The sequence below is a fragment of the Mustelus asterias genome, unplaced genomic scaffold (genome assembly GCF_964213995.1).
Source record: "Mustelus asterias unplaced genomic scaffold, sMusAst1.hap1.1 HAP1_SCAFFOLD_1111, whole genome shotgun sequence".
In the NCBI taxonomy this organism is placed as follows: Eukaryota; Metazoa; Chordata; class Chondrichthyes; order Carcharhiniformes; family Triakidae; genus Mustelus; species Mustelus asterias.
In genome coordinates, this window is record NW_027591056.1 from 1 (window position 1) to 123,923 (window position 123,923).

A 123,923-nucleotide genomic window follows, 5' to 3' on the forward strand; every position below is an offset into this window, starting at 1 on the left:
AGGCCCTTCGGCCCAACTTGTCCATGCCGGGCCACACTTGGAATACTGTGTGCAATTCTGGTCACCCTATTATAGAAAGGATATTATTAAACTAGAAAGAGAGCAGAAAAGATTGACTAGGATGCTACCGGGACTTGATGGATTGAGTTATAAGGAGAGGCTGGATAGACTGGGACTTTTTTCTCTGGGGCGAAGGAGGCTGAGAGGTGATCTTATTAGAGGTCTATAAAATAATGAGGAGCATAGATCAGCTAGTTAGTCAATATCTTTTCCCAAAGGTAGGGGAGTCTAAAACTAGAGGACATAGGTTTAAGGTGAGAGGGGAGAGATACAAAAGTGCCCAGAGGGGCAATTATTTCACACAGAGGGTGGTGAGTGTCTGGAGCAAGCTGCCAGAGGTAGTAGTAGAGGCAGGTACAATTTTATCTTTTAAAAAGCATTTAGACAGTTACATAGGTACGATGGGTATAGAGGGATATGGGCCAAATGCAGGCAATTGGGATTAGCTTTGGGTTTTTTTTAAAAAAAGGGCAGCATGGACAAATTGGGCCGAAGGGCCTGTTTCCATGCTGTAAACCTCTATGACTCTAGTCCCAATTGCTTGCATTTGGCCCATATCCCTCGATACCCATCTTACCCATGTAACTATCTAAATGCTTATTAAAAGATAAAATTATACTCGCCTCTACTACTACCTCTGGCAGCTTGTTCCAGACACTCACCACCCTCTGTGAAAAAATTGCCCCTCTGGACACTTTTGTATCTCTCCCCTCTCACCTTAAACCAGTGGTTCCCAAACTTTTTTCACTGGGCCGCACTTTCGGAATAAAAATTTGCTCGCCCCACACCGAATTTGTTATTGATAAGAAATACATTTTAAAAAAAACAACTCCGAGCAGTGCTTGATTCATAACATAGAACACAACTACTTTATAATATGATCATGGGACATCCAGAAAGTATAAAACAATGCTTGTTCAAACCATGTTTAACTGTTTCTTTGATTGTCCTTGAATCTTCCCACCACTCTTGCCATCCTCTCTCGCCACACCCTTTGGGAACCACTGCCTTAAACCTATGCCCTATAGTTTTAGACCCCCCTACCTTTGGGAAAAGATATTGACTATCGAGCTGATCTGTGCCCCTCATTATTTTATAGACCTCTATAAGATCACCCCTAAGTCACCTACGCTCCAGAGAAAAAAGTCCCAGTCTATCCAGCCTCTCCTTATAACTCGTCATTTGTTGGAAAAACCCATCTGGTTCACTAATGTCCCTTTAGGGAAGGAAATCTGTCGCCCTTACCCAGTCTGGCCTACATGTGACTCCGGAGCCACAGCAATGTGGTTGACTCTCAACTGCCCTCCAAAGGGCAGCTGGGGACGGGCAATAAACGCTGGCAGCCAGTGACGCCCGGGTCCCACAAAGTAATGAAAAAAAAAGCACAACCTTGTGTGATTTATTTTGTTGTGATGTGTTGGTACAAAGGCCCCAAATAAGCCCCAGTGTCAGGGTTGAAAAGGGCTCCCTCCAATCCTTTATTATTGTCACAAGTAGGCTTACATTAATACTGGAATGGAGTTACTGTGAAAATCCCCAAGTCGCCACACTCCGGTGCCTGTTCGGGTACACTGAGGGAGAATTTAGCACGGCCAATGAACCCTAACCAGCATGTCTTTCGGTCTGTGGGAGGAAACCGGAGCACCCAGAGGAAACCCACACAGACACGGGGAGAATGTGCAAACTCCACACAGACAGTGGCCCAAGCCGGGAATCGAACCCGGGTCCCGGGTGCTGTGAGGTAGCAGTGCTAACCACTGTGCCACCGTGCCGCCCCCAAAAATAAGCCAAATTTCAAAAGTCAATCCCCTCATGGTCTGTATCATCCTGGGGAATTGCCCTGGACTAACGCCATAACCTGGTGTTCTGTCTGTGGGAGGGTGCCTGGAACTGAACTCCATGAGGTGTGGCCAGCGTTCTGTGTGAGCGCTGTCGTAATTCCGTGCCCCGGATGGCGCACTCCAAATCCATGAACTTGACCCTGACAACTGCGGATACACACCTCACCATGGTTCAGTTACTGCTCCTGCTAAACATTAGGCTGTATGATTGACTGAAGAATTAAATCCTTTTACAGGAGTCAGTGCCTTCAAGCTGAGTCGTGCTATCGAGGCTGTCGGCGGAAACTTACGGTAATCATTTCTCTTCCCAAAACTGCACTTTGATACATTTTGAAATGACCAATTGGGTTCTGCTCCTGGTGCAGTTGCTGAATGCACCACGTGTTGTGTTGTTAAACTATAAACACGAGTGGGGTGGCTCTGGGGAGGGTGGTTAAAACTGATCTCTGTGCTGCCCATTATTCAGCCTTTACGAGGCCTCTTAAACTCCCAAGATGGTGTCAGTGACATGTGTACACTTGCAATGGGAAGAATGCAGGACACCATATTTGTAAAGGTATTAGTATCTAGGGGCAGCGAGGTGGCACAGTGGTTAGCCCTGCCACCTCACAGTGCCAGGGACCCGGGTTCAATTCCCAGCTTGGGTCACTATCTGTGCGGAGTCTGCACGTTCTCCCCGTGACTGTGTGGGTTTCCTCCGGGTGCTCTGGTTTCCTCCCACAGTCCAAAAGATGTACTAGTTAGGGTGCATTGGCCGTGCTAAATTCTCCCTCAGGTAAAGAAGTTAAAATATTGAGAGATATGGGAGCTAGTCTGTCTCCAATAGTAAGAGATGAAAATATTTGCACTCCTGAAATATTGCCCGAGAGAGTGGTAATCTGTGGAATAAATGGAGAGAGGAGTATGTCCCCTGTGTAAGATAAGGCTAGAAAGTCCAATCAAGACTGGGTAAGTGATAGTGGGAGTGATGGAAAACTTGGCTATTCCAGGAATACAGTTTATTCTTGGAAATGATATCGCTGGTTCACAGGAGGGACTGATGCTCACTGTAGTGGAAAAGCCAAAAGAAAACCAGGGAACTGAGGAGTTAAAAGAAAAATACCCTGGAATTTTTCCAGATCGTGTGGTGACAAGATCCCACAGCCATTAGTTAAAACAGGAGTGGGAGAACAAAAGAGAAAGATGAAGGAATTGAGGTCCAGCTAGCTGACACTCTGATGAGATGGTAAAGGAAAGACCTAAGCAGGTAGAGGATCAGGCAGAGGTGTCTAGCTCTAAAAGATTAATGGAGTTATAACAAAGAAATGAGGTGATAAAGGATTTATATCATAAAGCCGACTCGGAAAAGGAATCAGAGTGTATTCCAGAATGCTATTACCTTAATAGTAAAATCTTAAGGTGAAAATAGAGACCTTGGCAAGTTAGTGCAGATGAGAAATAGGCAGAAGTTCACCAGATTGTGTTGCTGGTAGAATACAGACAGGAAGTATTGTGGGTAGCACAAGAGTTACCTGTCGGAGGTCATCTAGAGGTGAAGAAGACTCAGGCTAAGATACAGAAGCATTTCTATTGGTCTGGACTACATAAAGATGTGATTGAATCTTGCTGTACCTGTCATATGTATCAGATGGTAGGAAAACCACAGGCAGTGATAAAACCAGCCCCTTTGATGCCACTTCTCGCATTTGAAGAACCTTTTACACGGGTTATCATTGATTGTGTAGGTCCCCTCTCTAAAACCAGAAGTGGGAACCAGTATTTTTTTTAACCGTAATGAATGTGTCTACCAGGTTTCCAGACGCAATTCCATTATGGAATATCAAGGCAAAAAAGGTTGTGGGGGATTTGCTTGCTTTCTTTACCCGTTATGGATTTCCCAGGGAGATTCAGTCAAACGAAGGGTCCAATTTTACTGCTAAATTATTTAAGAGAGGCAAGGACTGATTAGGGACAGTCAGCATGACTTTGTGAGTGGAAAATCATGTCTCACAAATTTGATTGAGTGTTTTTGAAGGGGTAACCAAGAAGGTCGATGAGGGCAGTGCAGTTGATGTTGTCTACATGTACTTTAGCAAGGACTTTGACAAGGTATCGCACGGTAGGTTGTTGCATAAGGTTAAATCTCACGGGATCCAGGGTGAGGTAGCTAAATGGATACAAAATTGGCTTGATGACAGAAGCCAGAGGGTGGTTGTTGAGGGTTGTTTTTCAAACTGGAGACCTGTGACCAGCGGTGTGCCTCAGGGATCAGTGTTGGGTCCACTGTTATTTGTTATTAATATAAATGATTTGGATGAGAATATAGGAGGCATGGTCAGTAAGTTTGCAGATGACACCAAGATTGGTGGCATAGTGGACAGTGCAGAAGGTAATCTTGGATTGCAACGGAATCTTGATCAATTGGGCCTGTGGGCTGACGAATGGCAGATGGAGTTTAATTGAGATAAATGCGAGGTAATGCATTTTGGTAGATCAAACCAGGGCAGGACTTATTCAGTTAATGGTACGGCGTTGGGGAGAGTTACAGAACAAAGAGATCCAAGGGTACATGTTCATAGCTCCTTGAAAGTGGAGTCACAAGTGGACTGAATGGTGAAGAAGGCATTCAGCATGCTTGGTTTCATTGGTCAGAACATTGAATACAGGAGTTGGGATGTTTGTTGAAGTTGTACAAGGCATTGCTAAGGCCACACTTGGAATACTGTGTACAGTTCTGGTCACCCTATTATAGAAAGGATGTTATTAAACTAGAAAGAGTACAGAAGAGATTTACTAGGATGCTACCGGGACTTGATGGTTTGAGTTATAAGGAGAGGCTGGATAGACTGGGACTTTTTTCTCTGGAGTATAGAAGGCTGAGCGGTGATCTTACAGAGGTCCATAAAATAATGAAGGGCATAGATCAGCTAGATAGTCAACATCTTTTCCCAAAGATAGGGGAATCTAAAACTAGAGGGAATAGGTTTAAGGTGAGAGGGGAGAGATACTTAAGGATCCAGAAGGACAATTTTTTCACACAGAGGGCGGTGAGTGTCTGGAACAATCTGCCAGAGGCAGTATTAGAGGCGGGTACAATTTTGTCTTTTAAAAAGCATTTAGACAGTTACATGGGTAAGATGGGTATAGACGGATATGGGCCAAACGTGGGCAATTGGGATTAGCTTAGGGGTTTAAAATAGCATTAATTCAAAAACTCTGCTTCCACCACCATTTCAAGAAGAGACTTCCAAAGACACTGAACCCCCAGAGAGAAAATGTTTCACCTTTTCTCCATTTTAAACGGGTGACCACTTACTTTTTAACAGTGAGTCTCTAGTTCTACGTTCTCCCACAAGAGGAAACATCCTCTCCACATCCACCCTGTCAACACCCCCTCAGGATCTTATCTGTTTCAATCAAGTCGCCTCTTATTCTTCGAAACTCCAGCGGATACAAGGTTCACCTCTCCAAACCTTGCTCAAAACACTACCCACCCATTCCTGGTATGAGTCCAGTAAACATTCTCCGAACTGTTTCCAATGCATTTACACCCTTCCTGAAATAAATAAACAAGAGGAAACATTCTCCCACTATCAAAAACTTTTCATAATTTTAAAGATCCTATTAGTGATGGTATGGATCATCGCTTATCCCGCCACCAGCGTCACAGATTGTTGGTTCGTTTATCTCATTGCCATTTATGGGAGCTTGCTGTGCACATGACACGTTCCTCCCTGTTTCAGAACAGTGAGCATGCCTTCCCTGGCTGTGAGGTTGGTAGGGACGGCCTGAGGTCCTCAGTAATCAGGAGTTATGTTGAGCCGAGAGTGAGACTGCGGGCGGCAATGCAACTGAATACCAGGAGATGGCAGAGGCGGACAAGGCTAGTTTGAGGATGAAATTGCAAGGCCAGGAGCTGGGGGGAGATACAATCCTGACAGTAAAATGCTTCAGCGGAACTGAAGAAAGAAAGAGGACCTTTTAAGCATTAACATATTTGCTCATTTAAACAACTCTCCATTTCTGACATAATCTCTCTCTAACCCACTTTGAATCATAGAATCCCTACAGTGCAGAAGGCGGCCATTCAACCCATCGAGTCTGCACTGACAACAATCCCACCCAGGCCCTATCCCCGTAACCCCATGTATTTACCCTAGCTAATCCCCCTGACACTAAGGGGCAATTTAGCATGCTTAATCCACCTTACTTGCGCATCTTTGGAGTGTGGGAGGAAACCGGAGCATCCGGAGGAAACCCATGCCGACATGGGGAGAATGAGCAAACTCCACACAGACAGTGACCCAAGGCCAGAATTGAACCCAGGTCTCTGGAACTATGAGGCAGCAGTGCTAACCACTGTGCCACCGTGCCACCCACGGTATGGTGAGGTTGGGAGTGTGTTAATCTTATTTGAATGGCAGCTTCAGTGCAGCTTGTCTTTCATTCTCAATAAACACATGTACCATTTCCTGGAATCCTTTGCAGTGTAATTAAGAATGTGCATTTTGTTGCGTTAAATCCTGTTTCCATTTGTTCATTCTGCCCCAGATAGTTTTGAGTGCAGTTGCTAACTGTGGTGATTAACACTCAGTAAGCTTGCAATTATTGGTGCTGGGGAAATGGGAAACTTTCCCCGTTTCAAATACCCAGAGTTTTGACTGGGGGGAATGGAGGGGCAATCTCACTCACTCGATTTGGGGGTGCTTCAGGGGGCTCACACTCTTAACTCCATTTCGGTCGGCTGTGGTTTCAGTCCCACTCCAGAGGCTTGGGTGCAAAAGGCGAGATTGGAGCTGCTGCATCTTGGACGAGACAGTAAAGGGAGGCCATGTATCTGCCCTCTCAGGTGGCATTCTCTTTGGAAGAGTCATCCGGGGGACTTCTAGCCAAGCCCTGAACCAACATCGCTAAAACCTGGTCATCTGCTGGCTGTTTTGTGGGATCTTGCCATGCCCAAATGAGTGACTGTCTTCCCTACATTATAATAGTGGCGACACTTCAAAAGTACGTTGCTGATGGTGGGTGTCCTGATGTTATGAAAGGTGTTGTGTAAAGAGACACCTTACAGTGTTATCCCAAACCTGTCTTGGGTCAGGGAGAAGCGAGGTGAGGATGTTCTAAAGATATTGATGACCCATTCTTCCCCACTGAGATATTCAATCGGGCGGCACGGCAGCACAGTGGTTAGCACTGCTGCCTCACAGTGCCAGGGACCCGAGTTCGATTCTCGGCTTGGGTGACTGTCTGTGTGGAGTCTGCATGTTCTCCCCGTGTCTGCGTGGGTTTCCTCCGGGTGCTCTGGTTTTCTCCCACATCTGAAAGACGTGCTGCTTCGGTGCATTGGCCGTGCTAAATTCTCCCTCAGTGTACCCGAACGGGTGCCGGAGCGTGGCGACTAGGGGATTTTCACAGTAACTTCATTGCAGTGTTAATGTAAGCACGCTTGTGACACTAATAAATAAACATTAAACAGATTTTAGGACAACAGACCGATGCTCTTTCTCTCCTCTCAGAGGTGCTGACCTGTGCTCCGGTCACAAGTGTTGGCAACAATTGGTTCCTTGCTGAAAGTGTGGTTTTTATGAGTGAGGTCAGACAGCGGGCCCTATTTTACCATTTTGATTCTCAGTGCTGGACGGGGGGGACTTGAAACTGGGAGTGTTTCAGATCCGACTTTTAGACCCATTCTCAGGCGCCTCCATACACACTCTGCCTGCAAAAATATCAGCGATTCCGAATTGCGCTGAAGAAGTCTGTGGGTGGGGCTTAATGCGCCTGAAACCCTGCAACTCCGATCAGTGCTTCCAACTGCGCATGCGCAGTAAAAAAAACCTGATAGAATGCCCCTCCCCACCACATCCCTCCTGGGCCGGATAATGCCTCCCCTGGCGGTCCTAATCGTGGCCATTTTCGGGCCTTGGTGAAGGAGGAACCGGCACAAAGGCAGGCGTGGTTTGCGCTACTCGCCTCACGCCTGACTTTACCAAGTTTTTGCACCCGAAAACGGGCGCAACACGGTGGTAGAATCGGGCCCAGCATGTATTGACAGGCAATTTGACTGTGAGAGGTATCGCAGTCTGGCCCTGTGCATACCCAACACACACTCTCCCTGTTAGAGACTGCTGGCTGATTTTATTTACTGCTCCCTGAGCCAGAGGTTCCTGAGGGTAGATGTGTGTAACTGAGCGAATCAGAATCGTCACGACACAGAAAGGGACCATTGAGTTAGTGCCAGCTCTCTGTTGAACAATCCAGTCAGTCCCACTCCCCCGCTCTATCCCCGTCTCCCCACAAGTTTATCTTCCCCCAAGTGCCCATCCAATTTCCTTTCGAAATCTTTCATCATATCTGATTTCACCCCCTTCCTCATTTTCCCCCCTGCACACCTTGCCCGAAACCTCATCTCTGTCTCCTTCAGTCCTTGTACCCTCAGCTAACGGCAATAGCTTTTCTTTGTCCACTTGATCTAAACCTTGTACACCCTTGGCAAATCTCCTCTCCATCTCCTTCACTCCAAGGAGAACAACCCCAACTTCTCCAACCGAACCCTGTAGCTAAAATCCCCCCCCATCCCTGGCACCATTCTGATAAATCTCCCTCTTCACTGTCACAAGGACCCTCACACCCTTCCTAAAGCGACCAGAACTCAGTGCAGTCTTCTAATTGGTGCTTAACCCAAGCTTTATACAGGTTCAGCATAACTTCCCTACTTTTGTCCTCAGTGCCTCTAATAATGAAGCCCAAGATGCTTTGCTAACCGCTCTCAATATGTCCAGCCACCTTGAAAGATGCACATGAACCCACAAGTGTCTCTGTCCCTGCTCACTCTCCGGATTTCTGCCATTAAGGAATATCCCAAAAAATCTCTTCTTTCCAATACAACTTCTATTTGTTCCTTTCACCTTCCTCCCTGGTTCTGTACGTGCTTAAAAACAGTTCATCATCAACAACTTCTTGTTCTATGATATAGAATTACATCAAATATACGAGGTGCTGTGGCACAGTGGGTTAGTGTCCCTGCCTCTGATCCAGAAGCTCCAGGTTCGAGTCCCACCCCAGGACTTGATGTCCAAGGAAGGTGAGTTCATAATGCGGCCAAACAGGTTGAAAATCAGCCTGCAAAATCCTTCCAAACAGACGCCAATGTCAGGTGGTGAGAGTGGGAGAGATTCCTGGTCAGACATGTGATGGAAAGAATGTTGGAGCCTCAACCGTCACTGACCATAGCTCCAGACGACAACACGCATGGAAAAGTTCAGGTTACCAAGGCAACTCGGACTCTCTGAGTGAACTGTAACATGAAGTCTACAGCCATTCAGCCAAACGAGGTTGTGCTAGTTTGTAAGTTCCACACAAGTTACTGCCCACTCTGCTTCCTCTCCGCTTCTCAACGTACCCTTTCTCTCTCAGGTGGTTTATCCAGCTTCCCTGTTTTAAATGAATTTAAGGAAGGCTCCTGATCTGGAACATTGGGCCGGAAATTCATCGTGCAGGCGAGAATTGGGAGTTGAGTATTTTCCCTCCATCCCTGTAGTGCCCCTCCGCGGGATATCCATCTGCCTGAGACAGAAATGGAGGTAGTGGATGCTAAGGTGGCATTCACAGAGACATTAGCCCAGTTCTGAAGACCATTGTAAAGCAGCCCCCCCCCTCACCCCTCTCACCACCCTGCACCACCTTGAGTGCCCTCACCCACACACTCAGTGTTCATTTTACATACATACAGTCATAGAGACATAGAGTTTTACAGCACAGAAAGAGGCCCTTTGGCTCATTGTTTCCACGCTGGCCATCAAACACTTATCTATTCTAATCCTATTTTCCAGCACTTGATTTGTAGCCTTGCATTCTATGGTGTTTCGTGTGCTCATCTAAGTGCTTCTTCTGAGGGTTCCTGCCTTTACCACCCTTTCAGGCAGTCAGCTCTAAATTCCCACCAGCCTCTGGGTGAAAAAGCTTTTCCTCACATCTCTTTTAAACAACCTGCCCCTTAACTTAAATCTATGCCCTGGTTATTGATGATGTGGAGATGCCGGCGTTGGACTGGGGTAAACACAGTAAGGAGTCTAACAACACCAGGTTAAAGTCCAACAAGTTTATTTGGTAGCAAACGCCACTAGCTTTCGGAGCGCTGCTCCTTCGTCAGGTGAGTGGGAGATCTCCTCACAAACAGGGCATATAAAGACTCAAACTCAATTTACAGAATAATGGTTGGGATGTGAGTCTTCACAGGTAATCTTAAAGGTACAGACATTGTGAGTGGAGAGAGCGTTAAGCACAGGTTAAAGAGATGTGTATTGTCTCCAGACAGGACAGTTAGTGAGATTTTGCAAGTCATGGGGGTTACAGGTAGTGTGACATGAACCCAGGATCCCGGTTGAGGTCGTCCTCATGTGTTTGGAACGTGGCTATCACTCTCTGCTCAGCGACTCTGCGTTGTCGTGAAGGCCATCTTGGAGAGCGCTTACCTGAAGATCAGAGGCTGAATGCCCGTGACCGCTGAAGTGTTCCCCAACAGGAAGAGAACACTCTTGCCTGGTGAAGTGGACCTCTTCACCGCACAGGACCTTCAACTGATGCTATACACTAGATACATCGATGACATTTTCTTCCTTTAGATTCATGGTGAACAATCACTGAAACAACTATATGATGACATCAACAAGTTCCATCCCACCATCAGGCTCACCATGGACTACTCTCCAGAATCGGTTGCATTCTTGGACATACGCATCTCCATCAAGGACGGTCACCTCAGCACCTCACTGTACCGCAAGCCCACAGATAACCTCACGATGCTCCACTTCTCCAGCTTCCACCCTAAACACGTTAACGAAGCCATCCCCTATGGACAAGCCCTCCGTATACACAGGATCTGCTCAGATGAGGAGGATCGCAACAGACTCCTCCAGACGCTGAAAGATGCCCTCATAAGAACAGGATATGGCGCTCGACTCATCGATCGATAGTTCCAACGCGCCACCGCGACAAATCGCACCAACCTCCTCAGAAGACAAACACGGGACACGGCAGACAAAGTACCCTTCATCGTCCAGTACTTCCCCGGAGCGGAGAAGCTATGACATCTTCTCCAGAGCCTTCAACATGTCATTGATGAAGACAAACATCTCACCAAGGCCATCCCCACACCCCTACTTCTTGCCTTCAAACAACCGCACAACCACAAACAGACCATTGTCCGCAGCAAACTACCCAGCCTTCAGGAGAACTGTGACCACGACACCACACAACCCTGCCACAGCAACCTCTGCAAGACGTGCCGGATCATCGACATGGATGCCATCATCTCACGTGAGAGCACCATCCACCAGGTACACGGTACATACACTTGCAACTCGACCAACGTTGTCTACCTCCATACACTGCAGGAAAGGATGCCCCGAGACATGGTACATTGGGGAGACCATGCAGACGCTACGCCAACAGATGAATGAACACCGCTCGACAATCACCAGGCAAGAGTGTTCTCTTCCTGTTGGGGAACACTTCAGCAGTCACGGGCATTCGGCCTCTGATCTTCGAGTAAGCGTTCTCCAAGGCAGCCTTCACGACATGCGACAGCGCAGAGTCTCTGAGCAGAGACTGATAGCCAAGTTCCGCACACATGAGGACGGCCTCAACCAGGATCTTGGGTTCATGTCACACTATCTGTAATCCACGACTTGCCTGGGCTTGCAAAATCTCACTAACTGTCCTGTCTGGAGACAATACACATCTCTTTAACCTGTGCTTAACCCTCCCTCCACTCACATTGTCTGTATCTTTGAGACTTGATTACCTGTAAAGACTCGCATTCCAACCATTGTTTTGTAAATTGAGTTTGTGTCTTTATATGCCCTGTTTGTGAACTGAAATCCCACTCACCTGATGCAGGAGCAGCGCTCCGAAAGTTAGTGGCTTTTGCGACCAAATAAACCTGTTGGACTTTAACCTGGTGTTGTGAGACTTCTTACTGCACTCTTAAAGCGCCATATTCTCCTCTTAAAGGGACAGCTCCCTCCAGGGGAACACATTTCAATAACTGCTGCTTTAATACTAACTTATATTTCTTCTCCCATTGCTCTTCTCTGTTGTATATCATTCCAAACATTTAAAATCCAGATGTGTAATTTAAAAGAGACTTATATTGGGCACATTTCCCAACACCAAGTCTCACTTTCCACCTAGGAGGAGGCCATTCGGTCCCTCGAGTCTGTTCCATCATTCAGCTAATTCATGACTGATCTGGGTCACCTCCCTTGAATCTGTTAATACCCTTTGCCTGGAGAAAATTAATCAACCGCAGTGAGGCCAGCACTAGATGAGGCTGGGAGCCATACGTCTCCCTTTGGAACGCTCCACCCCACTGTGGACTGTGGATGCTCACTCGATGAGCATAGTCCAGGCAGAAATCAATAGAACTTTGGGTGCCAAAGGAGATGGGGATAATGCAGGGAGGTGGAGTTGAGGTAGATGATTAGTCATGATCTTATTGAATGGCAGGACAGGCTTGAGGGGCCGAATGGTCTACACTAGCTCCGATTGAGAGAGCTGTATGCCCTTGAAGAAGTGAAACCAATCAAGGCACTGTTTTGTTTTTAAATCTGTTTCAGTCCAAAGTGACTGAATTATTCTGCCACCTTGTCTCTGTCACTTCTCTGGGCTAATCCCATGATCCAGGAATGTCTCCTTTGGTTAATGTTGTCCCTTGTTTTTCTACCTGACAGGGGAGTTGGCACTTCCTCCCCAGCCGATATGGCGGATTGGCAGTCACACTTTCGGAATGAAGATGAGGAGGATCCAGAGGAAGCAGAGGAAAACGAAGGTAGGTCAAATGTGAACCCTAGGTTTACAATGGCACGGTGGCACAGTGGTTAGCACTGCTGCCTCACAGCGCCAGGGACCCGGGTTCAATTCCTGGCTTTGGTCACTGTCTGTGTAGAGTTTGCACATTCCCCCCGTGTCTGTGTGGGTTTCCTCTGGGTCCTCTGGTTTCCTCCCACAGTCCAAAGATGTGCGGGTTAGATGTATTGTCCATGCTCAATTGCACCTCAGTGTCAGGGGGGCTAGCTAGGGTAAATGCATGGGGATAGGGCCTGGTGGGATTGTGGTCAGAGCAGACTTGATAGAACATAGAACAGTACAGCACAGAACAGGCCCTTCGGCCCACGATGTTGTGCCGAGCTTTATCTGAAACCAAGATCAAGCTATCCCACTCCCTATCATCCTGGTGTGCTCCATGTGCCTATCCAATAACTGTTTAAATGTTCCTAAAGTGTCTGACTCCACTATCACTGCAGGCAGTCCATTCCACACCCCAACCACTCTCTGCGTAAAGAACCTACCTCGGACATCCTTCCTATATCTCCCACCATGAACCCTATAGTTATGCCCCCTTGTAATAGCTCCATCCACCCGAGGAAATAGTCTTTGAACGTTCACTCTATCTATCCCCTTCATCATTTTATAAACCTCTATTAAGTCTCCCCTCAACCTCTTCCGCTCCAGAGAGAACAACCCGAGCTCCCTCAACCTTTCCTCATAAGACCTACCCCCCAAACCAGGCAGCATCCTGGTAAATCTCCTTTGCACTCTTTCCAGCGCTTCCACATCCTTCTTATAGTGAGGTGACCAGAACTGCACACAATATTCCAAATGTGGTCTCACCAAGGTCCTGTACAGTTGCAGCATAACCCCACGGCTCTTAAACTCCAACCCCCTGTTAATAAACGCAAACACACTATAGGCCTTCTTCACAGCTCTATCCACTTGAGAGGCAACCTTTAGAGATCTGTGGATATGGACCCCAAGATCTCTCTGTTCCTCCACAGTCTTCAGAACCCTACTTTTGACCTGATGGGCCAAATGGCCTCCTTCTGCACTGTAGGATTCTACGATTCTAACATGCTGTACACCTCTAGATAATAAGAACATTCGATGCTGATGAGACAGGTTTTTGATAGGAGAGGGAAACAGGCAGGGCAGTGGAGTTAAGGCCACAATCAAATCAGCCTTGATCTCATTGAATGGTGGAGCATTCCTGTTCCTATTTATTATGTTTAAGTACAACACACTGCGCACGTTTTGATAATTCTAATCCTGACCCTGGGCGGCACGGTAGCACAGTGGTTAGCACTGCGGCTTCACAGCTCCAGGGACCTGGGTTCGATTCCCGCTCGGGTCACTGTCTGTGTGGAGTTTGCACATTCTCCTCGTGTCTGCGTGGGTTTCCTCCGGGTGCTCCGGTTTCCTCCCACAGTCCAAAGATGTGCGGGTTAGGTTGATTGGCTGTGCTAAAATTGCCCCTTAGTGTCCTGAGATGAGGAGGTTAGAGGGATTAGCGGGGAAAATATGGAGGGATATGGGGGTAGGGCCTGGGTGGGATTGTGGTCGGTGCAGACTCGATGGGCCGAATGGCCTCTTTCTGCACTGTAGGGTTCTATGATCTATGATCTTCTATGATCTATGACCTGAAACCATAGCCTCGCCAGTGCTTCACCCAGATGTTATATAGGGTGGCACAGTGGTTAGCACTACTGCCTCACAGCGCCAGGGATCCGTGTTTGACTCTCGGCTTGGGTGACTGTGCGGAGTCTGCACATTCTCCCCGTGTCTGTGTGGGTTTCCTCCAGGTGCTCCAGTTTCCTCCGGAAAGATGTGCTGGTTAGGTGCATTGGTCCTCTGGTTCTTGATCCTTCCACCAATGGGAACAGTTTCTCCCTCTTGACTCTGTCCAGATCCCTCGTGATTTTGAACTTTTCCAAGGAAAACAGTTCCAACTTCTCCAATCTATCCACGTAACTGAAGTCTTTCATCCCTGGAACCACCTGGACCTTTTCTGAAGCCGTCATATCTTTCCTAAATTGCAATCTCCAGAATTGGACGCAATACTCCAGTTGATGCTGGACCAGTGTTTTGTAAAAATTCATTTTCACTCCCTTGCTGTTGTACTCTGTGCTGTTATTTATAAAGACCAAGATCCCATGTGCCTTTTTATCCACTTTCTCAACTTGTCCTGCCACCTTCAGTGATTTATGCACATATACACCCAGGTCTCTCTGCTCCAGCACCCACTTTAGAATTGTTTGTTTTATTTTATATTGTGTCCTATGCATTCTTCCTCCCAAAATGAATCAGAAAGAGGCTATTCGGCCCATCGAGTCTGCACCGGCCACAATCCCACCCAGGCCCTACCCCCATATCCCTACATATTTACCCACTAATCCCTCTAACCTACGCATCTCAGGACACTAAGGGCAATTTTTAGCATGGCCAATCAACCTAACCCGCACATCTTTGGACTGTGGGAGGAAACCGGAGCACCCGGAGGAAACCCACGCAGGCACGAGGAGAATGTGCAAACTCCACACAAACAGTGACCCAAGCCGGGAATCGAACCCAGGTCCCTGGAGCTGTGAAGCAGCAGTGCTAACCACTGTGCTAGCGTGCCGAATCATTTTGCGTTTCTCAGCATTACATTTAATCTGATACTTGTCCATTCCATCAGCCCCGTCTTTGTCCTCTTCAAGTTTAACACTATCTCCCTGACAGTTCACAGTACTTCCAAGTCTTTCTTAATTCAATTTTTGCAAACACATTTCCAGCTTCATGACAGGTGGCACAGTGAAGGTATTCCTCCCATGTGACTCAGCCACAACTTCAGAAAGATCTGAATCCTTTCTCTCTCCACAGACACTGCCAGACCTGCTGAATTTTTCCAGCATTTTCCATTTTTATTTCAGATTTCCAGCATCCCCAGTTATTTGATTTTATTAGATGAGTAAAACGCTATCATTAAGAAACCCACCAACGCCTCTATTTTCTGAGGAGACTAAGGAAATACAACTGGAAGAATGCTTTCGATGATGCATCTGTAGGTGTTGGTGAGAGTCGTATGTCCCCAGATAGAAAGCATCCTTTCTGGTTGTATCACAGCTTGGTATGGCTCCTGCTCTGCCCAAAACCGCAAGGAACTACAAAAGGTTGTGAAGGTAGCTCAATCCATCACACAAACCAGCCTCCCATCCATTGACTCTGTCTACACTTCCCGCTGCCTTGGCAAAGCAGCCAGCATAATTAAGGACCCCACGCACCCCGGACATTCTCTCTTCCACCTTCTCCCATCGGGAAAAAGATGCAAAAGTCTGAGATCATAGTACCAACCGACTCAAAAACAGTTTCTTAGAATCATAGAATCCTACAGTGCAGGAGGAGGCACAAGAACTCTGTTGACTTCAAGCATGTTTATGTCCTCCATGACTTGGACACACCAGGCAAGTTTATCCCCCAGATCTGGAGCAAGTCTGTTTAAACTCGGTGTGGGGTATGTCCCTCCCTTGGGACTCTGCTCTGTGCACGTTGTGGTGTAGGTACGCAGCTGGGAGCAGTAAAGTGACAATAACCAGGCAATCTGATTCAGTGATGTTGATTGAGAAGTAACTATTGGCCGGAATACTGGGAATACACTTCAGAAGTATTGACTGTAAAGCGTTTTGGGACATCTGGGATTGGGAAAGGCGCTATATCAATGCATTTGGTGCCTTTCGGTTGCACTTTTCACATTTACCCACCGTCTTCTCATTGGATCACTGATATGAAGAGCAGGCAACAGGCATGATGGACTGAATGGCCTCCTCATCATAGAATCCTACAGTGCAGAAAGAGGCCATTCGAGTCAACACTGACAACAATCCCAGGCCCTATCCCCGCAACCCCATGTCTTTACCCTGCTAATCCCCTGACACTAAGGGTTAATTTAGCATGGCCATTCCACCTAACTGTACGTCTTTCAGACTGTGGGAGGAAACCAGAGCACCCAGAAGAAACCCACGGGGAGAATGTGCAGACTCCACGCAGACAATGACCTGATGTCGGAATTGAACCCGGGCCCCTGGCGCAGTGAGACGGCAGTGCTAACCACTGTGCCACCCGTGCCACCATGTATGTAAAATTCTATATTTCCTTGATCCCATTTCCTTTGTCCCTCTGTCCAGTTGAGTTAACATCCTTTCTGCCTCAACCACAAAACTTGAAAATAAATTTCACATGTTTACAACCCACAATTCTCCAGGACTTGTCTGGACCACAGGAACGGAATGAATATTCTGCTAATAAGAATAGTCTATTTGAAACTCCAGATTTAATGCCCATTCTTGGACCTAATTGCTAATTACCGCAATCTCAGCCCGTCCAGAGCCACTAAGCGGACAGCTCAAGTCCAGATGAGATTCTGTTTCCATGGAGCAGAACATGTGTCTCCTCGAGCCCACTTCCACTGGAGGTGTGGGGAACTCTGGCTGGAATAAAGAACAAAGAACAATACAGCACAGGAACAGGCCCTTCGGCCCTCCAAGCCCGCGCCGCTCCCTGGTCCAAACTAGACCATTCTTTTGTATCCCTCCATTCCCACTCCGTTCATATGGCTGTCTAGATAAGTCTTAAACGTTCCCAGTGTGTCCGCCTCCACCACCTTGCCTGGCAGCGCATTCCAGGCCCCCACCACCCTCTGTGTAAAATATGTCCGTCTGATATCTGTGGCATGAGGCACCATTTTGCAGGACAGCTCAGACTGAGGTTCAAAACGCACAAGTCCTTGGATGCATTGTTTTGAGGTCCTGGTGGAATAGAAATATTGTGGTTACAAATTGTGGTGAACCATCGTTGGTTCCCACTGGATAGTGCTGAGCCGGGGCTGGCCAGGACTACAAGGATGTACATATGTTCCTGTTGGATTGTGCTATTGTTGCTGTTGGGTTAGGGTGGGGTTGTTACACCTTTGTATTGTAGTGTTGTGGCACATCCCAGTCGGGCTCCGCCTCCTGGGAGAGGTATAAGAGTCCCTGCTCTGGCCGGGACCCCTTCAGTCTGGGATAGTGTATATAAGTTCTGGTAGCTTCATTAACAGTAAATAAAAGCTTTTCATTTACTGAGCTTCAAGCCTCGTGTCTGAATAGCGCATCAATTTTATTTACTGTCGTTAAACTCTCGTCGAAAAAAAAAGAGAGAGAGTATGGAGCAAATTCTCAAGCCGGAACGCCTTACGCTAGATCCACGTGCGGTGGGCGCTTCTAACACCTTCGACCACTGGCTGAAGTGTTTCGAAGACTACTTGGCAGCCTCCGCAGCGGTCACCACAGATGATGACAGACTCCGGGTCCTCCATGCGAGGGTAAGCGACACTGTCTACCTCGCGATTCGTGCGGCCACTAATTACCCTAAGGCCCTCGAGCTTCTAAAGAAGCGCTATACCAAACAACCTAACGAGATACACGCTCGTTACCTCCTAGCCACTCGACGACGGCAGTCTGGCGAAATGATGGAGGACTATGCCAATGAGCTCCTACAGCTAGCCAGGGGCTGTGACTGCAAAGCTGTGTCGGCTGAGCTGAGCATGTACGACCTCGCCCGAGATGCGTTTGTGGCCGGGGTCGGATCGTCGTACATTCGACTTAAACTGTTGGAGAAGGGTAACCTTAATCTTACCCAGGCCATCGAGTTAGCAGAGATGCTCGAGTCGGCTTCAAAGAGCTTAGTTTTATATCCGGAGGACCACGTGGAGACAACGTGGCAGGAGCAGTCGCAAATCCCTCCTCGTCCCTCGGGTTCGAAATGCTGTGTAATGGCGTGCTCCCATTCGGGCCAGAGGACGGCTGCAGCCCCGTGCGGCCCGCGGTGCTACTTCTGTGGAGGAGCGAAGCATACCCGGCAAAAGTGTCCCGCTAAAGCTGTATTGTGCACCGCATGCGGTAAAAAAGGGCATTATGCAAAAGTGTGCCGATCTAAACCCAGGAACGGCAGTGCGGCCTGCGATTCTTCAGAGCTTGGGTCATCATCGTCGAAGTTGTCGCGGGGTTCGTCCACGTGCGAGACCAGGACGACGCCATTACGGTCGACGGAGTCGGAGGAGTATGACCACCAGGGGTCGCTGAGTTTGGCGCCCTCACCCACGTGCGATTCATGGGGGCAGCCATGTTGGTCGACACTGACCACGAACGACCAGCAGGGGTCCTCCGCATCGATTTCAGCTGCCTGCAGTGGCGTTCATGAACCAACGGTGGCGTCGATCATCCTGGACCAGGCCAAGCCTCAGAGACTCGACCGTTCTATGATGAATATCCAGGTAAATAATCATGTGATTTATTGTCTGTTTGACAGCGGGAGCACTGAGAGCTTTATCCACCCAGACACTGTGAAGCGGTGTGGACTCCAGATTCAACCTGCCAAACAGACAATCTCTATGGCATCGAGGTCCCGGTCTGTTGCCGTGCTAGGGAGTTGCGTGGTAACCTTGAAAGTACAAGGCACAGTTTACGAGCGCTTCAAGCTCCTTGTGTTGCCGTATCTTTGCGCGCCAATACTTCTCGGACTAAACTTCATGGTCCACTTGAGGAGTGTAATCCTACAGTATGGTGGGCCACTCCCTTCACTGGCAGTGGGAAAACAGCAGCAGCCTCCAAATTGCCCAACGCGCCCCGCCTGTAGCCTCTCGACGCTGAAGATCACCACACCCTCCTTGTTTCAGAATCTTGTGCCAGGCTGCAAGCCCATCGCGACTAAAAGTAGGCGTTACAGCACTGAGGATCGGATCTTCATTAGATCTGAGGTTCAGCGGCTCCTCAAAGAAAGGATCATACAACCCAGTGTTTGTCCGTGGAGAGCACAGGTCGTGGTGGTCAAGAGCGGGAACAAACCCCGGATGGTCATTGACTACAGTCAGACCATTAACCGATATACGCAGCTGGATGCGTATCCCCTCCCGTGCATATCTGATATGGTCAATCAGATTGTGCAGTACTGGGTGTTCTCCACCATAGATCTCAAGTCTGCCTACCACCAACTCCCCATTCGCCCAGAGGACCGACAATACACGGCTTTTGAGGCGGATGGTAGCTTGTATCATTTTCTCAGGGTTCCCTTTGGTGTCACCAATGGGGTTTCGGTCTTCCAGCGTGCTATGGACCGAATGGTGGACCAGAACGGGCTGCGGGCTACCTTCCCGTACCTGGATAATGTCACCATCTGCGGCCATGACCAGCAGGACCACGACACAAACCTCCTGAACTTCTTACGCACTGCATCTCACCTGAACTTGACCTACAACGGGGAGAAGTGTGTGTTTCGTACGCGCCGTTTAGCCATCCTAGGATACGTGGTGGAAAACGGGGTCATTGGCCCTGATCCAGACCGTATGCGCCCCCTTGCTGAACTTCCCTTACCTACTGGTGCAAAAGCACTGAGAAGATGCTTAGGCTTCTTCTCTTATTATGCACATTGGGTTCCCAACTACGCGGACAAAGCCCGTCCGCTCATTAAGTCCACGACTTTTCCCCTAACGCCAGAGGCCCGATTGGCCTTCGATAAATTGAAAGCCGACATCGCGAAAGCTACGATGCACGCGGTAGACGAGTCCATCCCCTTTCAGGTGGAAAGCGATGCATCTGATTTCGCCCTGGCCGCCACACTTAACCAAGCGGGCAGGCCTGTCGCATTTTTTTCCCGCACCCTCCAAGGCCCCGGAATTCGGCATTCAGCGGTGGAAAAGGAGGCCCAGGCCATTGTGGAGGCCGGCGGCATTGGCGCCATTACTTGGCGGGAAAACGGTTCACCCTGATCACGGACCAGCGGTCCGTGGGGTTCATGTTTAACAACACGCAGAGGGGCAAGATCAAGAATGACAAGATCTTGCGGTGGAGAATTGAACTCTCCACCTATAACTACGATATCATGTTTCGTCCAGGGAAACTCAATGAGCCCTCGGATGCCCTCTCGCGTGGAACATGCGCTAGTATTCAGGAGGACCGTTTGCACGCCCTCCATAATGACCTGTGCCATCCTGGGGTCACTCGGCTCTACCACTTTGTAAAAGCCCGCAACCTGCCTTACTCGCTGGAGGACGTCAGGTCGGTAACAAGGAGCTGTCGGATTTGCGCAGAATGCAAACCGCACTTTTACCGACCTGACCGGGCACATTTGGTCAAGGCCACTCGTCCCTTCGAGAGACTGAGTGTTGATTTTAAGGGCCCCCTTCCCTCAACAGATCGGAACGTGTACTTTCTCAATATCATTGATGAGTACTCTCGGTTCCCTTTTGTTGTTCCCTGCTCGGATACATCCGCTGCCACGGTGATCAAGGCATTCCGTGATCTTTTTACCCTGTTCGGGTACCCCAGCTACATCCATAGCGACAGGGGCTCGTCGTTCATGAGCGATGACTTGAGGCAATTCCTGCTCTCATACGGGATTGCCTCTGGTCGGACCACGAGTTACAACCCTAGGGGTAATGGACAGGTGGAACGCGAGAATGCTACAGTCTGGAAGGCTGTCTTACTGGCGTTGAAGTCAAAAGGTCTTCCAGTCTCCCGTTGGCAAGAGGTGCTCCCTGATGCGCTCCATTCTATTCGCTCCCTCCTGTGCACGGCAACCAATGCTACTCCCCACGAGAGGATGTTCTCATTCCCTCGGAAGTCTTCCTCGGGGACCTCATTACCGTCTTGGTTGACGTACTCAGGACCCGTCCTCCTGCGGCGACATGTAAGGGCCCGCAAGTCCGACCCGTTGGTCGAACAGGTCCATCTCCTCCATGCCAACCCTCAGTATGCCTATGTGGCATACCCTGACGGGCGAGAGGACACGGTCTCGATCCGAGACCTGGCGCCAGCAGGGGACGTAGCAACCCCTGTCGCTCCCATACCCCCAGTAACAAACCCATTATCTCTTATTTCTTCCCCGGACATGGCGCGCGCAGCATCGGGACCATTGCCTAACCATTTTACTCCCATGTACAGCTTGCCTGAGCCCAGAAGATGGTCGCCACCGCAGGGCGTGTCAGGATCCCCTGGACTACCGTCACCGCGGGGTCAACCGGCCTGTGAGTCCGTGGAAGAACAGCTGGACGCCGTTTTGGGGAGAACGCCACTGCGAGTGCCTACTCCGGTGTCACCGCCGGTATTGAGGAGGTCACAACGACGGTGCGGTCCCCCTGACCGTCTGAACTTATAGACTGCTGACATTTTATTCTGGGTTTTTCGTACCCCGCCGGCCTTTGTTTTCAAAGGAGTGGTGAATGTGGTGAACCATCGTTGGTTCCCACTGGATAGTGCTGAGCCAGGGGCTGGCCAGGACTACAAGGATGTACATATGTTACTGTTGGACTGTGGTATTGTTGCTGTTGGGTTAGGGTGGGGTTGTTACACCTTTGTATTGTAGTGTTGTGGCACATCCCAGTTGGGCTCCGCCTCCTGGGAGAGGTATAAGAGTCCCTGCTCTGGCCGGGACCCCTTCAGTCTGGGATAGTGTATATAAGTTCTGGTAGTTTCATTAACAGTAAATAAAAGCCTTTCATTTACTGAGCTTCAAGCCTCGTGTCTGAATAGCGCATCACAAATGCAGGTCAGATGCTGGGGACTCTGCGGGGAGTAACTCACCTTCTGACTCCCCCAATATCTGTCCACCATCTACAGGGTACAAGTCAGGAGTGTAATGGAATACTCCCCACTTGCCCGGATGAGTGCGGCTCCAACAACACGCAAGAAACACGACACCATCCAGGACAAAGCGGTCCACTTGATTGGCATCACATCTACCACCTTCAACACTCTCAGTCTCCTCCACCGAGTGGCAGCCGTGTGTACCATCTGTAAGATGCTCTGCAGCAACTCACCTAAGGCTCCTTCAACAGGATAAAGTAGACGTGGAGCGGATGCTTCTGCTGGTGGGCCATTCTAGGACGAGAGGTCGTAGTCTTAGGATAAGGGGTAGCAAATTTAAAACAGAGTTGAGGAGAAACTACTTCTCCCAAAGGCTTGTGAAACTCTGGAATTCGCTCCCCCAAAGTGCAGCGGATGCTGGAACAGTGAGTAAAATTAAGGAGGAGTTAGACTGATTTTTTAATTGGGAATGGGTTGAAAGGTTATGGGGAGAAGGCAGGAAAATGGGGATGAGGAGCATATCAGCCATGATTGAATGGCGGAGCAGACCCGATGGGCCAAATGGCCTAATTCTGCTCCTATATCTTATCAACTTATGAACAGCACCTTCCAAACCCATGACTTCTACCATCTAGAAGGAAAAAGGCAGCACATATCTTGGAACTCCGCCACCTGCAAGTTCCCCTTCAAGCCACTCACCATCCTGACTTGGAAATATATCGGCTGTTCCTTCACTGTCACTGGGTCAAAATTCTGGAAGTCCCTCCCTAACAGCACTGTGGGTGTACCTACACCACAGAGACTGCAGCGGTTCAAGATGGCGGCTCACCACCTACTTTCTCGAGGGCAATAAGAGATGGTCTAGCCAGCAACACCCACATCCTATAAAAGAAAAATTAAAAAGCCAAGAGGAGGAGGAGAGTTCTAGCCCCAGGATCCTTAAGTTTGAAAGTGTAAGAGCAGGTTTCTGAGGCCTCTCTCCCTAATAGGTCATCATCCTGTATCTATGTAAAAAGAACATGGGCCATTTCCTGTTTTTTATTCATTTGTGGGACGCGGGCATCACTGGCTGGGCCAGCATTTATTGCCCATCCCTAGTTGCCCTTGGAGGGCAGTTGAGAGTCAACCACATTGCTGTGGATCTGGAGTCACATGTAGGCCAGACCAGGTAAGGAAGGCAGATTTCCTTCCCTAAAGGACATTAGTGAACCAGATGGGTTTTTCTGACAATCGACCATGGTTCATGGTCATCAGTGGATTCTGAATTCCAGATTTTTAAAAAATTGAATTCAAATTCCACCGTCTGCCGTGGCGGGATTCAAACCCGGGTCCCCGGAACATGAGCTGAGTTTCTGGGTTAATAGTCTAGCGATAATACCACTGGACCATCGCCTCCCCTGGTGTGTTTAATAGATTGATGTTCTAATCTGACTCTCTCTGTCTGGGCTCAGGTGCGAAGCGAGTACTGGAGTTGGACCAGTATGAGGGGGAGAAGGGGAACAAGTCCTTCAAGAAGATCATAGGCCACAGTACCGAGGACTTGTTGAGCGATGCTCTCTGGGTCTGCTCCAATCTCTTCAGTGACGTCACGCTGAAACTGAGCCACAAGCGCATCATGCTGTTCACCAACAATGACAACCCACATGCTAAAGACAGCTCCAAAGCACGACTGACCAGAACAAAGGCCAATGACCTGCGAGAGACAGGTCGGCAAACCACTGTTACCATCAAGCATTTGTCAGCGACTGGTTCAAAGATGTTGAATCACAAAGTCCTCACTTAAGATTGCAGTTGCATTGCCGTGAAGTGCAACTTTATGTGAAACAACTTTAAACAAATCAGGTTTTCCCATTAAAACCAATGTGAAAGCTGTCTTTAGAGTCTGTAGGACATTTCTCAACATGATAACCTGTGAGTGAAAATATTTAATGTTGCTGAATTACTATAGCAGTCGATGAAATAACTTTTGAAATGAAATCAATTTAAAGATATAAATATACTTCGATCCGGTTTTCTGCCCATCATGCTTGCCGAATCTCCCACGTGCCACACATTCCACTCGCTGACCCTCCCTGTCGTTGCCCCTCCAGCTCCCCGCCTCTTCCACTCCCTCACCTTTCCTCTTGCTACCAGCCCTCTGGCTTATGGCTGCCGCCCCCCCCAGACCGATCCTTGACCCTCTGGGTCACTGCAGACCCTCTTCCTCAGCTTGTCACCTGAGAGCAGAGATTTCAGAGGGTTATCGGACTGGGGTGCAGGTCGCAGAGACGGGGAGGGCTGAGGCAATGGATGGATTTGACAAGATTGAAAATAGTGCTTTGCACAAAATTGGAGCGTAAGTAGGCCATTCGGCCCCTCCCACCTGCTGTGCCGTTCAATGAGATCATGCTTTGTACGTTTGTGTTTCAAATTCCACATTCCCATCTACCCACAATAATCTTTGATTCCCTCGCCTAACAAGAATCTCTCTACCTCTGCCTTAAAGATATTCAGTGACCCCCCCATTGCCTTCTGAGACAGAGGCCGGAATTTTACCGGCACGCCTGCCCTGATTCCAGGGGTGGGTGAGGCTCGGAGAACGGCATTCTCCGTTAGTCTCGGGCGGGATCGTACGAACCTCGAGTGGACATGCCAGTAAATTCCGGCCAGAGAGTTCCAAAGTCATGCAACCCTCTGAAAGAAAACAATTCTCTCCATCTCTGTCCTAAAAGGGCGACCACTAATTTTAAAACAGAGCCCGCTCGGTCTGGACTCTCCCACAAGAAGAAACATCCTTTCCATGCCCACCTTGTCCAGACCGTTCAGGATCTTAGTTACTTCAATCAAGTCACCCCTTACCCTTCTAAACTCCAGTGGAAACAAGCCCAGTCTGCCCAACCTTTCCCCATAAGATAACCCGCTCGTTCCAGCTATCGATCCAGCAAACCCCCTCTGAAACGTCTCCAACTCATTTACACACTTCCTTAAAATCCCATGGAATCCCTACAGTGCAGAAGGAGGCCATCGAGTCTGCACCAACCACAATCCCACACAGGCCCTATTCCTGTAACCCCACATATTTACCCTGCTAATGCGCCTGACATTAGGGACAATTTAGCATAGCCAATTAACATAACCTGCACGTCTTTGTAGTGTGGGAGGAAACCGGAGCACCCGAAGGAAACCCACGCAGACACGGGGAGAATGTGCAAACTCCACAGACAGTGACCCAAAGCTGGAATTGAACCCGGGGGTTCGTGGCGCTGTGAGGTAGCAGTGCTAACCGCTGTGCCACCATACCTTCAATAAGACAAAAACTGCACACAGTATTTGAGATGCGGTCTCACCAATGCCCTGTGTAACTGAAGCATACCATCCTTACTTTTATGTTCAATTCCTTTTGTAATAAGGAATAACATTCTATTAGCCTTCTCATTTACATGCTGTACCTGCATACTAACTTTTCGTGATTCAAGCACAGGAACACCTCGATCCCTCTGCACCTCGGCATTCTGCAATTATTCTCCATTTAAGTAATGCTGATTTTTAAATTCTTCCTGCTAAAGTGAACAACTTCACATTTTCCCACATTATACTCCATCTGCCAGATTTTTGCCCACTCAACCTATCTGTATTCATCTGCAAACTCACGTCCCCTTCACAACATACTTTCCTATCTATCATTGTACTGTCTGCAAATGTATCTCCCATGCCTTTGCTTCCCTCATCTAAGCCATTGATGTAAAAGGTTGAGGCCCCAGCACAGACCTCGACAGGACTCTGCTCATCACCTCCTGCCCTGCCAGTCAGACAAAGACCCATTTATACATACTCTCTGTTTTCTGCCAGCCAGCCAGTCTTCGATCTAGGCTCAAATGTTACCCCCTACATCGTGAGCTTTTATTTTTCACAATAATCTTTGATGCTTATCAAATGCTTATGAGAGGCATGGACGGAGTGGATAGTCAGATGCTCTTTTCTAGGGTAGGAAAGTCAGGTACTAGGAGACATAGGTTTAAGGTGCGTGGGGGAAAAGTTTAGAGGAGATGTGCCGAGGAAATTTTTTTACACAGAAGGTGATGAATGTCTGGAACGCGCTGCCCGGGGAGGTGGTGGGAGCGGGTACGATTGCGGCATTTAAGGGGCAACTAGACGAATACATGAATAGGATGGGAATGGAAGGATATGGGCTCCGTAAGTGCATACGGTTTTAGTTTAGACAGGCATCATGATCGGCGCAAGCTTGGAGGGCCGAAGAGCCTGTTCCTGTGCTGTACTTTTCTTTGTTCTTCTTGCTTTGCTTTCTGGAAATTGAAGTACAGCACATCTACAGGTTCCCCTTTATCCACAGTATATGGTACTCCTTCAAAGAATGCCATTAAGTTGGTTAAACATAATTTCCCTTTCACAAAATCATGCTGACTTTTCCCAATTACCTTGGGATTTTATAAGTGTCCAGCTATAGCCTCCTTCATAGAATCATAGAAACCCTACAGCACAAAAGGAAGCCATTCGGCCCATCGAGTCTGCACCGACCACAATCCCACCCAGGCCCTACCCCCACATCCCTTCATATTTACCCACTAATCCCTCTAACCTACGCATCTCAGGACACTAAGGGGAATTTTAGCATGGCCAATCAACCTAACCCGCGCATCTTTGGACTTAACAATCAATTCTAACAATTTTCCCACGGCAGATGTCAAGCTAACTGGCCTATAATTTCCTGTTTTTGGCCTCCCTCCCTTCTTGAATAGAGGGGTTATATTTGCCACTTTCCAATTTGATGGAAACTTTCCAGAATCTAGAGAATTTTGCAAAATTAACACCAATGTATCTACCACCTCATTTGTTCAAGACCCTAGGATGAAGTCTATCAGGACCCGGAGACTTGCCAGCCTTAGCTCCATCAGTTTGCTCAAACCACTTCTCTAATGATTGTAATTTCACCAAGTTCCTCTCCCCTTTCCACCTCCAGATTTACAGATATTTCTGGAATGTTTATGTATTCTCTCCAGTGAAGAAAAAATCCAAATATGTGTTCATTTTGTTGGCCATCTTCCTATTATCTACTATTGTCTACCCATTGGGCGACGTGGTGGCACAGTGGTTAGCACTGCTGCCTCACAGCACCAGAGACCCGGTTTGATTCTCGGCTTGGGTGACAGCCTGTGTGGAGTTTGCACGTTCTCCTCGTGTCTGCGTGGGTTTCCTCCGGGTGCTCCGGTTTCCTCCCACAGTCCAAAGATGTGCAGGTTAGATGGATTGGCCATGCTAAATTGCCCCTTAGTGTCCAAAAATGTGTAGAATCATAGAATCCCTATAGTGCAGGAGGAGACCATTCGGCCCATTGAGTCTTCACTGACAATCCCACCCAGGCCCTATCCCCATAACCTTATGTATTTACCCAGCTAATTCCCCTGATACTGTAGGTTAGGTGGATTAGCCATGGTCAATGCATGGGGTTACAGGGATAAATCGATTGGGTGGACCTGAGTAAGATGTTTTTTCGGAGAGCTGGTGCAGACTCAATGGGCTGAATGGTCTCCTTCTGCACTGTAGGGATTCTATGGTTCATTCTCACTCTCTAGAGGACTCACTTAACTTGCTATTTTCCTGTTTAAACACCTGTAGAAACACATGCTATAAGTTTTCACAATTCTAGCCATCTTCCTCTCATAGTCTAATTTCTTTCTCCTGATTAACCTTTGGTCATTCTCTGCTGTTCTTCACATTCTAACCAATCATCTGGCCTGCAGTTATATGCTTCTTTTTCCTTAAGTTTGACAGTTTCCTTAACTTCTTTAGTTAACCACGGAAGTGGGTCCTCCCCCTCCAAATCTTTTTAATAGTAGAAATTTTCTGATTCAGAATATTCTGAAACAGCCCCTGAAATGTCTGCCACTGCTTGTCTATTGATCTGTCCCCTAGCCTAATCTCCCAGTTCACTTAGCTAGCACAACTTTCATGCCCACATAGTTGCCTTTATTTCAGTTTAAAAAACTAGCCTTAGACCCACTCTTCTCCCTTTCAAACTAGTCAGTTGTGTTGAAGCAGGGTTAGACAGTGTAGTGGCCAGACCAGTGTTGTACTGTGCATTGGAGCTTCATCGAACAATCCCTTCACTGCTTCCACTGTCCTGATTGTCACCTGAAGCGTGGTTCTGTAGGGATGGCCAGAAGGCTGTTTCCCAACATGGGTTGGTGTCCTGCCAGCCAGCATCCAAAACTAAAGGAAGGGTAAGACCTGCAGTCCACGCCAGCCTGCCCTGTGACGTGATGGTACGAAGACCGGAACTGAACACTTCTTCCTCTCTTTCCTCATTCTATCCCCCCCACCGCCCCCCAGTCACCGACATAGTCTGCTAATCAAGGCAAATAAACAGGCCCAAAGTCAAACCCGTCAGGCAACCAAAACCAGTCTAGGAGATCACAGATCAAATCTGATTTTCTGTACTTCACAATCTTTACCCTCGTCAAGAACTGGGTCCAGCTCCAACTTAAAGAATCTGAGAAACGTTGCAGGGAAAATTGCCGATCATTTTTTGTCAAAAGACTGGGCGGAATTTTCCCGTCCCGCCCACCACGGGAATCGTAGCGAGCGGGACATGGACCCTTGGGGGTGAGCGTGGCTGGAAAATCCCGCCCATCATCTCGCGAGCAATAATAACAGAAGCTTTGCCTTTTGCTGCTATGCTGTGAATGGCGTGTCTTTGTCTCTGCCCTTGTCTGTGTACAGGGATCATCCTTGACCTGATGCATCTGAAGAAGCCTGGTGGGTTTGACATGTCTCTCTTTTACTGCGACCTTGTCAGTGTATCGGAGGATGGGGATGCAGCTGTGCAAGGCGAGGGGTCAGCCAGGTTGGGCGATCTGCTTCGGAAAGTGTGGGCCAAGGACTACAAGAAGAGGACCGTCACCAGGTCAGCAGTCACTCAGAGTAGCACCGCGTCTCCTGGGTCCTCGGAGAGTTTCTAATGTATTCCCTGCGGACCTTGGCAGACAGAACGTCCGTGTTCATGCACACAATCTGCTCAAATGTACGGACGATCTTCATAGATTAGGCACTCAGGGCATGTTTCCACTCGCTGGGAAGAGCGAAACCAGAAGCCGTCAACACCAGGTAGTGACCAGGCCAGGAATGCAGGAGAAATTTCTTTACCCAGAGAGTGATGGGAATGTGGAACTTGGCTACCACAGGGTTGTAATGAATGGTGTAGCTGCGTTTAGGGAGAAGCTGGATGAGCATGAGAGAGAAAATCATTGGCCGGTTACGCTGATAACGCTAAAGGGAGAGGGGAGGGAGAAAGTTCATGGGAAGCGGAAATACTGGCATGCAGCTGTTGGGCTGAATGGCCTGTTTCTCTGCTGCGTCTCTTATTTTGAAACATCATAAGGTGCATCATGTTACTTTGACAGGAATCGGCCATACAAAGAATATAGTACAGCACAGGAACAGGCCCTTCAGCCCTCCAAGTCTGCGTCTGGACACAGGACGCCTTTCTAAACTAAAGACCTTTCGTCTCTACATAGCAAATTCCTCCATTCCCAGCCTTTTCATGTATCTATCCAGATGCCTCTTAAATGTTGCTATTGTATCTGCTTCTACCACCTCCTCTGGCAGCGCGTCCCAGGCACTTACCACCCTCTGTGTAAAAAAACTTGCCTCTCACATCTCCTTTAAACTTTCCCCCTTTTTGCCTTAAACCTCTGTCCCCTAGTAATTGGCATTTCTACCCTGGGAAAAAGACTCTGACTATCCATTCTATCCACGCCTCTCATAATCTTGTAGACTTCTATCAGGTCGCCCCTCAGCCTCTGACGTTCAAATGAAAACAAATCAAGTTTGTCCAATCTCTTGTCATAGCTAATACCCTCCAAACCAGGTAACATCCTGGTAAACTTTTAATGTGGCGACCAGAACTGTATGCAATATTCCAAACATGCCCTAACTAAAGCTCTATACAGCTGCAACTTGACCTGCCAAATTTTGCACCCTATGGCCCAACCGATGAAGGCAAGCATGCCATACGCCATCTTGACCACCTTATCCACTTGTGTTGCCACTTTCAGGGAACTGTGGACCTGTACGCCCAGATCCCTCTGCATGTTAATGCTTCTAAGGGTCCTGCCATTTACTGTGTATTTCCCTACTGCATTGGACCTTTCAAAATGCATCATCTTTGATTTGATTTGATTTATTATTGTCACATGTATTGGTATACAGTGAAAAGTATTGTTTCTTGCGCACTATACCGACAACGCATACCATTCATAGAGAAGGAAAGGAGAGAGCGTAGAATGTTACAGTCATAGCTAGGATGGAGAGAAATATCAACTTAATGCAAGGTAGGTCCATTCAAAAGTCTGATGGCAGCAGGGAAGAAGCTGTTCTTGAGTCAGTTGGTACGTGACCGTATCTTTTGGTGGAAGAGAGAATGTCCGGGCTGTGTGCGGTCCTTAATTATGCTGACTGCTTTGCTGAGGCAGCGGGAAGTATAGACAGAGTCAATGGATGGGAGGCTGGTTTACGTGATGGATTGGGCTACATTCACAACCTTTTGTAGTTTATTGCGGTCTTGGGCAGAGCAGGATCCATACCAAGCTGTGATACAACCAGAAAGAATGCTTTATATGGTGTATCTGTAGAAGTTGGTGGGAGTCATAGTGGACATGCCAAATTTCCTTAGTCTTCTGAGAAAACAGAGGCGCATTTGTCTGGATTAAATTCCATCTGCCATTTCTCCGCCCAAGTCTAACCAGACTATCTATATCCTGCTGCATCCTCTGACAATCCTCCTCACAAACATTGGTAAACATAGCAACTATTTTCCACACACACTTGAACAGTGAGATAATGACCAGATCTGTTTTTTGGAGGTTAATTTGACAGGACAGAGCTTCCCTGCTCTCCAAAGTAAAGTTTATTTATTAGTCACAAGTAAGGCTTACATTAACACTGCAATGAAGTTACTGTGAAATACCCCGAGTTGCCACAGTCCGGCGCCTGTTCGGGTCAATGCACCCTAACCAGCACATCTTTCAGAATGTGGGAGGAAACTGGAGCACCCGGAGGAAACCCACGCAGACACGGGGAGAATGTGTAAACGCCACACAGTGACCCGAGCCGGGAATCGAACCCGGGTCCCTGGCGCTGTGAAGCAGCAGTGCTAACCACTGTGCCACCGTGCCATCCTCCATGTGGTGCTGTGGGATATTTTACATCCAACTGACCAAATCGTCAGGACCTTGGCTTAAACCCCACCGCCCCCCATCCCTTAACTGCTGCCTTCTTCAACCGCTTAATGTGCATCAGAATGTCTTTGAGTTTCAGCCCCTGTTAAACTCTCTGTTCCGGTGCCGCTTGTATTTGATGTCCTGTTTTTTTTGTGTTTTGTTTTGGCCAGGCTGAACCTGAAGCTGGGAGAAGGCGTGGAACTTTCAGTCGGAGTTTACAATCTCGTGCGGAGTGCCAGGAAACCCAGTGCCGTCCGCCTGTACCGGGAAAGCAACGAGCCCGTCAAAACCAAAACCCGCTGGTTTAACGGGGAGATGGGCAGTCCGCTCCTGCCCAGCGACACCAAGAAGGCCCAGGTAAAGGACGGTGAACCACAGTCCAAAGATGTGCGGGTTAGGTGGATTGGCCATGCTAAATTGCCCCTTTAGTATCAGGGGGACTAGCTAGAGTAAATGCATAGGTTTATGGGGATAGGGCCTGGGTGGGATTGTGGTCGGTGCAGACTTGATGGGCTGAACGGCCTCCTTCTGCACTGTAGGGATTCTCTGATTCTATCATTAGTCAAAACCTCTGAATTACTCATCCAGTAACAGAACTCCCCTGTTATTGTATCCCTTGTGCGTACTGTACAGAGAGAAACAAGAGTTAATGTTTTAGGTCGATGACTTTTCTTTACAACTAGCCCGCGTTAGACATGCCACAGGGTTCAAACAGGTACAGAAGGAAGGTATGCACGGAGGGCTGGAAAGAGTGAAAGGGGAGGCAGCAGAGATTAAATAACAGAAGAGACAATGGTGCAAGGCAAAGATAGAATGGTAATGAGATGAGTAAATAAAGAGAAAAAGAACTTGTATTAATTAAAATAGCGCCTTCCACAACTTCAAGATGGCCCAAAGCACTTCACAGCCAATGAAGTACTTCTGAACTTTCCTGCAGACAAAAGGAATATGCCCAAGCCTTGCACCTGTTTTGAATTATCTGGCAGCTTGAGGAGCCTATAGCTCCCCATTGCTTTCTCCATGGCAAGACCTCGGCCAATCAGAGTCGACTTGTCAACCAATCAACACCCTTTTCTCCTGTGGTATAAATTGTCACAATTGTTTGAAATTTGACCTTCTGGGGTTTGTCCTGATGAGTGCAAGACAAAATACTTCGACAACCTGTCTCCTTGTTCAGCATTGGTTTCGAAGTTTAGCCACTGCTGTAATGTGGGAATCTTTCTACTTACATTTGACTCTCTCCATCCCTTTCTTCCACAAACTGATTCCCTCCCTGTAACTTGCTTTTTTATTTTAAAATAAGGATCAGTACGAGGTATCATTTTTATTTTCTGCTCTGTCTTTAACTTGTTACCTGTTTAAAGTTAAAAGTTTATTTATTAGTGTCACAAGTAAGGCTTACATTAACACTGCAGTGAAGTTACTGTGAAAATCCCCTAGTCGCCACACTCCGGCGCCTGTTCGGGTAACACTGAGGGAGAATTTAGCACGGCCAATGCACCCTAACCAGCACGTCATTCGGACTGTGGAAGGAAACCGGAGCACCCGGAGGAAACCCACGCAGACACGGGGGAGAACGTGCAGAGACTCCACACAGACAGTGACCCAAGCCGGGAATCGAACTCGCGTCCCTGGCGCTGTGAAGCAGCAGTGCTAACCACTGTGTCACCGTGCCGCCCCGTTTCTGGGATACGCATCACCCTTCTTCCAATGTCCTGAATATTTTGTACCATCGTAATCCAGACATCCAGTGGGAAGAGTCTTCCATCCCTTTGCTCTTTTTATACCGAGATTAACTTTCCATTTTTCAGTCAGACCTTCACTGGATTAGCTCTTTGAAGAAGAGGCATACGGACCCGAAATGTTAACTCTGCTTCTCTCTCCGTGCACCTGCTGAGCTTTTCCAGCATTCTCTGTTTTTATTTCAGATTTCCAGCGTCCATAGTATTTTGCTTTCACTTCATTGAGTTTATCTGCTTGATGTGGTTACATGACCATCTATATTGATGGAATATTCCACAAAATATGTCCAGCCTAATGAACAGAGCGTGCTTGAGCCTCTGTGTTATTTAACAAAATAACACAGAGGCTGTGTTACTCATGACGGTGATTGCTCATATCACACAGTGTGACCTAATCCAGAAGAGGACCGTTAGGGCGGCACGGCGGTTAGCACTGGTGCCTCACAGCGCCAGGGACCCGGGTTTGATTCCCGGCTTGGGTCACTGTCTGTGTGGAGTCTGCACGTTCTCCCTGTGTCTGCGTGGGTTTCCTCCGGGTGCTCCGGTTTCCTCCCACACTCCAAAGATGTGCAGGTTAGTTGATTGGCCATGATAAATTGCTCCTTAGTGTCAGGGGCACTATCAGGATAGATACATGGGGCTACAGGGATAGGGGCTGGGTGGGATTGTGGTCGGTACAAACTCAATGGGCTGAATGGCCTCCTTCTGCACTGCAGGGATTCTATGATTGCCCATCCCTAATTGCCCTTGAGAAGGTGGTGGTGAGCTTCCTTCTTGAAACGCTACAGTGCATGTGGTGTAGGTACACCCACTGTGCTGTTAGGGAGGGAGTTCAGGATTTTGACCCAGAGACAGTGAAGGAACAGCCAATATATTTCCAAGTCAGGATAGTGAGTGGCTTGGAGGGGAACTTGTAGGTGATGGTCTTCCCAGGTATCTGCTGCCCTGGCCCTTCTAGTTGGAAGTAGTTGTGGGTTTGGAAGGAGCTATTGAAGGAACCTTGGTCAGTTCCTGCAGTGCATCTTATCGATGGTACACACGGCTGCCAATGTGTCCGTGGTGGAGGAAGTGAATGCTTGTAGAAGGAGTGCCAGTCAAGCGGCTGTTTTGTCCTGGATGGTGTCAAGCTTCATGAGTGTTGCTGGAGCTGCAAGTGGAGAGTACTCCATCACTCCTGACTTGTGCCTTGTAGATGGTGGACAGGCTTTGGGAGGGTCAGCGGGCGAGTACCTCGAAAGATGTTGACCTTTCATATAATTTAAGCCTGTTCTTGTTCTTTTTGGTTCCCAGGTTTATGGACAGAGGCAGATTGTTCTGGAGAAAGAGGAAACCGAGGAATTGAAGAGATTTGATGGCCCAGGCTTGGTTCTCATTGGTTTCAAGCCATTGTCACTCTTAAAGAAGCACCACCACATCAGACCCCCACAGTTCATTTACCCAGATGAGACGCTGATAACAGGTAACCCTCAGCCGCTGTTACTGCTGCCCTTTGGCCAAGTGGGCATGGCTCTACCCAGGGTATTTATAGAGCACAGGGTCCAAACTTCATCCCCCTTCTCCTCAGTTAGCTGATGGTTCACAAGACAGATTCATGCAGATAATGATGGGAAACCCTGCAGTGGCAGCGAGAAGTGTTAAAACGTTAGGAGCTAATGTTCCAGCATGAAGGAATCCTACTGGAGAGAGAGTGACATTTTATATATTTACAATGCAGCCGTAATAGAGAGCAGATGCAAATATGTTATCGGATAGAATACCCCTCCTCTCGAATCCCTCTACCCTAGAATACCCTGAATAGAATCCCTCTATCCTAAAATACCCAGAATAGAATACCTCTATCCTAGAATACCCTGTGTAGAATCCCTCTATCCTAAAATACCCCGTATAGAATACCTCTACCCTAAAATACCCTGTCTAGAATATCTCTATCCTAGAATACCCCATATAGAATACCTCTACCCTAGAATACCTCGTATAGAATCCTTCTATCCTAAAATACCCTGAATAGAATACCTCTATCCTAGAATACCATGAATAGGATACCACTATCCTAAAATACCCTGAATAGAATCCCTCTACCTTAGAATACCCCGTATAGAATACCTCTACCCTAGAATACCCCGTATAGAATCCCTCTATCCTAGAATACCCCATATGAAATACCTCTATCCTAAAATACCCCGTATAGAATACCTCTACCCTAGAATACCCTTTATGGAATACCTCTACCCTAGAATACCCCGTATGGAATACCTCTACCCTTGAATACCCCGTATAGAATACCTCTCTCCTAGAATACCCCGTATAGAATCCCTCTATCCTAGAATACCCAATATAGAATACCTCTACCCTAGAATATTCCGTATAGAATACTTCTATCCTAAAATACCCTGAATAGAATACCTCTATCCTAGAATACCATGTATAGAATACCTCTATCCTAAAATACCCTGAATAGAATCCCTCTACCCTAGAATATCCCTTATAGAATACCTCTACCCGAGAATACCCCGTATAGAATACCTCTACCCTAGAATACCCCATATGGAATACCTCTACCCTAGAATACACCATATAAAATACCTCTATCCTAAAATACCCCGTATAGAATACTTCTACTCTAGATTACCCTGTATAGAATATCTCTACGCAGAGTACCCGGTATAGAATGCCTCGACCCTAGAATACCTTGTATAGAATACCACTACCGCAACATACCCTGTATAGAATATAACTATCCTAGAATACCATGTATAGAATACCTCTATCCTAGAATACCATGTATAGAATACCTCTACCCTAGAATACCCTGTATAGAATACCACTACCCTAGAATACCCTGTATAGAATATCACTACCCTAGAATACCCTGTATAGAATACCACTACCCCAACATACCCTGTATAGAATATAACTATCCTCGAATACCATGTATAGAATACCTCTATCCTAGAATACCATGTACAGAATACCTCTACCCTAGAATACCCTGTATAGAATACCACTACCCCAACATACCCTGTATAGAATATAACTATCCTAGAATACCATGTATAGAATACCTCTATCCTAGAATACCATGTATAGAATACCTCTACCCTAGAATACCCTGAATAGAATACCACTACCCCAACATACCCTGTATAGAATATAACTATCCTAGAATACCATGTATAGAATACCTCTATCCTAGAATACCATGTATAGAATACCTCTACCCTAGAATACCCTGAAGAGTATACCCCTATCCTTGGGAGCTGTATCACTGATTGTTTGATGCTACCTGAGCATTATTATATCTTAAGAGATGAGAAGATGAATTTGAGCTCATTGTACCTGGTCCACTTTCTCTCATTACAGCATGCGGTTACATACTGAATGGCGTGAATGTGTTCTCTCCACTGCTCTGGATCATAGATCACGCCAAAGATTTCTCACACTTTGAATCGAGGAGTCAGATGCTGAATCGTGGGCAGCATGGTAGCACAGTGGTTAGCACTGCTGCTTCACAGCTCCATGGACCTGGGTTCGATTCCCGGCTTGGGTCACTGTCTGTGTGGAGTTTGCACATTCTCCTCGTGTCTGCGTGGGTTTCCTCCGGGTGCTCCGGTTTCCTCCCACAGTCCAAAGATGTGCGGGTTAGGTTGATTGGCCATGCTAAAATTTCCCTTAGTGTCCTGAGATGCGTAGGTTGGAGGGATTAGCGCGTAAATATGTAGGGATATGGGGGTAGGGCCTGGGTGGGATTGTGGTCGGTGCAGACTCGATGGGCCGAATGGCCTCTTTCTGGACTGTAGGGTTTCTATTCTATTCTCTGAATCCTATTACCCTGGTTAGAAACATAGAAAATCGGAGCAGGAGGAGGCCATTCAGCCCTTCGAGTCTGCTCCATCATTCATTATGATCATGGCTGATCATCCAACTCAATATTCTGTTCCCATCTTCCCCCCCATATCCTTTGATCCTCTTCGCCCCAACCAAGTGCTATATCTAACTGCTTCTTGAAAACATTCAATATTTTGGCCTCGATTACTTTCTGTGGTAGCAAATTCCACATATTCACCACCCTCTGGGTGAAGACATTTTTCCTCATCTCTGTCCTAAATGATTTAGCCTGTATTCTTAAATTGTGATCCCTGGTTCTGTACGCCGCCCCAACCCCCCGCCATTGGGGAACATCCTTCCTGCATCTACATTGTCTCGTCTTGTTAGAATTTCAAGTTTATTTATTTGTGTCACAATTACATTAACACTGCAATGAAGTTACTGTGAATATCCCTGAGTTGCCACACTCTGGCGCCTGTTTAGATACACCGAGGGAGAATTTAGCATGGCCAATGCACGTCTTTTGGATTATGGGAGGAAACCGGAGCACCCGGAGGAAACCCACGCAGACACGGGTTTCTATGAGATTCCCCCCCCACCCTCATTCTTCTGAACTCTGGTGAATATAATCCTAACCGACTCAATCTCACCTTGGGAGTCAGTCCCGCCATCCAAGGAATCAGCCTGGTAAACCTCCACTCTACAGCAAGAACGTCCTTCCTCAGATAAGGAGACAAAAGCTGCACGCAATATTCCAGGTGTGGTCCCACCAAGGCCCCATATATATGCAACCAGACACCCCTGCCCCGTACTCTAATCCTCTCGCTATGAAGGCCAACATTCCATTTGCCTTTTTCACCGCCTGCTGCACCTGAATGCTTCACTTCAGCGACTGGTGCATGAGGACACCCAGGTCTCATTTCACATTCCTTTCTCCTAATTTATGGCCTTTCAGAGAGTAATCTGCCTTCCGTTTTTGCTACCAAAGTGGATAACCTCACATTTCTCCAAATTATACTGCATCTGCTGTTCATTTGCCCACTCACTCAACTTGTCCACATCACACTGAAGCATCTCTCCATCTTCCTCACAGCTCACCCAGCTTTGTGTCATCTGCAGATTTGGAGATATTACATTTAGTTCCTTCGTCTAAATCATTAATTTATATGTAGTGAATAGCTGGGGCCCCAGCACTGATCCCAGCGGTACCCCACTAATCACTCCCTGCCATTTGGAAAAAGACCTGTTTATTTCCTACTCTTTGTTTCCTGCCTGCCAACCAGTTTTCTATCCATCTCAATACACTACCCAATCCCATGCACTTTAATTTTACACACTGATCTCTTATGTGGGACCTTATTTGAAAGTTCAAATCAACCACATCCACTGGCTGCCCCTCATCAACTCTACTAGTTACATCCTTGAAGAATTCCAGTAGATTTGTCAAGCATGATTCCCCTCGTGTAAATCCATCTGACTCTGTCCTGTCCAGCCGCTGTTTACCAAGTGCTCTGCTATTAAATCCTCCCCCACTACCGACGTCAGGCTGACTGGTCTATAATTCCCTGTTCTCTCTCTGCCTCCCTTTTTAAATAGTGGGGTTACATTAGCTACCCTCCAATCCATAGGAACTGTCCCAAAGGCTATAGAACCTTGGAAGATGAATACCAATATACCCACTATTTCTCAGACCATTTCCTTAAGTACTCCGGGGTGTAGATTATCGGGCCCTGGGGATTTATCAGCCTTCAATCTCAATTTCCCCAACACCATTTCTCTACTAATATTAATTTCCTTCAGTTCCTCCCTCTCCCTAGACCCTGTGTTCCCCAACTTTTCTGGTACGTTATTTGTGTCCTCCTTTGTGAAGACAGAACCAGAGTATGTATTTAGTTGGTCAGCCATTTCTTTGTTCCCCATTATATATTGCCCTGTTTCTGACTGTAAAGGACCTAGTTTGTCGTTAACAATCTTTTTCACCTCACACACCAAATAGAAGTTGGATGGCACGGTAGCACAGTGGTTAACACTGCTGCTTCATAGCTCCAGGGGCCTGGATTCGATTCCCGGCTTGGGTCACTGTCTGTGTGGAGTCTGCACATTCTCCTCGTGTCTGCGTGGGTTTCCTCCGGGTGCTCCGGTTTCCTCCCACAGTCCAAAGATGTGCCGGTTAGGTTGATTGGCCATGCTAAAAATTGCCCCTTAGTGTCGTGAGATGTGTCGGTTAGAGGGATAAGTGGGTATATATGTAGGGATATGGGGGTAGGGCCTGGGTGGGATTGTGGTCGGTGCAGACTCGATGGGCCGAATGGCCTCTTTCTGTACTGTAGGATTCTATGTTTCTAAACTTTTACGGTCAATGTTTATGTTTCCCGCGAGCTTACTCTCGTACTCCATTTTCCCCTTATTAATTAGTCCCTTTGCTGAATTATAAACTGTCCCAATCCTCAGGTCTACAGTTTTTCTGGATCATTTGTATGCCTCTCCCTTGGACCTTTAACTATCTCTAATTTCCCTTGTAAGCCTTGGTTTGGCCACCTTTCCAGTTTTATTTTTGTGCCAGACTGGATTAAATAATCATTCTTTGAATGTTTGCCGTTGCCGATCCACCATCGTCCCCTTAAATAACATTTCCCAATCTATCAAAGCCAACTTGTGCCTCATATTCATCGTAGTTTCCTTTATTAAGATTCAGGACCCTAGTCTCAAAATCAACTCCCTCACTGTCCACCTTGATGAAGAATTCTATCGTGTTATAGGGGATGAAGTAACAATTTGACTTTATCGTCGCCACTTGCTAAGCAGCTCAGAGAGGTCACCCCCCCTGGTCCTTTCCAGCAGCCTTTGGGCCAGCCCTGGTGCCAGGTGCTTATTGTTCTGAGCTGTGTTTATGTTTCACATTCCCAACAGGAAGCACCACTTTATTCAGCGCACTGCTCACCAAGTGCCTGGAGAAGGACGTGTATGCTGTTTGCCGCTACACTCCCCGGAGGAACACCCCACCCCGATTTGTGGCGTTGGTCCCACAGGAGGAGGCGCTGGATGATCAGAAAGTGCAGACCATCCCTCCAGGTCAGTGACACTGTCTCTCTCGGATCGCTCACTGACTGGGTGAGTACACTTGATTTGTCTCTCCTTTCTGACTGAGTTATGGTCACACCAGTACCACTGAATCTCTGGCACCTTTTCTGCCTGGCCACAGATGATAATTATTCACACACTATTTGTCTATGGAGGGCATCGTAGCTGTTGCCTATCCTACCCCCACTCACACACACACACCCGCACACACACACCACATACCACACATATACACACCACACGTATACACACCACACGTATACACACCACACGTACGTACATCACACGTACACACATCACATGTACACACATCATGTACACACATCTCATGTACACACACCACACGTACACACACCACACGTACACACCACACGTACACACATCACATGTACACACATCACATGTACACACACCACACGTACAGACAACACACGTACACACATCACATGTACACACATCACATGTTCACACACCACACGTACACACACCACACGTACACACATAGCACACATTTACACACATCTCAGATACACACACGCACCACATGTACACAGACACACCACACGTACACGCACACACCACACGTATACACACGCACCACACGTACACGCGCACACCACACGTACGCGCGCACACCACATGTACGCGCGCGCACCATACATACGTGCGCACACCACACGTACAAGCACGCACCACACGTACAAGCGCGCACCACATACGCGCACACCACACGTACGCGTGCACCACACGTATACACACACCACACGTACACGCACACACCACACGTACACGCACACACCACACGTACGCGTGCACCACACGTACACACACACACCACACGTACACGCACACAGCACATGTACACGCGCACCACACATACACGCACACACCACACGTACACACGCACCACACGTATACGCACACACCACACGTATGCGCGCACCATACGTATGCACGCACCACACGTACATGCACGCACCACACGTACATGCACGCACCACACGTACACGCACGACCACACGTACGCGCACGCACCACACATACACGAGCACCACACATACGCGCGCACCACACGTGTGTGCGCACACCACACGTACGCGCACACACCACACGTACAAGCGTGCACCACACGTACAAGCGCGCACCACACGTACAAGCGCACACCACACGTACAAGCGCGCACCACACGTGCGCACACCACACGTACGCGCGCACCACACGTGTGCGCACACCACACGTGCGGGCGCACACCACACGTGCAAGCGCACCACACGTACACGCGCGCACCACACGTACGCGCACACCGCACGTACACACACATATATACACACAGTGGAGCCTGGCTGATTGTGTGCAGCTCCAATGCAGAGAGGAACTGAAACCAGATATTTGATTTGATTTATTATTGTCACGTTTATTAGTATACAGTAAAAAGTATTGTTTCTTGCGTGCTATACAGACAAAACATACCGTTCATAGAGAAGGAAAGGAGAGAGTGCAGAATGTAGTGTTACAATCACAGCGAGGGTGTAGAGAAAGATCAACGTAAGAGAAAGATAGCACCACAGCCTGGGCTTGGACTCAGATGAACTAACTTCAGATTTCTATAGTTCAGAGTTACAGCGGATACATGTTACAGTGGGTGGATGAAAATTGAAGATTACATCATAACTGCTGAGAGGAAATTGATCCAATCTATAAAGGGGAAAAGATTGCAGGGCTGGGGGAAAGAGAAGGCTCTTGAGACGCATTGGATAAGCTCTTTCAAAGAGCCAGTATAGCCATGATGGGCTGAATGGCTTCTATGCAGTGTCATTCAATGAATCATTTACCATCGCTGTAGTCCTGCATTACATTGGCAGTGCAGTGATTTTAGACGTGGGTCTTCACTTGTGGTTTCCTCCCTGGGAACAGTAACCTGACGATAGGCAGAGTTTTTTAAGCGATGTTGATTGAGGGATGAATACTGGCCGAGACACCAAGGAAAACTCCCCTGCTGCTCTTCAAAACAGGGTCGTTAACATCCACCTCCGAGGGATGTGGGGACCGCAGTTTTCTGTCACGTCTGAAAAGCATTGAAGTACGCAAAGAATCCAAACACCCCACAGAGCTGCAATCCCCACTCACACACGCACCCAGGGACCTGGGTCAATTCCCAGCTTGGGTCACTCTCTGTGCGGAGTTTGCACGTTCTCCCCGTGTCTGCGTGGGTTTCCTCCGGGTGCTCCGGTTTCCTCCCACAGTCTGAAAGACGTGCGGGTTAGGATGGATTGGCCGTGCTAAATTCTCCCTCAGTGTACCCGAACAGGAGTGTGGTGACTAGGGGATTTTCACAGTAACTTCATTGCAGTGTTAATGTAAACCTACTTGTGACACTAATAAAATAAACTTTGAAACTTTAAACTTTAAAACTTTACTAGTCGTAGCTTTGACCTGATTTCTGCAAAAACGCGAATGTTCATCCCAGGTCATCCCATCAAACGCAACTCCTGAGTCGGGCAGAGTGGACGTGTGAAATGCTCACCGATTCCTGGTACAAACAAAACAAAAAGTATTGTTTTCCCATCAGGATTCCACCTGATTTTTTTGCATTATGCCGACGATGTCAGGAAGATCAGCTTTACGGAGAAGCGAGTGGCCAGCGAGGATCAGATCGAGAAGATGAAATCAGTGGTGCAGAAGCTCCGGTTTAAATACAGGTCAGTCGGAGGTTCCAGCGATACTTTCTGCGCCTTTAGGGGATCACTGTCTGTGCGGAGAGTCTGCACGTTCTCCCCGTGTCTGCATGGGTTTCCTCCGGGTTCCTCCCACAGTCTGAAAGGTGTGCAGGATTGGCCGTGCTAAATTGCCCCTCAGTGACCCAGATGTGTAGATTAGAGGGACTAGCGGGGTAAATACATTGGGTTACGGGGATAGGACCTGGGGTGGGATTGTTGTCGGTGCAGACTCGATGGGCTGAATGGCCTCCTCCTGCACTGTAGGATTTCTATGATTTCCCCTGTGCAGATGAACAGGAAATTTCTGCAAATTCTCCTTAAAATAAAATGGTGACCATTTCTATCCCTCTGGATTAGGCCTGAGAGCTTTGAGAATCCGGTTATTCAGCGGCATTTCCGTAATCTGGAGGCACTGGCCCTCGATTTGAAGGAACCGGAAGAAGTTGAAGATTTGACACGTGAGTATCCTGCTGTACAGCTCGTACCCACTGCCCAGCAGCAAAAGGAATTAATTTGATTTGATTTGATTTATTATTGTCACATGTATTAACATACAGTGAAAAGTATTGTTTCTTGCGCACTATACAGACAAAGCATACCGTTCATAGAGAAGGAAAGGAGAGAGTGCAGAATGTAGTGTTACAGTCATAGCTAGGGTGGAGAGAAAGATCAACTTAATGCGAGGTCGGTCCATTCAAAAGTCTGACAGCAGCAGGGAAGAAGCTGTTCTTGAGTCGGTTGGTACGTGACCTCAGACCTTTTCCCGACAGAAGAAGGTGGAAGAGAGAATGTCCGAGGTGCGTGGGGTCCTTGATGATGATAAGGAATGATAGTGATTATGAAAAGATAGTGATTGTAAAGACGAAAAAAGCCCAGCTTTCACACGTAGTCTGTAACAGAGCAGTATATCGGGAATATTTCCCATTGGATTCAGGGCCCCGGGGCGGGTATGAATATTGGGTAATTGTTGAATCCAGTTGTAATGCTCCCTGGGGGGCAGAGAGGGGTTGCTGGGGGCATGAAGAGGGGAGAAATATGGCAAAGTGGGGGGGGTTAGGGTGGGGGAGCTGGGGGATGCGGAGAGGAGAGTCAGTGTATCAGCAAATGCATATTGTGGCAATTACAGTAATTGCCTTATTGAAGACAGGCGATGGTTATTGACTCAACCTCTGAAAGAGTATAAATGGACACAGCAGGAACAGATACTGTGGGGGAATCAGAGGAGCTTGTATCTGTACTGAGCTGTATGTAGAATAAACTTGCTGAAGGAAAAAGACCAGCTGCTGTATTATTCCTCCACTGTTAATAAGAGGGAGCTCGGGGTGGGGCGGGGGGGGGGGCGGTGCAGAGCTCAGGGGAGGTGGGGGCAGAGCTGGGGGGAGGAGCAGACAGGGGGGAGAGAGGGGGAGCTGGGGGGAGAGGGGGAGCTGGCAGGGAAAGGGGGAGCTGGCGGGGAGGGGGAGCTGGGGGTGTTGAGCTCCAGCTGACGAAGGGGCAGCGCTCCGAAAGCGAGTGGCATTTGCTACCAAATCAACTTGTTGGACTTTAACCTGGTGTTGTTAAACTTCTTACCGTGTTGGAGAAGGGCAGCTGAGGGGAGTGGGGGCGAGAGAGAGGGGGTGCTGGGGAAGAGAGAGGGGATGCTGGGGGCGAGAGAGAGGGGGTGCTGGGGAAGAGAGAGGGGGTGCTAGGGAAGAGAGAGGGGGTGCTGGGGAAGAGAGAGGGGGTGCTAGGGAAGAGAGAGGGGGTGCTGGGGAAGAGAGAGAGGGGGTGCTGGGGAGGAGAGAGGGGGTGCTGGGGAAGAGAGAGGGGGTGCTGGGGAAGAGAGAGGGGGTGCTGGGGAAGAGAGGGTTAGCTTGGGGGGGAGAGGAGAGGGGGAGCTGGGGGGGGTAGAGGGGGAGCTTGGCGGGGGGGAGAGGGGGAGCTGGGGCGGGGAGAGCTGGGGGGGGAGAGGGGGAGCTGGGGGGGGGAAGAGGGGGAGCTGGGGGGGGGAAGAGGGGGAGCTGGGGGGGGAAGAGGGGGAGCTGGGGGGGGGAGAGAGGGGGAGCTGGGGGTGGGGGGAGGGGGGGGGAGAGGGGGTGACCTAGGGTTGGAGAGGGGGAGCTGGGGGGAGGGAGAATTGGGGTGGAGAGGTGGGGGTGGAGATGGGGAGTGGGGGTGGGGAGAGGGTGGAAGTATACTGTGAAAGGTCTGACACTGGGAAGTTCCGAAGAACAAAGGGACCTTGGCGTGTTTGTCCATAGATCTCTGAAGGTGGAAAGGCAGGTTAATAGGGTGGTGAAAAAGGCATATGGCACACTCGCCTTCATCAATCGGGGTATAGATTACAAAGCAGAGAGGTCATGATGGAGTTGTATAGAACTTTGGTGAGGCCACAGCTGGAGCACTGTGTGCAGTTCTGGTCGCCACCTTATAGGAAGGACGTGATTGCACTGGAGGGGGTGGAGAGGAGATTCACCAGGATGCTGCCTGGGACGGAACATTTAAGTTATGAAGAAAGGTTGGATAAGCTTGCGTTGTTTTCTCTGGAGCGGAGAAGACTGAGGGGTGCCCTGATTGAGGTGTTCAAGATTATGAGGGACATGGACAGGGTGGATAGGGAGCAGCTGTTCCCCTTAGTTGAAGGGTCAGTTACGAGGGGACACAAGTTAAAAGTGAGGGGTGGGAGGTTTAAGAGGGATTTGAGGAAAAAGGTTTTTACCCAGAGGGTGGTGAGGGTCTGGAATGCGCTGCCTGGGGGGGTGGTGGAGGCGGGACGCCTCACATCCTTTAAAAAGTACCTGGATGAGCACTTGGCACGTCATAACATTCAAGGCTATGGGCCAAGTGCTGGCAAGTGGGATTAGGTGGGCAGGTCAGGGCCTTTCATGCATCAGTGCAGATTTGGTGGGCCGATGGGCCTCTTCTGCATTGTAGGATTCTGTGAATCTGTGCTGAGGGGCAGAGAGGGGGAGCTGGGGGGCAGAGAGGGGGAGCTGGGGGGCAGAGAGGGGGAGCTGGGGGAGAGAGAGGGAACCGGGGGGAGATGGGGAGCCGATGGGGTGCTGTGGGGGAGGAGGAAAGGTAGAGAGGTGGAGAAGGTGGGCTGGAGAGGGAAAGCCGCGGGAGGGGAAATGGGGGAGAGGGGGGGATGCTGGGGGTAGGGGGGGGAGAGGAAGCTGGAGAGGTGCAAATAAATGACTTTGATAGAGGAGCGTAATAGGGGAAATCGTCTTTTCCCCACACAGTGCCAAAGAATGATGTTATGGACAGGGGAATCGGACAGCTGGCAGAGGAGTTCCTGGAGCTGGTTTATCCCCCGGGCTATAACCCAGGTGCAAAGAGCCAACAGAAGAGGAAGCTCAGTGAGTACTGCGGCAAGGGGAGCAAATTAAACGTTGTGTCAGTAAATGCTTCGCGTGAGATACAAGTGAGCCACATGGACACGGAAATCTCTGCTCAATTCTCTCAGAACTGAACCAGCTGGTCGCCAAAAGAAACAAAGAATTGCATTTTTTTAGCGCCTTTCCTCAGGACATTGTAAAACACTACAGTCAGCGAACTGTAGTGGCCGCTGCAATTTATTACAACCCTGTTAGGAACATTTATAGAGAATTAACTGACCATAATTACCTGACAGAACTACGCCACTAGATTTCAACTTTTTCAAATAAAAACAAACTTTATTGTATTTTAGAGTTAAACAAAGCACTATTAACTCAACACCGCAGTTTATCATTCCTCATGCCTGTGAACTCAGTTCAACTTTGTGCTCCCTGCCCAAGAATTCCCCTCTCCGTGGCAAGAATATTGAAGGTGCATTCACTTCTGTAGAAACCAGCCCGTGAGGTATGCCACAGCCCTCCAGAATTCACTTTATCGTTCCTCCCTGTTAGTTATTTCCTGAGGAAAGATTTTATGGGGATCCTGCCCATTGCTTTTTGGCAAAGCAACCTTCCAACCTTTATTTAACATCACACGACTGTGGAGGTTCAGCTCCTTGTTCTGGTGGCTGGCAGTTACCCAACTTGCTCCTCAGAGTTTCCAAACAATTCTGTTGACTGCTTTCGGCCTCAGGGTTCTGGGGTGGACCACTGTAGATAATCCAGGGAACAAATAGCGGTTTTATTATACAGGGCAGATGCAAGAATATCAAATTTCAAAGAGCAGCAATTAAAGATTATCAGTCGGGCTCGCAATGCGGCCCATTTACGCCTGCTAGAAATTACATGTATTCATATGGAGGGACCTGTCCTCTACAGGCAAAAGGAACATGTCCAGGCACTGCCTTTTTTAATTAAATGGAAGCATGGGAAGGGGGGGTCAATAGTTCCCTGGCGCACCCACCATGGCAATACCTCAACCAATCAAAATCGATATGCTGACCAATCAGCACCCTTTTTTTCGTGGAGTATAAATTTTTACTCCCTTTGAAATTTGGCATTCTTGTGCCTGTCCTGATGAGTGCAAGATGAAAAGCTTCGACAGCACGCCTCTGTTTTTGCAGCGGTATTCAAATCCAGAGGGAAAATGTGGGTTCAAATGCCCACCATGACTGTCTGAGAATTCTAAGCTAGTGTTTGTTTTTTAAAAGCTTGATCAATAAAAAGTAGCTCCCGGTAAAAGTGACCCCAAAGCCTGTCAAATTGTCAGAAAAATCCAACGACCGAGCTCATGTCTATTATGGAAGGGGGTGGCACGGCGGCACAGTGGTTAGCACCGCTGCCTCACAGCGCCAGGGACCCGGGTTCGATTCCCGACTTGGGTCACTCTCTGTGCAGAGTCTGCACGTTCTCCCCGTGTCTGCGTGGGTTTCCTCCGGGTACTCCGGTTTCCTCCTACAGTCCCGAAAGACGTGCTGGTTAGGGTGCATTGGCCGTGCTAAATTCTCCCTCAGTGTTACCCGAACAGGCGCTGGAGTGTGGCAACTAGGGGATTTTCACAGTAACTTCATTGCAGTGTTCATGTCAGCCTACTTGTGACGAATAAATAAACTTTAAACTTGCTGTCTTTACCAGCCTGTCCTACTGGTGATTCCAGTCCCAATGAGGCTGACAGCTGAACGTTCTCTGAATTAACTTGGCAAGTCCCACACAAAACTGCCCTATTCATGGCAACTAAATGCCAGCGATGCCCGCTCCTCCAGAATGATTATTGTTTTACTGTCCCTTATAAACAATGAACAGGTGTAAAGTAAATTTAAAAGTAAAGTTTATTTATTAGTGTCGCAAGTAAGACTTACATTGACACCGCAATGAAGTTACTGTGAAATTCCCCTAGTTGCCACACTCCGGCGCCTGTTCGTGTACGCTGGGGGAGAATTTAGCACGGCCAATGCATCTAACCAGCATGTCTTTCTGACTGTGGGAGGAAACCGGAGAAACCCCGGAGGAAACCCACGCAGACACGGGGAGAACGTGCAGACTCCACACAGACAGTGACCCGAGCCATAATTAACTGAAGTGGAATTGCACGGTGCTGTTTCTTATTAGCCGAATATTCAAGAGTGGGGCCATTGTTTGTCTTCGGTACTTCGGAGATTTGTCACGGTGACTGTCTGAAGAATGAACTGCTGTTCTCTGTGATCAGGCGACGCAGCCGGGGGAGCCGAGAAGAAGCCAAACGTGGAGGTGTCGCTGGGGAAGGAGGAGGTCAGGCAGTACCTGCGGAGCGGGACGCTGGGCAAGCTGACCGTGCCGGTGCTCAAGGAGGTCTGTAAACAGTACGGGCTGAGGGGCAGCAAGAAGCAGGAGCTGATCGACGCCATCACCGGTCACTTCGCTGAGAACTGACCGCGGTGGAATTCAGGCCATGGCCTGGGGGGGAGCGGGGGGAGGGCGGGGGGGTGGGGTGCGGGTCGTGTACGAGCAGCGGAGACTGTCGGGTTTAGCTGGGGAAAAGACCCAACTGGCCTTCCCAAATGAATCAAAACATCACAGGAACCTTCAAACTGTGACCCCACCGCCCCCAACCCGCCCACCCCCCCTTCAGGGCAGAAAGAGGCCATTCCGCCCATCGAGTCTGCACCGACAACAATCCCACCCAGGTCCTATCCCCATAACCCCACATATTTACCCTGCTAGTCCCCCTGACACTAAGGGGCAATTTAGCACGGCCAATCCACCTACTCCATGCATCTTTGGAGTGTGGGAGGAAACCGGAGCACCCAGAGGAAACCCACGCAGACACGGGGAGAATGTGCAAACTCCACACAGACAGTGACCCAAGCCGGGAATCGAACTCGGGTCCCTGGCACTGTGAGGCAGCAGTGCTAACCACTGTGCCATCCTGGCATTTATCTAGCATATCTGAGGGAGGGGGTGATTCTCTCCAGGCTCAGCCAGTATTAATTTATTGCACTCTCACTGTGGGACTGGAGTCTGCTGACAGAACCCTGCTCCAGGGTTGGTGCACATTAGGCTGGCACTGCAGGGCGATACCAGGCGGATGCTGCATTGTCAATGGTGCCATTCCCCCAATGGAACATCAATTCTGACCATTGTCTGGTTTCAGGGCAGCATCGAGATCTATGATTCAAACACAGTCACCCAGTGGCACACTGGTTGGCACTGCTGCCCCACAGCGCCAGGGACCCGGGTTCGATTCCCGACTTGGGTCACTCTCTGTGCAGAGTCTGCACGTTCTCCCCGTGTCTGCGTGGGTTGCCTCCGGGTACTCCGGTTTCCTCCTACAGTCCCGAAAGACGTGCTGGTTAGGGTGCATTGGCCGTGCTAAATTCTCCCTCAGTGTTACCCGAACAGGCGCTGGAGTGTGGCGACTAGGGGATTTTCACAGTAACTTCATTGCAGTGTTAATGTCAGCCTACTTGTGACTAATAAATAAACTTTAAACTTGCTGTCTTTACCAGCCTGTCCTCCTGGTGATTCCAGTCCCAATGAGGCTGACAGCTGAGCGTTCTCTGAATTAACTTGGCAAGTCCCACACAAAACTGCCCTATTCATGGCAACTAAAGAAGGGCAATAAATGCCAGCGATGCCCGCTCCTCCAGAATGATCATTGTTTTACTGTCCCTTATAGAACATAGAACAGTACAGCACAGAACAGGCCCTTCGGCCCATGATGTTGTGCCGAGCTTTATCTGAAACCAAGATCAAGCTATCCCACTCCCTATCATCCTGGTGTGCTCCATGTGCCTATCCAATAACCGCTTAAATGTTCCTAAAGTGTCCGACTCTACTATCACTGCAGGCAGTCCATTCCACACCCCAACCACTCTCTGAGTAAAGAACCTACCTCGGACATCCTTCCTATATCTCCCACCATGAACCCTATAGTTATGCCCCCTTATAATAGCTCCATCCACCCGAGGAAATAGTCTTTGAACGTTCACTCTATCTATCCCCTTCATCATGTTATAAACCTCTATTAAGTCTCCCCTCAGCCTCCTCCGCTCCAGAGAGAACAGCCCTAGCTCCCTCAACCTTTCCTCATAAGACCTACCCTCCAAACCAGGCAGCATCCTGGTAAATCTCCTCTGCACTCTTTCCAGCGCTTCCACATCCTTCTTATAGTGAGGTGACCAGAACTGCACACAATATTCCAAATGTAATTCCAAATTATAAACAATGAACAGGTGTAAAGTAAATTTAAAAGTAAAGTTTATTTATTAGTGTCGCAAGTAAGACTTACATTAACACTGCAATGAAGTTACTGTGAAAATCCCCTAGTTGCCACACTCCGGCGCCTGTTCGGGTAACACTGAGGGGGAATTTAGCACGGCCAATGCATCCTAACCAGCACATCTTTCGGACTGTGGGTGGAAACCGGAGCACCCGGAGGAAACCCACGCAGACACGGGGAGAACATGCAGACTCCACACAGACAGTGACCCGAGCCATAATTAACTGAAGTGGAATTGCACGGTGCTGTTTCTTATTAGCCGAATATTCAAGAGTGGGGCCATTGTTTGTCTTCGGTACTTCGGAGATTTGTCACGGTGACTGTCTGAAGAATGAACTGCTGTTCTCTGTGATCAGGCGACGCAGCCGGGGGAGCCGAGAAGAGGCCAAACGTGGAGGTGTCGCTGGGGAAGGAGGAGGTCAGGCAGTACCTGCGGAGCGGGACGCTGGGCAAGCTGACCGTGCCGGTGCTCAAGGAGGTCTGTAAACAGTACGGGCTGAGGGGCAGCAAGAAGCAGGAGCTGATCGACGCCATCACCGGTCACTTCGCTGAGAACTGACCGCGGTGGAATTCAGGCCATGGCCTGGGGGGGAGCGGGGGGGGTGGGGGGGGGGGGGGGTGGGGGGGGGGGGGTGGGGGGGGCTGCGGGTCGTGTACGAGCAGCGGAGACTGCCGGGTTTAGCTGGGGAAAAGACCCAACTGGCCTTCCCAACTGAATCAAAACATCACAGGAACCTTCAAACTGTGACTCCACCGCCCCCAACCACCCCCCCTCCCACCCCGCCCCCAACATCCCCCCCCCCCAACCCCCACCCCCACCGCAGCGAGCAGCCAGTATCCAAATCAGCTCTGATCCAAATATAACAGAACCAGGACTTGCTCTGACTCCATGATTCCGACCATCTGCGTAATGAGGAGAGCCCAGACTCTCCTTCCGAGGCCTCCAGGATATACAGGCCACCTCGCTGACAAGGAACTCAGAAATCTGCCCCCGGGATATTTTTGTACCTGTTGAATTTGTCACAAGTTTATTTTATACTTTGTGTTTTACAGGCCACCTGTAACCTACTCACCTCCAACAAAACCCAGTCCTGGGAAAGTCACTGCCACGTCTGAATATTATTTTCCTCCCTGTTATTTTTACCGGGGGGTTGGTGAGGAAGCCCCGGACTTGGTTATGGCAGAAAGGTACCTGTTAACAACCAGCTGGCACCGCCCAAGGGTAGTATACTGACCCTTGGCTGCGCTCTTTACACTTGTAGTTCTAGTGAGTGGAGAGAGAAATAGGCAGCACGGAGCTGCAAAGGTTAACCTAAACATGCAAGATCCATGTGCGGGCTGGGTGGATTGGCCATACTAAATAGCGCCTTAGTGTCAGGGGGATTAGCAGGGTAAATATGTGGGGTAACGGGGATAGGGCTTGGGTGGGATTGTAGTCAGTGCAGACTCGATGGGCCGAATGGCCTCTTTCTGCCCTGAAGGGATTCTATGATTTTTTTTAACAACGGTACAAAGTAATAACGAGGTTTTGGGACCTCGCTTTGATGGGAACAGTTACCGTATCAGATCAATAATCTCTCGCTGGAAACAGAGGCAGGCCATTCAGCCCCTCGAGCCTGTTCTGGGTGAAGGCAGTTAGGGTTGCTCTGAGGTGAAAAGTTCAAATCAAATACAAACCATCTCTTCTCGCATTTCCCTCGCACGCTAACCAACCTCCAATCCTGATTTTGGCTGTCTGTATTTTTATATAAGTGACAAGATTAAAGAGTTTACTGGGGATGATTTTTTGGGGGTACTTCCTGCCTGTTTTGTTGCCGCTCCTGTGTGTTTTTCTTCTCGAAACTCTATGGCTGGAATTTTCCCGTTCCGCCCGGCACGGGAATCGGAGCGGGCGAGGGGCGGAACGCGAAAAGGTGCGTTGACCTCGGGTGGGATTTTACGGTTTCAGGACGAGTGAGTCTGTAAAATCCCGCCCTTTCTTATTTACTTCCTCTCTCGGACCTCAGAGTCCTGAGATTCCACATCACCATCTCCAGACCACCACCATTGCTCACTCAGTGTTTAATTGAACCATACTCTAAACATTTTTTTGTAGCTTCCCCAGAGCTCCATCATAGTTGCCTTGAGTCCCACAGCATCACTCTCAGAGCCCCATCGCAGCTGCTTCACAGCATCACTGCAACTCCCTCGCAGCACCCCTGCAGCTCCCTCGCAGCACCCCTGCAGCTCCCTCACGGCACCGCCTGCAGCTTCCTCGCAGCACCGCCTGCAGCTCCCTCGCAGCACCGCCTGCAGCCTTCTCGCAGCACCGACTGCAGCTCCCTCGCAGCACCACTGCAGCTTCCTCACAGCAACACTGCAGCTCCCTCACAGCACCACTGCAGCTCCCTCACAGCACCACTGCAGCTCCCTCAGCACCACTGCAGCTCCCTCGCAGCACCTCTGCAGCTCCATGTCAGCACCACTGCAGCTCCCTCTCAGCACCACTGCAGCTCCCTCTCAGCACCACTGCAGCTCCCTCATGGCACTGCCTGCAGCTGATTCACAGCACCACTGCAGCTCCCTCGCAGCACATCTGCAGCTCCCTCACGGCACCACCTGCAGCTCCCTCGCAGCACCCCTGCAGCTCCCTCACGGCACCACCTGCAGCTCCCTCGCAGCACCTCTGCAGCTCCCTCACGGCACCACCTGCAGCTCCCTCGCAGCACCTCTGCAGCTTCCTCCTTCTAGTTCCATAGTAATGATGTTCACCTCCTATATTGAGGAAAGACATGCAGCCGCTGGTGATTATACCCGAGCAACGAGTCTGGCTCCCAGGAGGAAATCTTCCATTGATATGTTTCTAAGATAACTGTTTAAAGAAGCGGTTGTGTACGGGTCAGGACTTCATAATATCAAGAAGTTAAAATAATTCACTGTTTTGTTGAAGTAAAATATTTGAGAATCTGTTTCTGTTTTTCTGATACGGCTATTGTTGGGAAATTGGGATTACCCAGCGGCAGCTGGATTCAGTGTCATGACAGTGAGGGGCAAACTCCGCCCAGTGTGATTCTGAAGCTCCATTATCACGAGAATCATAGAATCCCTACAGTGCAGAAGGCCATTCGGCCCATCGAGTCTGCACCGACAACAATCCCACCCAGGTCCTATCCCCGTAACCCCACATATTTACCCTGCTAGTCCCCCTGACACTAAGGGCAATTTAGCACGGCCAATCCACCTACCCCATACATCTTTGGAGTGTGGGAGGAAACCGGAGCACCCGGAGGAAGCCCACGCAGACACGGGGAGAATGTGCAAACTCCACACAGACAGTGACCCAAGCCGGGAATCGAACTCGGGTCCCTGGCGCTGTGAGGCAGCAGTGCCAACCACCATGCCATCGTGGCATTTATCTGGCATATCTGAGGGAGGGGGTGATTCTCTCCAGGCTCAGCCAGTATTAATTTATCGCACTCTCACTTTGGGACTGGAGTCTGCTGACAGAACCCTGCTCCAGGGTTTGGGCACATTAGGCTGGCACTGCAGGGCGATACCAAGGGGTATGCTGCATTGTCAATGGTGCCATTCCCCCAGTGGAACATCAATTCTGACCATTGTCTGGTTTCAGGGCAGCATCGAGATCTATGATTCAAACACAGTCACCCAGTGGCACACTGGTTGGCACTGCTGCCCCACAGCGCCAGGGACCCGGGTTCAATTCCCAGCCAGGGTTACTGTGTGGAGTTTGCACATTCTCACCATGTCTGCATGGGTTTCCTCCCACAGTCCAAAGGTCTGCGTGTTAGGTGGATTGGCCATGCTAAATTGTCCCTTAGTTCAGGGGGATTGGCTAGGGTAAATACATGGGGTTATGGGGATAGGGCCTGGATGGGATTGTGGTTGACTCAATGGGCCAAATGGCCTCCTTCTGCATTGTAGGGTTTCTATGATTCATACCCACTGCTGTAAGGAACTTTGAGTGCGACAAAGATGTTAACAGCAAGGAAAAATTGTAGAAAAATGGAGATTTATTAAGCATCAAGGATGTTAAATAAGATGGGCAGTAATTGACACAGGTTTATGTGCCCCTGTTTTAGCTTTGGACAACAGCACACACAAAAACCTGGACTGCTTTTCATGGAGTCGTAGAATCCCTACAGTGCTGAGGGAGGCCATTCCGCCCCCGCCCCCGAGCTTGGACCACAGTGTTTAAACTTATACAGACGTGCTCTCTGACAACGCATAATTAATTGTCAGGCGTGATATTCTCAGTGTCCTACCCAACAGTCCGCCCTCTGCCAACTCCAAAATAAAACTGATTGGTCACTGATACATCTGTGCACAAAATAACGACCATATTCATTTTTATTTATTGATGGGATGTGGGTGTCGCTGGCTAGACTAGCATTTATTGCCCATCCCTAGTTGCCCTTGAGAAGGTGGTGGTGAGCTGCCTTCTTGAATCGCTGCAGTCCCTGTAATGTAGGTACACCTAAAGTGCTGTGAGGGAGGGAGTTTCAGGGTTTGACCCAATGACAGTTAAGGAATGGTGATAGAGTGCAAGTTTGGATGGTGTGTGGTTTGAAGGGGAACTTGCAGGTGGTGATGTTCCCGGGTATCTGCTGTTATCCTAGCTGATTTTGATTTAATTTATTATTGTCACATTATTAGTATACAGTGAAAAGTATTGTTTTTTGCACGCTATACAGACAAAGCATACTGTTCATAGAGAAGGAAAGGAGAAAGTGCAGAATGTAGTGTTACAGTCATAGCTAGGGTGTAGAGAAAGATCAACTTAATGCAAGGTAGGTCCATTCAAAAGTCTGATGGCAGCAGGGAAGAAGCTGTTCTTGAGTCGGTTGGAACGTGACCTCAGACTTTTGTATCTTTTTCCCGAAGGAGAAAGGTGGAAGAGAGAATGTCTGGGGCGTGTGGAGTCCTTAATTATGCTGGCTGCTTTTCCAAGGCAGCGGGAAATGTAGACGGAGTCAATGGATGGGAGGCTGGTTTGCATGATGGACTGGGCTACATTCACAACCCTTTGTAGTTACTTGCGGTCTTGGACAGAGCAGGAGCCATACCAAGCTGTGATACAACCAGAAAGAATGCTTTCTATGGTGCATCTGTAAAGGTTGGTGAGAGTCGTAGCTGACATGCCAAATTTCCTTAGTTTTCTGAGAAAGTAGAGGCGTTGGTGGGGCTTTCTTAACTATAGTGTCGGCATGGGGGGACCAGGACAGGTTGTTGGTGATCTGGACACCTAAAAAATCCGCATTGATGTAGACAGGGGCATGTTCTCCTTTATGCTTCCTGAAGTCGATGACAACCTCCTTCGTTTTGTTGACTTTGAGGGAGAGATTATTGTTGCCGCACCAGTTCACCAGATTCTCTATCTCATTCCTGTACTCTGTCTCGTCATTGTTTGAGATCCGACCCACTATGGTGGTTTCATCAGCAAATTTGAAAATCGAGTTGGAGAGGAATTTGGCCGCACAGTCATAGGTGCATAAGGAGTATAGTAGGGGGCTGAGAACACAGTCTAGTGGGGCACCGGTGTTGAGGATGATCGTGGAGGAGGTGTTATTGCCTATCCTTACTGATTGTGGGCTGTAGGAAGTTCAGGATCCAGTCACAGAGGGAGAAGCTGAGGCCCAGACCACGGAGTTTGGAGATGAGTTTTGTGGGAATAATGGTGTTGGAGGCTGAGCTTTAGTCGATAAATAGGAGTCTGACACAGGTGTCCTTGTTATCTAGGTGTTTCAGGGTTGAGTGCAGGGCCAGGGAGATGGCGTCTGCTGTGGACCTGTTGCAGCGATAGGCAAACTGTAGTGGATCCAGTCAATGGAGTGTCAGTCAAGCGGCTTGCTTTGAGTCCTGAATGGTGACAGGCTTTGAGGAATCGGGAGCTGAGTTCATCGCCACAGCGACTGACCTGCTTTTGTAGATGCAGAACGTGGCTGGTCCAGTTAGGTTTCTAGTCATTAGTGACCCCCTCGTGATAATAATGGAGCATTCAGCAATGGTAATATTTGAATGTCAAGGGAAGCAGCTGAGATTCTCTCTCATTGGGAATGGTCACTGGTGCTGGTGATGCAAGTGTTACTGTTAGATTTGCCTCCATGTCCCTTTTCCAGTCTTGTCCATTACTTGGTGCCCCTCAGTGACACCATCTGAAGACATGATGCCAGGCTCCACAATATGCTGATGACATCCAAGTCTACCTCATCACCCCCTCTCGTAACCCCTCCATGGTGTTATCGGACTGAACAACAAAGAACAGTACAGCAAAGGAACAGGCCCTTCAGCCCTCCAAGCCTTCGCCAATCACTTTTACCGATCTAACCAACCGCTTATATCCCTCTATTCCCCGTTTGTTAATGTGTCTATCAAGATAAGTTCAATAAAAAAAGTCTGGAATTAAGAATCTACTGATGACCATGAAACTAGAGTCATAGAGGTTTACAGCATGGAAACAGGCCCTTCGGCCCAACTTGTCCATGCCGGGCCACACTTGGAATACTGTGTGCAATTCTGGTCACCCTATTATAGAAAGGATATTATTAAACTAGAAAGAGTGCAGAAAAGATTGACTAGGATGCTACCGGGACTTGATGGATTGAGTTATAAGGAGAGGCTGGATAGACTGGAAATTTTTTCTCTGGGGCGAAGGAGGCTGAGAGTGATCTTATTAGAGGTCTATAAAATAATGAGGGGCACAGATCAGCTAGTTAGTCAATATCTTTTCCCAAAGGTAGGGGAGTCTAAAACTAGAGGACATAGGTTTAAGGTGAGAGGGGAGAGATACAAAAGTGCCCAGAGGGGCAATTTTTTCACACAGAGGGTGGTGAGTGTCTGGAACGAGCTGCCAGAGGTAGTAGTAGTGGCAGGTACAATTTTATCTTTTAAAAAGCATTTGGACAGTTACATAAATTTTACGTTAGGAACAAAAGAGTTGTCAGGGAGAAAATCGGACCTCTCAGGGACAAAGGAGGGGAATTATGCTTAGAACCCAAGGGAATAGGGGAGATCCTAAATGAATACTTTGCATCGGTATTCACGAAGGAGAGGGGCGTGTTAACCGGGAGTGTCTCGGAGGGAGGTGTTGACCCGTTAGAGAAAATCTCCATTACGAGAGAGGAAGTGTTAGGTTTTTTAGGGAACATTAAAACTGACAAAGCCCCAGGGCCTGATGGCATCTATCCTCGACTGCTCAGGGAGACGAGACAGGAAATTGCTGGGCCTCTGACGGAAATCTTTGTCGCTTCTTTGGACACGGGTGAGGTCCCTGAGGATTGGAGGATAGCGAATGTGGTCCCGTTGTTTAAGAAGGGTAGCAGGGATAACCCAGGAAATTATAGGCCGGTGAGCTTGACGTCCGTGGTAGGGAAGTTGTTGGAGAGGATTCTTAGAGACAGGATGTATGTGCATTTAGAACGGAACAATCTCATTAGTGACAGACAGCATGGTTTTGTAAGAGGGAGGTCGTGCCTTACAAATTTGGTGGAGTTTTTTGAGGAAGTGACAAAAACGGTTGATGAAGGAAGGGCCGTGGATGTCGTCTATATGGATTTCAGTAAGGCATTTGACAAAGTCCCACATGGCAGGTTGGTTAAGAAGGTTAAGGCTCATGGGATACAAGGAGAAGTGGCTCGATGGGTGGAGAACTGGCTTGGCCATAGGAGACAGAGGGTAGTGGTCGAAGGGTCTTTTTCCGGCTGGAGGTCTGTGACCAGTGGTGTTCCGCAGGGCTCTGTACTGGGACCTCTGCTATTTGTGATATATATAAATGATTTGGAAGAAGGTGTAACTGGTGTAATCAGTAAGTTTGCGGATGACACAAAGATGGCTGGAATTGCGGATAGCGAAGAGCATTGTCGGGCAATACAGCAGGATATAGATAGGCTGGAAAATTGGGCGGAGAGGTGGCAGATGGAATTTAATCCGGATAAATGCGAAGTGATGCATTTTGGAAGAAATAATGTAGGGAGGAGTTATGCAATAAATGGCAGAGTCATCAGGAGTATAGAAACACAGAGGGACCTAGGTGTGCAAGTCCACAAATCCTTGAAGGTGGCAACACAGGTGGAGAAGGTGGTGAAGAAGGCATATGGTATGCTTGCCTTTATAGGACGGGGTATAGAGTATAAAAGCTGGAGTCTGATGATGCAGCTGTATAGAACGCTGGTTAGGCCGCATTTGGAGTACTGCGTCCAGTTCTGGTCGCCGCACTACCAGAAGGACGTGGAGGCATTGGAGAGAGTGCAGAGAAGGTTTACCAGGATGTTGCCTGGTATGGAGGGTCTTAGCTATGAGGAGAGATTGGGTAGACTGGGGTTGTTCTCCTTGGAAAGACGGAGAATGAGGGGAGATCTAATAGAGGTATACAAGATTATGAAGGGTATAGATAGGGTGAACAGTGGGAAGCTTTTTCCCAGGTCGGAGGTGACGATCACGAGGGGTCACGGGCTCAAGCTGAGAGGGGCGAAGTATAACTCAGACATCAGAGGGACGTTTTTTACACAGAGGGTGGTGGGGGCCTGGAATGCGCTGCCAAGTAGGGTGGTGGAGGCAGGCACGCTGACACCGTTTAAGACTTACCTGGATAGTCACATGAGCAGCCTGGGAATGGAGGGATACAAACGATTGGTCTAGTTGGACCAAGGAGCGGCACAGGCTTGGAGGGCCGAAGGCCTGTTTCCTGTGCTGTACTGTTCTTTGTTCTTTGTTCTTTGAAGGGGGGGAGGTTTAACACAGATATCAGAAGGACATATTTCACACAGAGGGTCGTGGGGGCCTGGAATGTGTTGCCGGGCAAGGTGGTGGAGGCGGACACACTGGGAACGTTTAAGACTTATCTAGACAGCTATATGACCGGAGTGGGAATGGAGGGATACAAAAGAGTGGTCTAGTTTGGACCAGGGAGCGGCGCGGGCTAATTGTTCCTTGTTTCTCGTTTCAAGGCTTCATTCTCTGATCATCTTGCTGGTGCCAGTACAGAGCGAGACTGCGGATAGTTGGGAACCTGTCTCGGGGGCAGGGAATTCATATGGTGTTCATGGAAGTGGAAATGACTAGGGTTGGGAAGCATTTTCCGATCAGGGCCATTGTGATCTCCTGGACTCGTTTCGATCGCCTCAGGGGGTCGGAGAGGAATTTCCCAGATTTTTTTTTTCCCCATATTGGCCCTGGGGTTTTTCACTCTGGGTTTTCGCCTCTCCCTGGGGATCACATGGTCTGGAATAGGGGGGTGGGGGTGAGTTAATAGGTTGTAATGAACAAAGCATCGTAGCTGTGAGGGACAGCTCGGTGGATAGGATATTGGTATGTAGATAGGCTGGAAAATTGGGCGGGGATCCTGGATTCAGGATTCAATCCTGGACCGGGGAGCGGCGCGGGCTTGGAGGGCCGAAGGGCCTGTTCCTGTGCTGTATTGTTCTTTGTTCTTTATAGGTACGATGGGTATAGAGGGATATGGGCCAAATGCAGGCAATTGGGATTAGCTTTGGGTTTTTTTTAAAAAAAGGGCAGCATGGACAAATTGGGCCGAAGGGCCTGTTTCCATGCTGTAAACCTCTATGACTCTAGTCCCAATTGCTTGCATTTGGCCCATATCCCTCGATACCCATCTTACCCATGTAACTGTCTAAATGCTTATTAAAAGACAAAATTGTACCCACATCTACTACTATCTCTGGCAGCTTGTTCCAGACACTCACCACCCTCTGTGAAAAAATTGCCCCTCTGGACACTTTTGTATCTCTCCCCTCTCACCTTAAACCAGTGGTTCCCAAACGTTTTTCACTGGGCCGCATTTTCGGAATAAAAATTTGCTCGCGCCACACAGAATTTGTTATTGATAAGAAATACATCCAAAAACAAAAAAAAAACAACTCCGAGCAGTGCTTGATTCATAACATAGAACACAACTACTTTATAATATGATCATGGGACATCCAGAAAGTATAAAACAATGCTTGTTTAAACCATGTTTAACTGTTTCTTTGATTGTCCTTGAATCTTCCCACCACTCTTGCCATCCTCTCTCGCCACACCCTTTGGGAACCACTGCTTAAACCTATGCCCTATAGTTTTAGACCCCCCTACCTTTGGGAAAAGATATTGACTATCTAGCTGATCTGTGCCCCTCATTATTTTATAGACCTCTATAAGATCACACCTAAGTCACCTACGCTCCAGAGGAGAAAGTCCCAGTCGATCCAGCCTCTCCTTGTAACTCGCCAATTGTTGGAAAAACCCATCTGGTTCACTAATGTCCCTTTAGGGAAGGAAATCTGTCGCCCTTACCCGGTCTGGCCTACATGTGACTCCAGAGCCGCAGCTGGGGACGGGCAATAAATGCTGGCAGCCAGTGACACCCGGGTCCCACAAATTAATGAAAAAAAAAGCACAACCTTGTGTGATTTATTTTGTTGTGATGTGTTGGTACAAAGGCCCCAAATAAGCCCCAGTGTCAGGGTTGAAAAGGGCTCCCTCCAATCCTTTATTATTGTCACAAGTAGGCTTACATTAATACTGCAATGGAGTTACTGTGAAAATCCCCTAGTCGCCACACTCCGGTGCCTGTTCGGGTACACTGAGGGAGAATTTAGCACGGCCAATGCACCCTAACCAGCATGTCTTTCGGTCTGTGGGAGGAAACCGGAGCACCCAGACGAAACACACACAGACACGGGGAGAATGTGCAAACTCCACACAGACAGTGGCCCAAGCCGGGAATCGAACCCGGGTCCCGGGTGCTGTGAGGTAGCAGTGCTAACCACTGTGCCACTGTGCCGCCCCCAAAAATAAGCCAAATTTCAAAAGTCAATCCCCTCATGGTCTGTATCATCCTGGGGAATTGCCCTGGACTAACGCCATAACCTGGTGTTCTGTCTGTGGGAGGGTGCCTGGAACTGAACTCCATGAGGTGTGGCCAGCGTTCTGTGTGAGCGCTGTCGTAATTTCGTGCCCCGGATGGCGCACTCCAAATCCATGAACTTGACCCTGACAACTGCGGATACACACCTCACCATGGTTCAGTTACTGCTCCTGCTAAACATTAGGCTGTATGATTGACTGAAGAATTAAATCCTTTTACAGGAGTCAGTGCCTTCAAGCTGAGTCGTGCTATCGAGGCTGTCGGCGGAAACTTACGGTAATCATTTCTCTTCCCAAAACTGCACTTTGATACATTGTGAAATGACCAATTGGGTTCTGCTCCTGGTGCAGTTGCTGAATGCACCACGTGTTGTGTTGTTAAACTATAAACACGAGTGGGGTGGCTCTGGGGAGGGTGGTTAAAACTGATCTCTGTGCTGCCCATTATTCAGCCTTTACGAGGCCTCTTAAACTCCCAAGATGGTGTCAGTGACATGTGTACACTTGCAATGGAAAGAATGCAGGACACCATTTTTGTAAAGGTATTAGTATCTAGGGGCAGCGAGGTGGCACAGTGGTTAGCCCTGCCACCTCACAGTGCCAGGGACCCGGGTTCAATTCCCAGCTTGGGTCACTATCTGTGTGGAGTCTGCACGTTCTCCCCGTGACTGTGTGGGTTTCCTCCGGGTGCTCTGGTTTCCTCTCACAGTCCAAAAGATGTACTAGTTAGGGTGCATTGGCCGTGCTAAATTCTCCCTCAGGTAAAGAAGTTAAAATATTGAGAGATATGGGAGCTAGTCTGTCTCCAATAGTAAGAGATGAAAATATTTGCACTCCTGAAATATTGCCCGAGAGAGTGGTAATCTGTGGAATAAATGGAGAGAGGAGTATGTCCCCTGTGTAAGATAAGGCTAGAAAGTCCAATCAAGACTGGGTAAGTGATAGTGGGAGTGATGGAAAACTTGGCTATTCCAGGAATACAGTTTATCCTTGGAAATGATATCGCTGGTTCACAGGAGGGACTGATGCTCATTGTAGTGGAAAAGCCAAAAGAAAACCAGGGAACTGAGGAGTTAAAAGAAAAATACCCTGGAATTTTTCCAGATCGTGTGGTGACAAGATCCCACAGCCATTAGTTAAAACTGGAGTGGGAGAACAAAAGAGGAAGATGAAGGAATTGAGGTCCAGCTAGCTGACACTCTGATGAGATGGTAAAGGAAAGACCTAAGCAGGTAGAGGATCAGGCAGAGGTGTCTAGCTCTAAAAGATTAATGGAGTTATAACAAAAAAATGAGGTGATAAAAATGAGGCTCATAAAGCCGACTCGGAAAAGGAATCAGAGTGTATTCTAGAATGCTATTACCTTAATAGTAAAATCTTAAGGTGAAAATAGAGACCTTGGCAAGTTAGTGCAGATGAGAAATAGGCAGAAGTTCACCAGATTGTGTTGCTGGTAGAATACAGACAGGAAGTATTGCGGGTAGCACAAGAGTTATCCGTAGGAGGTCATCTAGGGGTGAGGAAGACTCAGGCTAAGATACAGAAGCATTTCTATTGGTCTGGACTACATAAAGATGTGATTGAATCTTGCCGTACCTGTCATACGTATCAGATGGTAGGAAAACCACAGGCAGTGATAAAACCAGCACCTTTGATGCCACTTCTCGCATTTGAAGAACCTTTTACACGGGTTATCATTGATTGTTTAGGTCCCCTCTCTAAAACCAGAAGTGGGAACCAGTATTTTTTTAACCGTAATGAATGTGTCTACCAGGTTTCCAGACGCAATTCCATTATGGAATGTCAAGGCAAAAAAGGTTGTGGGGGATTTGCTTGCTTTCTTTACCCGTTATGGATTTCCCAGGGAGATTCAGTCAAACGAAGGGTCCAATTTTACTGCTAAATTATTTAAGAGAGGCAAGGACTGATTAGGGACAGTCAGCATGGCTTTGTGAGTGGAAAATCATGTCTCACAGATTTGATTGAGTGTTTTTGAAGGGGTAACCAGGAAGGTCGATGAGGGCAGTGCAGTTGATGTAGTCTACATGGACTTTAGCAAGGCCTTTGACAAGGTATCGCACGGTAGGTTGTTGCATAAGGTTAAATCTCACGGGATCCAGGGTGAGGTAGCTAAATGGATACAAAATTGGCTTGATGACAGAAGCGAGAGGGTGGTTGTCGAGGGTTGTTTTTCAAACTGGAGACCTGTGACCAGCGGTGTGCCTCAGGGATCGGTGTTGGGTCCACTGTTATTTGTCATTAATAAACGTGGGCAATTGGGATTAGCTTAGGGGTTTAAAATAGCATTAATTCAAAAACTCTGCTTCCACCACCATTTCAAGAGAGACTTCCAAAGACACTGAACCCCCAGAGAGAAAATGTTTCACCTTTTCTCCATTTTAAACGGGTGACCACTTACTTTTTAACAGTGAGTCTCTAGTTCTACGTTCTCCCACAAGAGGAAACATCCTCTCCACATCCACCCTGTCAACACCCCCTCAGGATCTTATCTGTTTCAATCAAGTCGCCTCTTATTCTTCGAAACTCCAGCGGATACAAGGTTCACCTCTCCAAACCTTGCTCAAAACACCACCCACCCATTCCTGGTATTAGTCCAGTAAACATTCTCCGAACTGTTTCCAATGCATTTACATCCTTCCTTAAATAAATAAACAAGAGGAAACATTCTCCCACTATCAAAAACTTTTCATAATTTTAAAGATCCTATTAGTGATGGTATGGATCATCGCTTATCCCGCCACCAGCGTCACAGATTGTTGGTTCGTTTATCTCATTGCCATTTATGGGAGCTTGCTGTGCACATGACACGTTCCTCCCTGTTTCAGAACAGTGACCATGCCTTCCCTGGCTGTGAGGTTGGTAGGGACGGCCTGAGGTCCTCAGTAATCAGGAGTTATGTTGAGCCGAGAGTGAGACTGCGGGCGGCAATGCAACTGAATACCAGGAGATGGCAGAGGCGGACAAGGCTAGTTTGAGGATGGAATTGCAAGGCCAGGAGCTGGGGGGAGATACAATCCTGACAGTAAAATGCTTCAGCGGAACTGAAGAAAGAAAGAGGACCTTTTAACTGTTAACATATTTGCTCACTTAACTCTCCATTTCTGATATAATCTCTCTCTAACCCACTTTGAATCATAGAATCCCTACAGTGCAGAAGGCGGCCATTCATCCCATCGAGTCTTCACTGACAACAATCCCACCCAAGCCCTATCCCCGTAACCCCATGCATTTACCCTAGCTAATCCCCCTGACACTAAGGGTCAATTTAGCATGCTTAATCCACCTTACTTGCACTTCTTTGGAGTGTGGGAGGAAACCGGAGCATCCGGAGGAAACCCATGCCGACATGGGGAGAACGTGCAAACTCCACACAGACAGTGTCCCAAGGCCAGAATTGAACCCGGGTCTCTGGAACTATGAGGCAGCAGTGCTAACCACTGTGCCACCATGCCGCCCTTCGGTACGCTGAGGTTGGGAGTGTGTTAATCTTATTTGAATGGCAGCTTCAGTGCAGCTTGTCTTTCATTCTCAATAAACACATGTACCATTTCCTGGAATCCTTTGCAGTGTAATTAAGAATGTGCATTTTGTTGCGTTAAATCCTGTTTCCATTTGTTCATTCTGCTCCAGATAGTTTTGAGTGCAGTTGCTAACTGTGGTGATTAACACTCAGTAAGCTTGCAATTATTGGTGCTGGGGAAATGGGAAACTTTCCCCGTTTCAAATACCCAGAGTACTGACTGGGGGGAATGGAGGGGCAATCTCACTCACTCGATTTGGGGGTGCTTCAGGGGGCTCACACTCTTAACTCCATTTCGGTCGGCTGTGGTTTCAGTCCCACTCCAGAGGCTTGGGTGCAAAAGGCGAGATTGGAGCTGCTGCATCTTGGACGAGACAGTAAAGGGAGGCCATGTATCTGCCCTCTCAGGTGGCATTCTCTTTGGAAGAGTCATCCGGGGGACTTCCAGCCAAGCCCTGAACCAACATCGCTAAAACCTGGTCATCTGCTGGCTGTTTTGTGGGATCTTGCCATGCCCAAATGAGTGACTGTCTTCCCTACATTATAATAGTGGCTACACTTCAAAGGTACGTTGCTGATGGTGGGTGTCCTGATGTTATGAAAGGTGTTGTGTAAAGATACACCTTACAGTGTTATTCCAACCCTGTCTTGGGTCAGGGAGAAGCGAGGTGAAGATGTTCTAAAGATATTGATGACCCACCATTCTTCCCCACTGAGATATTCAATCAGGCGGCACGGCAGCACAGTGGTTAGCACTGCTGCCTCACAGTGCCAGGGACCCGAGTTCGATTCTCGGCTTGGGTGACTGTCTGTGTGGAGTCTGCATGTTCTCCCCGTGTCTGCGTGGGTTTCCTCCGGGTGCTCTGGTTTTCTCCCACATCTGAAAGACGTGCTGCTTCGGTGCATTGGCCGTGCTAAATTCTCCCTCAGTGTACCCGAACGGGTGCCAGAGTGTGGTGACTCGGGGATTTTCACAGTAACTTCATTGCAGTGTTAATGTAAGCACGCTTGTGACACTAATAAATAAACATTAAACAGATTTTAGGACAACAGACCGATGCTCTTTCTCTCCTCTTAGAGGTGCTGACCTGTGCTCCGGTCACAAGTGTTGGCAACAATTGGTTCCTTGCTGAAAGTGTGGTTTTTATGAGTGAGGTCAGACAGCGGGCCCTATTTTACCATTTTGATTCTCAGTGCTGGACGGGGGGGGACTTGAAACTGGGAGTGTTTCAGATCTGACTTTTAGACCCATTCTCAGGCGCCTCCATACACACTCTGCCTGCAAAAATATCAGTGATTCCGAATTGCGCTGTAGAAGTCTGTGGGTGGGGCTCAATGCGCCTGAAACCCTGCAACTCCGATCAGTGCTTCCAACTGCGCATGCGCAGTAAAAAAAACGTGATAGAATGCCCCTCCCCACCACACCCCTCCTGGGCCGGATAATGCCTCCCCTGGCGGTCCTAATCGTGGCCATTTTCGGGCCTTGGTAAAGGGGGAACCGGCACAAAGGCAGGCGTGGTTTGCGCTACTTGCCTCACGCCTGACTTTACCAAGTTTTCGCAACGGGCGAAAACGGGCGCAACGCGATGGTAGAATCGGGCCCAGCATGTATTGCCAGGCAATTTGACTGTGAGAGGTATCGCAGTCTGGCCCTGTGCATACCCAACACACACTCTCGCTGTTAGTTAGAGACTGCTGGCTGATTTTATTTACTGCTCCCTGAGCCAGAGGTTCCTGAGGGTAGATGTGTGTAACTGAGCGAATCAGAATCGTCACGACACAGAAAGGGACCATTGAGTTAGTGCCAGCTCTCTGTCGAACAATCCAGTCAGTCCCACTCCCCCGCTCTATCCCCGTCTCCCCACAAGTTTATCTTCCCCCAAGTGCCCATCCAATTTCCTTTTGAAATCTTTCATTATATCTGATTTCACCCCGTTCCTCATTTTACTCCCTGCACACCTTGCCCGAAACCTCATCTCTGTCTCCTTCAGTCCTTGTACCCTCAGCTAACGGCAATAGCTTTTCTTTGTCCACTTGATCTAAACCTTGTACACCCTTGGCAAATCTCCTCTCAATCTCCTTCACTCCAACGAGAACAACCCCAACTTCTCCAACCTAACCCTGTAGCTAAAATCCTCCCCATCCCTGGCACCATTCTGATAAATCTCCCTCTTCACTGTCACAAGGACCCTCACACCCTTCCTAAAGCGACCAGAACTCAGTGCAGTCTTCTAATTGGTGCTTAACCCAAGCTTTATACAGGTTCAGCATAACTTCCCTACTTTTGTCCTCAGTGCCTCGAATAATGAAGCCCAAGATGCTTTGCGAACCGCTCTCAATCTGTCCAGCCACCTTGAAAGATGCACATGAACCCACAAGTGTCTCTGTCCCTGCTCACTCTCCGGATTTCTGCCATTAAGGAATATCCAAAAAATCTCTTCTTTCCAATACAACTTCTATTTGTTCCTTCCACCTTCCTCCCTGGTTCTGTATGTGCTTAAAAACAGTTCATCATCAACAACTTCTTGTTCTATATATAGAATTACATCAAATGTACGAGATCCTGTGGCACAGTGGGTTGGTGTCCCTGCCTCTGATCCAGAAGCTCCGGGTTCGAGTCCCACCCCAGGACTTGATGTCCAAGGAAGGTGAGTTCATAATGCGGCCAAACAGGTTGAGAATCAGCCTGCAAAATCCTTCCAAACGCACGCCAATGTCAGGTGGTGAGAGTGGGAGAGATTCCTGGTCAGACATGTGATGGAAAGAATGTTGGAGCCTCGACCGTCACTGACCATAGCTCCAGACTACAACACGCATGGAAAAGTGCAGGTTACCAAGGCAACTCGGACTCTCTGAGTGAACTGTAACATGAAGTCTACAGCCATTCAGCCAAACGAGGTTGTGCTAGTTTGTAAGTTCCACACAAGTTACTGCCCACTCTGCTTCCTCTCCGCTTCTCAACGTACCCTTTCTCTCTCAGGTGGTTTATCCAGCTTCCCTGTTTTAAATGAATTTATGGAAGGCTCCTGATCTGGAACATTGGGCCGGAAATTCATCGTGCAGGCGAGAATTGGGAGTTGAGTATTTTCTCTCCATCCCTGTAGTGCCCCTCCGCGGGATATCCATCTGCCTGAGACAGAAATGGAGGTAGTGGATGCTAAGGTGGCATTCACAGAGACATTAGCCCAGTTCTGAAGACCATTGTAAAGCAGCCCCCCCCCCCTCACCCCTCTCACCACCCTGCACCACCTTGAGTGCCCTCACCCACACACTCAGTGATCACTTTACATACATACAGTCATAGAGACATAGAGTTTTACTGCACAGAAATAGGCCCTTTGGCTCATTGTTTCCACGCTGGCCATCAAACACTTATCTATTCTAATCCTATTTTCCAGCACTTGATTTGTAGCCTTGCATTCTATGGTGTTTCGTGTGCTCATCTAAATGCTTCTTCTGAGGGTTCCTGCCTTTACCACCCTTTCAGGCAGTCAGCTCTAAATTCCCACCAGCCTCTGGGTGAAAAAGCTTTTCCTCACATCTCTTTTAAACAACCTGCCCCTTAACTTAAATCTATGCCCTGGTTATTGATGATGTGGAGATGTCGGCGTTGGACTGGGGTAAACACAGTAAGGAGTCTAACAACACCAGTTTAAAGTCCAACAGGTTTATTTGGTAGCAAACGCCACTAGCTTTCGGAGCGCTGCTCCTTCGTCAGGTGAGTGGGAGATCTCCTCACAAACAGGGCATATAAAGACTCAAGCTCAATTTACAGAATAATGGTTGGAATGTGAGTCTTTACAGGTAATCTTAAAGGTACAGACATTGTGAGTGGAGAGAGCGTTAAGCACAGGTTAAAGAGATGTGTATTGTCTCCAGACAGGACAGTTAGTGAGATTTTGCAAGTCATGGGGGTTACAGGTAGTGTGACATGAACCCAGGATCCCGGTTGAGGTCGTCCTCATGTGTGTGGAACGTGGCTATCACTCTCTGCTCAGCGACTCTGCGTTGTCGTGAAGGCCATCTTGGAGAGCGCTTACCCGAAGATCAGAGGCTGAATGCCCGTGACCGCTGAAGTGTTCCCCAACAGGAAGAGAACACTCTTGCCTGGTGAAGTGGACCTCTTCACTGCACAGGACCTTCAACTGATGCTTTACACTAGATACATCGATGACATTTTCTTCCTTTAGACTCATGGTGAACAATCACTGAAACAACTATATGATGACATCAACAAGTTCCATCCCACCATCAAACTCACCATAGACTACTCTCCAGAATCGGTTGCATTCTTGGACATACGCATCTCCATCAAGGACGGTCACCTCAGCACTTCACTGTACCGCAAGGCCACAGATAACCTCACGATGCTCCACTTCTCCAGCTTCCACCCTAAACACGTTAACGAAGCCATCCCCTATGGACAAGCCCTCCGTATACACAGGATCTGCTCAGATGAGGAGGATCGCAACAGACACCTCCAGACGCTGAAAGATGCCCTCATAAGAACAGGATATGGCGCTTGACTCATCGATCGATAGTTCCAACGCGCCACAGTGAAAAATCGCACCAACCTCCTCAGAAGACAAACACGGGACACGGCAGACAAAGTACCCTTCATCGTCCAGTACTTCCCCGGAGCGGAGAAGCTATGACATCTTCTTCAGAGCCTTCAACATGTCATTGATGAAGACAAACATCTCACCAAGGCCATCCCCACACCCCTACTTCTTGCCTTCAAACAACCGCACAACCACAAACAGACCATTGTCCGCAGCAAACTACCCAGCCTTCAGGAGAACAGTGACCACGACACCACACAACCCTGCCACAGCAACCTCTGCAAGACGTGCCGGATCATCGACATGAATGCCATCATCTCACGTGAGAGCACCATCCACCAGGTACACGGTACATACTCTTGCAACTCAGCCAACGTTGTCTTCCTGATACACTGCAGGAAAGGATGTCCCGAGGCATGGTACACTGGGGAGACCATGCAGACGCTACGACAACGGATGAATGAACACCGCTCAACAATCATCAGGCAAGAGTGTTCTCTTCCTGTTGGGGAACACTTCAGCAGTCACGGGCATTCGGCCTCTGATTTCCGGGTAAGCGTTCTCCAAGGCAGCCTTCACGACATGCGACAGCGCAGAGTCTCTGAGCAGAGACTGATAGCCAAGTTCCGCACACATGAGGACGGCCTCAACCGGGATCTTGGGTTCATGTCACACTATCTGTAATCCACGACTTGCCTGGGCTTGCAAAATCTCACTAACTGTCCTGTCTGGAGACAATACACATCTCTTTAACCTGTGCTTAACCCTCTCTCCACTCACATTGTCTGTATCTTTGAGACTTGATTACCTGTAAAGACTCGCATTCCAACCATTATTTTGTAAATTGAGTTTGTGCCTTTATATGCCCTGTTTGTGAACAGAACTCCCACTCACCTGATGAAGGAGCAGCGCTCCGAAAGCTAGTGGCTTTTGCTACCAAATAAACCTGTTGGACTTTAACCTGGTGTTGTGAGACTTCTTACTGCACTCTTAAAGCGCCATATTCTCCTCTTAAAGGGACAGCTCCCTCCAGGGGAACACATTTCAATAACTGCTGCTTTAATACTAACTTATATTTCTTCTCCCATTGCTCTTCTCTGTTGTATATCATTCCAAACATTTAAAATCCAGATGTGTAATTTAAAAGAGACTTATATTGGGCACATTTCCCAACACCAAGTCTCACTTTCCACCGAGGAGGAGCCATTCGGTCCCTCGAGTCTGTTCCATCATTCAGCTAATTCATGACTGATCTGGGTCACCTACCTTGAATCTGTTAATACCCTTTGCCTGGAGAAAATTAATCAGCCACAGTGAGGCCAGCACTGGATGAGGCTGGGAGCTGTACATCTCCCTTTGGAACGCTCCACCCCACTGTGGACTGTGGATGCTCACTCGATGAGCATAGTCCAGGCAGAAATCAATAGAACTTTGGGTGCCAAAGGAGATGGGGATAATGCAGGGAGGTGGAGTTGAGGTAGATGATTAGTCATGATCTTATTGAATGGCAGGACAGGCTTGAGGGGCCGAATGGTCTACACTAGCTCCGATTGAGAGAGCTGTATGCCCTTGAAGAAGTGAAACCAATCAAGGCACTGTTTTGTTTTTAAATCTGTTTCAGTCCAAAGTGACTGAATTATTCTGCCACCTTGTCTCTGTCACTTCTCTGGGCTAATCCCATGATCCAGGAATGTCTCCTTTGGTTAATGTTGTCCCTTGTACTTCTACCTGACAGGGGAGTTGGCACTTCCTCCACAGCCGATATGGCGGATTGGCAGTCACACTTTCGGAATGAAGATGAGGAGGATCCAGAGGAGGCAGAGGAAAACGAAGGTAGGTCAAATGTGAACCCTCGGTTTACAACGGCACGGTGGCACAGTGGTTAGCACTGCTGCCTCACAGCGCCAGGGACCCGGGTTCAATTCCCGGCTTTGGTCACTGTCTGTGTAGAGTTTGCACATTCCCCCCGTGTCTGTGTGGGTTTCCTCTGGGTCCTCTGGTTTCCTCCCACAGTCCAAAGATGTGCGAGTTAGATGTATTGTCCATGCTCAATTGCACCTCAGTGTCAGGGGGGCTAGCTAAGGTAATTGCATGGGGATAGGGCCTGGTGGGATTGTGGTCAGAGCAGACTTGATAGAACAAGGAATTCTCTGCCCACTGAGGTGGTGGAGGCTACCTCGCTGAATATGTTTAAAGCGCGGATGGATGGGTTCCTGATCGGTAAGGGAATTAAGGGTTATGGGGATCAGGCGGGTAAGTGGTACTGATCCACGTCAGATCAGCCATGATCTTATTGAATGGCGGGGCAGGCTCGAGGGGCTAGATGGCCTACTCCTGCTCCTATTTCTTATGTTCTAACATAGAACAGTACAGCACAGAACAGGCCCTTCGGCCCACGATGTTGTGCCGAGCTTTATCTGAAACCAAGATCAAGCTATCCCACTCCCTATCATCCTGGTGTGCTCCATGTGTCTATCCAATAACCGCTTAAATGTTCCTAAAGTGTCTGACTCCACTCTCACTGCAGGCCATTCCACACCCCAACCACTCTCTGAGTAAAGAACCTACCTCGGACATCCTTCCTATATCTCCCACCATGAACCCTATATTTATGCCCCCTTGTAATAGCTCCATCCACCCGAGGAAATAGTCTTTGAACGTTCACTCTATCTATCCCCTTCATCATTTTATAAACCTCTATTAAGTCTCCCCTCAACCTCCTCCACTCCAGAGAGAACAGCCCTAGCTCCCTCAACCTTTCCTCATAAGACCTACCCTCCAAACCAGGCAGCTTCCTGGTAAATCTCCTTTGCACACTTTCCAGCGCTTCCACATCCTTCTTATAGTGAGGTGACCAGAACTGCACACAATATTCCAAATGTGGTCTCACCAAGGTCCTGTACAGTTGCAGCATAACCCCACGGCTCTTAAACCCCTGTTAATAAAAGCTAACACACTGTAGGCCTTCTTCACAGCTCTATCCACTTGAGAGGCAACCTTCAGAGATCTGTGGATATGGACCCCAAGATCTCTCTGTTCCTCCACAGTCTTCAGAACCCGACCCTTGACCTGATGGGCCAAATGGCCTCCTTCTGCACTGTAGGATTCTACGATTCTAACATGCTGTACACCTCTCGATAATAAGAACATTCGAGGCTGATGAGACGGGTTTTTGATAGGAGAGGGAAACAGGCAGGGAAGTGGAGTTAAGGCCACAATCAAATCAGCCGTGATCTTAATGAATGGTGGAGCATTCCTGTTCCTGTTTATTATGTTTAAGTACAACACACTGCGCACGTTTTGATAATTCTAACCCTGACCTGAAACCATAGCCTCAATGAGTGACAGAACAGTACTCACCAGTGCTTCCCCCAGATGTTATATAGGGTGGCACAGTAGTTAGCACTACTCCCTCACAGCACCAGGGATCCGTGTTTGACTCTCGGCTTGGGTGACTATGCGGAGTCTGCACATTCTCCCCGTGTCTGTGTGGGTTTCCTCCAGGTGCTCCAGTTTCCTCCGGAAAGATGTGCTGGTTAGGTGCATTGGTCCTCTGGTTCTTGATCCTTCCACCAATGGGAACAGTTTCTCCCTCTTGACTCTGTCCAGATTCCTCGTGATTTTGAACTTTTCCAAGGAAAACAGTTCCAACTTCTCCAATCTATCCACATAACTGAAGTCCCTCATCCCTGGAACCACCTGGACCTTTTCTGAAACCGTCATATCTTTCCTAAATTGCAATCTCCAGAATTGGACGCAATACTCCAGTTGATGCTGGACCAGTGTTTTGTAAAAATTCATTTTCACTCCCTTGCTGTTGTACTCTGTGCTGTTATTTATAAAGTCCAAGATCCCATGTGCCTTTTTATCCACTTTCTCAACTTGTCCTGCCACCTTCAGTGATTTATGCACATATACACCCAGGTCTCTCTGCTCCAGCACCCACTTTAGAATTGTTTGTTTTATTTTATATTGTGTCCTATGCATTCTTCCTACCAAAATGAATCAGAAAGAGGCTATTCGGCCCATCGAGTCTGCACCGACCACAATCCCACCCAGGCCCTACCCCCATATCCCTACATATTTACCCACTAATCCCTCTAACCTACGCATCTCAGGACACTAAGGGCAATTTTTAGCATGGCCAATCAACCTAACCCGCACATCTTTGGACTGTGGGAGGAAACCGGAGCACCCGGAGGAAACCCACGCAGACACGAGGAGAATGTGCAAACTCCACACAGACCGTGACCCAAGCCGGGAATCGAACCCAGGTCCCTGGAGCTGTGAAGCAGCAGTGCTAACCACTGTGCTATCGTGCCGAATCATTTCGCGTTTCTCAGCATTACATTTAATCTGATACTTGTCCATTCCATCAGCCCCGTCTTTGTCCTCTTCAAGTTGAACACTATCTCCCTGACAGTTCACAGTACTTCCAAGTCTTTCTTAATTCAATTTTTGCAAACACATTTCCAGCTTCATGACAGGTGGCACCGTGAAGGTATTCCTCCCATGTGACTCAGCCACAACTTCAGAAAGATCTGAATCCTTTCTCTCTCCACAGACACTGCCAGACCTGCTGAATTTTTCCAGCATTTTCCATTTTTATTTCAGATTTCCAGCATCCCCAGTTATTTGATTTTATGAGATGAGTAAAACGCTATCATTAAGAAACCCACCAACGCCTCTATTTTCTGAGGAGACTAAGGAAATACAACTGGAAGAATGCTTTCGATGATGCATCTGTAGAAGTTGGTGAGAGTCGTATGTCCGCCACGACTCTCACCAACTTTTACAGATGCAAGATAGAAAGCATTCTTTCTGGTTGTATCACAGCTTGGTGTGGCTCCTGCTCTGCCCAAGACTGCAAGGAACTACAAAAGGTCGTGAAGGTAGCCCAATCCATCACACAAACCAGCCTCCCATCCATTGACTCTGTCTACACTTCCTGCTGCCTTGGCAAAGCAGCCAGCACAATCAAGGACCCCACACACCCTGGACATTCTCTCTTCCACCTACCAGGATGTTGCCTGGTATGGAGGGTCTTAGCTATGAGGAGAGATTGGGTAGACTGGGGTTGTTCTCCTTGGAAAGACGGAGAATGAGGGGAGATCTAATAGAGGTATACAAGATTATGAAGGGTATAGATAGGGTGAACAGTGGGAAGCTTTTTCCCAGGTCGGAGGTGACGATCACGAGGGGTCACGGGCTCAAGCTGAGAGGGGCGAGGTATAACTCAGACATCAGAGGGACGTTTTTTACACAGAGGGTGGTGGGGGCCTGGAATGTGCTGCCAAGTAGGGTGGTGGAGGCAGGCACGCTGACATCGTTTAAGACTTACCTGGATAGTCACATGAGCAGCCTGGGAATGGAGGGATACAAACGATTGGTCTAGTTGGACCAAGGAGCGGCACAGGCTTGGAGGGCCGAAGGGCCTGTTTCCTGTGCTGTACTGTTCTTTGTTCTTTGTTCTTTGTTCTTCCGTCGGGAAAAAGATGCAAAAGTCTGAGATCATGTACCAACCGACTCAAAAACAGTTTCTTAGAATCATAGAATCCTACAGTGCAGGAGGAGGCCATTTGGCCCATCGAGTCTGCACCGCCAACTATCCCACCCAGGCCCTATCCCCATAACCCCACATATTTACCTTGCTAATCCCCCTGACACTAAGGGACAATTTAGCATAGCCGATCAACCTAACCTGCACATCATTGGAGTGTGGGAGGAAACCGGAGCACCCGGAGGAAACCCACGGGGAGAACGGGCAAACTCCACACAGACAGTGACCGGAGGCTGGAATTGAACCCGGGTCCCTGGCGCTGTGAAGCAGTAGTGCTAACCACTGTGCCACCGTGCACCCCTGCTACCATCAGACTTTTGAATGGACCTACCTCGCATTAAGTTGATCTTTCTCTACACCCTAGCTATGATTGTAACACTACATTCTGCACTCTCTCATTTCCTTCTCTATAAATGGTATGTGCGCAAGAAACAATACTTTTCACTGTATACTAATCCATGTGACAATAAATCAAATCAAACCAGAGTGACACCCCCCCACCCTCCACCCCTGCAGTCTTTCCGGGGCCTTCTCTGAGTGATGTCACTGCAGTTCTAGCAGGTCGTTTAGAAGGTCGTTGAGCCACAGCTATCAATTTTTTTTTACAAAAGAGAATGTATTACATCCACTCACAGAGATGTCCAGATGTTACAAACACCATAAATCCCTCCTAATACAAAGAAGCGTGTAGTGGTTGGAGAATGAGCACAAGCTGCGATTACTCAGTTTTGTCACTGGCCGCTCTTTTCTATCAGTTAAGGTTGTGACGTGTTGATTTATGTTTCAGAGGACGTTCGATACGCAGGCAGGGACAGCTTAGTCTTCCTCATTGATGCCTCGGAGGCCATGTTTGAAATGAATGGTGAGGCCACTTCAGCATTCGACATGACTATTCAGGTAAGAGGAGACCAGTGACAGTGCTGTAGGTGACAGTCGTTAAGTATGTTCAGGGCTGAGGTAGACAGATTTTTAATCAGTCAGGGAATCGAGGGTCTTGGGGATAAGGCGGGAAAGTGGAGTTGAGGATTATCACATCAGATCAGTCATGATCTCATTGAATGGTGGAACAGACTCGATGGGCTGAATGGCCTCCTTCTGTTCCTATGCCTGATACTCTAATGGTCCTATAAAACCAGATGTCTGTCTCTCCCTCACATCTCTGAGAGACACACACACACAGTCCCTCTTCTTGAAAACATTCAAGGCACATTTTTACCTCAAAAAAGGTTTTTGAAATTTGTCCTGATGTTTTTCAAAAATACTGCGAAGAAAATCTACCGTACAAAAGGGACGGCACGGTGGCACAGTGGTTGGCACGGTGGCACAGTGGTTGGCACGGTGGCACAGTGGTTAGCACTGCTGCTTCACAGCGCCAGGGACCCAGGTTCGATTCCCGGCTTGGGTCACTGTCTGTGTGGAGTTCTCCCCGTGTCTGCGTGTGCTGAGTGTTTTAAGAACATAAGAAATAGGAGCAGGAGTAGGCCATCTAGCCCCTCGAGCCTGCCCCGCCATTCAATAAGATCATGGCCGATCTGATCATGGTTTAGTTCCACTTACCCGCCCGCTCCCCATAACCCTTAATTCCCTTATTGATCAGAAATCTATCTACCTGTGACTTTAAACATATTTAACAAGGTAGCCTCCACTGCTTCAATGGGCAGAGATTCCCTACCCTCTGAGAGAAGAAGTTCCTCCTCAACTCTGTCCTAAACTGACTCCCCCTTATTTTGAGGCTGTGTTCTTGTTTCCTTTCTAAGTGGAAAGAATCTCTCTGCCTCTACCCTGTCGAGCCCCTTCATTATCTTATATGTCTCTATTAGATCTCCCCTCAGCCTTCTAAACTCCAACGGGTACAGGCCCAATCTACCCAATCTCTCCTCATAAACTCACCCCCTCATCTCCGGTATCAACCTGGTCAACCTTCTCTGTACTCCCTCCAAGGCCAATACATCCTTCCGCAAAGGTCGGTTGATAGTGCTGCTGACTGATTAGACTCTCTCTACTTGCAGTGTGTCCACAGGGTTTACACCAGTAAGATTATTAGCAGCGACCGTGACCTTCTGGCTGTCGCGTTCTTCGGGACTCAGAAGCACAAGAACTCTGTTGACTTCAAGCATGTTTATGTCCTCCACGACTTGGACACACCAGGCAAGTTTATCCCCCAGATCTGGAGCAAGTCTGTTTAAACTCGGTGTGGGGTATGTCCCTCCCTTGGGACTCTGCTCTGTGCAAATTGTGGTGTAGGTACGCAGCTGGGAGCAGTAAAGTGACAATAACCAGGCAATCTGATTCAGTGATGTTGATTGAGAAGTAACTATTGGCCGGAATACTGGGAATACACTTCAGAAGTATTGACTGTAAAGCGTTTTGGGACATCTGGGATTGGGAAAGGCGCTATATCAATGCATTTGGTGCCTTTCGGTTGCACTTTTCACATTTACCCACCGTCTTCTCATTGGATCACTGATATGAAGAGCAGGCAACAGGCATGATGGACTGAATGGCCTCCTCATCATCGAATCCTACAGTGCAGAAAGAGGCCATTCGAGTCAACACTGACAACAATCCCAGGCCCTATCCCTGCAACCCCATGTCTTTACCCTGCTAATCCCCTGACACTAAGGGTTAATTTAGCATGGCCATTCCATCTAACTACGTCTTTCAGACTGTGGGGGGAAACCAGAGCACCCAGAAGAAACCCACGGGGAGATCATGCAGACTCCACACAGACAGTGACCGAAGTCGGGAATCGAACCCGGGCCCCTGGCGCAGTGAGACGGCAGTGCTATCCACTGTGCCACCCGTGCCATCATGTATGTAAAATTCTATATTTCCTTGATCCCACTTCCTTTGTCCCTCTGTCCAGTTGGGTTAACATCCTTTCTGCCTCAGCCACAAAACTTGAAAATAAATTTCACATGTTTACAACTCACAATTCTCCAGGACTTGTCTGGACCACAGGAACGGAATGAATATTCTGCAAATAAGAATAGTCTATTTGAAACTCCAGATTTAACGCCCATTCTTGGACCTAATTGCTAATTACCGCAATCTCAGCCGGTCCAGAGCCACTAAGCGGACAGCTCAAGTCCAGATGAGATTCTGTTTCCGTGGAGCAGAACATGTGTCTCCTCGAGCCCACTTCCACTGGAGGTGTGGGGAACTCTGGCTGGCACCATTTTGCAGAACGGCTCAGACTGAGGTTCAAAACGCACAAGTTTTGGATGCATTGTTTTGAGGTCCTGGTGGAATAGAAATATTGTGGTTACAAATGCAGGTCAGATGCTGGGAACTCTGCGGGGAGTAACTCACCTTCTGACTCCCCCAATATCTGTCCACCATCTACAGGGTACAAGTCAGGAGTGTAATGGAATACTCCCCACTTGCCCGGATGAGTCCGGCTCCAACTTCACGCAAGAAACACGACACCATCCAGGACAAAGTGGTCCACTTGATTGGCATCACATCTACCACCTTCAACACTCTCACTCTCCTCCACCGAGTGGCAGCCGTGTGTACCATCTGTAAGATGCTCTGCAGCAACTCACCTAAGGCTCCTTCAACAGGATAAAGTAGACGTGGAGCGGATGCTTCTGCCGGTGGGGCATTCTAGGACGAGAGGTCATAGTCTTAAGATAAGGGGCAGCAAATTTAAAACAGAGTTGAGGAGAAACTACTTCTCCCAAAGGCTTGTGAAACTCTGGAATTCGCTGCCCCAAAGTGCGGCAGATGCTGGAACAGTGAGTAAAATTAAGGAGGAGTTAGACAGATTTTTTAATTGGGAATGGGTTGAAAGGTTATGGGGAGAAGGCAGGAAAATGGGGATGAGGAGCATATCAGCCATGATTGAATGGCGGAGCAGACCCGATGGGCCAAATGGCCTAATTCTGCTCCTATATCTTATCAACTTATGAACAGCACCTTCCAAACCCATGACTTCTACCATCTAGAAGGAAAAAAGCAGCACATATCTTGGAACTCCGCCACCTGCAAGTTCCTCTCCAAGCCACTCACCATCCTGACTTGGAAATATATCGGCTGTTCCTTCACTGTCACTGGGTCAAAATCCTGGAAGTCCCTCCCTAACAGCACTGTGGGTGTACCTACACCACAGGGACTGCAGCGGTTCAAGATGGCGGCTCACCACCTACTTTCTTGAGGGCAATAAGAGATGGTCTAGCCAGCAACACCCACATCCTATAAAAGAAAAATTAAAAAGCCAAGAGGAGGAGGAGAGTTCTAGCCCCAGGATCCTTAAGTTTGAAAGTGTAAGAGCAGGTTTCTGAGGCCTCTGTCCCTAATAGGTCATCATCCTGTATCGATGTAAAAAGAACATGGGCCATTCCCTGTTTTTTATTCATTTGTGGGACACGGGCGTCGCTGGCTGGGCCAGCATTTATTGCCCATCCCTAGTTGCCCTTGGAGGGCAGTTGAGAGCCAACCACAGGCGGTTCTGTGGGAGTGAACGAGAATCCAGGATGGTAGTCTGCCTCCCTGGTGCCGGGGTACTGGATGTCTCCGAGAGGGTAGGAAGCATATTTAAAAAGGAAGGTAGTCAAACGGATGTGATTATACACATTGGTGAAAATGATGTAGGTAGGAAGAGCAGGGGGGTCATACGAGAGAAATTCAGGGAGTTGGGTGCTAGGCTAAAAAGTAAGGCCTCCAGGGTAGCAATCTCTGGACTGCTCCCGGTGTCTAGTGCAAGTGAGGCTCGGAACAGGGAGATTCTACAGTTGAACGCGTGGCTAAAGGACTGGTGCAAGAGGGAGGGTTTTTAATTCATAGATGACTGGGAAATCTTCAAGTCAGGATGGCAACTGTACAGAAAGGATGGGTTACACCTTAACTGGAAGGGAGCAAATATCCTGGCTGGGAGTTTTGCTGGAGTGTTTCGGCAGGATTTAAACTAGTGTGGCAGGGGGGTGGGGAACAAAACAGTAGGTCAGTAAATACTGAGGCTGGGGTTGAGCTGGGGGCCAGGGCAAGGCTAGCTAAGAAGAGGAGCACTCTGGAGGAGGATGACCTGAGTGGGCCTGGAGGTCTGGAGTGCATCTGCTTCAATGCGAGGAGCGTAACGGGTAAAACAGACGAACTTAGGGCCTTAATGCTTATGCGGAATTTGGATGTGGTTGCGGTGACGGAAACTTGGTTAAAAGAAGGACAGGACTGGCAGCTGAATATTCCGGGGTATAAGTATTTTAGGCGAGACAGAGGAGGGGCTAAAAAAGGTGGGGGAGTAGCGATATTAGTTAAGGAGCATATTACCGCGGTGCAGAGGGTAGACAACTTAGAGGGGTCATGTACTGAGTCGCTGTGGGTGGAACTCAGAAACAGGAAGGGTGCAGTCACTATGCTGGGGGGTACTACAGACCACCCAACAGCCCACGGGAAGTGGAGGAAAGGATATGTCAGGAGATTCTGGATAGGTGCAGAAAAAATAGGGTTGTTGTAGTGGGGGACTTTAATTTCCCTGGCACAGACTGGAAAGTGCTTAGAGCTGGGGGTCCGGACGGGGAGGAATTTGTAAAATGCGTACTGGAAGGTTCTTTGGAACAGTATGTAGATAGCCCGACTAGAGAGGGGGCTATACTGGACCTAGTTCTGGGAAATGAGCCCGGTCAGGTCGTCAAAGTTTCGGTAGGGGAACATGTGGCAAATAGTGACCACAACTCTGTTAACTTTAGGATAGTAATGGACAAGGATGAGTGCTGTCCTACGGACAGGGTACTAAATTGGGGGAAGGCTAACTATAGCCGGATTAGGCAGGAATTGGTGGATGTTGATTGGGAGAGGATGTTCGAGGGTAAGTCCGCGTCTGGCATGTGGGAGTCTTTTAAGGAACTATTGATAAGGCTGCAGGATAGGCATGTGCCTGTAAAAAGGAAAGATAGGAAAGGTAGGATTCGAGAGCCGTGGATAACCAGGGGAATTGAGGATCTGATTAAAATGAAAAGGGAGGCGTACGTTAAGTCCAGGCAACAGAAGACAGATGGAGCTCTGGAGGAATACAGAGAGAGTAGGAAAGAACTCAAACGGGGAGTTAGAAGGGCAAAAAGAGGTCACGAGATGTTCTTGGCAGGCAGGATTAAGGAGAATCCTAAGGCATTCTATTCATACGTTCGGAACAAAAGAGTTGTCAGGGAGAAAATCGGACCTCTCAGGGACAGAGGAGGGGAATTATGCTTAGAACCCAAGGGAATAGGGGAGATCCTAAATGTATACTTTGCATTGGTATTCACGAAGGAGAGGGGCGTGTTAACCGGGAGTGTCTCGGAGGGAGGTGTTGACCCGTTAGAGAAAATCTCCATTACAAGAGAGGAAGTGTTAGGTTTTTTAGGGAACATTAAAACTGACAAAGCCCCAGGGCCTGATGGCATCTATCCTCGACTGCTCAGGGAGACGAGAGATGAAATTGCTGGGCCTCTGACAGAAATCTTTGTCGCTTCTTTGGACACGGGTGAGGTCCCTGAGGATTGGAGGATAGCGAATGTGGTCCCGTTGTTTAAGAAGGGTAGCAGGAAATTATAGGCCGGTGAGCTTGACGTCCGTGGTAGGGAAGTTGTTGGAGAGGATTCTTAGAGACAGGATGTATGTGCATGTAGAACGGAACAATCTCATTAGTGACAGACAGCATGGTTTTGTAAGAGGGAGGTCGTGCCTTACAAATTTGGTGGAGTTTTTTGAGGAAGTGACAAAAACGGTTGATGAAGGAAGGGCCGTGGATGTCGTCTATATGGATTTCAGTAAGGCATTTGACAAAGTCCCACATGGCAGGTTGGTTAAGAAGGTTAAGGCTCATGGGATACAAGGAGAAGTGGCTAGATGGGTGGAGAACTGGCTTGGCCATAGGAGACAGAGGGTAGTGGTCGAAGGGTCTTTTTCCGGCTGGAGGTCTGTGACCAGTGGTGTTCCGCAGGGCTCTGTACTGGGACCTCTGCTATTTGTGATATATATAAATGATTTGGAAGAAGGTGTAACTGGTGTAATCAGCAAGTTTGCGGATGACATGAAGATGGCTGGACTTGCGGATAGCGAAGAGCATTGTCGGGCAATACAGCAGGATATAGATAGGCTGGAAAATTGGGCGGAGAGGTGGCAGATGGAGTTTAATCCAGATAAATGCGACGTGATGCGTTTTGGAAGAAATAATGTCGGGAGGAGTTATACAATAAATGGCAGAGCCATCAGGAGTATAGAAACACAGAGGGACCTAGGTGTGCAAGTCCACAAATCCTTGAAGGTGGCAACACAGGTGGAGAAGGTGGTGAAGAAGGCATATGGTATGATTGCCTTTATAGGACGGGGTATAGAGTATAAAAGCTGGAGTCTGATGATGCAGCTGTATAGAACGCCGGTTAGGCCACATTTGGAGTACTGCGTCCAGTTCTGGTCACCGCACTACCAGAAGGACGTGGAGGCGTTAGAGAGAGTGCAGAGAAGGTTTACCAGGATGTTGCCTGGTATGGAGGGTCTTAGCTATGAGGAGAGATTGGGTAAACTGGGGTTGTTCTCCCTGGAAAGACGGAGAATGAGGGGGGATCTAATAGAGGTGTACAAGATTATGAAGAGTATAGATAGGGTGAACAGTGGGAAGCTTTTTCCCAGGTCGGAGGTGACGATCACGAGGGGTCACGGGCTCAAGGTGAGAGGGGCGAAGTATAACTCAGATATCAGAGGGACGTTTTTTACACAGAGGGTGGTGGGGGACTGGAATGCGCTGCCAAGTAGGGTGGTGGAGGCAGGCACGCTGACATCGTTTAAGACTTACCTGGATAGTCACATGAGCAGCCTGGGAATGGAGGGATACAAACGATTGGTCTAGTTGGACCAAGGAGCGGCGCAGGCCTGGAGGGCCGAAGGGCCTGTTTCCTGTGCTGTACTGTTCTTTGTTCTTTGTTCACATTGCTGTGGCTCTGGAGTCACATGTAGGCCAGACCAGGTAAGGACGGCAGATTTCCTTCCCTAAAGGACATTAGTGAACCAGATGGGTTTTTCTGACAATCGACCGTGGTTCATGGTCATCAGTGGATTCTTAATTCCAGATTTTTTAAAAATTGAATTCAAATTCCACCGCCTGCCGTGGCGCCATTCGAACCCGGGTCCCCAGAACATGAGCTGAGTTTCTGGGTTAATAGTCCAGCGATAATACCACTGGACCATCGCCTCCCCTGGTGTGTTTAATAGATTGATGTTCTAATCTGACTCTCTCTGTCTGGGCTCAGGTGCTAAGCGAGTACTGGAGTTGGACCAGTATGAGGGGGAGAAGGGGAACAAGTCCTTCAAGAAGAACATAGGCCACAGTACCGATGACTCGTTGAGTGATGCTCTCTGGGTCTGCTCCAATCTCTTCAGTGACGTCACGCTGAAACTGAGCCACAAGCGCATCATGCTGTTCACCAACAATGACAACCCACATGCTAAAGACAGCTCCAAAGCACGACTGACCAGAACAAAGGCCAATGACCTGCGAGAGACAGGTAGGCAAACCACTGTTACCATCAAGCATTTGTCAGCGACTGGTTCAAAGACGTTGAATCACAAAGTCCTCACTTAAGATTGCAGTTGCATTGCCGTGAAGTGCAACTTTATGTGAAACAACTTTAAACAAATCAGGTTTTCCCATTGAAACCAATGTGAAAGCTGTCTTTAGAGTCTGTAGGACATTTCTCAACATGATAACCTGTGAGTGAAAATATTTAATGTTGCTGAATTACTATAGCGGTCGATGGAACAACTTTTGAAATGAAATCAATTTAAAGATATAAATATACTTCGCTCCGGTTTTCTGCCCATCATGCTTGCCGAATCTCCCACGTGCCACGCATTCCTCTCGCTGACCCTCCCTGTCGTTGCCCCTCCAGCTCCCCGCCTCTTCCACTCCCTCACCTTTCCTCTTGCTACCAGCCCTCTGGCTTATGGCTGCCGCCCCCCCCCGATCCTTGACCCTCTGGGTCACTGCAGACCCTCTTCCTCAGCTTGTCACCTGAGAGCAGAGATTTCAGAGGGTTATCGGACTGGGGTGCAGGTCGCAGAGACGGGGAGGGCTGAGGCAATGGATGGATTTGACAAGATTGAAAATAGTGCTTCGCACAAAATTGGAGCGTAAGTAGGCCATTCGGCCCCTCCCGCCTGCTGTGCCGTTCAATGAGATCATGCCTTGTACGTTTGTGTTTCAAATTCCACATTCCTATCTACCCACAATAATCTTTGATTCCCTCGCCAAACAAGAATCTCTCTACCCCTGCCTTAAAGATATTCAGTGACCCCCCATTGCCTTCTGAGACAGAGGCCGGAATTTTACCGGCACGCCTGCCCTGATTCCAGGGATGGGCAAGGCTCGGAGAACGGCATTCTCCGTTAGTCTCGGGCGGGATCGTACGAACCTCGAGTGGACGTGCCAGTAAATTCCGGCCAGAGAGTTCCAAAGTCATGCAACCCTCTGAAAGAAAAAAATTCTCACCATCTCTGTCCTAAAAGGGCGACCACTAATTTTAAAACTGTGCCCGCTCGGTCTGGACTCTCCCACAAGAAGAAACATCCTTTCCATGCCCACCTTGTCCAGACCATTCAGGATCTTAGTTACTTCAATCAAGTCACCCCTCACCCTTCTAAACTCCAGTGGAAACAAGCCCAGTCTGCCCAACCTTTCCCCATAAGATAAACCGCTCGTTCCAGCTATCGATCCAGCAAACCCCCTCTGAAACGTCTCCAACTCATTTACACACTTCCTTAAAATCCCATGGAATCCCTACAGTGCAGAAGGAGGCCATCGAGTCTGCACCAACCACAATCCCACACAGGCCCTATTCCTGTAACCCCACATATTTACCCTGCTAATGCGCCTGACATTAGGGACAATTTAGCATAGCCAATCAACCGAACCTGCACGTCTTTGGAGTGTGGGAGGAAACCGGAGCACCCGGAGGAAAACCACGCAGACACGGGGAGAATGTGCAAACTCCACAGACAGTGACCCAAAGCTGGAATTGAACCCGGGGGTTTGTGGCGCTGTGAGGTAGCAGTGCTAACCGCTGTGCCACCATACCTTCAATAAGACAAAAACTGCACACAGTATTTGAGATGCGGTCTCACCAATGCCCTGTGTAACTGAAGCATACCATCCTTACTTTTGTGTTCAATTCCTTTTGTAATAAGGAATAACATTCTATTAGCCTTCTCATTTACATGCTGTACCTGCATACTAACTTTTCGTGATTCAAGCACAGGAACACCTAGATCCCTCTGCACCTCGGCATTCTGCAATTATTCTCCATTTAAGTAATGCTGATTTTTTTATTCTTCCTGCTAAAGTGAACAACTTCACATTTTCCCACATTATACTCCATCTGCCAGATTTTTGCCCACTCAACCTATCTGTATTCATCTGCAAACTCACGTCCCCTTCACAACATACTTTCCTATCTATCATTGTACTGTCTGCAAATGTATCTCCCATGCCTTTGCTTCCCTCATCTAAGCAATTGATGTAAAAGGTTGAGGCCCCAGCACAGACCTCTACAAGACTCTGCTCATGACCTCCTGCCCTGCCAATCAGACAAAGACCCATTTATACATACTCTCTGTTTTCTGCCAGCCAGCCAGTCTTCTATCTAGGCTCAAATGTTACCCCCTACATCGTGAGCTTTTATCTTTCACAATAATCTTTGATGCTTATCAAATGCTTATGAGAGGCATGGACGGAGTGGATAGTCAGATGCTCTTTTCTAGGGTAGGAAAGTCAGGTACTAGGAGACATAGGTTTAAGGTGCGTGGGGGAAAAGTTTAGAGGAGATGTGCCGAGGCAATTTTTTTTACACAGAAGGTGATGAATGTCTGGAACGCGCTGCCCGGGGAGGTGGTGGGAGCGGGTACGATTGCGGCATTTAAGGGGCAACTAGACGAATACATGAATAGGATGGGAATGGAAGGATATGGGCTCCGTAAGTGCATACGGTTTTAGTTTAGACAGGCATCATGATCGGCGCAAGCTTGGAGGGCCGAAGAGCCTGTTCCTGTGCTGTACTTTTCTTTGTTCTTCTTGCTTTGCTTTCTGGAAATTGAAGTACAGCACATCTACAGGTTCCCCTTTATCCACAGTATATGGTACTCCTTCAAAGAATGCCATTAAGTTGGTTAAACATAATTTCCCTTTCACAAAATCATGCTGACTTTTCCCAATTACCTTGGGATTTTATAAGTGTCCAGCTATAGCCTCCTTCACAGAATCATAGAAACCCTACAGCACAAAAAGAAGCCATTCGGCCCATCGAGTCTGCACCGACCACAATCCCACCCAGGCCCTACCCCCACATCCCTTCATATTTACCCACTAATCCCTCTAACCTACGCATCTCAGGACACTAAGGGCAATTTTAGCATGGCCAATCAACCTAACCCGCGCATCTTTGGACTTAACAATCAATTCTAACAATTTTCCCACGGCAGATGTCAAGCTAACTGGCCTATAATTTCCTGTTTTTGGCCTCCCTCCCTTCTTGAATAGAGGGGTTATATTTGCCACTTTCCAATTTGATGGAAACTTTCCAGAATCTAGAGAATTTTGCAAAATTAACACCAATGTATCTACCACCTCATTTGTTCAAGACCCTAGGATGAAGTCTATCAGGACCCGGAGACTTGCCAGCCTTAGCTCCATCAGTTTGCTCAAACCACTTCTCTAATGATTGTAATTTCACCAAGTTCCTCTCCCCTTTCCACCTCCAGATTTACAGATATTTCTGGAATGTTTATGTATTCTCTCCAGTGAAGACAAAATCCAAATATGTGGTCATTTTGTTGGCCATCTTCCTATTATCTACTATTGTCTACCCATTGGGCGACGTGGTGGCACAGTGGTTAGCACTGCTGCCTCACAGCACCAGAGACCCAGTTTGATTCCCGGCTTGGGTGACAGCCTGTGTGGAGTTTGCACGTTCTCCTCGTGTCTGCGTGGGTTTCCTCCGGGTGCTCCGGTTTCCTCCCACAGTCCAAAGATGTGCAGGTTAGATGGATTGGCCATGCTAAATTGCCCCTTAGTGTCCAAAAATGTGTAGAATCATAGAATCCCTATAGTGCAGGAGGAGACCATTCGGCCCATTGAGTCTTCACTGACAATCCCACCCAGGCCCTATCCCCATAACCTTATGTATTTACCCAGCTAATTCTCCTGATACTGTAGGTTAGGTGGATTAGCCATGGTCAATGCATGGGGTTACAGGGATAAATCGATTGGGTGGATCTGAGTAAGATGTTTTTTCGGAGAGCTGGTGCAGACTCAATGGGCTGAATGGTCTCCTTCTGCACTGTAGGGATTCTATGGTTCATTCTCACTCTCTAGAGGACTCACTTAACTTGCTATTTTCCTGTTTAAACACCTGTAGAAACACATGCTTTAAGTTTTCACATTTCTCGCCATCTTCCTCTCATAGTCTAATTTCTTTCTCCTGATTAACCTTTGGTCATTCTCTGCTGTTCTTCACATTCTAACCAATCATCTGGCCTGCAGTTATATGCTTCTTTTTCCTTAAGTTTGACAGTTTCCTTAACTTCTTTAGTTAACCACGGAAGTGGGTCCTCCCCCTCCAAATCTTTTTAATAGTAGAAATTTACTTATTCAGAATATTCTGAAACAGCCCCTGAAATGTCTGCCACTGGTTGTCTCTTGATCTGTCCCCTAGCCTAATCTCCCAGTTCACTTAGCTAGCACAACTTTCATGCCCACATAGTTGCCTTTATTTAAGTTTAAAATACTAGCCTTAGACCCACTCTTCTCCCTTTCAAACTATTCAGTCGTGTTGAAGCAGGGTTAGACAGTGTAGTGGCCAGACCAGTGTTGTATTTGTGCATTGGAGCTTCATCGAACAATCCCTTCACTGCTTCCACTGTCCTGATTGTCACCTGAACTGAAGCGTGGTTCTGTAGGGATGGCCAGAAGGCTGTTTCCCAACATGGGTTGGTGTCCTGCCAGCCAGCATCTAAAGGGAAAGGGTAACTAAAGGGAAGGGTAAGACCTGCAGTCCACGCCAGCCTGCCCTGTGACGTGATGGTACGAAGACCGGAACTGAACACTTCTTCCTCTCTTTCCTCATTCTATCCCCCCCGCCCCCGCCCCCCCCAGTCACCGACATAGTCTGCTAATCAAGGCAAATAAACAGGCCCAAAGTCAAACCCGTCAGGCAACCAAAACCAGTCTAGGAGATCACAGATCAAATCTGATTTTCTGTACTTCACAATCTTTACCCTCGTCAAGAACTGGGTCCAGCTCCAACTTAAAGAATCTGAGAAACGTTGCATGGAAAATTGCCGATCATTTTTGTCAAAAGACTGGGCGGAATTTTCCCGTCCCGCCCACCACGGGAATCGTAGCGAGCGGGACATGGACCCTTGGGGGTGAGCGTGGCTGGAAAATCCCGCCCATCATCTCGCGAGCAATAATAACAAGCTTTGCCTTTTGCTGCTATGCTGTGAATGGCGTGTCTTTGTCTCTGCCCTTGTCTGTGTACAGGGATCATCCTTGACCTGATGCATCTGAAGAAGCCTGGTGGGTTTGACATGTCTCTCTTTTACTGCGACATTGTCAGTGTATCAGAGGATGGGGATGCAGCTGTGCAAGGCGAGGGGTCAGCCAGGTTGGACGATCTGCTTCGGAAAGTGTGGGCCAAGGACTACAAGAAGAGGACCGTCACCAGGTCAGCAGTCACTCAGAGTAGCACCGCGTCTCCTGGGTCCTCGGAGAGTTTCTAATGTACTCCCTGCGGACCTTGGCAGACAGAACGTCCGTGTTCATGCACACAATCTGCTCAAATGTACGGACGATCTTCATAGATTAGGCACTCAGGGCATGTTTCCACTCGCAGGGAAGAGCGAAACCAGAAGCCGTCAACACCAGGTAGTGACCAGGCCAGGAATGCAGGAGAAATTTCTTTACCCAGAGAGTGATGGGAATGTGGAACTTGGCTCCCACAGGGTTGTAATGAATGGTGTAGCTGCATTTAGGGAGAAGCTGGATGAGCATGAGAGAGAAAATCATTGGCCGGTTACGCTGATAACGCTAAAGGGAGAGGGGAGGGAGAAAGTTCATGGGAAGCGGAAATACTGGCATGCAGCTGTTGGGCTGAATGGCCTGTTTCTCTGCTGCGTCTCTTATTTTGAAACATCATAAAGTGCATCATGTTACTTTGACAGGAATCGGCCATACAAAGAATATAGTACAGCACAGGAACAGGCCCTTCAGCCCTCCAAGCCTGCATCGACACACGACGCCTTTCTAAACTAAAGACCTTTCGTCTCTACGTAGCAAATTCCTCCATTCCCAGCCTTTTCATGTATCTATCCAGATGCCTCTTAAATGTTGCTATTGTATCTGCTTCTACCACCTCCTTTGGCAGCGCGTCCCAGGCACTTACCACCCTCTGTGTAAAAAAACTTGCCTCTCACATCTCCTTTAAACTTTCCCCCTTTTGCCTTAAACCTCTGTCCCCTAGTAATTGGCATTTCTACCCTGGGAAAAAGACTCTGACTATCCATTCTATCCACGCCTCTCATAATCTTGTAGACTTCTATCAGGTCGCCCCTCAGCCTCTGACGTTCAAATGAAAACAAATCAAGTTTGTCCAATCTCTTCTCATAGCTAATACCCTCCAAACCAGGTAACATCCTGGTAAACTTTTAATGTGGCGACCAGAACTGTATGCAATATTCCAAACATGCCCTAACTAAAGCTCTATACAGCTGCAACTTGACCTGCCAAATTTTGCACCCTATGGCCCAACCGATGAAGGCAAGCATGCCATACGCCATCTTGACCACCTTATCCACTTGTGTTGCCACTTTCAGGGAACTGTGGACCTGTACGCCCAGATCCCTCTGTATGTTAATGCTTCTAAGGGTCCTGCCATTTACTGTGTATTTCCCTACTGCATTGGACCTTTCAAAATGCATCATCTTTGATTTGATTTGATTTATTATTGTCACATGTATTGGTATACAGTGAAAAGTATTGTTTCTTGCGCACTATACCGACAACGCATACCATTCATAGAGAAGGAAAGGAGAGAGCGTAGAATGTTACAGTCATAGCTAGGATGGAGAGAAATATCAACTTAATGCAAGGTAGGTCCATTCAAAAGTCTGATGGCAGCAGGGAAGAAGCTGTTCTTGGGTCAGTTGGTACGTGACCGTATCTTTTGGTGGAAGAGAGAATGTCCGGGGTGTGTGCGGTCCTTAATTATGCTGACTGCTTTGCTGAGGCAGCGGGAAGTATAGACAGAGTCAATGGATGGGAGGCTGGTTTACGTGATGGATTGGGCTACATTCACAACCTTTTGTAGTTTATTGCGGTCTTGGGCAGAGCAGGATCCATACCAAGCTGTGATACAACCAGAAAGAATGCTTTATATGGTGTATCTGTAGAAGTTGGTGGGAGTCATAGTGGACATGCCAAATTTCCTTAGTCTTCTGAGAAAACAGAGGCGCATTTGTCTGGATTAAATTCCATCTGCCATTTCTCCGCCCAAGTCTAACCAGACTATCTATATCCTGCTGCATCCTCTGACAATCCTCCTCACAAACATTGGTAAACATAGCAACTATTTTCCACACACACTTGAACAGTGAGATAATGACCAGATCTGTTTTTTGGAGGTTAATTTGACAGGACAGAGCTTCCCTGCTCTCCAAAGTAAAGTTTATTTATTAGTCACAAGTAAGGCTTACATTAACACTGCAATGAAGTTACTGTGAAATACCCCGAGTTGCCACAGTCCGGCGCCTGTTCGGGTCAATGCACCCTAACCAGCACATCTTTCAGAATGTGGGAGGAAACTGGAGCACCCGGAGGAAACCCACGCAGACACGGGGAGAATGTGTAAACGCCACACAGTGACCCGAGCCGGGAATCGAACCCGGGTCCCTGGCGCTGTGAAGCAGCAGTGCTAACCACTGTGCCACCGTGCCATCCTCCATGTGGTGCTGTGGGATATTTTACATCCAACTGACCAAATCGTCAGGACCTTGGCTTAAACCCCACCGCCCCCCATCCCTTAACTGCTGCCTTCTTCAACCGCTTAATGTGCATCAGAATGTCTTTGAGTTTCAGCCCCTGTTAAACTCTCTGTTCCGGTGCCGCTTGTATTTGATGTCCTGTTTTTTTTGTGTTTTGTTTTGGCCAGGCTGAACCTGAAGCTGGGAGAAGGCGTGGAACTTTCAGTCGGAGTTTACAATCTCGTGCGGAGTGCCAGGAAACCCAGTGCCGTCCGCCTGTACCGAGAAAGCAACGAGCCCGTCAAAACCAAAACCCGCTGGTTTAACGGGGAGACGGGCAGTCTGCTCCTGCCCAGCGACACCAAGAAGGCCCAGGTAAAGGACGGTGAACCTATACCGTGCTGAATTAAAACGTCAACTCCTGCCTGACCAAAGGCAAAACACTGCGGATGCTGGTAATCTGAAATACAAACAGAAAATGCTCTTTCTTAATTCATGAACGAGATGTGAGTTATTGTGCATCCCTAATTGCCCTCGAGAAGGCGATGATGGGGCGTTTTCTAAAACTGCTGCACTCTGCGATGTGAAGGCACATCCACAGTGCAGTTTCATCATGACTTTTGACACAACTGAGTGGCTTTCTAAGTCAATCAGAGGGTAGTTGAGAGTCAGCCATGCGGTTCTGGATCCTCAGACAGGCCAGACCGGGTAAGGACGGCAGATTTCCTTCTCTAAAGAGCATTAATGAACCAGATGGGTTTTTACAACAATCGGGTAATTTCATGATCACAGACTAATTTCCCCTTTATTATACAGCTCTGGTGAAGGGTCATCCAGACTCGAAACATTGGCTCTTTTCTCTATTCACAGATGCTGCCAAACCTGCTGAGATTTTCCAGCATCTTCTCTTTTTCTCCCCCAGTTGCTGTGGCGTGGTTTGAACTCGTGCCTCTAGATCGACGGCACGGTGGCACAGTAGGTTAGCACTGCTGACTCACAGCACCAGGGACCCGGGTTCAATTCCTGGTTTGGGTCACTGTCTATCTGGAGTTTGCATGTTCTCCCCATGTCTGCATGGGTTTCCTCCGGGTGCTCTGGTTTCCTCCCACAGTCCAAAGATGTGCGGGTTAGGTGGATTGGCCATGCTAAATTGCCCCTTTAGTATCAGGGGGACTAGCTAGAGTAAATGCATAGGGTTATGGGGATAGGGCCTGGGTGGGATTGTGGTCGGTGCAGACTTGATGGGCTGAACGGCCTCCTTCTGCACTGTAGGGATTCTAATGATTCTACCATTAGTCAAAACCTCTGAATTACTCATCCAGTAACAGAACTCCCCTGTTATTGTATCCCTTGTGCGTACTGTACAGAGAGAAACAAGAGTTAATGTTTTAGGTCGATGACTTTTCTTTACAACTAGCCCGCGTTAGACATGCCACAGGGTTCAAACAGGTACAGAAGGAAGGTATGCACGGAGGGCTGGAAAGAGTGAAAGGGGAGGCAGCAGAGATTAAATAACAGAAGAGACAATGGTGCAAGGCAAAGATAGAATGGTAATGAGATGAGTAAATAAAGAGAAAAAGAACTTGTATTAATTAAAATAGCGCCTTCCACAACTTCAAGATGGCCCAAAGCACTTCACAGCCAATGAAGTACTTCTGAACTTTCCTGCAGACAAAAGGAATATGCCCAAGCCTTGCACCTGTTTTGAATTATCTGGCAGCTTGAGGAGCCTATAGCTCCCCATTGCTTTCTCCATGGCAAGACCTCGGCCAATCAGAGTCGACTTGTCAACCAATCAACACCCTTTTCTCCTGTGGTATAAATTGTCACAATTGTTTGAAATTTGACCTTCTGGGGTTTGTCCTGATGAGTGCAAGACAAAATACTTCGACAACCTGTCTCCTTGTTCAGCATTGGTTTCGAAGTTTAGCCACTGCTGTAATGTAGGAATCTTTCTACTTACATTTGACTCTCTCCATCCCTTTCTTCCACAAACTGATTCCCTCCCTGTAACTTGCTTTTTTATTTTAAAATAAGGATCAGTACGAGGTATCATTTTTATTTTCTGCTCTGTCTTTAACTTGTTACCTGTTTAAAGTTAAAAGTTTATTTATTAGTGTCACAAGTAAGGCTTACATTAACACTGCAGTGAAGTTACTGTGAAAATCCCCTAGTCGCCACACTCCGGCGCCTGTTCGGGTAACACTGAGGGAGAATTTAGCACGGCCAATGCACCCTAACCAGCACGTCATTCGGACTGTGGAAGGAAACCGGAGCACCCGGAGGAAACCCACGCAGACACGGGGGAGAACGTGCAGAGACTCCACACAGACAGTGACCCAAGCCGGGAATCGAACTCGCGTCCCTGGTGCTGTGAAGCAGCAGTGCTAACCACTGTGTCACCGTGCCGCCCCGTTTCTGGGATACGCATCACCCTTCTTCCAATGTCCTGAATATTTTGTACCATCGTAATCCAGACATCCAGTGGGAAGAGTCTTCCATCCCTTTGCTCTTTTTATACCGAGATTAACTTTCCATTTTTCAGTCAGACCTTCACTGGATTAGCTCTTTGAAGAAGAGGCATACGGACCCGAAATGTTAACTCTGCTTCTCTCTCCGTGCACCTGCTGAGCTTTTCCAGCATTCTCTGTTTTTATTTCAGATTTCCAGCGTCCATAGTATTTTGCTTTGGCTTCATTGAGTTTATCTGCTTGATGTGGTTACATGACCATCTATATTGATGGAATATTCCACAAAATATGTCCAGCCTAATGAACAGAGCGTGCTTGAGCCTCTGTGTTATTTAACAAAATAACACAGAGGCTGTGTTACTCATGACGGTGATTGCTCATATCACACAGTGTGACCTAATCCAGAAGAGGACCGTTAGGGCGGCACGGCGGTTAGCACTGGTGCCTCACAGCGCCAGGGACCCGGGTTCGATTCCCGACTTGGGTCACTGTCTGTGTGGAGTCTGCACGTTCTCCCCGTGTCTGCGTGGGTTTCCTCCGGGTGCTCCGGTTTCCTCCCACACTCCAAAGATGTGCAGGTTAGTTGATTGGCCATGATAAATTGCTCCTTAGTGTCAGGGGCACTATCAGGATAGATACATGGGGCTACAGGGATAGGGGCTGGGTGGGATTGTGGTCGATACAAACTCAATGGGCTGAATGGCCTCCTTCTGCACTGCAGGGATTCTATGATTGCCCATCCCTAATTGCCCTTGAGAAGGTGGTGGTGAGCTTCCTTCTTGAAACGCTACAGTGCATGTGGTGTAGGTACACCCACTGTGCTGTTAGGGAGGGAGTTCAGGGATTTTGACCCAGAGACAGTGAAGGAACAGCCAATATATTTCCAAGTCAGGATAGTGAGTGGCTTGGAGGGGAACTTGTAGGTGATGGTGTTCCCAGGTATCTGCTGCCCTGGCCCTTCTAGATGGAAGTAGTTGTGGGTTTGGAAGGAGCTATTGAAGGAACCTTGGTCAGTTCCTGCAGTGCATCTTATCGATGGTACACACGGCTGCCAATGTGTCCGTGGTGGAGGAAGTGAATGCTTGTAGAAGGAGTGCCAGTCAAGCGGCTGTTTTGTCCTGGATGGTGTCAAGCTTCATGAGTGTTGCTGGAGCTGCAAGTGGAGAGTACTCCATCACTCCTGACTTGTGCCTTGTAGATGGTGGACAGGCTTTGGGAGGGTCAGCGGGCGAGTACTCGAAAGATGTTGCTCTTTCATATAATTTAAGCCTGTTCTTGTTCTTTTTGGTTCCCAGGTTTATGGACAGAGGCAGATTGTTCTGGAGAAAGAGGAAACCGAGGAATTGAAGAGATTTGATGGCCCAGGCTTGGTTCTCATTGGTTTCAAGCCATTGTCACTCTTAAAGAAGCACCACCACATCAGACCCCCACAGTTCATTTACCCAGATGAGACGCTGATAACAGGTAACCCTCAGCCGCTGTTACTGCTGCCCTTTGGCCAAGTGGGCATGGCTCTACCCAGGGTATTTATAGAGCACAGGGTCCAAACTTCATCCCCCTTCTCCTCAGTTAGCTGATGGTTCACAAGACAGATTCATGCAGATAATGATGGGAAACCCTGCAGTGGCAGCTAGAAGTGTTAAAACGTTAGGAGCTAATGTTCCAGCATGAAGGAATCCTACTGGAGAGAGAGAGAGTGACATTTTATATATTTACAATGCAGCCGTAATATCGAGCAGATGCAAATATGTTATCGGATAGAATACCCCTCCTCCAGAATCCCTCTACCCTAGAATACCCTGTATAGAATAACACTATCCTAAAATACCCTGTTTCGAATACCCCTACTCTAGAATCTCTCTATCCTAGAATACCCTGTCTAGAATCCCTCTATCCTAAAATACCCTGAATAGAATACCTCTATCCTAGAATACCCTGTATAGAATCCCTCTATCCCAGAATACCCTGTATAGAATACCACGATCCTAAAATACCCTGTATAGAATACCCCTACTCTAGAATCCCTCTACCCTAGAATGCCCTGTCTAGAATCCCTCTATCCTAGAATACCCTGTCTTGAATCCCTCTATCCTAAAATACCCTGAATAGAATACCTCTATCCTAGAATACCCTGTCTAGAATACCTCTATCCTAAAATACCCCGTATAGAATACCTCTATCCTAGGATACGCCGTATAGAATATCTCTACCATAAAATACCCTGTCTAGAATATCTCTATCCCAGAATACCCCATATAGAATACCTCTACCCTAGAATACCTCGTATAGAATACCTCTACCCTAGAATACCCAATATAGAATACTTCTATCCTCGGATACCCCGTATAGAATATCTCTACCCTAAAATACCCTGTCTAGAATATCTCTATCCTAGCATACCCCATATAGAATACCTCTACCCTAGAATATCCCATATAGAATACCTCTACCCTAGAATACCCCGTATAGAATACCTCTATCCTAGGATACCCCGTATAGAATACCTCTACCCTAGAATACCCCGTATAGAATACCGCTACCCTAGAATACCCTGTATAGAATACCCCTGCCCTAGAATACCCTCAATAGAATACCTCTACCCTAGAATACCCTGTATAGAATACCACTACCCCAAAATACTCTGTATAAAATATAACTACGCTAGAAAACCCTGCATAGAATATAACTAGCCTAGAATACCCTGAAGAGTATCCCCCTATCCTTGGGAGCTGTATCACTGATTGTTTGATGCTACCTGAGCATTATTATATCTTAAGAGATGAGAAGATGAATTTGAGCTCATTGTAACTGGTCCACTTCCTCTCATTACAGCATGCGGTTACATACTGAATGGCGTTAATGTGTTCTCTCCACTGCTCTGGATCATAGATCACGCCAACGATCTCTCACACTTTGAATCGAGGAGTCAGATGCTGAATCCTATTACCCTGGTTAGAAACATAGAAAATAGGAGCAGGAGGAGGCCATTCAGCCCTTCGAGTCTGCTCCATCATTCATTATGATCATGGCTGATCATCCAACTCGATATTCTGTTCCCATCTTCTCCCCCATATCTTTTTATCCTCTTGGCCCCAACCAAGTGCTATATCTAACTGCATCTTGAAAACATTCAATATTTTGGCCTCAATTACTTTCTGTGGTAGCAAATTCCACATATTCACCACCCTCTGGGTGAAGACATTTTTCCTCATCTCTGTCCTAAATGATTTAGCCTGTATTCTTAAATTGTGATCCATGGTTCTGTACGCCGCCCCAAAAAATCCCTGAGTTGCCACACTCTGGCGCCTGTTTAGGTACACCGAGGGAGAATTTAGCATGGCCAATGCACGTCTTTCGGATTATGGGAGGAAACCGGAGCACCCGGAGGAAACCCACGTAGACACGGGTTTCTATGAGATTCCCCCCCCTCATTCTTCTGAACTCTGGTGAATATAATCCTAACCGACTCAATCTCACCTTGGGAGTCAGTCCCACCATCCAAGGAATCAGCCTGGTAAACCTTCGCTCTACAGCAAGAACGTCCTTCCTCAGATAAGGAGACAAAAGCTGCACGCAATATTCCAGGTGTGGTCCCACCAAGGCCCCATATATATGCAACCAGACACCCCTGCCCCGTACTCTAATCCTCTCGCTATGAAGGCCAACATTCCATTTGCCTTTTTCACCGCCTGCTGCACCTGAATGCTTAACTTCAGCGACTGGTGCATGAGGACACCCAGGTCTCATTTCACATTCCTTTCTCCTAATTTATGGCCTTTCAGATAGTAATCTGCCTTCCGTTTTTGCTCCCAAAGTGGATAACCTCACATTTCTCCAAATTATACTGCATCTGCTGTTCATTTGCCCACTCACTCAACTTGTCCACATCACACTGAAGCATCTCTCCATCTTCCTCACAGCTCACCCAGCTTTGTGTCATCTGCAGATTTGGAGATATTACATTTAGTTCCTTCGTCTAAATCATTAATTTATATGTAGTGAATAGCTGGGGCCCCAGCACTGATCCCAGCGGTACCCCACTAATCACTGCCTGCCATTTGGAAAAAGACCTGTTTATTTCCTACTCTTTGTTTCCTGACTGCCAACCAGTTTTCTATCCATCTCAATCCACTACCCAATCCCATGCACTTTAATTTCACACACTGATCTCTTATGTGGGACCTTATCTGAAAGTTCAAATAAACCACATCCACTGGCTGCCCCTCATCAACTCTACTAGTTACATCCTTGAAGAATTCCAGTAGATTTGTCAAGCATGATTCCCCTCGTGTAAATCCATCTGACTCTGTCCTGTCCAGCCGCTGTTTACCAAGTGCTCTGCTATTAAATCCTCCCCCACTACCGACGTCAGGCTGACTGGTCTATAATTCCCTGTTCTCTCTCTGCCTCCCTTTTTAAATAGTGGGGTTACATTAGCTACCCTCCAATCCATAGGAACTGTCCCAAAGGCTATAGAACCTTGGAAGATGAATACCAATATACCCACTATTTCTCAGACCATTTCCTTAAGTACTCCGGGGTGTAGATTATCGGGCCCTGGGGATTTATCAGCCTTCAATCTCAATTTCCCCAACACCATTTCTCTACTAATATTAATTTCCTTCAGTTCCTCCCTCTCCCTAGACCCTGTGTTCCCCAACTTTTCTGGTACGTTATTCGTGTCCTCCTTTGTGAAGACAGAACCAGAGTATGTATTTAGTTGGTCAGCCATTTCTTTGTTCCCCATTATAAATTCCCCTGTTTCTGACTGTAAAGGACCTAGTTTGTCGTTAACAATCTTTTTCATCTCACACACCTAATAGAAACTTTTACGGTCAATGTTTATGTTCCCCGCGAGCTTACTCTCGTACTCTATTTTCCCCTTATTAATTAGTCCCTTTGCTGAATTATAAACTGTCCCAATCCTCAGGTCTACAGTTTTTCTGGATCATTTGTATGCCTCTCCCTTGGACCTTTAACTATCTCTAATTTCCCTTGTAAGCCTTAGTTTGGCCACCTTTCCAGTTTTATTTTTGTGCCAGACTGGATTAAATAATCATTCTTTGAATGTTTGCCGTTGCCGATCCACCATCGTCCCCTTAAATAACATTTCCCAATCTATCAAAGCCAACTTGTGCCTCATATTCATCGTAGTTTCCTTTATTAAGATTCAGGACCCTAGTCTCAAAATCAACTACCTCACTGTCCACCTTGATGAAGAATTCTATCGTGTTATAGGGGATGAAGTAACAATTTGACTTTATCGTCACCACTTGCTAAGCAGCTCAGAGAGGTCAGCCCCCCTGGTCCTTTCCAGCAGCCTTTGGGCCAGCCATGGTGCCAGGTGCTTATTGTTCTGAGCTGTGTTTATGTTTCACATTCCCAACAGAAAGCACCACTTTATTCAGCGCACTGCTCACCAAGTGCCTGGAGAAGGACATGTATGCTGTTTGCCGCTATACTCCCCGGAGGAACACCCCACCCCGATTTGTGGCATTGGTCCCACAGGAGGAGGCGCTGGATGATCAGAAAGTGCAGACCATCCCTCCAGGTCAGTGACACTGTCTCTCTCGGATCGCTCACTGACTGGGTGAGTACACTTGATTTGTCTCTCCTTTCTGACTGAGTTATGGTCACACCAGTGCCACAGAATCTCCGGCACCTTTTCTGCCTGACCACATATGATAATTATTCACACACTATTTGCCTATGGAGGGCATCGTAGCTGTTGCCTATCCTACCCCCACTCACCTTCCCCACACACACACACCACATACCACGTGTATACACACACCACATGTGCACACACACACCACACATACACGCACCACACGTACACACACGCACCACACGTACGCACGCACCACACGTACGCATGCACCACACGTACGCACGCACCACACGTACACGCGCGCACCGCACGTACATGCATGCACCGCACGTATGCGCGCACCGCACGTACACACACATATATACACACAGTGGAGCCTGGCTGATTGTGTGCAGCTCCAATGCAGAGAGGAACTGAAACCAGATATTTGATTTGATTTATTATTGTCACATTTATTAGTATACAGTAAAAAGTATTGTTTCTTGCGCGCTATACAGACAAAACATACCGTTCATAGAGAAGGAAAGGAGAGAGTGCAGAACGTAGTGTTACAGTCACAGCTCGGGGTGTAGGGAAAGATCAACGTAAGAGAAAGATAGCACCACAGCCTGGGCTTGGACTCAGATGAACTAACTTCAGATTTCTATAGTTCAGAGTTACAGCGGATACATGTTACAGTGGGTGGATGAAAATTGAAGATTACATAATAACTGCTGAGAGGAAATTGATCCAATCTATAAAGGAGAAAAGATTGCAGGGCTGGGGGAAAGAGAAGGCTCTTGAGACGCATTGGATAAGCTCTTTCAAAGAGCTAGTAGAGCCATGATGGGCTGAATGGCTTCTATGCAGTGTCATTCAATGAATCATTTACCATCGCTGTAGCCCTGCATTACATTGGCAGTGCAGTGATTTTAGACGTGGGTCTTCACTTGTGGTTTCCTCCCTGGGAACAGTAACCTGACGATAGGCAGAGTTTTTTAAGCGATGTTGATTGAGGGATGAATACTGGCTGAGACACCAGGGAAAACTCCCCTGCTGCTCTTCAAAACAGGGTCGTTAACATCCATCTCCGAGGGATGTGGGGACCGCAGTTTTCTGTCACGTCTGAAAAGCATTAAAGTACGCAAAGAATTCAAACACCCCACGGAGCTGCAATCACCACTCACACACACACCCAGGGACTTGGGTCAATTCCCAGCTTGGGTCACTGTCTGTGTGGAGTCTGCACGTTCTCCCCGTGTCTGCGTGGGTTTCCTCCGGGTGCTCCGGTTTCCTCCCATAGTCTGAAAGACGTGCGGGTTAGAGTGGATTGGCCATGCTAAATTCTCCCTCAGTGTACCCGAACAGGAGTGTGGCGACTAGGGGATTTTCACAGTAACTTCATTGCAGTGTTAATGTAAACCTACTTGTGACACTGATAAAATAAACTTTGAAACTTTAAACTTTAAAACTTTACTAGTCGTAGCTTTGACCTGATTTCTGCAAAAACGCGAATGTTCATCCCAGGTCATCCCATCAAACGCAACTCCTGAGTCGGGCAGAGTGGACGTGTGAAATGCTCACCGATTCCTGGTACAAACAAAACTTTTCCGTCATTTTCCCATTAGGATTCCACCTGCTTTATTTGCCTTACGCCGACGATGTCAGGAAGATCGGCTTTACGGAGAAGCGAGTGGCCAGCGAGGATCAGATCGAGAAGATGAAATCAGTGGTGCAGAAGCTCCGGTTTAAATACAGGTCAGTCAGAGGTTCCAGCGATACTTTCTGCGCCTTTAGGGGATCACTGTCTGTGCGGAGAGTCTGCACGTTCTCCCCGTGTCGGCATGGGTTTCTTCCGGGTTCCTCCCACAGTCTGAAAGGTGTGCGGGATTGGCCGTGCTAAATTGCCCCTCAGTGACCCAGATGTGTAGATTAGAGGGACTAGCGGGGTAAATACATTGGGTTACGGGGATAGGACCTGGGGTGGGATTGTTGTCGGTGCAGACTCGATGGGCTGAATGGCCTCCTCCTGCACTGTAGGATTTCTATGATTTCCCCTGTGCAGATGAACAGGAAATTTCTGCAAATTCTCCTTAAAATAAAATGGTGACCATTTCTATCCCTCTGGATTAGGCCTGAGAGCTTTGAGAATCCGGTTATTCAGCGGCATTTCCGTAATCTGGAGGCACTGGCCCTCGATTTGAAGGAACCGGAAGAAGTTGAAGATTTGACACGTGAGTATCCTGCTGTACAGCTCGTACCCACTGCCCAGCAGCAAAAGGAATTAATTTGATTTGATTTATTATTGTCACATGTATTAACATACAGTGAAAAGTATTGTTTCTTGCGGACTATACAGACAAAGCATACCATTCAGAGAGAAGGAAAGGAGAGAGTGCAGAATGTAGTGTTACAGTCATAGCTAGGGTGTAGAGAAAGATCAACTTAATGCGAGGTCGGTCCATTCAAAAGTCTGACAGCAGCAGGAAAGAAGGGTGGGTACTGGTAGACAGGAAGGTGGGTTGAAGTGTGTCTACTTCAATGCAAGGAGCATCCGGAACAAGGTAGATGAACTTGGGGCGTGGATTGGTACTTGGGACTACGATGTTGTGGCCATTACGGAGACGTGGGTAGAAAAAGGACAGGAATGGTTGGTGGACGTTCCGGGGTATAGATGTTTCACTAAGTGTAGGGAAGCTGGTAAAAGAGGTGGAGGAGTGGCATTGTTAATCAAGGATAGTTTAACGGCTGCGGAAAGGCACTTCATGGGGGATCTGCACACTGAGGTAATATGGGCTGAAGTTAGAAATAGGAAAGGAGCGGTCACGTTGCTAGGAGTTTATTATAGGCCCCCAAATAGTAATAGAGATGTGGAGGAAGAAATTGCTAAGCAGATTATGGATATGTGTGGGGGTCACAGGGTAGTTGTCATGGGGGACTTTAACTTTCCAAATATTGATTGGAACCTTTGTAGGTCAAATAGTTTGGATGGGGCAGTTTTTGTGCAGTGTGTGCGGGAGGGTTTCCTGACACAATATGTGGATGGGCCGACTAGAGGTGAGGCCACATTGGATTTGGTACTGGGAAATGAACCGGGCCAAGTGTTCGATTTGGTTGTGGGAGAGCAATTTGGAGATAGTGACCACAATTCGGTGTCTTTTGTTATTGCAATGGAGAGGGATAGGGCCGTACGGCAGGGCAAGGTTTACAATTGGGGGAGGGGTAATTATGATGCGATTAGGCAAGAATTAGGGGGCATAAGTTGGGAACAGAAACTGTCAGAGAAAGGAACTAATGAAAAGTGGAACATTTCAAGGAACAAATACTGGATGTCCTTGATAGGTATGTTCCTGTCAGGCAGGGAGGAAATGGCCGAGTGAGGGAACCATGGTTCACGAAAGAGGTGGAATGTCTTGTGAAAAGGAAGAGGGAAGCTTATGTAGGGATGAGGAAACAAGGTTCAGATGGCTCGATTGAGCGTTACAAGTTAGCAAGGAATGAGCTGAAAAAGGGGCTTAGGAGAGCTAGGAGGGGACATGAGAAGTCCTTGGCGGGTCGGATCAAGGAAAACCCCAAGTCTTTTTACTCTTATGTGAGGAATAAAAGAACGACCAGGGTGAGGTTAGGGCCGGTCAAGGACAGTAGTGGGAACTTGTGTATGGAGGCAGGAGAGATAGGCGAGGTGATGAATGAATACTTTTCTTCAGTGTTCACCAAGGAGAGGGGCCATGTTTTTGAGGAAGAGAAGGTGTTACAGGCTAATAGGCTGGAGGAAATAGATGTTCGGAGGGAGGATGTCTTGGCAGTTTTGAGTAAACTGAAGGTCGATAAGTCCCCTGGGCCTGATGAAATGTATCCTAGGATTCTGTGGGAGGCAAGGGATGAGATTGCAGAGCCTTTGGCGTTGATCTTTGGGTCCTCGCTGTCCACGGGGATGGTGCCAGAGGACTGGAGAATGGCGAATGTTGTTCCTCTGTTTAAGAAAGGGAATAGAAATGACCCTGGTAATTATAGACCGGTTAGTCTTACTTCGGTGGTTGGTAAATTGATGGAAAGGGTCCTTAGGGATGGGATTTACGACCATTTAGAAAGATGCGGATTAATCCGAGATAGTCAGCACGGATTCGTGAAGGGCAAGTCGTGCCTCACAAATTTGATAGAATTTTTTGAGGAGGTAACTAAGTGTGTTGATGAAGGTAGGGCAGTTGATGTCATATACATGGATTTTAGTAAGGCGTTTGATAAGGTCCCCCATGGTCGGCTTATGATGAAAGTGAGGAGGTGTGGGATAGAGGGAAAGTTGGCCGATTGGATAGGTAACTGGCTGTCTGACCGAAGACAGAGGGTGGTGGTCGATGGAAAATTTTCGGATTGGAGGCAGGTTGCTAGCGGTGTGCCGCAGGGATCAGTGCTTGGTCCTCTGCTCTTTGTGATTTTTATTAATGACTTAGAGGAGGGGGCTGAAGGGTGGATCAGTAAATTTGCTGATGACACCAAGATTGGTGGAGTAGTGGATGAGGTGGAGGGCTGTTGTAGGCTGCAAAGAGACATAGATAGGATGCAAAGCTGGGCTGAAAAATGGCAAATGGAGTTTAACCCTGATAAATGTGAGGTGATTCATTTTGGTAGGACTAATTTAAATGTGGATTACAGGGTCAAAGGTAGGGTTCTGAAGACTGTGGAGGAACAGAGAGATCTTGGGGTCCATATCCACAGATCTCTAAAGGTTGCCACTCAAGTGGATAGAGCTGTGAAGAAGGCCTATAGTGTGTTAGCTTTTATTAGCAGGGGGTTGGAGTTTAAGAGCCGTGGGGTTATGCTGCAACTTTACAGGACCTTGGTGAGACCACATTTGGAATATTGTGTGCAGTTCTGGTCACCTCACTATAAGAAGGATGTGGAAGCGCTGGAAAGAGTGCAGAGGAGATTTACCAGGATGCTGCCTGGTTTGGAGGGTAGGTCATATGAGGAAAGGTTGAGGGAGCTAGGGCTGTTCTCTCTGGAGCGGAGGAGGCTGAGGGGAGACTTAATAGAGGTGTATAAAATGATGAAGGGGATAGATAGAGTGAACGTTCAAAGACTATTTCCTCGGGTGGATGGAGCTATTACAAGGGGGCATAACTATAGGGTTCGTGGTGGGAGATACAGGACGGATATCAGAGGTAGGTTCTTTACGCAGAGAGTGGTTGGGGTGTGGAATGGACTGCCTGCAGTGATAGTGGAGTCAGACACTTTAGGAACATTTAAGCGGTTATTGGATAGGCACATGGAGCACACCAGGAGGATAGGGAGTGGGATAGCTTGATCTTGGTTTCAGATAAAGCTCGGCACAACATCGTGGGCCGAAGGGCCTGTTCTGTGCTGTACTGTTCTATGTTCTATGTTCTAAGCTGTTCTTGAGTCGGTTGGTACGTGACCTCAGACTTTTTCCCGACAGAAGAAGGTGGAAGAGAGAATGTCCGAGGTGCGTGGGGTCCATGATTATGATAAGGAATGATAGTGATTATGATAAGATAGTGATTGTAAAGACTAAAAAAGCCCAGCTTTCACACGTAGTCTGTAACAGAGCAGTATATCGGGAATATTTCCCATTGGATTCAGGGCCCCGGGGCGGGTATGAATATTGGGTAATTGTTGAATCCAGTTGTAATGCTCCCTGGGGGGCAGAGAGGGGTTGCTGGGGGCATGAAGAGGGGAGAAATATGGCAAAGTGGGGGGGGGGGGTTAGGGTGGGGGAGCTGGGGGATGCGGAGAGGAGAGTCAGTGTATCAGCAAATGCATACTGTGGCAATTACAGTAATTGCCTTATTGAAGACAGGCGATGGTTATTGACTCAACCTCTGAAAGAGTATAAATGGACACAGCAGGAACAGATACTGTGGGGGAATCAGAGGAGCTTGTATCTGTACTGAGCTGTATGTAGAATAAACTTGCTGAAGGAAAAAGACCAGCTGCTGTATTATTCCTCCACTGCTAATAAGAGGGAGCTCGGGGGGGTGGGGTGGGGGGGTGCAGAGCTCAGGGGAGGGGGGGGGGGCAGAGCTGGGGGAAGGAGCAGATAGGGGGGAGAGAGGGGGAGCTGGGGGGAGAGGGGGAGCTGGCAGGGAAAGGGAGAGCTGGCTGGGGAGGGGGAGCTGGGGGTGTTGAGCTCCAGCTGACGAAGGGGCAGCGCTCCGAAAGCTAGTGGCATTTGCTACCAAATAAACTTGTTGGACTTTAACCTGGTGTTGTTAAACTTCTTACCGTGTTGGAGAAGGGCAGCTGAGGGGAGTGGGGGACAGAGAGAGAGGGGGTGCTGGGGAAGAGAGAGGGGATGCTGGGGAAGAGAGAGGGGTTGCTGGGGGAGAGAGAGGGGTTGCTGGGGAAGAGAGAGGGGGTGCCGGGGAAGAGAGAGGGGGTGCTGGGGAAGAGAGAGGGGGTGCTGGGGAAGAGAGAGGGGGTGCTGGGGAAGAGAGAGGAGGTGCTGGGGAAGAGAGAGAGGGGGTGCTGGGGAAGAGAGAGGGGGTGCTGGGGAAGAGAGAGGGGGTGCTGGGGAAGAGAGAGGGGGTGCTGGGGAAGAGAGAGGGGGTGCTAGGGAAGAGAGAGGGGGTGCTGGGGAAGAGAGAGGGGATGCTGGGGAAGAGAGAGGGGGTGCTGGGGAAGAGAGAGGGGGTGCTGGGGGAGGGAGAGGGGTTGCTGGGGAAGGGAGAGAGGGGGGCTGGGGGAGGGAGAGAGGGGGTGCTGGGGGAGGGAGAGAGGGGGTGCTGGGGAAGAGAGAGGGGGTGCTGGGGAAGAGAGAGGGGGTGCTGGGGAAGAGAGAGGGGGTGCTGGGGAAGAGAGAGGGGGTGCTGGGGAAGAGAGAGGGGGTGCTGGGGAAGAGAGAGGGGTGCTGGGGAAGAGAGATTGGGTGCTGGGGAAGAGAGAGGGGTTGCTGGGGAAGAGAGAGGGGTTGCTGGGGGAGGGAGAGGGGGTGCTGGGGGAGGGAGAGGGGGTGCTGGGGGAGGGAGAGGGGGTGCTGGGGGAGGGAGAGGGGGTGCTGGGGAAGAGAGAGGGGGGTGCTGGGGAAGAGAGAGGGGGGTGCTGGGGGAGGGAGAGAGGGGGTGCTGGGGAAGGGAGAGAGGGGGAGCTGTGGGGGGGGGAGAGAGGGGGTTGCTGTGGGGGGAGAGGGGGAGCTGGAGGAGAAGGAGGAGAGGGGAAGCTGCGGGGAGGGGGAGGGAGAGAGGGGGAGCTAGGGTTGGAGAGGGGGAGCTGGGAGGGGGGAGCTTGGGGGGAGGGAGAATTGGGGTGGAGAGGGGGGGAGTTGAGGGTGGAGATGGGGAGTGGGGGTGGGGAGAGGGTGGAAGTATACTGTGAAAGGTCTGACACTGGGAAGTTGCGAAGAACAAAGGGACCTTGGCGCGTTTGTCCATAGATCTCTGAAGGTGGAAAGGCAGGTTAATAGGGTGGTGAAAAAGGCATATGGCACACTCGCCTTTATGAGTCGGGGTATAGATCACAAAGCAGAGAGGTCATGATGGAGTTGTATAGAACTTTGGTGAGGCCACAGTTGGAGCACTGTGTGCAGTTCTCGTCGCCATATTATAGGAAGGATGTGATTGCACTGGAGGGGGTGCAGAGGAGATTCACCAGGATGCTGCCTGGGACGGAACATTTAAGTTATGAAGAGAGTTTGGATTGGCTTGGGGTTGTTTTCTCTGGAGCGGAGAAGACTGAGGGGTGACCTGATCGAGGTGTTCAAGATTATGAGGGGCATGGACAGGGTGGATGGGGAGCAGCTGTTCCCCTTAGTTGAAGGGTCAGTTACGAGGGGACAAAAGTTAAAAGTGAGGGGTGGGAGGTTTTGGGGGGATTTGAGGGAAAAGTTTTTTCCCCAGAGGGTGGTGAGGGTCTGGAATGCGCTGCCTGGGAGGGTGGTGGAGGCGGAATGCCTCACATCCTTTAAAAAGTACCTGGATGAGCACTTGGCATGTCATAACATTCAGGGCTATGGGCCAAGTGCTGGTAAGTGGGATTAGGTGGGCAGGTCAGGGCATTTCATGCATCAGTGCAGATTTGGTGGGCCGAAGGGCCTCTTCTGCACTGGAGGATTCTGTGATTCTGAGCTGGGGGGCAGAGATGGGGAGCTGGGGGGCAGAGAGGGGGAGCTGGGGGGCAGAGAGGGGGAGCTGGGGGGCAGAGAGGGGGAGCTGGGGGGCAGAGAGGGGGAGCTGGGGGGCAGAGAGGGGGAGCTGGGGGGCAGAGAGGGGGAGCTGGGGGGCAGAGAGGGGGAGCTGGGGGGCAGAGAGGGGGAGCTGGGGGGCAGAGAGGGGGAGCTGGGGGGCAGAGAGGGGGAGCTGGGGGGCAGAGAGGGGGAGCTGGGGGGCAGAGAGGGGGAGCTGGGGGGCAGAGAGGGGGAGCTGGGGGGCAGAGAGGGGGAGCTGGGGGGCAGAGAGGGAGAGCTGGGGGGCAGAGAGGGGGAGCTGGGGGGCAGAGAGGGGGAGCTGGGGGGCAGAGAGGGGGAGCTGGGGGGCAGAGAGGGGGAGCTGGGGGGCAGAGAGGGGGAGCTGGGGGGCAGAGAGGGGGAGCTGGGGGAGAGAGAGGGAACCGGGGGGAGAGGGGGAGCCAATGGGGTGCTGTGGGGGAGGAGGAAAGGTAGAGAGGTGGAGAAGGGGGGCTGGAGAGGGAAAGCCGCGGGAGGGGAACAGGGGGAGAGGGGGGGATGCTGTGGGGGAGGGGGGGGAGAGGAAGCTGGAGAGGTGCAAATAAATGACTTTGATAGAGGAGCGTAATAGGGGAAATCGTCTTTTCCCCACACAGTGCCAAAGAATGATGTTATGGACAGGAGAATCGGACAGCTGGCAGAGGAGTTCCTGGAGCTGGTTTATCCCCCGGGCTATAACACAGGTGCAAAGAGCCAACAGAAGAGGAAGCTCAGTGAGTACTGCGGCAAGGGGAGCAAATTAAACGTTGTGTCAGTAAATGCTTCGCGTGGGATACAAGTGAGCCACACGGACACGGAAATCTCTGCTCAATTCTCTCAGAACTGAACCAGCTGGTCGCCAAAAGAAACAAAGAATTGCATTTCTTTAGCGCCTTTCCTCAGGACATTGTAAAACACTACAGTCAGTGAAGTGTAGTGGCCGCTGTAATTTATTACAACCCTGTTAGGAACATTTATAGAGAATTAACTGACCATAATTACCTGACAGAACTCGATTTCAACTTTTTCAAATAAAAACATACTTTATTGTATTTTAGACTTAAACAAAGCACTATTAACTCAACACTGCAGTTTATCATTCCTCATGCCTGTGAACTCAGTTCAACTTTGTGCTCCCTGCCCAAGAATTCCCCTATACGTGGCAAGAATATTGAAGGTGCATTCACTTCTGTAGAAACCAGCCCGTGAGGTATGCCATAGCCCTCCAGAATTCACTTTATCGTTCCTCCCTGTTAGTTATTTCCTGAGGAAAGATTTTATGGGGATCCTGCCCATTGATTTTTGGCAAAGCAACCTTCCAACCTTGATTTAACATCACACGACTGTGGAGGTTCAGCTCCTTGTTCTGGTGGCTGGCAGGTACCCAACTTGCTCCTCAGAGCTTCCAAGCAATTCTGTTGACTGCTTTCGGCCTCAGGGTTCTGGGGTGGACCACTGTAGATAATCCAGGGAACAAATAGCTGTTTTATTATACAGGACAGATGCAAGAATATCAAATTTCAAAGAGCAGCAATTAAAGATTATCAGTCGGGCTCGTAATGTGGCCCATTTACGCCTGCTAGAAATTACGTGTATTCATATGGAGGGACCTGTCCTCTACAGGCAAAAGGAACATGTCCAGGCACTGCCTTTTTTAATTAAATGTAAGCATGGGGAGGGGGGGGGTCAATAGTTCCCTAACGCACCCACCATGGCAATACCTCAACCAATCAAAATCGATATGCTGACCAATCAGCACCCTTTTTTTGGGGGAGTATAAATTGTTACTCCCTTTGAAATTTGGCATTCTTGTGTCTGTCCTGATGAGTGCAAGATGAAAAGCTTCGACAGCACGCCTCTGTTTTTGCAGCGGTATTCAAATCCAGAGGGAAAATGTGGGTTCAAATGCCCACCATGACTGTCTGAGAATTCTAAGCTAGTGTTTGTTTTTTAAAAGCTTGATCAATATAAAGTAGCTCCCGGTAAAAGTGACCCCAAAGCCTGTCAGAAAAATCCAACGACCGAGCTCATGTCTATTATGGAAGGGGGTGGCACGGTGGCACAGTGGTTAGCACTGCTGCCTCACAGCGCCAAGGACCCGGGTTCGATTCCTGACTTGGGTCACTCTCTGTGCAGAGTCTGCACGTTCTCCCCGTGTCTGCTTGGGTTTCCTCCGGGTACTCCGGTTTCCTCCTACAGTCCCGAAAGACGTGCTGGTTAGGGTGCATTGGCCATGCTAAATTCTCCCTCAGTGTTACCCGAACAGGCGCTGGAGTGTGGCGACTAGGGGATTTTCACAGTAACTTCATTGCAGTGTTAATGTCAGCCTACTTGTGACGAATAAATAAACTTTAAACTTGCTGTCTTTACCAGCCTGTCCTCCTGTTGATTCCAGTCCCAATGTGGCTGACAGTTGAACGTTCTCTGAATTAACTTGGCAAGTCCCACGCAAAACTGCCCTATTCATGGCAACTAAATGCCAGCGATGCCCGCTCCTCCAGAATGACGATTGTTTTACTGTCCCTTATAAACAATGAACAGGTGTTAAGTAAATTTAAAAGTAAAGTTTATTTATTAGTGTCGCAAGTAAGACTTACATTGACACCGCAGTGACGTTACTGTGAAAATCCCCTAGTTGCCACACTCCGGTGCCTGTTCGGGTAACACTGAGGGAGAACTTAGCACGGCCAATGCATCTAACCAGCATGTCTTTCAGACTGTGGGAGGAAACCGGAGCACCCAGAGGAAACCCACGCAGACACGGGGAGGACGTGCAGACTCCACACAGACAGTGACCCGAGCCATAATTAACTGAAGTGGAATTGCACGGTGCTGTTTCTTATTAGCCGAATATTCAAGAGTGGGGCCATTGTTTGTCTTCGGTACTTCGGAGATTTGTCACGGTGACTGTCTGAAGAATGAACTGCTGTTCTCTGTGATCAGGCGACGCAGCCGGGGGAGCCGAGAAGAGGCCAAACGTGGAGGTGTCGCTGGGGAAGGAGGTGGTCAGGCAGTACCTGCGGAGCGGGACGCTGGGCAAGCTGACCGTGCCGGTGCTCAAGGAGGTCTGTAAACAGTACGGGCTGAGGGGCAGCAAGAAGCAGGAGCTGATCGACGCCATCACCGGTCACTTCGCTGAGAACTGACCGCGGTGGAATTCAGGCCATGGCCTGGGGGGGAGCGGGGGTAGGGCGGGGGGGTGGTGCGGATCGTGTACGAGCAGCGGAGACTGTCGGGTTTAGCTGGGGAAAAGACCCAACTGGCCTTCCCAACTGAATCAAAACACCACAGGGACCTTCAAACTGTGACCCCCCCCCCCCCCCAACCCCCGCCCCCCCCCCCCCCCCCCGCCCCCACCCCCACCGCAGCGAGCAGCCAGTATCCAAATCAGCTCTGATCCAAATATAACAGAACCAGGACTTGCTCTGACTCCGTGATTCCGACCATCTGCGTAATGAGGAGAGCCCAGACTCTCCTTCCGAGGCCTCCAGGATATACAGGCCACCTCGCTGACAAGGAACTCAGAAATCTGCCCCCGGGATATTTTTGTACCTGTTGAATTTGTCACATGTTTATTTTGTACTTTGTGTTTTACAGGCCACCTGTAACCGACTCACATCCAACAAAACCCAGTCCTGGGAAAGTCACTGCCACGTCTGAATATTATTTTCCTCCCTGTTATTTTTACCGGGGGGTTGGTGAGGAAGCCCCGGACTTGGTTATGGCAGAAAGGTACCTGTTAACAACCAGCTGGCACCGCCCAAGGGTAGTATACTGATCTTTGGCTGCGCTCTTTACACTTGCCGTTCTAGTGAGTGGAGAGAGAAATAGGCAGCACGGAGCTGCAAAGGTTAACCTAAACATGCAAGATCCATGTGCGGGCTGGGTGGATTGGCCATACTAAATAGCGCCTTAGTGTCAGGGGGATTAGCAGGGTAAATATGTGGGGTAACGGGGATAGGGCTTGGGTGGGATTGTAGTCAGTGCAGACTCGATGGGCCGAATGGCCTCTTTCTGCCCTGAAGGGATTCTATGATTTTTTTTAACAACGGTACAAAGTAATAACGAGGTTTTGGGACCTCGCTTTGATGGGAACAGTTACCGTATCAGATCAGTAATCTCTCGCTGGAAACGGAGGCAGGCCATTCAGCCCCTCGAGCCTGTTCTGGGTGAAGGCAGTCAGGGTTACTCTGAGGTGAAAAGTTCAAATCAAATACAAACCATCTCTTCTCGCATTTCCCTCGCACGCTAACCAACCTTCAATCCTGATTTTGGCTGTCTGTATTTTTATATAAGTGACAAGATTAAAGAGTTTACTGGGGATGATTTTTTTTGGGTACTTCCTGCCTGTTTTGTTGCCGCTCCTGTGTGTTTTTCTTCTCGAAACTCTATGGCCAGAATTTTCCCGTTCCGCCCGGCACGGGAATCAGAGCGGGCGAGGGGCGGAACGCGAAAAGGTGCGTTGACCTCGGGTGGGATTTTACGGTTTCAGGACGAGTGAGTCTGTAAAATCCCGCCCTTTCTTATTTACTTCCTCTCTCGGACCTCAGAGTCCTGAGATTCCACATCACCATCTCTAGACCACCACCATTGCTCACTCAGTGTTTAATTGAACCAGACTCTGAACATTTTTTTGTAGCTTCCTCAGAGCTCCATCATAGTTGCCTTGAGTTCCACAGCATCACTCTCAGAGCCCCATCGCAGCTGCTTCACAGCATCACTGCAACTCCCTCGCAGCACCCCTGCAGCTCCCTCGCAGCACCACTGCAGCTCCCTTGCAGCATCACTGCAGCTCCCTCTCAGCACCCCTGCAGCTCCCTCGCAGCACCTCTGCAGCTCCCTCTCAGCACCCCTGCAGCTCCCTCACAGCACCCCTGCAGTTCCCTCACAGCACCCCTGCAGTTCCCTCGCAGCACCACTGCAGTTCCCTCGCAGCACCTCTGCAGCTCCCTCTCAGCACCACTGCAGCTCCCTCGCAGCACCACTGCAGCTCGCTCACGGCACTGCCTGCAGCTGCTTCACAGCACCACTGAAGCTCTCTCTCAGCACCACTGCAGCTCCCTCGCAGAACCACTGCAGCTCCCTCACGGCACTGCCTGCAGCTGCTTCACAGCACCACTGCAGCTCCCTCTCAGCACCACTGCAGCTCCCTCTCAGCCACACTGCAGCTCCCTCGCGGCACCACTGCAGCTCCCTCACGGCACCACCTGCAGCTCCCTCGCAGCACCTCTGCAGCTTCCTCCTTCTAGTTCCATAGTAATGATGTTCACCTCCTATATTGAGGACAAGACATGCAGCCGCTCGTGATTATACCCGAGCAACGAGTCTGGCTCCCAGGAGGAAATCTTCCATTTATATGTTTCTAAGATAACTGTTTAAAGAAGCGGTTGTGTACGGGTCAGGACTTCATAATATCAAGAAGTTAAAATAATTCACTGTTTTGTTGAAGTAAAATATTTGAGAATCTGTTTCTGTTTTTCTGATACGGCTATTGTTGGGAAATTGGGATTTACCCAGCGGCAGCTGGATTCAGTGTCACGACAGTGAGGGGCAAACTCCGCCCAGTGTGATTCTGAAGCTCCATTATCATGAGAATCATAGAATCCCTACAGTGCAGAAGGCCATTCGGCCCATCGAGTCTGCACCGACAACAATCCCACCCAGGTCCTATCCCCATAACCCCACATATTTACCCTGCTAGTCCCCCTGACACTAAGGGGCAATTTAGCACGGCCAATCCACCTACCCCATACATCTTTGGAGTGTGGGAGGAAACTGGAGCACCCGGAGGAAACCCACGCAGACACAGGGAGAATGTGCAAACTGCACACAGACAATGACCCAAGCCAGGAATCGAACTCAGGTCCCTGGCGTTGTGAGGCAGCAGTGCCAACCACTGTGCCCATCGTGGCATTTATCTGGCATATCTGAGGGAGGGGGTTATTCGCTCCAGGCTCACCAGTATTAATTTATCGCACTCTCACTTTGGGACTGGAGTCTGCTGACAGAACCCTGCTCCAGGGTTTGGGCACATTAGGCTGGCACTGCAGGGCGATACCAGGGGGATGCTGCATTGTCAATGGTGCCATTCCCCCAATGGAACATCAATTCTGACCATTGTCTGGTTTCAGGGCAGCATCGAGATCTATGATTCAAACACAGTCACCCGGTGGTACACTGGTTGGCACTGCTGCCCCACAGCGCCAGGGACCCGGGTTCAATTCCCAGCCAGGGTTACTGTGTGGAGTTTGCACATTCTCACCATGTCTGCGTGGGTTTCCTCCTACAGTCCAAAGGTCTGCGGGTTAGGTGGATTGGCCATGCTAAATTGTCCCTTAGTTCAGGGGGATTGGCTCGGGTAAATACATGGGGTTATGGGGATTGGGCCTGGATGGGATTGTGGTTGACTCAATGGGCCAAATAGCCTCCTTCTGCATTGTAGGGTTTCTATGATTCATACCCACTGCTGTAAGGAACTTTGAGTGCGACAAAGATGTTAACAGCAGGGGACAAATTCTAGAAAAATGGAGATTTATTAAGCATCAAGGATGTTAAATAAGATGGGCAGTAATTGACACAGGTTTATGTGCCCCTGTTTTAGCTTTGGACAACAGCACACACAAAAACCTGGACTGCTTTTCATGGAGTTGTAGAATCCCTACAGTGCTGAGGGAGGCCATTCCGCCCCCGCCCCCGAGCTTGGACCACAGTGTTTAAACTTATACAGACGTGCTCTCTGACAACGCATAATTAATTGTCAGGCGTGATATTCTCAGTGTCCTACCCAACAGTCCGCCCTCTGCCAACTCCAAAATAAAACCGATTGGTCACTGATACATCTGTGCACAAAATAACGACCATATTCATTTTTATTTATTGATGGGATGTGGGTGTCGCTGGCTAGACTAGCATTTATTGCCCATCCCTAGTTGCCCTTGAGAAGGTGGTGGTGAGCTGCCTTCTTGAATCGCTGCAGTCCCTGTAATGTAGGTACACCTAAAGTGCTGTTAGGGAGGGAGTTTCAGGGTTTGACCCAATGACAGTTAAGGAATGGTGATAGAGTGCAAGTTTGGATGGTGTGTGGTTTGAAGGGGAACTTGCAGGTGGTGATGTTCCCGGGTATCTGCTGTTATCCGAGCTGATTTTGATTTAATTTATGATTGTCACATTATTAGTATACAGTGAAAAGTATTGTTTTTTGCACGCTATACAGACAAAGCATACTGTTCATAGAGAAGGAAAGGAGAAAGTGCAGAATGTAGTGTTACAGTCATAGCTAGGGTGTAGAGAAAGATCAACTTAATGCAAGGTAGGTCCATTCAAAAGTCTGATGGCAGCAGGGAAGAAGCTGTTCTTGAGTCGGTTGGAACGTGACCTCAGACTTTTGTATCATTTTCCCGAAGGAAAAAGGTGGCAGAGTGAATGTCTGGGGCGTGTGGAGTCCTTAATTATGCTGGCTGCTTTTCCAAGGCAGCGGGAAATGTAGACGGAGTCAATGGATGGGAGGGTGGTTTGCATGATGGACTGGGCTACATTCACAACCCTTTGTAGTTTCTTGCGGTCTTGGACAGAGCAGGAGCCATACCAAGCTGTGATACAACCTGAAAGAATGCTTTCTATGGTGCATCTGTAAAAGTTGGTGAGAGTCGTAGCTGACATGCCAAATTTCCTTAGTTTTCTGAGAAAGTAGAGGCGTTGGTGGGGCTTTCTTAACTATAGTGTCGGCATGGGGGGACCAGGACAGGTTGTTGGTGATCTGGACACCTAAAAACTTGAAGCTCTCAACCCTTTCTACATCATCCCCATTGATGTAGACAGGGGCATGTTCTCCTTTATGCTTCCTGAAGTCGATGACAATCTCCTTCGTTTTGTTGACTTTGAGGGAGAGATTATTGTTGCCGCACCAGTTCACCAGATTCTCTATCTCATTCCTGTACTCTGTCTCGTCATTGTTTGAGATCCGACCCACTATGGTGGTTTCATCAGCAAATTTGAAAATCGAGTTGGAGGACAATTTGGCCGCACAGTCATAGGTGCATAAGGAGTATAGTAGGGGGCTGAGAGCACAGTCTTGTGGGGCACCGGTGTTGAGGATGATCGTGGAGGAGGTGTTATTGCCTATCCTTACTGATTGTGGGCTGTAGGAAGTTCAGGATCCAGTCACAGAGGGAGAAGCTGAGGCCCAGACCACGGAGTTTGGAGATGAGTTTTGCAGGAATAATGGTGTTGGAGGCTGAGCTGTAGTCGATAAATAGGAGTCTGACATAGGTGTCCTTGTTATCTAGGTGTTTCAGGGTTGAGTGCAGGGCCAGGGAGATGGCGTCTGCTGTGGACCTGTTGCAGCGATAGGCAAACTGTAGTGGATCCAGTCAATGGAGTGTCAGTCAAGCGGCTTGCTTTGAGTCCTGAATGGTGACAGGCTTTGAGGAATCGGGAGCTGAGTTCATCGCCACAGCGACTGACCTGCTTTTGTAGATGCAGAACGTGGCTGGTCCAGTTAGGTTTCTGGTCATTAGTGACCCCCTCATGATAATAATGGAGCATTCAGCAATGGTAATATTTCAATGTCAAGGGAAGCAGCTGAGATTCTCTCTCATTGGGAATGGTCACTGGTGCTGGATGTGCAAGTGTTACTGTTAGATTTGCCTCCATGTCCCTTTTCCAGTCTTGTCCATTACTTGGTGCCCCTCAGTGACACCATCTGAAGACATGATGCCAGGCTCCACAATATGCTGATGACATCCAAGTCTACCTCATCACCCCCTCTCGTGACCCCTCCATGGTGTTATCGGACTGAACAACAAAGAACAGTACAGCAAAGGAACAGGCCCTTCAGCCCTCCAAGCCTTCGCCAATCACTTTTACCGATCTAACCAACCGCTTATATCCCTCTATTCCCCGTTTGTTAATGTGTCTATCAAGATAAGTTCAATAAAAAAAATCTGGAATTAAGAATCTACTGATGACCATGAAACTAGAGTCATAGAGGTTTACAGCATGGAAACAGGCCCTTCGGCCCAACTTGTCCATGCCGGGCCACACTTGGAATACTGTGTGCAATTCTGGTCACCCTATTATAGAAAGGATATTATTAAACTAGAAAGAGTGCAGAAAAGATTGACTAGGATGCTACCGGGACTTGATGGATTGAGTTATAAGGAGAGGCTGGATAGACTGGGACTTTTTTCTCTGGGGCGAAGGAGGCTGAGAGGTGATCTTATTAGAGGTCTATAAAATAATGAGGGGCATAGATCAGCTAGTTAGTCAATATCTTTTCCCAAAGGTAGGGGAGTCTAAAACTAGAGGGCATGGGTTTAAGGTGAGAGGGGAGAGATACAAAAGGGCCCAGAGGGGCAATTATTTCACACAGAGGGTGGTGAGTGTCTGGAGCAAGCTGCCAGAGGTAGTAGTAGAGGCAGGTACAATTTTATCTTTTAAAAAGCATTTAGACAGTTACATAGGTACGATGGGTATAGAGGGATATGGGCCAAATGCAGGCAATTGGGATTAGCTTAGGGGTTTTTTAAAAAAAAGGGCAGCATGGACAAATTGGGCCGAAGGGCCTGTTTCCATGCTGTAAACCTCTATGACTCTAGTCCCAATTGCTTGCATTTGGCCCATATCCCTCTAGACCCATCTTACCCATGTAACTGTCTAAACGCTTTTTAAAAGACAAAATTGTACCCGCCTCTACTACTACCTCTGGCAGCTTGTTCCAGACACTCACCACCCTCTGTGAAAAAATTGCCCCTCTGGACACTTTTGTATCTCTCCCCTCTCACCTTAAACCAGTGGTTCCCAAACTTTTTTCACTGGGCCGCACTTTCGGAATAAAAATTTCCTCGCGCCACACCGAATTTTTTATTGATAAGAAATACATTTAAAAAAAACAACTCCTAGCAGTGCTTAATTCATAACATAGAACACAATTACTTTATAATATGATCATGGGACATCCAGAAAGTATAAAACAATGCTTGTTTAAACCATGTTTAACTGTTTCTTTGATTGTCCTTGAATCTTCCCACCACTCTTGCCATCCTCTCTCGCCGCACCAGTGTGGCGCGCCGCACCCTTTGGGAACCACTGCCTTAAACCTATGCCCTATAGTTTTAGACCCCCCTACCTTTGGGAAAAGATATTGACTATCTAGCTGATCTGTGCCCCTCATTATTTTATAGACCTCTATAAGATCACCCCGAAGTCACCTACGCTCCAGAGAAAAAAGTCCCAGTCTATCCAGCCTCTCCTTATAACTCGTCAATTGTTGGAAAAACCCATCTGGTTCACTAATGTCCCTTTAGGGAAGGAAATCTGTCGCCCTTACCCGGTCTGGCCTACATGTGACTCCAGAGCCGCAGCAATGTGGTTGGCTCTCAACTGCCCTCCAAAGGGCAGCTGGGGACGGGCAATAAACGCTGGCAGCCAGTGACGCCCGGGTCCCACAAAGTAAAAAAAAAAGCACAACCTTGTGTGATTTATTTTGTTGTGATGTGTTGGTACAAAGGCCCCAAAAAAGCCCCAGTGTCAGGGTTGAAAAGGGCTCCCTCCAATCCTTTATTATTGTCACAAGTAGGCTTACATTAATACTGCAATGGAGTTACTGTGAAAATCCCCTAGCCGCCACACTCCAGTGCCTGTTCGGGTACACTGAGGGAGAATTTAGCACGGCCAATGCACCCTAACCAGCATGTCTTTCGGTCTGTGGGAGGAAACCGGAGCACCCAGAGGAAACCCACACAGACACGGGGAGTATGTGCAAACGCCACACAGACAGTGGCCCAAGCTGGGAATCGAACCCGGGTCCCGGGTGCTGTGAGGTAGCAGTGCTAACCACTGTGCCACCCCCAAAAATAAGCCAAATTTCAAAAGTCAATCCCCTCATGGTCTGTATCATCCTGGGGAATTGCCCTGGACTAACCCCATAACCTGGTGTTCTGTCTGTGGGAGGGTGCCTGGAACTGAACTCCATGAGGTGTGGCCAGCGTTCTGTGTGAGCGCTGTCGTAATTCCGTGCCCCGGATGGCGCACTCCAAATCCATGAACTTGAACCTGACAACCGCGGATACACACCTCACCATGGTTCAGTTACTGCTCCTGCTAAACATTAGGCTGTATGATTGACTGAAGAATTAAATCCTTTTACAGGAGTCAGTGCCTTCAAGCTGAGTCGTGCTATCGAGGCTGTCGGCGGAAACTTACGGTAATCATTTCTCTTCCCAAAACTGCACTTTGATACATTTTGAAATGACCAATTGGGTTCTGCTCCTGGTGCAGTTGCTGAATGCACCACGTGTTGTGTTGTTAAACTATAAACACGAGTGGGGTGGCTCTGGGGAGGGTGGTTAAAACTGATCTCTGTGCTGCCCATTATTCAGCCTTTACGAGGCCTCTTAAACTCCCAAGATGGTGTCAGTGACATGTGTACACTTGCAATGGGAAGAATGCAGGGCACCATATTTGTAAAGGTATTAGTATCTAGGGGCAGCGAGGTGGCACAGTGGTTAGCCCTGCCACCTCACAGTGCCAGGGACCTGGGTCCAATTCCCAGCTTGGGTCTCTATCTGTGTGGACTCTGCACGTTCTCCCCGTGACTGCGTGGGTTTCCTCCGGGTGCTCTGGTTTCCTCCCACAGTCCAAAAGATGTACTGGTTAGGGTGCATTGTCCGGCCTGGCCAACTCCATTGCAGGGATAGTCATGTCCTCTGCAATTTTCACAGAGTCAGGCCAGGGTTTAACGAGCTGTGGCTCAAAGTGTCTGAGAGGAGTCACAAATCCCAGTGTGTATGAGGGACCTTTGAAAAAGTGAATTTCCAGGGCCCTCTTCATGCCTCTCCCCCCCACCCCCCATGCCACTGTAAGACTCCTGGCATTAAACGCGACTGGGAGACTGAGCAGAGACCATGCAGAGCAGGCTTCCCACTGAATGTCTCCTTCAGCATTCAGACATTGGGTAGATGCAACATGTATTGCAGTAGCAGCTGAGATGTCCGCAGTCAGATGCGACATCACGGTTGCTGAAGGTAGCTATGTATTTTGTGTTGCCGTCACGCTCTGCACAAAACCATGTGCCACGTTGGTGCCAGACTCCTCCATGCTCTTTAGCAGACATTCCCCTGTTCCAAGCATTTGGATGTTTACACCCACCAGCCTTCTTCTGAAGCCTGGCCCAGTGAAGACCTCACCTGAGTCCTCAGCAGCAGATCTGATGTCCTCCAGCAAACTGGCATCTATGCTACCCTTGCCCCCTGCCATAGTCCCTGAGCAATAATGCCCAGTGTCTCATCATGTGCAGGTCCGTCTCTGTCCAGATTACCCTGATGGGGCAGTACAGCGGTCAGCACTGCTGCCTCACAGCGCCAGGGACCCGGGTTCGATTCCCAGCTTGGGTCACTGTCTGTGCGTAGTCTGCACGTTCTCTCCGTGTCTGCGTGGGTTTCCTCCCACAGTCCGAAAGACGTGCTGGTTAGGTGCATTGGCCATGCTAAATTCTCCCTCAGTGTACCTGAACAGGTGCTGGAGTATGGCGACTCAGGGATTTTCACAGTAACTTCATTGCAGTGTTAATGTAAGCCTACTTGTGACAAATAAGTAATAATAATCTGGTGGCTGCAAGTGTGTAACCGAGTAGTGCAGCACAGGAATAGGCCCTTCGACACACCAATCCTGTGCTGACAGGTCAAAGAGATGACTGAAAAGGATGTTATAAAGGTGACAGGATCATTAATGTCCTTTGAGTGTTCCTCAGGGTATAAAAGAGAGGGAGGAGACATGAAGAGATTAAGGAATTGGGGCGGCACGGTAGCACAGTGGTTAGCCACTCCTGCCTCACAGCGCCAGGGACCCGGGTTCGATTCCTGGCTTGGGTCACTGTCTGTGTGGAGTCCGCACGTTCTCCCCATGTCTGCGTGGGTTTCCTCCGGGCGCTCCGGTTTCCTCCCACAGTCCAAAGATGTGTGAGTTTGGTTGATTGGCCTTGGTAAATTGACCCTCACGTCAGGGGGATTAGCAGGGTAAATATGTGGGGTTATGGGAATAAGGTGTGGGTGAGATTGTGGTCGGTGCAGACTCAATGGGCCGAGAGGCCTCCATCTGCACTGTAGGGATTCTATGATTCCATGGTGATTCTATGAATTCAGTGAGAAGTCAGCACAATATTATGCAGCTCACATATTCTGATTTAATGAGTATCATTGGCAGGTCACGCACTGTGTCATCTGTGGCTCAGTGGGTAGCACTCTCACCTCTGAGTCAGGAGGATGAGGGTTCAAATCCCACTTGGGGATCTGTGCACAAAGTGCAGGATCACACAGCGGGACACTGCGGAGATGCTGTCAGAGGTGCTGCACAAGCTTTGGTTCAAAATGTTAACCTGAGGCCCCATCTGTCTGCTGGGCTGGATGTGAAATATCCCATGGCATTATTGTGAAGAGCAGTGAGAGAGCTCTCTCCAGTATATCTATACTACAGTCGGCACCGCAAAATCTGGTCATTATCATATTGCTGGGAGCTTGCTGTGCGCAAATTGGGTGTTTTTCACTAAACTACAAATTGACTATTGTTCGGGTCCCGGGTCAGAACCCCAAGGTATATTCTGAAACGAGACGAGACCCCAACAATTTTCTATTTTGATATAAATGTGAGAACAAATAACATTACAGCACAGGAACAGGCCCTTCGGCCCACTAAGCCTGCGCCGATATGCGGTTTCTATTCCCCTGTTTGCCCTCCGGTCATGTGTCTATCAAGATACACCTTGAACGTTGCTAATGTGCCTGCTTCCATCACCTCCACAGGCAGCGAGTTCCAGGCACCCACTACTCTCTGCGTGAAAAACTTCCTCCACACATCTCCCTTAAACTTTCCCCCTCTCACCTTGAACCTGTGCCCCCTTGTAGTCGACCCTTCTACCCTGGGAACAAGCCTCTGACTATCCACCCTATCTGTGCCTCTCATAATTTTGTAGAACTCTATTGGGTCACCCCTCAGCCTCCGTCTTTCCAGAGAAAATAATCCGAGTTGATCCAACCTTTCCTCATACCTAAAACCCTCGAGACCAGGCAACATCCTGGTGAACCTTCTGTGCACCCTCTCCAAAGCATCCACGTCCTTCTGGTAGTGTGGCGACCAGAACTGCACACAATATTCCAAATACGGTCTAACTAGACTTTTAAGAGCTGTAACATAACTTGCCAACTTTTATACTTGATGCCCTGGCCGATGGCTGTACGCCTTCTTGACCTTAAAGGAAAGGATATTTCTTTTCAGGAGTACAGTTTTGTGAATTGTTGTGGGAAGGTTTGTCGAAAGCAGGAATCACTGCAGCTGGAGTAGGGTAAAGTAAAAGTAAAGTTAGTTTATTAGTCACAAGTAAGGCTTACATTAACACTGCAATGAAGTTACTGTGAAACTCCCCCTAGTTGCCACACTCCTAACCAGCACATCTTTCGGAATGTGCAGGAGTTCAGGAATGGGAATTTGGGAATCTCTCCTCCGTTGGCGATGGTGGTGTGACAGGAATCTTCCTCATGCAGTTAGTGAGTAGGATCTGGAACTCACTGCCCGAGAGTGTGGTGGAGACAGGAGCAGCCGAGGCTTTCGGAAGTGAATTCGATCATGGTCTAAAATGAAACATTTCACAGAGCTACAGGGACATGGGGGTGGGGGTGGGGAGTGGCACTCTGTAAATTGCTCCTTCAGAGAGCCAGGGTGATAGGGTGAATAACCTCACTCTGTGCTGTCACCATTCTATCAGTGACCCTTGCCCTCCAGCTATGTGTTCACTGAGCAGTGGCCGTCCCTCCTCGGAGTCAGAGGTTTGTGGGTTCAAGTCCCGCTCCAGAAACTCTGTCTTTTCTCTTGTCACACTGTTGGATTTGATGAGAGCCAGGGTTCGAGAGATCAATGCGCCAGTCTCTCCTGTTACTGGTTCTCAGTTAGAGAGTGTAGGCGAATGCTGTGAATGAGCTGTGCTCCTAGCCTGCTCCTGATTGTCCAATCTGGGCTGCCGTGGGCCAAGCCCAACCCTGGGAGCCAAGTCTCAGGTAGCTATGGAAATGCAGTGTTCTCACTGTGAGATTAATATGAAGCATTCATATTATGAAGCATTCATGAAGCATTCTTCGAAAATGTGACGAAACACATTGACGAAGGGAAAGCGGTAGATGTGGTTTATATGGATTTTAGCAAGGCGTTCGATAAGGTCCCCCATGCAAGGCTTCTAGAAAAAGTGAGAGGACATGGGATCCAAGGGGCTGCTGCCCTGTGGATCCAGAACTGGCTTGCCCAAAGGTCTTGCACCTCTGCAAGATGTGCCAGATCATCGACACAGATGCCATCATCTCGCGTGAGAACACCATCTACCAGGTACACGGTACCTACTCTTGCAACTCGGCCAACGTTGTCCACCTGATACGCTGCAGGAAAGGATGTCCCAAGGCATGGTACATTGGGGAAACCATGCAGATGCTACGGCAACGGATGAATGAACACCGCTCGACAATCACCAGGCAAGACTGTTCTCTTCCTGTGGGGAAGCACTTCAGCGGTCACGGGCATTCAGCCTCTGATCTTTGGGTAAGCGTTCTCCAAGGCGGCCTTCACGACACACGACAGCGCAGAGTCGCTGAACAGAAACTGATAGCCAAGTTCTGCACACATGAGGACGGCCTAAACCGGGATGTTGGGTTTATGTCACACTATCAGTAACCCCCACAGCTTGCCTCCTGGACTTGCTGGCTGTCCTGTCTGGAGACAATACACATCTCTTTAACCTGTGCTTAATGCTCCCTCCACTCACATTGTCAGTATCTTTAAGACCTGGTTGGTTGTAGAGATTTGCATTCTAATCAGTATTCTGTAACTTGATTTTGTGTCTCTGTGCCCTGTTTGAGAGCAGATTTCCACTCCATCTGATGAAGGAGCAGCGCTCCGAAAGCTAATGGTATTTGCTACCAAATAAACCTGTTGGACTTTAACCTGGTGTTGTTAAAACTCTTACTGTGATTGCCCAAAGTAGGCAGAGAGTGTGTATAGATGGGTCTTTTTCTAAATGGAGGTCGGTCACCAGTGGTGTGCCCCAGGGATCTGCTCTGGGACCCTTGCTGTTTGTCATTTTCATAAATGACCTGGATGAGGAAGTGGAGGGATGGGTTGGTAAGTTTGCCGACGACACGAAGGTTGGTGGGGTTGTGGATAGTCTGGAGGGATGTCAGAAGTTACAGAGAGACATTGATAGGATGCAAGACTGGGCGGAGAAGTGGCAGATGGACTTCAACCCAGATAAATGCGTAGTGGCCCATTTTGGCAGGTCAAATGGGATGAAAGAGTACAATATAAAGGGAAAGACTCTTAGTACTGTAGAGGATCAGAAGGACCTTGGGGTCCGGGTCCATAGGACTCTAAAATCGGTCCTGCAGGTGGAGGAGGTGGTTAAGAAGGCGTATGGTGTGCTGGCCTTTATCAATCGAGGGATTGAGTTTAGGAGTCCGGGGATAATGATGCAGCTATATAAGACCCTCGTCAGACCCCACTTGGAGTACTGTGCTCAGTTCTCGTCGCCTCATTACAGGAAGGATGTGGAAAAGATTGAAAGGGTGCAGAGGAGATTTACAAGGATGTTGCCTGGATTGAGTGGCATGCCTTATGAGGATAGGCTGAAGGAGCTCGGTCTTTTCTCCTTGGAGAGA

The 123,923-nt window shown here is 48.5% G+C and overlaps 2 protein-coding genes across 3 annotated transcripts; both read left to right on the forward strand.

The window, feature by feature from the left end:
- Positions 1-2,137: 2,137 nt before the first annotated feature.
- LOC144487898 (X-ray repair cross-complementing protein 5-like) lies at positions 2,138-51,092 on the forward strand (the record flags this gene model as incomplete). Its single annotated transcript, XM_078205950.1, has 11 exons — positions 2,138-2,192; positions 12,611-12,708; positions 23,761-24,015; positions 29,027-29,210; positions 31,695-31,881; positions 34,557-34,725; positions 40,002-40,163; positions 42,742-42,871; positions 43,247-43,347; positions 46,117-46,233; positions 50,866-51,092. Coding segments are annotated over 11 exons (1,661 nt in total), but the record flags the coding sequence as incomplete, so codon positions are not given.
- Positions 51,093-71,179: 20,087 nt separating this feature from the next.
- LOC144487899 (X-ray repair cross-complementing protein 5-like) lies at positions 71,180-110,399 on the forward strand. Of its 2 annotated transcripts, none has more exons than XM_078205951.1 (12): positions 71,180-71,305; positions 75,820-75,929; positions 77,042-77,180; positions 83,258-83,512; positions 88,540-88,723; positions 91,205-91,391; positions 94,783-94,951; positions 98,877-99,038; positions 100,706-100,835; positions 101,211-101,311; positions 107,853-107,969; positions 110,179-110,399. In XM_078205951.1, exons 1-12 carry the CDS (start codon positions 71,236-71,238, stop codon positions 110,379-110,381), a joined length of 1,827 nt encoding a protein of 608 aa, XP_078062077.1. In that variant the 5' UTR covers positions 71,180-71,235; the 3' UTR covers positions 110,382-110,399. The 2 variants fall into 2 exon arrangements, with proteins under 2 accessions (XP_078062077.1, XP_078062078.1); XM_078205952.1 differs by having other exon boundaries at positions 71,214-71,316; positions 75,822-75,929.
- The last annotated feature ends 13,524 nt before the right edge of the window (positions 110,400-123,923 follow it).

Excerpts from the sequence above, each read along its gene's own strand:
- LOC144487899 (XM_078205952.1), top strand. The coding sequence starts at position 71,236 with ATGGCGGATTGGCAGTCACACTTTCGGAATGAAGATGAGGAGGATCCA. Across the intron at positions 91,392-94,782 it reads GCGACACCAAGAAGGCCCAG|GTTTATGGACAGAGGCAGAT; the intron begins GTAAAGGACGGT and ends TTTGGTTCCCAG. Across the intron at positions 94,952-98,876 it reads AGATGAGACGCTGATAACAG|AAAGCACCACTTTATTCAGC; the intron begins GTAACCCTCAGC and ends CATTCCCAACAG.